The sequence below is a fragment of the Falco cherrug genome, chromosome 12 (assembly GCF_023634085.1).
Source record: "Falco cherrug isolate bFalChe1 chromosome 12, bFalChe1.pri, whole genome shotgun sequence".
Taxonomy (NCBI): Eukaryota; Metazoa; Chordata; class Aves; order Falconiformes; family Falconidae; genus Falco; species Falco cherrug.
In genome coordinates this window covers 29,309,098-29,424,012 of record NC_073708.1, presented here as the reverse complement: position 1 = coordinate 29,424,012, position 114,915 = coordinate 29,309,098, and the positions used below count along the sequence as shown (strand labels likewise).

Sequence of the window (114,915 nt, the reverse complement as noted above, 5' to 3'; positions counted from 1 at the left end):
TTACATCTTGTTCAGGGTTTGGGGGTTTTTTTCTTTTTTTTTCTTTTTTTTTTTTTTTTTTTTGTTCTGACATGAGGAAATGAAAGGACCGGTTTTAATGTATTTTAAAATGAATAGCTAAATTATTGTCTTCATTGGTATGGGATGGTTTTTTGAATGAAATGGTTCTCCCTCCTTCTCCCCCCTCCCCCCCTCCCCCCCCATGCTGTAATAAATATCAACATAAACATTTGATTTCCGTGCTCTGCAGTTTGTTCCTGGTGATTGCTGCCAGACTGGGGGGGGGGGGGGGGGGGGGCGGGGGAAGCATTTTTTTTCTGACCTTTCTTTTTGGAGGCTGAATGAGACCCCAGGTTTGGGATGCAGGAGTGGAGGTGATGCAGAACCAAGTGGGGGCTGGCACTGGGGGGGGCTGGCTGAGGCTCAGGGGGTGGATGGGGATTCTGCTGCAGTGCAGGACCCAGGGGACTGGGAGAGGTTTGGTTTAATGATGCTCGCTTGTGGTTTTGGGGGTTATGTTCTTTCTTTTTTATTTTTTTAACCATTTTGAAAATTTAGGTTTTAGCCAAGGAAAATGGTCATTCTTGCCTGCACCAGGCTGAGGATGTGCTTGCTCATGGCTGCAGGCAGAGGGGGGCTTTCTGGGGCTAAAAAGGGGGGGGTGGGGGGTGTGTGATTATTATTTTTTTTTACCCTGTCTCCCCAGAGTTTCCTCGTTAGAGGCTGGAGGAGTTGGGATGCCGGTGTAGCGATGGAGGCTGGTGTCCCATGCCACAGGTTACGGATCGGGGATATCTTGGGAGAGGAGCTGGGTCCTGATTGCTCCCGTTGCTGGAGTCTTGCACTGCTGGGAGGTAAGCAAGGGAGGGGAAGGGATGCGAGTGTCACCTTAAAAAAAACCCATAAGATATAGCTATAGGTATAGATACAGATATAGATATGGGTATATCTAGGCTTGCAATGGGGTCTGCTGACCCCCTGCTTGGGCAATGGTTGGCTGCGGTGCAGGGCGAGTGTGTGCACCGTTGCAGGATCAAACTCAGCTCCAGGCTCTGAACCAGCTGCTGGAGATGGAGAAATGTGGGCGAGGCTGCCCCAGCTCCCCAGCGGGCAGCATCGGGGCTGCTGCAGCGTTTGGGGAGAGATTGGGGCTTTTTGGGTGTTTAGATGGGTAGTTGTAAGTGCCGGGTGCTTGAAACGCTTCCGGGAGCTGCTGCCTGAGACTTGTTCTCTGCCTTTGACTAGTTCAGGCAGGACGCGGCTGGCTGCAACTGTGCAGCTTCTCTCCCTCCTTGCGGGAATGTTCAGGGGGAGCTGCAGGCTCGGGACCATCCTGGAGCTCGGCTGGTCCTGGGGGCTGCTCCTGGGGGCTGCTCCCACCCAGCCCTGGCACCCACAGCCACCTCACTGCTGCAATTCCAGGAGTGAGCACGCTGTGGTCACAGGCAAGGGGGGCAACACGTTGGTTGTCTGCTGGGTTTAGGAACCACCCAGAAAAACCATCGTGCCTGCAGAGCCCGTTAGCATATAATTAATGGCAGGGCCACAGCGTGGGTTGTGTTTGCACCCTTTGCTAGCTGCACAGGTGTGCCTCTGGGTTAACACCACAGGCGCCCTTGCGCGGGTTGCGCAGCTGTGCCCCAGTGTGGGTTTTGGTCCAGGCAATCACATCCCTCTGTGCTTTGCAGAAAGTAGTGTGCAAGCATTGTCCCATCATTTGGAAACATGACCCCTGAGGGTAATTAGTGGATGGTGATGAAGACCCCCTGCCCTCCCAGCTCCCTGGGGCCATTCCCGCCCATGCTGGCCACCCAGGCCCCACTTGGCTGCCCGGAGCAACAGGCAGTGATGCTGCCTGTTGTGGTTTTATTGCGGGGCATAGAAAAGCCCTTCCCCTTGGTTCTTACTGGGTTACAGGCTAATTTTATTAAACACCGCCATGAGAAACTGCCAAGTTCCCTCCTCTAAACGCCTCCTGAGCCCAACCTTAAGCATAATTGTCTCCCCCATTAGTTTTCATTAAATTAAATGCAGGAGGAGGATCTGAACAACCAGGGGCTCCAGTCTGCGCACAGCGTGTACTTGCTGGCATGATGAGTGCAGCCCGTGGAGTCGGATTTTGCACTGGGGGCAGTTCAGGGGAAGGTAGCGTGGAGTGGCAGAGCCCGATGGCACACCGTGCATCGTCCCCAGGGCAGGCTGGCAGCCCGGTTCTGCCCCAGTGGCTGCAGAGCTCTCTCCTGGGCAGCCAGGCACTGCCGGGTCTTCATCTCTTGAATCCCGCCACTCAGTTCTTGCCTGTTCTGCTTCCTCGCCTGGTGTTCATTAAAAGTTAATGCCTGGCTCTTGGTCTGTGCTGAGGTAATGCCATTCATCTGCTGACGAGCCTTTATAACTTATTGATGCCAACCCAGATGTGCCTGTGTGACCCATTGTCCTGCCCTTGGTCCCACCTCCCTCAGCTGGGCCAATTCCATCAGGTCACACTGGAGGAACGAGTGGGTGAACCGAACCACGTGCAGTGCACTTGGAAAGACCAGTGGGACACCACGCACGTGTGCACGGCTGTCCGTAGCAAGGGGCTGCCTGCTTCACGGACCTCACACCGGCATCATGATGGACCAGCCTGAGCGCTCATCTCAGATGCCAAGCTGGGAGCCCTGCTCTGCCCTCAAGTTCCCCTCCTAGACCTCAGAGGAGCTTACTCAGCACAAGGATCAGCTGCTCCTTCTAGCAACATGCGAGTACTGCTGCTCCCCGCACCGCAGGTGAGATCAGCTGTGCCCTGAGCAAACCAGGGACACGATCTTGCACGCTTGCGCACAATCCCCTCATCTCAAGTGGCTTCCTGATGCCTCTTGTAACGTGCTGAAGCCTTATTCCCCTGCTGACTACCCCACATCTTACTGCTTCTGTCATTTGTCAAAATTGCCTTCATTCTGCCTTCATCCATCTCTCCCTATGCTGATGCTTTCTCTCTGCTCAGTCTTGAAGACAGCAGCACTCCAGCTTCACTTTCTCCTCTCCTACTGCCTGTCCTAACAGAGATGTCTTTGTTGAGAGGTAAAAGCATCTAAAGGGCCTTTGGCTCTTTCCCGTGCAGACCATCTTCACGCATTCCCACATCTACTAGAAGCATGCGAGGCATTTAATTTCCCCACCCACCCACCCCCTTCTCCACCGCAGCCACTCTTCTCCCGGGCTTCCTTAGCAAAACCGCTCTGCTCGGGCATGTCAGCACGGCGGCTGGCTGCCCTGCAGGGTTTCCTCCTTAAGACCAGTAATGACCCAAAGCTGGAAAGGTGAGGGCATGTCAGTAGTCCAAGGGCTGTTGCCTAGGGCTGTTTAGCAGGGTCTGTGTGACAAAGCAGAGCCAACAGCTGAGAAACACCTACTGGCACAGTCTCCACAGAGTGCAAGTATTAAAATATATTCCTAAATAACTGGGTGCAAAATACAGATCTGAGCAGACATAAATTGATGAGCTGAATTAGGCATCCCTTGAGAAGGCAGAATTAACATGATTTAGATCAATGCAATGCTTACTAGATTATTTACTTTTCAAGCATTTTCTCCTAACTATTGAGGGATTTGTTAATTTAACTTACAGCAAATGCATCCCAATTTTCTTGGTGAACTGTTGATCTTGAATTTGACTAGTGAAAATCTGTTTTCCAAAACCTGTGGAGTAGAGCTGTCTGATGGATTGAGGCTGCAACGCACAACTGGAGTGTTCATCCAGATGGTCAGAGAAGATCACAAAACGCAGACCAGCCTCTGACACAAGACGCTGAAGCGAGATGAATTTCTTGGAAATACGCTCTTCTACACCTTAAAATAGCACAGGCTGTCCTATTCCTTCCCATGTGCTGGAGGGTATCAGTGCAGAACTGCAAAACATTCTACATTTGACTGAAGCTAATTTAGCTTTCATTTTACAAAAAACACACTAATCCCCCCCCATCTTAAAAAGAATACACTTCCTGCTCAGTTAACTCTGTGTGGCAGGAAGAAATTCTTCCTTTGTATTTTTAGCAGCAAATACTAGCTACCAGGCACCAAAGTTTCACGCTACATTCTACAACACTTTCCCAAAATGGCTAGGTCTCTTGATCCCCAATTGGGGGATGAAAGAACTGCAGTTCTATAGATCCAACAAAGCAATCTCACCGATTAAGCGCTTTGGGAACTAAGCGCAGGGCAGCACGACACATCCCAAAGCAGCCAGGAGTAAAACAAAGTAAAAGCCAGGCAGAATGAAAAAGGCTCGTGTCTCAGGCTCTCCCCTTGAAGCTTTGTAAGTCTCTTCCACATACACTGCATTCAGAAGTACTCAAAGCAACCTCGGAAAATAGGCTTGAGTCTAGCTCTGTGCAAAAGCACACCGAGAGCAGAACCTGCGCAGAGGAATAATGACTGGCTTATGTTCTTTCTAGGCAATGGTGGAAGAGTGCAGGAGGATGCATTTGATGACACTCTCTAACCTGAATCCAGAGGTAAGCCCCTAAAATGAAAGAGTTTCTTCATGCACAATTTGGTTTTAAAAAAAAACAAACACACACACAACTTTACTTTCAGTAACAATATAATTTATTTTTGAAAGTAAATAAATCCACCTTTAATTATGTGATGGTTCTGGCAAAGAGAAGCAGCAGGTACAGTTGGTGAAGTATTTTCATTTGAGCTGAATTTCACACAGCTCCATGCAGATACAGTGCCAGAAACTTCTTGAATGTGTCTGGCTGAAAGCCATATATTCCAGCGGGCTTCTGCAGAGAAAAAGACATGGATGCTCAGTTTGCAGTGAAGTGATTAATGTAGACAAACAACGGCTTTAAATATGCTTAAACAAGACTTCAGACGCGGTAGCTTCCAAGTTGCGCTCTCCCTCCCCAGATCGGTGTGTGTGCGGGTACTTCCACTGGTATATATAAACCTCAGCCGGCAGAAACCCTTTGCCCATCAAACTGAAGACGCCCTCCCAGCGTTACCGGGGCTGACAGCACTGTGCTCTATTTACTCCACAGCAAAGCTGACAGTTGCATGTAAGCACTTCCTTCATCAGAGCACGAGCTGATTTTAAACAAGCGTATCATGAGACGGTAGATTACAGATGGGGCTATCTTCATGCAGGAGTTCATATTAAACCCGGCATGCGGTTTGCATGCTACGTGGTACATCGGCACAACAAACACTCCCTGTCAGGAACACCTGCTTAAGTAAGAATGAGGCCAGTGCCTGTGTCAGGTCCCTTCAGCTGGTTTAAAACCTGAGCTGCAGCTCTACGGCAGCTCTCAAACCTCCAGCAGAGGTGAAAGGGCAGCATTTCCAGCACCATTTCCCAAATTCTGCTTACCACAACAACTCTCTTCTTGACTTCTGGGATACACTGGGCTTTTTCATACAGATTCTGATCAGAGTCAATCCAGACTAGATTTTTTATACCATCATTAGAGACAAGGTCTGTTGTATTTAACTGGAACACCATGAACTGGAATTGCTGGCCATCTGTGCCAATGCTTTGCACCACTACTGGCTGCTCCAAAACCTTGGGATCATTCTAGGAAAGAAGGTGGAGGGGGGGAAAATGTTTAAGAAGGCAGCTACTACAGAAATTGTATGAGTACTTGCTGATTCTGCATCTTCTACTCGGTTTAAAGCCAAGATTTTAATAAACGTATTGTTACCTTGCCCAGAAAATTACTCTAGTCAAACAAGTTTTGAATGTAGATTTTGTATTTTAATTAAAATTCTTCCTTCAGCCAGCAATGAAGAATCAATTTACATACTGAACTGTGGGATGGGTTAAGAGTTTTACAGTTGAACTTGCTCCCCAGTTCCTACCCATTACCACTCCAGTGCATGTCACATCACGAACACGCTCATTGCTGAGCGACGGTTTTCTGGATCAGCAGACATCAGTAACCATACCTGAAGGTTAGAGTTAGACCTCTGGACCGGGAAGCTCAGATCTGAAAACTACTGTAACATGCCACAGCAAGGGAACTTCACGACTCTTTCCACTAGCTGCAGCGCTAGAGAAAGAACAAAGGCCGAGCAAGTCAGCAGCAGCCTCCAATACGTACCCCGTACAGCACCTTAGCCTTTGCCAGCGCATTGCCAAAAGCAAACATCAGCATTTTAGCACGAAGTTGTTCTGGTCTGAACCTGTTAGTACGAATGTTGGCCGATTCCAGGAAGAACAGAGTGTGAGGATGAGGGTACGGATAACCATCTCTAAAACCTAAATGGCAGATAATCATGTCAGAAATCGCTCAGTGAGAGACTGCACAACCCATGTTTTCTCCCATACCTTCAGGAACGGTTAAAAGTAATTTGCTGGGATTTAAGTTCTCCTCCACAGTCCTACTTCGGCCACAACATACTCGCCCGCCACAGGTCTGGCGTGCTTGCACTGCAGACCCTGTGCCCGGCTCCTCTTCCCCTCATTCCCATACACTCGCTACCCACACAGGTGTCTCACAGAAGGGGAAGGACTCCAGGTTAACCTGAACACTTAAGTCTGACAGAAAATTATTATCTATGGCGAGATTTACCTGTATCGTTGAGCTCTTTGTACACATGCACTTCCTGAAGATCAATTGTAGGAGAGATGGGATAAAAAGTCTCCAGAACGTGTTCTGCAGTGGCCACTATCTCCTCCTTGGAGGCTACTGGTGGTATTGGGGTCATAGAGTTCATAAGTATTCCATTCAGGCCGCGGACCTGAAGGAGAGTGGATCCTGGGGAGGGAAATTAGGCTACAATCAAACACTGCTGAAATAAGATCAGGGAAAGACATATGTTTCCTTTTGGGCAGCAGCATTCTAGCAAGTCATTGTCCTGCAAGGCTCGCTCTCTTCCTCTCACCTTCAAACTCATCTTAAATAGTAGCTCAGCTGCAGGTTCTTCTTCTAAAATACCAATGTTAATTACTGATGTTAGTTTCTTAACTAAATATACTCAGAAAAAGAACAGTACGGATTTTGGACATAAAAAACCCCAAACCCAAACCAATCAGTTCTAAGAACCGGTTCTCTTCTCCCACCATCTTGTCGATATTGTTTAACACCCTAATAATGTCCTCGGGGCAAGTATCCTGCCATCATCCAAGGCTGCCCATGCTTACAGCACTACTTTAAACTGAAAGAATTACTTGGTTCCAGAAATTGTTTCATTTGCTCTAAGTCCTCAGCCTTAAAGCTAGCAGCTTTGTTACCCCTCATATTAATGAAAACAGATAAACCCTTCCACCACAGAAGCAACTAACCTCTTTCCCACATAGCTGCTACCTTGTAGTTTCTAGCCAACATTCTTTTAGTTAGAGAAGGGTACTTCGCAGACATTAACCGACATAAATGCACCAAGTCTTCAAACAGTACTGGGCTTTAAAATGAGGAGAGAAAAAAAAACCAAGTTATATAAAAAACACAATCATAATGGCGGGCAGATGCTTCTGGGACATGAATGCTCTAATGTTACTGTATGCAAAACATACAATAGCATAATGTTTCCAAACAGTTAACACAGATTTTGGATTAATATCCCACACACCAATCCTTTTCCAAGTTGGCAGAGGTAATGCTTACCATTAGTTATTTAAAAAACTGACATTGCACATCAGTTAGAAGTAGACCTCAAGCTGAAACAGACTGCGGCCTGTGAGGAGCTTTAACGAAGAGTATGTGTTTACATTGGTCCTAGTATCAATACTCAGAACCGGGGCTTGGTTTTTCGTGTTCCTGTTGTTTGTTTTACAAGTTGACAACCTGATACAAAGCCTGCAGCAGTTGAATCTCTCAACAATAGACTTTAAGTATGAATCTTCTTTGCAGTGCTAAAATCCCTGGTTCTTAAGTCACCTGCTTGACGACCGGCTTATCCTAAAGCCATAACCACGCAGCAGAATGGTCTTCCCTGTGACTGAGGACTTACCAATAATACTCTCTCCTGGGAACAACTTCTGTCGTGTGCCAGAGCCGTGCATGTGAGACTGCACGCTTTACCCCCTCCTCATAGTCCTCCAGCTGGTGAGCCGGGTTGTCAAGGATGCTCAGCACCGATGGTGGCAAACCTTCCACCAGCTTCGTCTTGGTGAGCCACTGCGCTTGCCGCACTCCTTGAAACAAAACCCAAGAGCAGAGGTGTTAGGGAGCCCGGGGGGCAGCGGGCCGGCAGCGCCCTTAGGCGGGGCAGGCCGTTCCCCGGCCGGGTTTATGGGCTGTGTGAGGAGAAGCCCTGGCTGGCGGAGGAGGGCAGGTGCTTGCACAGGCCGCGCTGGGGCAGGGGGCCCGGGCCGGGGCCGGGGCAGGCCGGCCGGTACCTTCCAGCAGGCGGGCGCGCTGGTGGCAGATGTAGCAGCTGCGCTCCTTGTAGAGCGGCATGTCCTCGTAGCGCGGCCCCCGCGAGTGCCAGCGGTCATGCCAGCCGCGGTCCCAGCGTGGGAAGCGCGGCCGGGCCAGGCCGGGCATGAAGTGCTGCCGCCCCGCGTACGTGATAGTGTCCAGCTCCACCTGCTCCCGCACCGGCCGCCGCTCCACCCGCTGGGCCAGCACCTCCGGCGGCGGCCCGCGGGTGGTCCAGGGCGTCCGCGGCAGCGGCCCGCGGTGGCGGCGCGGCGCGGCACGGGTGAGGATGCCGCGGGTGAGGGCGCCGCGGCCCCGCGCCGCCGCCGCCGCCGCCGCCACCCGCCTCAGCACCACGAGCCCCGCCGCCATCCTGCCGCCCCTTCAGCACCCGCCCGCCGCCATCTTGGCGCGCGCGGCACGGCGGGAGCGCGGCGGGGTAGCTCACGCCTCCCTGCCCCCGCCCCTCCCGGGTGACTGACGGCGACGGCGACCAATGGCGAGTCGGCACCCCGCCGTCAGGGAGGGTCGGCAAATTGCCCGGCGGCGGTGTCTTGCCGGGTGGGGCGGGGCGGTGGGTGAAGGGCAGGTGCCATGTTGGTAAGTCAGGAGGCGGGCGGGGAAAGCAGCTCCGCTCCCGCAGGGGTGGGGGTAGTTGAGAGACCGGCCCTTGGCGGGCGGCTGAGGGGCCGCTGGCCGCTGTGTGGGGCTGGGCCCGTGTACGCGCAGTGAGCGCTCGAAACTCCGTGAGTGTGGTCAGCCCCGAGCCGGGGGGGCCGGGGGTCCCTCTGTGTCGCCTGCGGAGGAGCTGAGGGGGCTCGGGGCCCGGAGCCGGGGCCGCCTATCCCACTGGCTCCCCCACTGTGGAAGGCCGGGCCGCCGCCTCCTGGTTCCCTTCTCCCCCTGCCGCGGTTAGAACACGCTTGTGTTGCGGGGGTGAAGGTCAGTTAATTAATTCACCTTGAAAATGAAGCTGCTCTAAGTGCTAAGTGTTCTCTTCCTCAGCTTTGTCACCCGTGGCTTGTAATTTCCTCTGAACCGCCTTTTGTGCAACCGCGTGGGGAACAGCGTTAAGCCTCGTGTAGGAATAGCAAAGCCACCAGAAGTGTGTGTCATGGTGGGGGTTTGGGGGGTGTTTGGTAGGTACAACTCAAAAGGAAGGGGTGTAAAGGATAAAAATGGCACTGCTAGTGTTTCATGCCCTCTTTTGTGTGTCTGTGTTTAAAGCCAGACTCAAATCCCCTCATAACGGGAGCGTGTGTTTGCCTGTAGGCTCGGCTCTGAAGCCCACCTTGAGCTCGCCGCCCTCCCTCCATTTTAAAGCTGTGCTCTGTCAGGCCGCATCTCCGTTGGGTTCTGTCACTCCTTCTCACGGGCCGAGCAGCAGATTTATAAGATGTTTCTGCTCCGCGTGACCAAGCTGCGCTTTTGTAGGAAATCACCGCAGCAGAACGAGCAGCATGAGGGTGCGCCTGCTGCTGCTGCTGGAGGTGGCTTTGGCTGGGCAGCCTGCCTGAGATTGGGCTGGGGTCTGCTGTGGAGCTCTGGGCTGCGACGTCTGGCATTCCTGTGCCAGGCAACGCAGAGGCATTGAGCACTTGAGCAAAAATGGAGTGTTGGAGGCACCAGATCTGCTCACAGGTTTTCAGTTTTTCCCAGTTCCCAGAGATACACATGCAAGATGCTTGAGAGAGATTTTCATAGTCCTTCTCCAAATAATGCTCAGCTGATGAGCACGTGCTGCTCTTCATTGTACTGTTTTTGATGCGGGGCTTATGTTTTGCAGACAATGAGTGGAAATGAGCACGACTGGCTGGCTCTCAAACCCCAGGAACCTTCTCCATCCCAGTGCTGCGGCAGCGGCTGCAAACCCTGCATCTATGATGTGTATGAGAAGGAGCTTGCACAATGGGAGAGGGCCAAAGCAAAGCAAGACAAAAGCCTTCTCATAGAAAAGAAGGAGCAGGTCAATTTATCTTTATCGCATCCTAGAGCCTGTGCTTTGATCGTACTTGTTAGCGTGTGGGGTTGTGGTGATGGGCGAGGGAAGCAGCAATAGATTAAAGTGGTGCCTTAAGAGAAGGCTGTAAACGCAATTCCCCAAACTCTGCCTTCGCAGCCACCCTCCCCCTTGCCCGCTCTCTCCCTGCTGTAATGTGATTTTCCAAGTGTCGAGTTCGCCCTGGTGTCGCATTACAGCCCTGGGTATGCAGCTTCTCCTTGCCTGGGGTACCCCAGCCAGCCTCTCTGGAAAGTGGGAATAGGTGAAAGGTACAAAGAATCACAATTTTCTCTGACAGTTTCCTTGGAGAAGCTGTGTTTTCCTGACCTTTTTCAGGTTTTTTCCTGATTGTTACACTCTTACGCTGAGGATGAAAAAAGCTGCATTGTGCGTGGTGGAGTAGTTGTCTTCAGAGCATAATTTTTAAGCTTGTCGGTGCCCTTTTACATAGGATTAACTATGCCGGGTCAAGCAAAAATGATCGGTGTTGAAACAGCTAACAATATTTCCTATTCACAGTGGTCATCAGTAGGTTTGAAAGTTGCCCCCAGAGCAGCGCTCAGCTCTTTTAGGAGCATTATCTCTGTTTGTTTCCAAACGTGAGAAGATGATTGCAATGAGTCATAATAGGATGACCTTGTTCTGAGGTGTAAAAATTGTAATTTAAAAAAGGGGAGCAAGGGGGGAAATGCAGGATCCCAAAGTGTGTGCCGTGGAACATGATAATGAATCAGCAGAGAGCTGAAATTTGCGCTGGGCCCCAGCATTTAATACACGTTCTTCTGGAGTCCTGAGTATCTCTGGCACTAAATGAGCACACACGTTTGCTTCCAAAGAAAAATGAAATAATAAAAGGCGCCATCTAACCAAGTAATTATTTATTGTTGTTCTTGCAGAGCAATAATTCAGAACTGAATCCAGATACATTTACTGCATTCAGCATAAGCTCGGTGGAGCAGCTAACAGAGGACACCTACCAGTACAAATTTGAATTACCGGGAAATAGCAGTCTGCGATTGAGTTTAGGACAACATATCGTGTTAAGGTATTGTTCTCTGTGCTAGTTAAACAGTCTGCATTATGTAACCTAATACGTAGGTTTTCGTCAATAGACAAAGGCTTCATACCAGGCAAATCATAATTTCTATACCTCCGCAGTGACACAGATGAAAGAACTTGTGAGCTTGCTAGCTCTACTAATTTTATGGTAAAAGCCATTCCAAAGCTGTATTTTTATTCAGCATTATCCTTGCGTCGGTGGGTCAGAAAGAACTAGGTGTGATTAAGAAAATCCATTTGCAGAAAGAAAGACTCAAAGAATAGATGCTACAACAGATGATTTACTCCAGCATGTTGGAATGAAGACAATGAGCTGCACTTACCCCAGTGCTTGATATTTTATGCCCTGTATTTTGGGGTAACTCAGCCCTGGGGGTGTAGCCCCGAGTGTCCAGGCATTTCCTGACTGATTTCTGGCAAAACAACCCTCCTGTGTAGTTTATTGCTTGCCCAAAACAGGCCACTTGGGAAAAGTTTATGTCTCTGTCAGCCATCTGTGGTGATCATTGCCACACAGAAAAAGTCATGTTATGATGCCATTGATCTGTATCTGTTGACGTTATTTGTACGTTAACAGCTGATGTATACGGCTGGCTGGCTACTGAAAATACACGCTTCTCCCTTCAGCCATCTCTCATAATGCAGCAGAGGAAAAGGTTCGGTCACTTCAATCAATTACCATAGTCAGTAGTAAAGAGTGGGGTGGATGTATGCTATGGAGAGAGACGACTTACAGGAAAATACAGTGTATATTGACAAAACCTCAGGTCAAGGCTGTGTCCTAGCTTTCATTATTGAATTAGGAGATGCTGTCTGAACACAGAAACAGAAAGTAGATCCCAGCCCAAAAGGGGTAGCAAACTTAATTGTGAAAGCATTTTCTCTCCCCTTTGCCACTCTTGTGTGTTGGCCGTTTCTCACAAAACAGCTCAAACATCCTTCTAGGGGTGTGTCCAAGAGCTGAATCGTGGTACAGCTGGGGCCACCACCAGGAAAACAAAAGGTGCATTTAGCCTTTATGTTCCCTCTGGATTTTTACCTCTGGAAGGGAAATGTTTTGCATCTGTGCACAGGCTGGGCCACTGGGAAGAGACCTGCTGCCTCCCTCATCTCCCCAGAGAACTGCAGAAGTTTGGTAATACCCGTCAATGACCCAAGTCACAGTGGGTTCCTGTATTTCTCTTCTCAGAGGAGTGGTGAATGGTTTGGAGGTCCAGCGAGCCTATACTCCGATTAGGAATGCAGAAGGTTACTTTGAAGTTTTAATGAAAGTAAGTAAGCCTGTACAGTATGGATTAGAGTCTAAGGTGCCAGGGACTGTTTTCTTCTGGAACCAGGCACGCTGTCAGCACTTCAAGTGAGACTCTCTCAAATCCCTCATGGACTGTTCCCGTGTTGTTTTGAAGCAGTTGTGCTTTGCTGATAAAAATTGTAGTTTTCCCCACAAAACTGAAAGCAGAGGAAAGTGACACACAAACAAGTGCTTTGTGGCATAAGCCCTCCCTGTTAAGCGCTTGGGAGAGCCTCTTGGGAGCCCAGCAGTCACCAGTGCAGAAAGAGGTGCCCATTCAACTTCCCTGATTTCATTTTGTCTTTTCAGTCTCTTTGAAGTCTCACCCAGTTGTCAGCCCAGTTGAAGCACTGATTTTGGGAAGTCTTTGCTCAACCCTTACCCTCCCCCCTGTATTTTACTTTAAGAATGCACCTCAGAAAAAAAAGCCAGTTTAGTTAAAAATGTTGATATACGCTAGGCAGCTGTTTCCGGTTTGTGGGCAGGGGTCTGGAGCTGCCTGAGTCTGAGAGGGTCCCCATGGCAGAGAGGTGACCCACAGGCACAGGCTGCACTTCTTGGGGTGACAGAGTCCCATTTTGTATGGATGTTCTGGCCCTTCTGGAGGCCACCACAAAATACTGGTTGAATTCAAAAGAGTTTTATAGGAGAACTTGACTAGAAATTTGTCTGAAGAAAGTCTGCAAGGCCCTCATAAGTGATTACTTTGGTGAATATCGATTTGAAGAAAATTTTTCCGATACTGCGTTAGTATGTCACTAGTGATGCCTCAGGGCAGACACAGACTTCAGTATAGGTGTGAAATTCAGAGGGCTGGGTATCCCAGGTGGCTTGCAGAGAATGACTGCTTGTCATCCACCTGTCTTCCAGGATTTCACATTTTTGGGGTTTATTATGCATTATATGTTCAAACACAAATGCTGTTCTTTAGAAAAGCATACAGCTTCTATAGGACACCTGTGGGAGGGTCATTTCACCATTCTTGTGGCAATTGGTGTGTGGTAGGGGAGAGAAATGCTGCATTTGAGTTGTGTTAATAGGATATGTTCACAGGATGACTGTGAAATTTCACGTATACTTGCTTATTACTCACAGGTTTTGCATTTCAATAATAATAGTAATGATTGTAATGATACCTTTCCTTTATATAGAACCTTTCATCCCAAAGGGAGCTATAGTTATTCTCTGGCAGTGACAAAAGCGGTTGGTAACACCCAGTGCAAAGCAGCCATTTTTATAACTCACTCTGTAGGTTGTGGTATATTTCACACTATTCAGGCAATTTTGGAAAGTACTGTATTATTATTATTATTACTATGCAATCCAAGCACTGTTCAGACCCTTCTGTGTCTTGTTATTATAGCATTGCATTTGTGATACTACAGTTAAGAGTGAGGGAGTTGCCATTTACAGACCATAACCCTCTTTTTGAGTGATTTTATAATGTTAGGGTTTCTCTCTATGTAAGACTGGGTGTAGAAGTTTTCCCCTAGGAGATAATTATTTTTTTCTTTTTATTTAGAAAAATTCATTTTAAACCCACTCAATCACTTCTCACTTCAATTTTTGGAAGTAATTTTGGTCAAAGAAGGATTGTTTTAGTTTCCATTACTTTGGTCCATTGGGAATAGGTAGTAAGTGGGGCGGAATTTTCTGCTTTTGCGTTGGGTTTCTGTATATATTTGAAGAAAGTACGTATAAAATACTGCTCCTTTGATGCAACTGCATACTCTTTGCGTGAGACTTGGTACCTGCCCAGAGCCCTCTGAACATGTTTCTGACAGTAACTCAGAGCCTGGATGTGTGTATGTTACACATTTAGCTTGTGAGTGTAACAACTGGTGCTAATAGTTCTTCATACTTCAGGTATCTTACTTAAGTGCAGTTGTTAGGAGGGGAGGAGCATCTGCACTCTTTATTAGCTGACATTGCTTGCAAGCATGATCACTCACTTTTTCTTGGCTTCGTTGTGGTTCACCAATTTTGTTTGCCTGCAGTGCAGCTTGGTGGCCAGCCAAGGCACTGGGGTGTGCAGCTGGGCTTCTGTCCAATGTGTGTGCAGAAAATACCCCAAAACACACTTCCTTTGTATGGGTTAGAGTCTTCGAAGGCTTAAATCACATCCCATCTTTTGACCTCTGGTTGTGTTGCTTTTTCTCAGGCTTATCAATGGCATCACCTCTGTGCGGGACCAGCTGTCTGCCACAGCTGTTGGGCTTATCTGCTCTTGCTCTTTGGACTAGCCCTTATTCTCTGGTCAGATCCCATGGTCTGTGGCTATTCTTCTGCTGACGTTTGTTCTCGTTAACCATAAAGTGGTTATACATAGGGGGCTTAGATATACATACAGCACATAGCAACAAGACTGCTTGGATAAGCCCTTCATTTTCCAGCCTCTCCTTGCTTCTCTGTTTCTAGCAAGCACTGACCATTTCTCATCAGTCATGATGAGGTTAGCATTCCTGCAGGCAAAAGCATAGATAATATTGTTTGTGCCTGGTAGAAAGTAAGGCAGCTTTTTACTAACGTTTTTTCTTCCATGAGGCCCACATTAGCATATCTTTTTGAAAGTGTGAAGGCATCCCTTAGCATCCAGATGATCTGTTCTGAAAACAAGAGTTTTATAAATGAGAAACCTGACTTTGGGTCACTAATTGTATCAACACAGCATCTGAGAGACTGAAATAAAGCAAGAACTATTCAGTGTTTATATAACTATCAGTAGCCAGAGGGCATTTCCAGACCCCGTACCCAGAGATCTGGAGAAGAGTTGAAGGCTTGGACTGTGCTTTGCATGCAAGACACTCTTCTCTGTGTGCTTTGTAAGCAAGAACTCCGATAAGCTTTTTCCAGTTTTGGAAATTCAGACTGCATAAGAGTGGGTTGTGTTTACATTGTAGTCAAGCTGGAATGGATCCAATATGATTTAATTTAAATGTCTTTGTTTTGGGTATAACTTTGAGTTATTTTTCAAACAGAATGATCTTTCTTTCTTTTTAAATGCATGAAATGGTTTTTTTTGTCCCCTTCTTGTTTTAGATGTAGATAACTTTATAATTGACTTTAAGCTGGGAAACTTTCCAACAGAGTGTAATTATTCTTTTCTTTTGCGCAATGTTTTTTATTAGTGCTATGAAGCTGGGTTAATGTCACAATACATAAAAACGTGGAAAAAAGGAGACACGGTCTTTTGGCGTGGGCCGTTTGGAGGGTTCCCGTATCGACCTAATAAGGTTAGTTCCCTAAGAGACATAGGATGTTTCCACTTGTGGCAGCTAGCTTTGTTTAATACTCTAAAGGGAAGACATCAATCTGATTACTGTTTTCATGATTATTTTAGGTGCTTCCTGGGTTACTGTACAGTGCTACCACATTAGCAGTCAACTGCAGAAAATACACATTACTGAACTGCAGAATATTTAAGAAGGAAGAGGAGAGGGAAGTAGACAGGAGACTGGAAAATACTAGCAGGGTGCTCTGTTCTTCACTTGCATTAGAAGTTCCTGGTGCCTGTAACAAATGGAATGTACTTTGCAGCAGCCATGAGTGTGGATCGGTTTTTGCCTTGTTTGAACCACACTGCTTTTTTGTGACTGAGCGCAAGCCTGAAGGGGAGTTGTTGATCTTTTTCTCTCTTGGGTATTCCCTGAACTGTAGCAGCTCCAGTAAGGTGTCACGTCACCCAGCCACTCTGCAAATGTTGATCCCACCTGCTGATACCAGGCTCGCTGCAAAAAAAAGCAGATCCAGTTTCAGGGGAAGGCTTCTCACACATACTAATTTGGTTACTTAATTCTGACCTTTCAAATGAGGAGCAAAATTGAAACACTGGTCATTATGTTTGATCCTAAAGCCTTGTTTTTTTCTCTCCCCCCCCCCCCCCCCCCCCCAAAAAAAAAAAAAAAAAAGAGAGAGAGAGAAGAAAAAAGGCTGTAAAATCCCAGTGGCCACGCTCCATGCAGAGCAATTGTGTTCTGCTTTCTGAAATACTCTCCCTGCTGTTTTAGGCTACTGTTCCCTTCTCTTCTTAAAAGTTTCCAGATAATCATTTGGGACAGAACATGACTGTCATGCCTAGAAGTGGCTGTCTTCAGGGGCTGTCTGGGTCATCTGTGTACATGCAGTTTGCAAAGCACCTGAACAATCTTTAAAACAACTTGCTGTAGAAGAACTGTTTATTATTTAGGAATTATAACGTAGGTCTTGAATATTAGTTTTGTAGTAAATTTTTCTTTTATGTCTTTGCTGGCAGTAGAATGGGACTCAGATTCAGGTAGATCAGATCCATTCACAGTAGCCTCTGAGGGTTTAATAGGGGTTTAAGTCCCAGTTCTGGCACTGCTGCGCTGGCTGCCAGCTGAGGAAAGCGCTAGGAACTGTCTGCCCTCCTACACACAGCACCTTACTGCCTGAACATCCCTGTCACAGGTAGAGTGACTGTCCCCTGATGCAGGTGGGAAGCACTATGTGTTGCTGGTATCTCTTTGAGAAAAGTGAGATAATGCACCGGGAAGATATGTGAATTAGGATGGAAAAGAAACCATTTCCTCCAGAGAACGTTCAGGATTGTATTTTGCAGCATCCAAGGTAAACACAGGGAGCATTTCCAGTGGGAGAACAACACACAGTGGGTCAACAGTGCAGCAAAATTGAAACTGAAATATAAATTAATTGAAAACAAGGCTAAAGTTAGGAGAAATTATTATATTTGGGTAAAATCCAGTTTCTTTAGATTGGTATATAAACCCTGGAAATGCTATCTGTAATCTTTTGCAGAAAAATACATTCTGAGATTTGAATTTACCAGCTCATGACCTTCTGATATGTTCTCTCTCAAGGGACACTTTATCAGTGTGGCAGCAAGGAGGAACTGACCATGAGCGCATCCGTCTCCAGTCACCACAGCTCATTTGAAATTCTCTGTTTTGTTGTTAGCATGGAGAACTCCTCATGCTGGCATCTGGTACTGGCCTCGCACCAATGCTTCCCATCCTCCAGTCTATAACAGATGATGAAGAGGATGAAACCTTTGTGACTCTTGTTGGTTGCTTCCGTACCTTTGACAAAATTTATTTGAAACCACTTCTCCAGGATCTGGCTCGATACTGGAACATCAGAATATTTTACGTCCTAAGCCAGGTAAATAAATGGCACGTTCATGTGAGGGCTCTGTGTGCTGGATGAGCCTCTGCCTCCTCCGCTTTTCCATGAGCATGATCTTAATTCTTTCACAGTCATCGAGGCTATTTTGTGATCAAGTAGCCGCTGTTCTTAAATCTGCTACATATTCTCACACTGCTACTAGTCTGGAGAATTTCAGGGAAGTGACTGTCGCTGCTTGTCCCTCTTTACCTCCTTGGTAACTGTTCTGTTGGGATGGACCTGCTGATTCGTAGTTACTGTTGATTGCCCCCCACCACTTCAGGTGGTTGTTGCTGCACCTAAACATCTGTTTAGACTCACAGCAAATAAGCTCTTTCTTCTTTCATAATACCAGTGCCTTAATCTGTCCTTACCCTCCGTTCATGGCACATGGCTAGAGCTCTCTTCTTCTGGTATGCTAGCACCAATTCCCCAGCAATTATTTTTCCCAGCTGACCCATTTTTAAACTTTTTAAACTTGTTTCCTGCTCTGTAAAATTATTTTTTCTGCCAAATCCATGGGATGAGGGCATACCTCTCAGTGGTCTTACGTTTTGAGCAGTCTTTTTCATTTCCATTTGGTCCCAAAGTTGCCTGTGTTCTGCATGGGTTTGGTGGTTGAAAATTATTTCCCTCAGAAATGAGGATTCATTGCAGGCATGATATAGAAAGAATTATTAATGCTAAGGGAATGAATCCCATTGCCTTTTTAGTTTCTCAGATGAATCATTTTATGTATCTCTCATAGTGGATCTGCCTCATACATTATGTTCCACATATGGCCTCGACAAGTTGAGATTGGGTATAGGGAAAAGTACTTGTGACTTAAGCACCCCCTCAGCTGCTCTGTAGGAGTGTAACTGGTAATTGTCTCTGGTGACATAGCTTAAATACCCTTTTCAGGACAGTGCTGTCTCAAGAGCATGAGGAGGTCTTGAAATTCAATCAGTGAAGGGCAAGAAACCTACCTGACCCCTGTCAGTACTGTCTGCCCCACATGTACATCTCTCCCTTTCTTCTTTTAGCAGGTTTGTTGTAGTCCAACGCTGATTCGAGCATCCTCCCTTTTAGGATTATATATCTGTCTCAGTATTTCACTCTGCTGCCTGTCACCACCACATCTGAGGACCCTCTGCTTCTAATTAATAGCAGTAGGGGAGTCCCCACTGGATCTGATGCCATGGGATCTAACATTTCTCATGGGATCAGAGCTGTGTTTGCGGCAGGGCTGGTTTCTTTCAGTTTTGGTCGAGGGAGATGGGACTGAAAGAGACTTGGGGAAGGGGAGAGGCAATAGAGAGGAATAGACCTGGGACTTAGGACTTGGGAATAGAAAAGGTGCGCTGGGAAGTGGCTCTCAAAGGAGGAGGTTCTGCAGCGTTTGTTAGTGATAGTTATGCTCTGGTTTTGTTCAGTCCCCTCTGAGACTGAGTGGCCAGGTCCCATGGCAGGGAAGGATTGGATGTGGGCTTTGGAAGAGGAAGGCAGCTCTCAGGAAGGGTCAGTTCTACCCAGATGGTGTCACAAGGGTGGAAAAACCTCCTGTGCAGTACTCTGAGGGGAGGAGGGAGATTCGGCTATAAGCAATCAATTGTCCTCTTTAACTTGGCCCACTGCAAACCTTTTGCCTTTTCAGGAAACTTCACTGGAAAAACTTCCTTGGAGCTATCAGGAAAACACATTCACTGGTCGTCTCAATGAAGACTTGATGAAGACGATAATAAATTCCTGTCGAAGAAGACCATTTGTATTAATCTGTGGCTCTTCTGCATTCAGTGAAGATATGAGTAGATACTTGAAGGCTGTGGGAATTGAAGAAAATTCCTGTTTTGTCTTTTAGCAAGATATTCCTGACCTGAGGAACCTTAGGCCAAGGCTTAGACATCCTTGTTTCTCTGCAGACATTGCTCAAAGTCAGTCATCTCAACAGACTGAGTTCCTTGTGCATATACTTTTTTAGGTCTTTGGATCAAATATTTTCCTCCAGTATGACTTTCACTCTTGAGTGTTTTAAGGAACGGGTGCCATTCCAGAGTGGCTGCCATGTGGTATGCCTCTCATACCTCAGGGAACAGCGTGGTAATTTTAATGGAAGTCTTCACAGGACATTTTGAAAGACATCTCGTAAGGGTACCGAGAAGCATCCAGGTACACAGCTTTGTTGTGTATATGTGTAGTATGAAGATAGGTGATGTGCTTCACAGTCCATGTTAGTTGCAGTGGTACTGTGCCCTGTGAGGTGTCTAGAGGAGAGACTTCATCCTCAGGGAGAAGCCTGCCTGGCCGAGGGAATAGCAGAGCACTGGCCCAGCACTCTGAAGTAGCTGGAGTTCATTTTGATTGTGTCATTGTCTTGCTGGGTGGTGCCAGGTGAGTCACTTCAACCTCTCAGTGCCTCAGTTGCCCCATTGTACACTAATACAGAGAAGGCGGCACTGATATTCTCTGAAAAGAACCTATGCATAAGGATGGAATTATACATGATGCCCAGTGAGGACTTAGGCAGGCTGTCCTCCTGTCCTAGCACAGCCTGCATTACCTACCCTGGTCCTTAAACCTTGAAATACTGCCTGGGGAGAGAAAGAGCATGTCCTAAAACTGAAAGAAAGTGTCTGGGTTGTAGCTGCTATCTGTCAGGGAGGATGGTTGTTTGCTTTCCATGTCCCCTAAGTGTTGTGTAATAGCCCTGGTTCATTAAATTGAACCTCTTTTCAAATAGACAGCTGTTTCTTTTTGTCACAGGACTCTCGCAGGTGCCCAAGGGGGGTTCCCTAAGCACACAAGAACACCACCTGAGGAGTGAAAGCTTCACAGGGCTTTGCTGGCGTGCTCCCCGGTGGGGCAGAGCCAAAGACCTGCCCTGGGATAGCACCCAGCCTAGGCACCCCAGCCCCTTCTTCCCCTTTCAGTCCAAGGTGGTGCTGCCTTTCCCCAGAGGTATCTGTTGTCCACTCTTTCACCTTCTTAGAAGACTGTGTTTACTAACTACACCTGCAAAAATGAAGCCTTTCTGCACACCTGTTTTTCTGTTCATGCCCAGCTGTGACAGATGATGTTATGCCTCATTTTTTACCTGTATCAAATGGTACACCTTGCACAAAGGAGATGTAGTTTAAGAGTTGCTCAACATAAGCAGTGTGCACTAAAATGATGGCTCTGATTCACGTGCCGGGAGGAAGCGTAGGTTCCCCTCGCATCAGTGAGATTTATCTCCAGTTACCAAATGCCTGGACTTAATCCAGTGTGGTCTCAGCCTTTATCAGGGCAAGGGCTGACATGAAAGCCATCTTCATAACCCAGAATAGGGTTCTGGCTTTTAATGCAGAGACATCTAAGGAAGTTGTGCACAGTAGGTCCGGGGCAAGCTCTCAACTCCCATTCAAACTGTGCTTCAGCCACTATAAGCCACTGTGTAGTGGAGGTGCTTCTGCATGGCATGGGGCTGGTAAAACAAGGAGTTTCTTTCTCTGGTTGCTCTCACTACTTTGGTCTTAGCTAGGAGCATGGAGAAAATATTTTCCTCAGATAGGTTTTCAGAGTATTACTTACTTACATACCTCTTGCTTTAAATATTCTGCCTTTCTGAGATTTCACTTAAAATCCACCCAGCCTTTTTGCAAAAGCTCGAGGTAAAACTTCACGCTCGCTTCAGAAAAGCGACGACTTTCTGTGTGAAAGCTGGGACTGTTCCTTTAAATGCAACCCCAATATGTCTGGGTATTTCAGCACATATGGGCCAGGATGGTTAAACCCTACCCAGCTGGTCTGGCCGTTCTGCCGAGAAGCCTCCCGTCTTTGTTCGTGGCTAAAAGGGAGGGTGGTGAGAGACGGAGCAAGCTGTGAATGCTGCGGGTTGCAATCCTGCAAAGGCAGGCTGCAGGCAGAGCGGGAGGAGGTGATGCATGCTGAGCCGGCAGCCCGGCTTGAGGTGCCAGAGGGGATGGGGGTCTTTGTGAGACATTCTCCATGGGGGAGACTATGTCCCTGGTAGTGTGAACTCGAAGGCACCTTTAAACTACCCGTAGGCACTTTGTTCTCGATTTTCTGCCCTTCTCTCCCTTCCCCCTCCTGCCTTTTTGTCATTTCTCAGGCTGGCTGTCGCATGAGTCCCCTCTTCCCAACCTATCCCCATGGGGAGAGCCCCTTTCAGAGGCTTGTGTGGTGCTTCTGCAAAGGCAGGGACATGGGATGGAAAGGCAGGAGTGGTGGCAATTTCGTAGGGAAATGGTGGTGATGCTGTCAGTTATCAGGGGGGTTGAGGAGCTGGATGTGCATGAGCTCCCTGCAGTGGTGGGTGGCCACTGCCGGGCCTGGGTGGGGGCTCGCACCCTGCTGGGGCAGGGGAGTGCTGGCAGGGTGCTCTGGCTGCCCCCCAGGAAGCCCCCACCGCCTGTGCGGCACTGTGCTGGGGAGAGGGGCTTCGCTTTGCTTCCTTTCTTCTTCCTCATGTGCAGCCTAAATACCTTCTTAATTTTATCTCATTATTTTCTGCCGAAATAATTCCCATTTCTCCTGGGGACTGTATTTAAACCTTTGATCTTCTCTGAAGTCTCACAGTCCTGATCACATCCTTTCTATTTAAATGAATCAAATGTCTTTTTGACTCATGATTTCTAGATTTGCCCACAGAGGAATAGAGGCAGCTCTGGTACTGCACACCTCAAAATCACCCACCAAGTCGCTGGTTGGAGCCAAAGTGCCCTGGGCTGATCCAGAGCACCTCCAGCCAGACTTCTGTGCCTGGCTCCTCAGCCCGCTTCCCTGCTGCATCTCGTCCTCCCCCTGCCTCCCTCTGCCCTCCTGCCCGGCTCTGCTGGCTGACAAGCGGCGTTGCCTGGGCTCAGGCCCAGCCAGGGAATGGCCATCCCCAGGTCAGGAGAAGGGTGGATGTGCCGGCAGTCCCTGGATGCTGTCTCCTGGGAGGGGGAGCACAGCTGCTGTGCTCCACAGCCCCGGCCCCCCATCTCCTGGGGGTATCGCCAATGCAGAGCGCAGCTGGAGGGTTGGAAAAGAGTGGTCACGTAGGTACCGGTGTCCCAGTCACTGGCTCCGTGCTGCGATGTGCCTCAGCGCTGAGGCTGGTGCTGGAAAGGCTGGAGGATGGTTGTTGCTGGAGATGCTGCTCCATCGTGCAGTGATGTGGCCAGGAGGGCTGAGCACTCCTACCTGAGCCAGGACCGGTTATGGAAACGTCCTGGAGAGGCCCCTGCACCGCGGGCCATGGTGCCAGACCTCCCCTGCCTCTTCGCTGTGGGCTCTGGCCCTGCGTGTGTTTTACAAGGCAGGGGGACAGACCTCCTCTCCAAGCCTGTTAGGGAAGCAGCTAATTAAGCTCAGAAGTGTCCCTGGGAGGTCGGTAGGAAATGCGCCAGCATCACAGCAGTCTCCCAGAGCTTGCACTGGAGCAGGAGCTTTGCACAGTGCCTGGGGACAGGGAGTGCTGCCTTACTCCTCCTCGTTTGAATGTGTGCTTACTCCTGGTCTCGTGGGGTGACGTGGTGTCCAGTGCCCCAAGGACAGACACCCCGATGTCCCCCACCTCAGCTGGGCTCAAGATGGAGGGCTACTGGCTGGGATGCCCCAGCAGCCCTCAGCATGGCTCCAGCGAGGCCGGGCAGTGGGGAGAGAGTCTGAACAAATATTATTGTTGTTATTATTACCCATAAATATATGCAGGCACTTAACGACCTTGGCATGGAGCGTTTCCTGGCGATTCATGACCAGTTGGCGTTAATGGTCCTTAGCTGCACCTTGGGCCATCAGCTCCTCCCAGCCCATCATTAATCCACAGGAAATGTCTCAGGCATCGATCCTCATTGCTTAATTAATAAATGCAACTTGTCTCCCTGCCTGAGATTTAGCGATACTTGCTGCTTCTTTCCCTGCTGCCTTGAAGGTGACTTTTAGCACAGGTCCCTCACGCCAGGAGGCCCTTGTGGGTTTTTGTTTCCTGGCATTCATCTGGGTGTGGGCTATGGCAGCAGGAAAGCCTTTTCTCTCCTGGGCGGGAGGGAAGGAACTGAACCACTGCTGGATTTGGGGTTTCTCCAGCTAATGTGGCACAGCACAGGAGCACATCTTTCCCACCGAACGCAAAGGCTCGAGTACCTGCAGCCGAATGCATCCAAGAGCCTGGGCAAGAGGGAGTGTGAGCTGGCATGGAAGAACGTGGTAATTCTCCAAGGCTTTAGCAGGTTCTATAATAGTCAATGTTTTTTGCCCATGAGTCACAATTCATCTCTAATCTTCCTTGGGGGAGGTGGGATTTGCTATCTTTAGTGTTCACGACTGCCGCTTTCCCAGGCTGAGCATCCCACTGAGCCTGGGTGCTTGCTGCAGGGATGCTGACCTGGCAGCCAACGTGGAGACGCCTGTTTCTCTAGCCTTTACCACCGGTTGGCTTTGTGCAGTGGGTGCCGCAGTATAAATCATGTTAATTCCTGAGGTGCTTTTCCACGGTAAGTCTGAAATTCCCATTTTGGTTCACTGGCTTGCCTGGCAAACTAAATTATTTTCATAGCCCCTTAAGGGCATATTGTCAGCCCAGAGTTACTGCTGTTATACACCATATCTGAAACATTAATATCTCCTCTAAATACAGTGTATTGACAAGGTATCTGGTATAGTGTAAATCCTTGGGACATTTGATCCAGATCATTAAAACTGAGTGAAGGAAGGGAGGAATAGATCAAGTTACCTTGCCGCTCTTAATTCAAACAAGCGATGAATTATTCATTCCGCTATTAATTCTGCAGTCCTCCTGCTTTTTATTTATTTCTCTCTTTATGTATTTTTTTCCTCCCAGATAGACAGCTCTGAAAGGATGCTCGGGCACCGGTGAGGGGACATTTGCCTGCCAGAGGATGGGGTGCACAGGGCCGGGCTGCCTGACAGTACTGGTCATGCTGTGCGGGGCTCTTGGGGATGCTGCCGGCAGAGGTAAGAGCCCAGTCCCAGCTCCCAGAGATGACCCTAGGGCCAGATGGGCATCCATGGTCCCCAGGGAGGAGGGGGCTGTTTGTGGGTGCTGCAGTGGCTCTGGGGTGCAAGCAGGTCCCAGCTGTCAGCCCGTGCAGGCAGAGGGGCTCCCTTGGCCTGGGGAAAGGAGCTGGGGTCTGCAGTTGCAGTGTGTGGCAGCAAGCGTGGGACACTGCTTTTGCTTGGTTTTCTGCTTCGCCCTTATTTTACTGAAGATTGCAAGTCGGGGTTGTCCTGTTGGGGTGTACAGGTGCTTTGCTGAAAGGTTTGTTAACTTTTGGAGTTGCATATGCCTGTGTAAATATATATACGCACACACAGAGGTATGCGCATATATATGTGTGTGTGAATGTATGTTTGTGTATCTGTGTACATAATAAACCTGTCACCTGGATAAAACACCTGTGGGGAGCAGGGCAGTGTTAGCACACCACACAGTAATTTGGGGGGTAGGGTGGGTCAGGTCAGCCCGGTAACTCGGCTAATGAGCAATACCCCTCCCAGAAAATGGCAGGGCCTTTCTCACAGAAGGGGCTCATGAGGAGCAAGTAGCCACCTCACTACCTGGTGCTGCCAGTTCACCCCACTGCCTGCACCCACCTGGGCTTTCCGGAGCACCCCCAGCCACCCAGCCCTTAATCCATCAGCCCGCCTGCACCGTGGGTGCTCGCCCCTCCCGTGGGCTCCCCTCTTGGATATTTATTTCAATAAGATTATTCCTTTAGTACCAGCCTCATATTACTTTATTGCCTATCCTCAGTAATTAGCAAGGCAATTTTAGATCTGGCCAGCTTTGCTGCTTGTAGAAACACACCCACACCCCTTACCCATTTGCTATGGTGCTGCATCACACACATCCGCAGGGCCCCCCCTCACTGGGAGGTCACCGCAGCAGTGAGTGTGATGAAAAGCAATGTGTGCTGGCTGACTATTGATTTGCAATATACTTGGCCCAGATTGATGGCAGTGAGTGCCCAGCCTTGCTTGGGAACCCACACGTCTCCCAGGGGCTACACAGGGTCTGTGTCCATCCCAGACATGATGTATGTGCCCGCTATATCAGCCTCTTCACCCCAACCCTAATCAGACCCAGGGGCAGGTGGCAGCTGCCCTCCCCCTTCCCCCTCCTCCTCCCCCCCCCCCCGGTCTTATTTTATAATAACCATGTCTCAGTATAAAGATTTAATTAGAAAATCGATCTCAACATGCATAACTCATTGTTGAGCACATGAGCCCTTCACCCCTATTTCTCCCAGCTTGAATTCACTGATACCGGCATTATATGGAGGGAGCATCGTTGGTGGGAGGCACAAAGCTGATGGGCTGGGCAGCGGGGGCACTGGTGAGCCTGGAACCTCTGAGCCTTTAAAACTCACTCCCTATTTTCTTTTTCCCAGCAGTAAATAGAAGGGGATGCCATGCTGTCGCTGGCAGGACAAGCTCAAGGGCATGGCCGAGCCCTGCTGCAGCCACGCCATGGGCCAGCATGGGGGCAGTGCGGGGAGAAGGGGGTTATGTGGAGGGATGAAAGGTGATGGGAGCAACGTGTGTCCTCCAGGGCGAAGGGGTGGCCAAGCCCAGCAGAGGTCTGCAGGGCGCTGATGGTTCAGTAGTACCAGTGGCGGGATGGAGCAGGTGCTGTGCGCCCCATCTCCATTCTTTTAGGCTTCCCCTGGAAAGGGGACATCACATTCACCTCTGTGTCCCCCAGGCATCAAATGCGGGGGTGTGCTTTCAGCACCCTCTGGCAATTTCTCCAGCCCCAACTTCCCAGGGCCATACCCCTATGAGACGGAGTGCACGTGGCTGATCGTAGTGGCCGAGGGCTCCTCCGTCCTGCTCTCCTTCAGCCACTTTGAGCTGGAGTACCACGCCGCCTGCGCCTACGACTACCTCCAAGTCTACAATGGGGCTGCCCGGGACCGGGGCAACCTCCTGGGCACCTTCTGTGGCCGCAGTCCCCCGCCACCCTTCTCCTCTGCCTGGCACGTCATGGCCGTCGTCTTCCGCTCTGACCGCCACGTGGCCAAGCGCGGCTTCGCTGCTGCCTACCGGAAAGGTAGTGGGGAGGGATGGCAGTGGTGGGGCGTCCGTCCATCCGTCCTCCCCCACCGTCCTCATCATCCGTACCCCCTTGCAGATGCCTGTGGCGGGCAGCTGACGGGACTGTCGGGAGAGATCACCAGCCCTCGCTACCCCGAGAGTTACCCCAACAACGCTGAGTGCCGCTGGAGCATCGGGGGGGCTGGTGGCAGTGGCCCCCTCACCCTGGTGTTTGCCGACTTCCAGCTGGAGGGGGGGCACAGCTGTGGCTTTGACTATGTGGCCCTTTTTGACGGCCCCACTGCCACCGCTCCCCATCTGGGACGCTACTGCGGCAGCGCCCGCCCGCCCCGCACCATCTCCTCTGCCCCGCACCTCTTCATCCTCTTCAAGTCAGACTTCAACATCGGCGGCAGGGGCTTCAAGGCCCATTTCTACTCAGGTGCGGGGGTCTCAGGGTGGTGGGGCAGTGGGAAGGATGTGGGGACAGGTCCCCATGGTGGTGGCGGTGGTGATGCTCTCCCTCCCGTGGCAGCAATAGGAGATGATAGTGGAGGGGAGCCCTTTGGGCTGAGCTCGTGGGATGATAGTGGAAGTTAAAAACCACCACGCAATGCAAATGGCCTTGCCGTGGCTGCACCAGGCCCTGGATTGCCTTTCTCCTGAGCAAGAGCTGCCCTTCTCCCTTGCTCATGCCATTCCCTGTGAATATGGGGTTTCCCCATCTGCTTTTGTAGGACTTTGGCCCCCTTGGGCATTGCCATCCTGCAAAACTGATGGGTGTCCATCAGCCACACGGAAGGCTGGGGAGCACTGAGGCGAAGGGAAGAGCATCCTTTAGGGCTAAAACAAGTGATCACTCATCTGCCAGCTCATCCAGACCCGGGGGCTTCAGGTTTGCTTTCATTTTATTCCTTTCCCCTTTTTCCCTGAGCAGGCGAGTGCCAGGAGGTGTTCACCACTGTCAAAGGGAATTTCTCCAGCCCTCGGTACCCAAACTCCTACCCCAACAATCTCAAGTGCCAGTGGAGCATCCAGCTGCCCCCAGGCTACCGTGTCAAGGTCTTCTTCTTGGACATGGAGCTGGAGGGCCGGAGCAGCCTGACGGGCAGCTGTGACTATGACCACCTGGCTGCCTTCGATGGTGGTGCCGAGAACGGGTCCCTGTTGGGGCGGTGGTGCGGGCGGGAGAGCCTGGCACCCGTCACCTCCCGCAGCAACCAGCTGCTGCTGGTCCTCCACACTGACCGCAACACAGCCAAGAGGGGCTTCTCCATCGCCTACGTGGGAGGTAAAGTCTCATCTCACTTGGGTGCTCCTCAGTGCTTTATTTCTGTTGGGACATGCCTGAGACCATGTAATTGCCAGAAGGACCGTGCTGTGAAGATACCTGTCTGCAGGGGCAGAGCATGTGGCTTTTTAGGGATGGGGTGGAGGAGATGCGGTGGGTGAGTTCCAGTTCTTGCAGAGTGCGAGATGCACTTGCTCCATGTCATGTTTAGTATTCAGGAGATGCTTTCCAGCTTCTCCCCACATCTCTGCTTCTGCCATGTTCCTGCTCCTCCCTTAGGATGTGAAGGAGAGAAAAACCCAAGGGGTTTTTAGGGGACCAAAGCCCCAGGGGAGGTGACCAGCTCAAACATCACAACCCTGTTCCCTGCTTCCCAGGATGCTCCAGCCCTGCCAGCACATGGCTGAGTAGGCAGACGTAAAGCATGTGCTCTCCTCCACCGGTAGCAGCACTGGGGGTGGGGGGGTGGGGGGACAGGACCCCCGGGGTATGGCATTCCCAAATCTGCCCAGTCAGCCCTGCCGGCACGTCCCTGCTCCCCACTGCCGGCGTGCCAATGTCCCAGACCCTGCATCCGCAGCTGGTGGGAGGAGCAGTGTGTAACCTTCCTCATGTCTTTGCCAACCTTTGCACCTCAAAAGCCAGCAAATTGATGGTGTTCGTTGTATTTCAAGATAATTACATCTGAGCTGACCTGTGTGTCAGGGATGATTCAGACAGGGGCAGCCTCGCTGGCAGGCTGGAGCCAGAGCTGGGCTGCTGGACCGGCGGCGCAGGAGCTGGAGATGGCTGGCCCTGGGTTTACAAGTTTTCATCCGTCAGCAGCAAAATCATTCTTCATTTCCAGCGTAGCAGTAGGAATCTGGGGGCATGTGGCTCCAGGAGTAAGAGATGGGATGGAGTTTTGTCCTGAGCCTCTGCAGCCTCTGGAGAGCGGTTGTACCAGACATCCAGTAGGGCTTTAGCGTGCGCAGCAGGTCTGACCCTGTCCTTGTCCTGCTTATTTGTTACTGTTTTACAGCAGTGTGCAGGGAGAGAAATCTTGGCCTCTGGTCATGGAGAAACCCCATTCCCGCTGGAGGAGCTTGCAGACAGATAGATGGGATGGTAGCTAAAGAGCAGGGGGAAGCCCTGTCACGGAGAGCAACGTGACTTCTCCCAACTGCCCAGGCCTCCTGCATCCCCTGGTACATGCTGCGGGATGCATGTTGGGGGAAGACAAAAGCTTGGACACGAATCCGAGCCTCCCTCCATAAAGCTAAGCTGCCTGTTGTGTCTGCCCAGCGATTTGGGCATCTGCTTGCAATTAGCAGCCTGCGTGGCACATCCAACCGCCAGCCCCCTGCCAGGAGAGCGGCTGCTCCCAGCGGGAGATGCCGGCCTCTCCCCGCCACCGGCTTCCTCAGGAGCCCACGGTGGCAGAGGGGCACCTCAGCCTCCACGTCCACATCCACAGCTCTTCAGTCACGCAGATACTTTCCTTTTGGGCCCAGGAAAGAGCATGACTTGGGCCGGGCGTGTATGATTTGTGGCCATTTGAATGAAAGCCTTCACACCAGGAGAGAGGATCCATTTTCTCCCCCTCCTGATCTAATGCACTTTAGTTATTTGGTAAATCTTCTAATGGTTTTATAATGCACTAAGTGAAGCAAAGTGACACTATTTTTTCATATTGATTTTATTGCATCTTGCCAGTTTCATAAGGCCAGGATTCAGAGGGAGCTGGAATAATTCAATAATTCATACTGCCCATGTGGCTGGTTCAGGCTGAGCAAAGATTAACTTACAAAAGGGGGACATTTTTCCTCCCTGCTTCTTTCCCTGCATGGATGCTTTCTGCATCCAGAGGGGCCAAACAGAGTGCCAGAGGGAGAGTGATGGAGAGGGGCTGGGTTTCCCATCAGCTGGCTCTTCGTCTCAGCATTCATAGACAGCTCAACAGCAGCTCCCTCTACGCACTGTTCAGCAGCTCCCTCTCAAAAATAACATTCTGGAGGTGGTGGAGGGCTGATGAGGGACAGGACCTGGGCTGTGCTGTCCCCCGGGGAGGATGGCCTGGGGCCAAGGACCTGGCTCACCCTTCCCCGTGGGCCATGTGGCAGCCACACAGCTGCATTGCTCCAGGGTAGGCAGGCGTGCAGTCCCCCCAAGATTCATCTCCTCCATTTCATCTGTGAGAGTGTCTCTTGCAGGGGTGTTGTAGTGTGCAGGGGTGTTCTGTGCCCATGGCAAGCCATCAGCAAAGCTCTCGTCATCTAATCCTGGGCAACAACTCCAACGTTTCACTGGCTTTGCAATGATGGAGAGCAGCTGCTTTCACAGGGTAAATCTTTCCTTGCTTATGGCAGTGACAGGATGATGGTGTTGCCTGTGATGGCATTGAGGTGTCACTCAGGGAGCTGGGAAGGAGGATGAGGTTCAAGAGGGTTGGTGGCAGGGCCTCTCCCTGGGGCAGAAGGCCAGGCAGTGCCTGGAAGCCAGCTGTGTCTGACCTTGGCACAGGACAGGGCTAAGATACTTACATCGCTGTCTGCATTTTGGGTGTAGCTCCTGTTTTCCTGAAAACTCATCACATGTGTCCTACAGCAGCACCACCAGCTACTGTGAGATGCATGGCAAACTTACGAGGCCGCTGTCCCTGCTGCTTCTGGCACCATCGGTTGCCTGCTTCATGTGTGATGGGGACGGCGACCTTTGAAAATGGCTGTGGCTCTGCACGGAGCTACTGCAGTCGCTGCAGCCTGGGGCAATCCTCTCCTGACAGACCTTCGCCTGTACCTTGTTTTCTGACCCGACAGTTGTGCCCATAAATGTCAGCTGCACCCGGACGGACTTCCACATACAGATCCCAGTGCAGTCCCTGGCCCAGCTGGAGAGGAATAGGATTTACCTGGGGACCCCCTCCTGTGCAGCCCAGGTGGTCGGCAGGAACTTTAAAATACACACCAGGTTCGACACCTGCGGCACCGAATCCCAGGCAAGTAGTCGGCAAACCTTCCTTTAAAGCCAGCTGAGTAGATGGTTAGCCTTGTGCTGGTCATACCAGCTGCAGAGAGGCATTCCCAGTCCCTCTTCCATCTTCCCAATAAGATACTGGTCTGATTCATGGCCAAGCCCTCCAAACCCCTGTGAAAATAAGCTGCACAAAGCCCTGACGAACCACAACCCTTGTCTTGCAGAAACGCAACAACACATCCGTCATTGTCAGCACCCTGTACATCGATTTTTCAGCAGGCAAGCAGGAGGACATCCACCAGTATGAGGTGCAATGTGAACCAAAGAGGAAGGAAGCCTCGGTGACACTCATCGCTGGCCCCGACCCATCCAGGCTCAGCCAGGCAGAAAACCTGGTGGATGCCCAGCAGCGGGAAGGGGGAGCAACGGACACCCGTGAAATCAAGAGCCAGGACACCAGCGACATCGTCTTCATCAGCATCTGCATCCTGGCTGGGCTCCTCATGGTCATTGCAGTGGTGGGACTGGTGCTTCTGTAGGATGCTGCTCCCCAGATCTCTAGGTCTTGCAATCCCAGCACTGGCCAGGGTGGAAAAGCACCCCAAAATCCACCCTTGCCCCAGGCTGAGCACTAACGTAGCTCCTCAAACAGAGACGCAGCTCCCAGGCCCTGAAACAGAGCCTGAGCCCAACCTCCACCTCTTCCCAGCGCCTGAAAAATCTGGGCAATAGGCAGCCGTTTTCCTTCCCAATTTGTTTTCCTCTGTCTCAATCTGTCCATTTGGCTCGGGAATGCAATTCTTGTGCTTCCTAACTCTTCCCACACCTGCTTCAATTTGTTTTCCCTCTGGTGCTGCTACTTTGAGGAGAGTTAACGTTGTTTGCCGATGGCTGCAAATCATCCCGTCAATTATTTCTAGCTGAATTCTTGAAAGTACAAACCATTTTCAAATATAGTGATATTCCCAACAAATATTTTCCATGCTCCTGCCCATGCTCAGGGTGGGGTACCATGGAGCTGTGTTACAGGTATCTCCACTTGGCACATACAGATGCAGCTCATGTAGATGCTCCCAGGCGGTGCTTCTGGATGTCTGTGGGCAATGTGATGAGACACATTCGCCGTGCCCTGGAGCTCCTCGTTTGATCTTCGAATGTCATCTAACGCACCCTTTTCTCGCAGGACTCACCCGAGTACTTCAGCCACCAGCAGCTGGAGGGAAGGAGAATGATCTCTTCTCTGTGTTTTCCTCCTTTCCAGCACTTTCAGGTGTCCACCGCTGTGAACTCTGTACCAGCATTGCTCTTGGAGTCCAAGACCGTGGGCAAATACTGCGTGGGCTTGGCAGCCTGTGGTGCCATGGAGCCTGGGGAGATGTTGGAGTGTGGGCATTTTGGTAACCATGTAAAGGAAGCCTTGGCGGGAGGGGCTGCTCCTGAGACCTCACTGACACCGGACCTCCACCCTTGGTCCCTGAAGAAGGTGAGCTCAGCAGCTGAGAGCACAAAAATAGGAGTCCTGTGGTCACCAGCACCTCCAGAAAACTTGGGTTGCTCCCTGAGAACCCTCATGCTACTCACCAAATAACCCCTGCAAAGGACATTCCCGTTCAGCGTTGCACAGGGGCGGCTGTCACGGAGCAGCCTGTGGTTGTCCTGGCACGAGTCAGAGCCAGGCAGCAGGGAAGCCAGTGTGAAATCTCGCTGCAGAAGCAGGGTGAGTGCAGCCCTGGGAGCCTGGCGTAGGGACCACCTCCCCCCAGCCTGTATAAAACACACTGTGGTGCTGGGAGAGATCTTAAAATGTCCAAACGTCATCATTCAAAGGCAAAAAATTGAGCTTGAGGGCAGCGAGTAATCCAGGAGCCATTTTTTTGATAGCACTAAATGTGAATCCATCCTAAGGAGCGTACCGGCTATTCCTGTAAAGCACGGCACAGCACAGCAAGCCCCTCTTGCTGCTGAATCCACCGGTGGGATTATTAGCAGGGGCCAACAGGACAGTCCCATAGGTGAAAGGCTTCCCTGACCAGTGTCCCGTAGGTGAAAGGCTTTTCTGATGGTTGTCCTGCTTCCCGCGCCCACTGGGACGGGTCTGTACATCAGGAATCGGGGGAAGCAGCAGTAAAGGAAAAGGATGATGATCAAGCAGCTTTTCCTCCGAGCCCACGGATGCCTAAGAGGGTGTCTGGGGAGGGAAGAAGGCACAAATCCACGCATGCCTCCTAATGAGGAGCCTTCGTTATCGGAGCCCGGATTGATTTGGCGTTTGTTGGTGCAACATGTCGGCAAATGCGAGATTGCTGAGTGAAATATTTGCCAGCACTGTTAAGCTCCATTAAGGCAACGTTTTGAGAGCGTGTTGTGTACATAGACGGGAAACAAGGCCAGACCCCCCTGCTGCCTGCAAAGCCTTGCTGCCAGTTAATTGCTAGGTATATAACTGTCAGCTTGAGACGATAGTTATGAGATTTGACAACTGAAGAAATTTAAAGATATAATTAACCTTCTTGGTGGCCCAGATTTTGCTGAGACAGGTGAACACTGCAGCTGCTTGTGCCTGGCGAGGAGCTCGCAGCACCCAGCAGCATCTGGCCCCTCGGCCGCAGGACAGGTACCTCCTCACCCGGCTGGAGCCTGCGGCACCCTGTGATTTGCAGAGAAAAAGGCTTCTCTGGGTAAGGTAGCTGTTGGTGTTGCACTGAAATAAGGAGCTGGATCTGGCCCCAGAGTCCAACAGCAAAATGGACTGCTGTCGTGGTCGCCCTGGAGAGGGCTTCCAGCTCTGGCTGTGGTTCAAAGCCACCCAAACATCCCCGGGTGTGGCACTCGCCTTCATGCATCCCAATGGATGCAGGACTGGTGCTGTGGGAGCAGCTCCACTCCCCTGAACCAAGGGGCTCCCCAGCACCCCTGGCCCCACAGGGCGTTACCCAGGGGCTCACAGCCAAGGCAATTAATGCAACCTGAAGGCTTACAAAAGCCCTTTCCTGGCTTGTTCTTGGATGTGTTCACAGCTGCATCTGTGGCTGCCGCTGGCAGTGGGCCACTCAAGCCAGTCATCCCCCTCGGAGTGAGGAAGGCCTGCCGTGCTCCCCGAGCATCAGCCCTCCTCAGCCTTCAGTCATGCTCCAGTGTGTCTCAGCCTCTCATTTCCTCCATTAAGTTTTGGCATCCAGTCTCTCCTTGCCCTGCAGGATTTTGCTCACTGATGTCCCCTGTTAACCCGGCTTTTCCCTGATATGCAGGGCCCTCCCTTTCTGTTCCAAATTTGACATCCTGGGAAGCTGCTGCTTCAAAAAACCTGGAGGTGTCACCACCAGTGCTGCCCAGAGTCCTCTGTGCTTTCAGATACTCGATAACAACGAGCTTGAGGAGCCCAGTAAGTGTCATGCCAGCAGCATGGGGCAAAGGGGACATCATGAGGACAGAGGTGACGCTTGAGGCTCTGGCTGTACTCCCAGCTTGGTGGACAGGACATGGGAGCACCAGCCTCTCCCCAGTGAATGCAGGATTGTTTTCCGTCCAAACCAGCAACAGCCAAATGGGCCACGAAGCCTGTGGCTTTGCAGAGGCCCCCCAGACCCCTGCACCGCTGGTGATAACCCCCACCGGGTTTCCAGCTCAAACATGCTCCCAGCCGATTTATCCCACTTGCTTCTGCCCCCCTGCTCCCCAGATCACCCGACAGCTTCCCCAACTCCTTCCCTGCACTATGTCAGGGAGCCCCCTCCCCAGCACCCCTTTCCCAGGGGGTGCAGGCAGCCCAGGAGCGTGATGCTGCTGGCTGAGACATGGTCCCAGAGCGCGATGGCCCCAGTGTCCCACACCAGCACACAGAAAGACCTGGCAGCACCAATGGCACATCCCCATCCTTGTCCCCATCACACCCAGGACAAAAGCCCCTTGTAGCCACCAGCCTCGGGCAGCCTTTCCCCATCAATGGGGCTCTGTGCACAGGGCGATTCCTGCTCGCCCAGCTCCTGAAGGAGCGTGATGGGGAGTGGTTGTACTTTCCCCTCCAGGGCCAGGGCTCCCTGGGCTCTCCTGGAGCTTTACCTTGCCTTTCCCATGGCCTGGCTGGCCCCTGCCTGCAGCCAGGTGTGACAGGGACACCTGGCATGGAGCAGGGGTTGGGAAGGTGCCGGCTCATTTGTCACCATGATAAGTGATGCAGTGCAATATGAGTAGGAGCTGCAGCGAGAGCTAACAGAAAGGGACCAGGAGAAGAGAGGCATAACCAGGGGCTGGAGCTATTCTGGCCTTGCAAATTCATTCCAGTGAGAAATCTGTGTTCATCTGATTTCCTCCACCTCCATGCAACCAAAGCTCCCCAAAAGTGGATCAAAGGACACCTCTGTGGCCTGGAGGATTTCCCTGCCGCCACTTGTGCTGCTGCTGAGCATGGCTGTGGCATGGACCAAAGTGGCACCCGTAGCATTTCTCCTTCAGCAAGCATGTCCGTCCTTGTCCCTGTGGGTGAAGACCCTAGCAGCACAGGGAGTCACATGGAGACAGCCAGGAGGGGAGAAGATCATGGTGAGCAGGTGCAAAGTCCCTTGGCTGGGCACTGCCCCGTGCTGGGGATGGACCCCATCAGGGGAGGGGGGCAGTGCAAGCACACAGCCCGGACAGCAGGACTGCTTGGGTCAGTTTGTGAAACAAACCCTTTTGCTCATGGAAAAGCTGCTCAGATGAGTTGCCAACAGATACCAGGAATCCATCACCAGCGCTCCTTCCCTCCACCACGCCTGCGGTCCTCACGCATCAGACCTCAGTTTCCCTCCTTAGCATTTGCCTGGTGCTTCCCGAGCAGGCAGGGAGAGCAGCGGGCATAGGCAGCGCTCCCATTACTCATCTGATGATTTATTTAAAGACTGATGATTTGATTGCGCCGGGCTGAATGCAGCCACCCCATTTCCTGGCTGCTTATGGATGTGGAGTCGTGTGTCTCTGGAGCAGACAAAGGCTTTGCTGTAGTGCGGGAGGGAGAGCCTCCGCTATCTCTCTGTAAACGTCTGGATGCGGCTCTGGTGAAGAACGGCTGGTGAAAATCATAGATCATAGAAAACAGGACTGGAAGAGCCCCCAGGAGATAGGCTGGTTTATTCCTCTCCCTCCCTAGGGGAATTGCTCCTACCAGATTGAAGCTGGGCTAAAATATCCTGAAAATCCAAGTCATGCTCTCTGCATTTTCTTTATTTACCAGGAAGGTTCTCCTAATGTGTCGCACTGGGGGGATGTGCTGGTGGGGGTGTGCTGATGGGCACTGTGCTTTTGTGCTGCTGCACTGGACAAGTGCTGGGATGGTGGAAGTGCCCCCAAATGGGCACTGCTACTGGCACAAGACCCTGTTCCCCTTGCCCAGAGGCACAGGGCCAGCCCTGGGGCACTGGGCAGGATGGGGTGTCCCACTGGGGCTCCCAGCAAGCGCGTGGTGTTACAATCCATAACGCAAGGGTCTGGCAGCCTCAGAAAATCCCACCACACCCGGAGCAGCCCCATTCAGGTGCAGCCGGTCATGCCATGATGGCCATGAGCAGCCTGGAGGAGCCTCAGGGTGGGAGGGCTCTGCCCAGGGTGCAAAATCCCTGCAGCTGAACCTGGTCTTGCTCAGAGTCCCTCCGGTGCCCCCAGAGCAGGCAGGCAGGCAGGGCACCGTGGGGCTGGGAAGGAGCGCGGTGCAGGCAGGGTGCCAGCTTTGTCTGAGCTGGCATCATCACTTTCCAGTCCCCTGGAGCCACCCGGCAGGAGGGAGGCAAGTGGCACTGCAGCAGGGTGAGTTCTGCGGATCGCTGAGGGCTGGGTGACCCCTTGGTGGCTGTGCTGGAGCCCCCCAGGATCTGGGTCCACCCCTTGTGGTGCAGGGCAGAGCTTGGGGCTCTCGGGTTGCTGGTGCGCAGCTGCCTGGCTGCACGCCCCATCGGGCTCAGCGCTCAGGTCTGGCCCTGCTCCCGCAGACAGGTGGATGCTGCAGCTCAGGGACTGCAAACTCAGCCCTGGGGGTGGCCCTGTGGGAGCTGGCTGTCAGGGGGGCTTCTCCCTTCTAAAGCGACACTTTAACTGTGATGGGTAGCTTGGGTCCCTCTCCTTCCAGGAATGCTTTATAGACCCCAGTCCACACTTGGATAAAACAAAGGATGTTCCGATGCTTTCTTAAGCAGAAGTGTCACACACTCTGCTGGCTTGAGATTTATGTGGCCTGAGGGGCACAGTGAGGTTCTGCTGACTCTTACGCTCTTTCTCTTAAAATGGAAATAAAATGGCCAGTGCGTTACCTTGGTGGCTGTAGTAAGAAAGAGAGAAGCTTCCCGAGCACCAGCTGGGTGCTCACCCCTTACCAGGCAACTACCCTTGGGTGGTTTGTTCTGTGGAATACTCAGGAGTTTTCTGTGGTGAAGCTGTTCCCTTCCACACTCTTGCAGCAAACCGTCAGGACATAGGTGGTGTCCGGCCTCATGTTGTAGATGTGGTAGCTGGGCTGCTCTCCCATGCCAGGCTTGTGCTGGCAAAGAGGAGGGGAAGTGTATTTAAATGACTCTCACAGCTCTCCTCCAGTAATTTCTTCCCTTTCCCCGTATTCCTGTGGTCAGAGGGTTTTTCTGTTTATTTTCAGGTTTTATACTCAAGTCTCACTGTCTTGGACTGGGGTGCCAAGAACTGGCACGCTTGTGACACCCCAGGAGCCAGTGCTGGAGCTGAACCCCATGTCTCTGAGCCATGCAGCATTGCACTCCCTCCGTGGCCATGAACCCTGCTGCTTCAGTGAATAGTTTGGGATTGTTTTTTCCCTCTTCCCAAATGTACCCTGTGTCTGGGAGCATGCCCTGCGTCCTCCATCCTCCCCAAAATCCCCCAGCTCCTAAAGTGGTGGTGTGAAGACCTGGGGAGTGGCTGGTCACCAGCCAGCGGAGAGCTGCTTGCGAGCTCCTGGCTCCCCGTGCAGGACACGTGCTGGATGGCTCTGGACACCCGGGTTGGCACCACTGGCATCCCTGGCACGAGCATGCCCCTCAGCAGCGCTGCCTGGTCAGCCTGCATCCCATGCTGGGGCACGGCTGATGGCCACCTAGCCAGGAAGTGCCGCTTCAGTCCTGCTTTGGCTCTTTACCTTATTTTTCCCTTTCCCTGGGAATGAGGCTGGCTGAGCTCCTGTAATCCATTCTCCTAGTTCAGACCTGTGTCCCCTCCTCAAATGGGCCTTTACAGTTAATCTAACAGCGACTGGCCCTGGGGCGATGGCCGGGGTGGTTTGTGGGTTTGCAACAGTCACGGCTCCCCAGGACCTTGGCACAGACGGGTTAGCAGGTGTTGCACCAAGAGGGGGTCTCTGCTGGGAAGGATGGAGGACCCACCACCCACGCGTTGCTGCCCAGCTCCCAGTACCGCAGCTGGAACAGCAGTGGGGAGTAGGAGGGGGTGATGCCCAGTGGGTGCTGTCAGTCCACTGACGGGTGGGTGCCCTGGCCACTGTCACAGCTGGGGGGGGGGTCCATCTCGACTGCTCTGTTTGGGGGAACAAAACCACAGGGTTGGTATGAGCTGTGGGCAGCAAGGGGCTCCTTGGCAGCTTCTCTGAGCTGTTGGTGATGGACTGAGGACGGGGCTTTGTGTGGGGGAGGGAGACCCCTTACCTAGCCCACACCATTAGGTCCCGCTGGCTTCACGCGCCTGCTCCTCCTCTTCCCTCGCAGCGCAGTGATGGACTTGCCAGTGTCCCCCGTGTTCTCCACCAGCCTTGCAGATGTCCAGCCCCCTGCTTCCACCCAATCTCCTATGTCAGGTAGATGCAGAAGTTTTCCCAGCTGAAGCTGCAGGAGTTGGGGCCAGCACCGATCTAGTCTTTGCACTCCTCCACTCCTGGGGCTCCCCTGTACCCTGAGGAGGTGGTGAGGATGCCAGCAGCCCCCTCCCTTAGCATGCCCTGGGGCCAGCCAGTGCCCCCAGCGCCCCAAAAACACAGCGAGTATGAGGTGAGCAGCCCCATGGAGGTGGTGCTGCTCCGTACCCCGGAGCTGCTCCCCAGCACGAAGCCACCCCTGCAGCCTGTTCTATTTGTGGGTGGAAAAGCATTGTGGTACCCCCCGATTCCCAGGGGAGAAGGGAAAACACACCACACCATGGGTTGAGCCACACCATCCCTCCCCTCGGCTGCTCCCGCTCATGGCGGCTGGTGTTTCACAGCCAGGATAAGGTTTCCAGGATTTCCCTCACCTGTACTGGAGGTGGAGGGAGGTGTTGGCCAGGGCTCTGTCCTGCAGGGACCAGCGGCACCACATGTGCTTGGGGTAGAGCAGGATGTGGCTGGGCAGCCCTGTGGGGATGCAGGGGACAGGGAAGGGAGGACTGTCGGCCCCCTCTGTAGCATTGTGTTACGGTGCTGAGCGCAGGGTGGGTGACAGCCCCCAGCAGCTCCCAGCCCTGTGCCCCAAAGACAAGGCAGGACCCTACCTAAAGAGAGATGGGTCTCAGATGGAGCTCACTTCCTCATCTCTCCATGGCTTTCACTGTCCTGTGCCAGTCAGGGCAGGGAGCCCCTGCAGACTGGGATGCAGCAAGATGCTTACTGGTCCCAGTTGCCCAGGCTGCCTGGCTATCCTCTGCACCCAGTGGGAGAAAGGAGGCGTAACCAGTTTGGAGCCAGCAGATTTCGCTGGCTGGGGTAGCGGTGTGAGCAGTGGCATGGCCACCAGGAGCAGGTCCCTGTCTTCCCCCTGTCCCCAGGATGGGGATGTTAACATCTGCAAAAGGGTCAGAGTGGGACAGAAACTGTGGCAGCTGTCCCAGCAAAGCCTGCCGGCTGGGTATGAGTGCCTCCAGCCCTGCTTGCAGGGGGTGCAAAAACCAGGACTTTTTTTGGCTCCCCAAAAAGGGGTTATCTGTTCCTAGATCTGGAGGAAGTATTGATTTTATTTTTTTTTTTCCCACATGGGAGCATATAAAAGCCAAAGCACAAGTAGGACTCCAGGTACTTCTCTGTTCTGGCCGAGCCCATGGTTTGCACAGGGTGCTTTTGCGTGCACCTAAGTATGTAAAATGGCAAAGGAGTTTTGGAGAGCTGGGACTAGGGAGTAGTAGAAAGCCCTAAATTTATATTTAATTTATTTAAATGTTATTTTCTTGAGCCATGTGGCTTTCAGACCTTGCTCCTGGGATTCTTCCCTTCCCCATCAGTGGCTGCCATCCAGTCTCTCAACAGCGTCCCTGCACGGACTGAAGCCGGGCAATGCAGACCAGCAATAAGGGAGACAGGACCCTCCAACCCCTTTGGCCTCGGCCGCAGGCAGAGCCCCCCTCCCTGGCAGAGCAAAGCCCCTCTCTGCAGGGAAGCAGCCAACCCTGCCTGCTCGGGTGGGTGATGCCAGCCTGCTGCAGGGGTGTCTCTGCCTTGGGGATCCAGGTACCTGCCGGAGACCCCAGCCGTGGCAGCACAGATGAGGAGGCAGTAGTCAAGCAGCCCTGCCATCTGGGGAAACATAATGGATCAAGCATATGGATAATTAAAAATGCAATGACAGCGTTTACCAGGAGTTGTTTTCCCAGCTTATTTTAAACCCTGCTTTCCGATTGTCGCAGCCCCAGGGACCACGAGGTCCTTCTCCCCTGCTTGCAGGGGTTTTGGGATGTGGAAGCTGAATGGGGCATTTGCTCCATGATGGATGGGAGAGTTTACTGCTGGATGTTGTGCTTACGGTCGTGCCTCTGCAGCAGGTTTAGGGGTGCAGATTTGACCCCACCTCCCCTCTCTGGCTGGGTTTGCAAGTCGCAGCCCTCCTCCTTCTCCTCCTCCTCCCTCCATCTGGGACAGCAGTGCAGTGTTTGCAATGTGAAAATTTCAGCTTAGGCAAAATATTGGCTACAGCAGAAATGGTTTTGGCTTTGTTATTGCCATCAGGGATGGCTGTGCTAGAGGAACAGCGTTTGTCCGTTATAGGAGCACCCTTTATAGGGAGATAACTGCTTGCTAGATAATAATATATAATTAGCAAGGATCATCCCATAATCTAGTCTAATTGACAGACACCATGGGTGTTGTTCAGTGGACTGCCAGCAGAAGAATTAGAGCATCGTTAATTGCAGTGTAACCCTGGCACTGGCTTCCCCTTTTTTTGCATCCTGTGGCATGTCAAAGTCCCTTTGTGCCTCAGTTTCCCCTCCTGTGAGGTGCCAGTTCATCTACCTGAATGGGGCAATTTATCCTGCAATATCTACACCTGTGCAGACGGGTGTTTAAACAAATGCAGAAGGGCTCTCCAGGCCTTGTGCTATCCTCCCCAGCATAATCTCTGCTATGGGAGGGCTCACTCACTAGCATTAAAATGCGTCAAAAGTGCTGCAGCCATTTAAAGCAGCAAGGGATGCTCAGTGCTGCTGGTGCTGTGCCTGCGTGGAGGAGCAGGAGTTTGCTGGCTGCAGCCAGCCAGGCAGGGGAACTCCCTGATGCGCTTCCCTGCGTCCCTCCTCTGCCCCAGCCCACAATTTCTGTTCTGTCCTATGCTCCTGCTCCCGCAGTGTGCTAATGTAACCTGGGAGGGAAGTTCCTGGAGCCTCCTTCAAAATGTTCAGGGCTCCAAAAGGTATCTGTGGCAGCTCCTTGCCTTAACATCTCTTCATCCAGAGCCAGCCTAGCAAACCCTTTGTATTACAGAGCTGCCAGGGAAGCAAATGAGATCTAAAAGTTTGGGTTCTTTGTGGAGAAACCTTTGAAGAGTCACTTAAAAGATGAAAAATGGTGAGCCGCTGCGCGCTTTCTTTTCTGAAGGACAGGTCTTGTCTTCTTTCGCCCAAGTAATTTGCAGCAGGACAAAGCTCTCCTGAACTGTGCCCGCTGATGGGGAACAGAGCAAGCTGTTGCCTGGTGCCTTCCCAAATTTGCTTGTCAGAAGTCAGCTCTGGCAGGGTGAATTCCCCTTCCATCCACCCCGGTGCTGCCCTGAGCCCACCCTGCATTCCCCAGCAGGAGGTGATACTTCCAAAAGGTGCTTCCCTCCTCTCTTTGCTAGGTGCAGCACATCTCATAGGTCTGTCAGCTTTATGTGTTCTTTTGCTGAAAGGAATTTTTGGGCTGGGCTTAATCTGGTAAAAAAAAAAAAAAAAAAAAAGGAAAAAAGAAGAAGTCTCCAGATTGGGTGCCTCCTTCATCTAATGTTTCCCCTGTGAAAAGGGAACCAGCTATTTCAAAGGCACCATGCTGGAGAAACCTAGCACAAGGGAGCCACCACTCAGCCCTTTCATCCTCCCTTTCAATCTAAAAGGGCTTCCCCAGCATGAAAACAAGAGCTTGTGGAGAGGCCCTGACTTTGTGTCTTACTAGTACCCTGGGGCTGGTCCACACCGCACAGCAGCTGCCAAGGGAAACTGGAGAAAGAGCAGAATTTAGGAGAAATGTATGCCTGGGCCAGCGAGGCCAAATTTTAGCATGCGTAAGGGGCTCCTTCTTCCTCCAGCCTGATGTGTAACCCGTGTGGCATGGGAACCCTATCTACTGAGGGTCCTGCAGGACCCCCAGGGAGTGGGTTTGCCACATGCAAACCACAGCAGCTCAGACGTTGCAGAGCCAGGCCGGCCTCGGGAGCGCCGCGCTCTGCAGCGTTCAGGTGCCTGTGCCCTTCCAGACCTTCTATTTCCAGGGATTTCCAGAGGTCACATGAACTACAGCCAGCAAACGGATCACAGCGCTGGGAACCATCTGTCCCCGGCCTCCCACTTTATCTGCGAGCCGCACGGCTCCAGTCTCCCCGCTGGCTGCATCCCCCACTGTGGGAAGGAGCTGAGGAGTAGCAAACTGATGCAATAGGTAACCTAAGGCATAAATAAATGCAGTTGTGCAGGTGAAATTGCTCCAAGGGGGGAACCTGGTCATTATAGAGTAATTAAAAACTTGATTACTGTCAGGTATCAAGTATCCTGTTGTCACATTCAGCATCACCCTGTGGGAAAATTAAGCCCTTTCTGGCCTATTGTTTTTTTTATCTCTGTTTTTGTTCCTTCCCCACCTTCCTTTCTGGTTTTGCCCTTAGAGCGTTCCCTTGTTCTCTCCATACATCCTGTCCTATGGGTCTGGAGTCCAACCCTTGGGAATCTTTTCTAGTTCCTCCAGACAGTCAGTTTTATGCAAAGCTGAGCCTGTGAACCTCCAGGCCAAACGTTACTGCCAGCTTTAACATCAGGATAGAAGAGCTGGACCCAGAGCTATACACTTAGGTCCCTTCAAAAACAAGTTGGGCAAATATAGTAGCCATTAAATAGAGGAAATTTATAGGAGAATTTTGTCCTTGTGTGCAGTAACCGCATCCCTGAAGTTAACTCCCAAATGAAAAATATTTGGCACATATTGAGAATGAAGTAAAAAAAAAAAAAAAAATTCTGCAATGCAAGCCCTGAGGAGCTGAAGGTACCCAAAATAGATCAAAAACGAAAAAGAAAAGAAAAATTTCTCTTCCCTGAAGGCTGCTTAGAAAAGGAAGGTGTCAGGGACAGGAGAGGCCATGGAAAAAGTCACCTGAAAGAGATGGGCCTGGCAGAGCTTTGCTTATGTCCCAAAACGGAGTCTGATGGCGTAAGATAGACTGAGCTGTAGTTCGCAGAGCAGAAGAGCTGACGTGCACCTCTGAGTTGCTCCACACTGCCTGCGGACTTGGGGAGGCAGCGGCTGTCCCTTGCTAACCCCAGTGATGGCTGGACAGCCTGCAGAGTACAGCAAAGAGGTCTCGGACAGCCCTGCTGACAGTGGCTGCTCTCTCTCCTGGCTGGCACCACTTCGGAAGGGATGCACAAAGGAGGACGTGCAGTCAGGTTGTAGTTTTGCTTTTTTTCTAAATAAACCTTGAGGACAAGGCAGGCATTCCCCACCATCTTCCCATTCCTCCACACATTACAAACAACACAGGGGTCCTCTGGACCAGGACCACAGCAGGTCTTTGTTTGTATCTGTGCTGCTCTTGCTTTTAAATTTTACAGTGCTGTGTCATGATTGGCATCCCTTCCCCAGGACTGTTTACCAGTAAGAGGGGAAAGAATCATCCACATCATTAGTTTGTTCCCAGGGCCAAACAGTAAAACCAGAAGTGAATCTTGCCAAGTTGCTGTTCTCACAGTAGAACTGCCATTGCTATAGAGCAGTTTACTTGCAGGCAGCAATTGTCCTCAGTTTTTACCCACACTGTACGTCACATTTGGGTGATTTCTAGACCTGTCTCGCAAACTAACACACAGCACACAGTAGATTGGCTGTGTGTTCAGACAAGCCAAAGTTCTCCGACTGTATCTGACCTGTGTGGGAAACTTCTCTAGCCTGGCTTCCATTAGAACAGAAGTTCCTCATTTTCAGGATTTCTGCTTCTCGCATGTTAACCTAAATTGAGAAAACACAGCCCAGCACCAGGAACAGAAAGCTGAAAATAAATACTGCAGCTCTGGAAGTAAAAGCTAGGTCCTTCGTTTTCCTGAACCCTTTCCGTGATGGTCCAGGATACATGAATTCCATTACAGCTGTGCAGTCTGAAATTATTTAGTGGGAAACAGAGCTGATTAAGTGTAAGAAATAAGTTGAGGGTCTTTACATCTCTTGCTACAGCCTGGTCAACAAGTGTTAAGTCTTCACTGGCATATCACCTGTATAGCCGCCACATCTGCCAGTTCCTGTCTCACATTGTCTCCAACACACTAACTCTAACTTTCTACAAATGAAACGTCTGTATGCCAGAGCATCGCTGTTTTCAGAAAAGCCAGCTGTTTGAAGGTACCTTCACAACGGGTACAGAAAAAAATGGTCTTGCACCGGCTCAAACAAACAAGACAGGGTTAAGATGTTTTTAAGAGAACCTGTAATTATCTAATTAAATTTATGGAGTTCAACACCTCGGGTAAGTCTTGGGTGTTTCTTCAGCTTGTACTGCCCACACAGTGACAGTCAGTCACGTTTTAGGGTGAAGATATGAATAAAAAATAATTCATAGTCTTCCCATTGCATTATTTGTCCTTAAGTGACTCTTCTGAAATAGGAGTGCTGACCACAACTGATCAGAAGGCACTTCCTTGTGGTATATCAAGACTTCAATTCCCGTGACTGTGAAGACCACTCATGTCTGTATTTGGTTCTGCCTACCCTGAGAACACCGAAAAAAGGTTTGTGACCGGTCCCTTGTGCATGCACACACACACAGAGAACGGAGAGCGCTTTATTACCTAACAGTAGAGAAACACTGTGCCTGTCACAGCCTTAATAATGGCTTATGGAGAACAAGATGACTTGTGGCACTAAAGAAATCAGAGCAAATATGAGAGGTGAGATTTCCAGGTTTTAATAACTAGAAGGAATTTAAACAATTTGTTGCTTAAATTTGTTCACACAGTCATTCTGAATCATGCTCCTTTTGGAGGAAAAAAGCCTTTAAAAGGAGTATTTTCCTTATGACCTGATTTAGAAAATTCATTTCAAGTTTTTTTTCACGTTACAGTAAGAAGAAGCACCATGTTTAAATCATGAGGGAGGTATGAAAGTCTGAGCCCATTAACCAGCAGAAGCATTAAATAGCACCTATACTCCAGGGCATTTTGATGCCCACCCCAGGGACTTAGAAAATGCCCACAACTCCAGGATGACCGAGCCTATGGAATAACAGATTGCAAGTTACTGGAACCCATTTTGCAGCCAGCTCTGGAATGCAGCAAAGGGAAATCACCGGCTTGGCAAAACCAGCTAGCTCTTGCCACAGGCAGGGCCCACCTGCAGCAGATGTGGCTGATTCAGGGTTAGCTAGAGTTTGCAGTTACCCACTAGGAATGTCCTCCCATGGACCAATTACCCTGAATTCCCAGTATTTCCTACCAGCACAGCACAGAGCTGTTCCTTTATGTTTTTCAGCTGATTACACCTGAAGATCCACATCAGGGATGGAGCTAAACTGAGGTATGACAAACGGGCAGAAGTGAAAAACAGGTGAATCAGCACGGATGGTTTTGTAGCAGGAAAATATACAGCAGAGTAGAAGAAACTTTTCTTGCAACAAGCCCACATAGATTTCTACCAAGTCAGATTTACAGCACCACTTTCATCGTTAGTACCTCTTGTCTTCAGCAGCCCGGTTCATAGAGTGGTGCCAAGTGAGTCACATTGTCAGCACTTCTGCACTCCCCTCACGACAGAAAGGGCTCCCAGTTCCACAGAGATGTAGGCACAGGAAGTTCTCACTCAGGATCAAGCACAACACTTCACTTTTTATGGCTCTGTACAAACGCAGGGACAGTGAGCGTGCCAGCCTTGACTTCTGCTCGGATTTCAGGTTTGTGCTTTAATGAGAAGACAAGAGCTCGCACCATTCTGCGATATGGTGCGCTAATGAGACGGGAAGAGAGATGAAAAGCTTCTCGCTCAATATTTTCAGCCAGTGGGTGATCAATCTGAAAACAGCGAAGTATAAAATTAGATCTTTACATTTAATAAGGAGACCAACTGATTGAAATTGGAGTTTGGCACTTTTCAGTGTTTCTTCATTAATCAGCTTAGATTCAAGGAAATCTACTTCCCATCACAAGTGTAACAGGAAGAGCAATTTAATTCCACCCTAGCAATTAAGGAACAAGGCAACGTAGTCAGTAGCAGGGAACATATCCACATCTCCAGCTGGGTGGCAGTACTTTGCCATCACAACAGGAAACTAATCTGCAACTACCTTTGGGTATCAAGCTCAACTGCAATTACAAGGTACATTGTACTGTCTCCATAAAGCTTCACTTTTGATCTTGCTGATATAAGGTACCTTGGATACTATTTTAACCTTGATTCCAACAGCAACTCTAAGACGTGCCAAACACTTGGCAACTCTGCCTGGTGCTATAAAGGGAAATGTGGGCTCTCTGTGTGTAGAAGAAGGTGTAATTAAGAATGCAGAAAGGGATTTGCTAAATGTTAATTATGTAGTTATTGCTTCAACATGTGCCAAAACCTGTAATTTAGCATAACTTAGGAAAAAATCCCCCACCCATCAAAAAATGGTTTTCGTTTCACTTCTGCCTTCTGTGGTGGGGAATCTCCCATGCTTTGCATGCAGGAGATTCCAGCATGCGGGTAGTATTCCTTCAAGTCCTTTGCCCACTCTGTTTTGGGTACCCATCACTAAATTACTGCTCTGCTGGGCAGCACTGGAAACCCCCTTGGATCCATTCAACCTCACCTTCCCTCCTCCTTTTTGCCAGCCTCCCAGGTGTCCCTGCTCCCCATTTGCTGGACCCCTGTGGCTCCCCTGCCTATATCTGCTGTTCATCTGCTGCCGTAAGCTCTACTTGCACATATGGTGGTAGCTGCAAGCTAGAAGGGTATTTTTCCTTGCTGTGCTTTTAGGTGAATCCTGTTCAGAGGCAATTCTGCTTTACCCGATACCACTCTTTCTAGGGTGGTACCACTGACTTTGTGTCCCATAGGTTCAGGCTTACTACCAGCCTTACCACCACGCATAGATGTGCTTTCCAAGAACTAGACTTGACCCAGCAGCCCAGCAAAGGCAAGCTCCCACCTTTCTGAGGCATTCCTACAGCAAACCATCCTCTTGTGCTGCCTCAGTCCAGATGGACTGGAAGTTGGAGAGGCTGTTCTCATAGCTAGCAAACCCATAGCTTTGAAACTCTTGAGTGCTTACAACTTGACTTGCCATTTAAAGGATAATTAATGATTAAATTAAAAAGGATAATTATTATGGCATTTCGTAGACCAAGCAAACTAGTCATTAAGCCTTACAGCAAAGCTCTGTTCATTTACTTAAAGATACCTGAGGGATCTGGTATTTATCACCACTTTACATACTGTCAACCTTGCCTCTCTGTTTTTGCAATAGATTTAAATTTACAAATGTTTAATTACTTAAACATGAAACAACCAAAAGGTCCCAGTGTTGCCTTCACAATTGTTAAGCAGTAGGAAAAACTTATATTCTATGAACTTCCTCCTTCTCTTGTACAGCCCAACCGCAGCAGATACACAACTGCTCTGTTTCCCGGTTATGTAAATGAGAGTAAATACATCTCATTTACAATTAGCATGTTTACTTGGTTAACAACAACAACAAAAATTATCTACCTTGAAAACAAAGCTATTTATAAATAGGGATGTGCAGTGAATCACTATAAAAAAAGAAACAGATCATCTGGTCTTACCCCCACTCTGCAGGAAGGACCAGCTTTGCAGTAGCTATAGCTGAGAAAGGTTTGTTTAACTTGTTCCTATGAGAAGTAACTCTTTGAGCCAAAGACAAATGGATCTGAACACTACCTCTAGATCCAGGGCTTCACAAAGCAGCTTCCGTGCGTTCTTTCTGAAAGCCTCGGTCTTGGGATCACTCCTGACCTCTATTGAGGGCTTGTTTGAATGGTCTTTGATGAAAGTTCGCCACTCCGTGTAAATATCTTTGGCGAGGCTGGCCACATCGTGATCTGAATGTTTGCGCATCTTATTCACTGTGTGACCTGGAAAATAGTAACAGCTCCTTCATTTTGGTAGGTGGACAAAATATAATGGACACCAGTCAAATCATATCAGTGCTAAGGCAGCCACACACATTTTTAATTCAAGCAGCATCAGCAAAACAACCAGAGCATTGACACAAATATAAAATTTAAGCCTGAAGTTCTCACTCCTTCACTTCTGCAGTGATTTTTGCCGGAGCAATTAGCAAGGAGTTGACCTATACATGTGAGAATTACATTCCCAAGTCACAAAGTGTGGAGCAACGCTTACGTAATACAGGGCTACGTTAATTTTATACGCAGGTGCCAGATCTGCTGAAAGCTTGCACGGCTGCCCTACACAGAATGCTGTTTTCAAACTGGAAACCCCTTTAAGGACACAGATGTTGCTAGTGATGGCTACAGCACTTTAACACACAAACACCACGGTGACTCCAGGCAGAATCTTTCAAACCGACAGGGCCTGCCAGTGCAAAACAGGCTTTCCTCTGACAGGAGACAAAAGAGACCTTCTTCCAGCGGGGTATTTCTCTCTGACCACTAGCGCTGTTGGCCAGGAGATGTCACTGTTAGGCTTCGGTGGTTCTTGCAGCCCAGCCCCATTCAGGCAGGCACTGGGAAAAATCTCGGGAAAAGCCTGAATTCAGAAGTATGGGGAAAGGGGCTGATCGCACCTCCTTTTCTATGGCAGAGGGTGGCTCTTTGAATAGAGATCCAGCTTCTCTAAAATGGCAAACAAAGGCCAGCACGACTGTCTCTCATGCCAGGATGCTCTCCATAGACAGGAAAGGCAGGGACCATGTGGTCTCACGTTATCCCTCCCCCAAGACCCATGGAAAAGCGCCAGGCATCAGGCTGTGTCATTTGCATGGAGCTGCCCATCTGCTATGGATTTCTCAGTGTAAGGATGCAGTGTAACCGCCTGCTGGCAGTTCTGGGCCAGCCTAAGGAGAATTTCTCGCATATCCAGAGAATTCAACCAGGTCAAACAGATGAGCCATGTCTCGGATGGCAAGAGAGCGCTTCTGCCACGCCCCTAACAGCAGAAGGAATAAGACACACAGGTGCCCAAGAAAAGCTCTTCAAAAATTTGACCACAGAAGTGATGCAGTATTTGGTAATAAGCAGACAGTCTGGGAGGAATTAAGAGGATAGCTGACTTTTTCAGTACAAGCTCTGAAAACTACAGGCTGGACACCAACAGCTTTTTATTGGCAGCTACACTCCCTCCTTAACAAGCTTGCAAGCTAGTCTGTTTTGTACTGACAAGCCAAGTAGACACAAGACAGCCTAATATCCAGAGTCTAGATCAGACAAGATGTACCTATTTTCGTTGAAAGTAACACTTCCTTGGAAGGTATTTTCTTCTTCAGCTCCTCCAAAGCTTCAATCAGATTCTCTTTTGGTTGCCCAGGAAGCTCAAGCATAGACTTCCATCGTTTTATGTCTTCCACAACCACAACTCTCTGGAAAAGAGAAAAGCCATTAGGAAAGCAGAATATTCTTATTATAGATAAGGACACTGGCTTCATCTCAGCTAATGGGGCTGTTATCAACACATGAATTATTGATCATGGCATGAACCAGAGCACAGAATACATGACAGCCTGGGATGATGGGTAATTACTTGTGATTAGCAGCCTACTGCAAGTCAAGACTGAAGTAACCAGAAAGCAAAGTGAGATGCTTCACCTTGGTCTGCCAAACTTAGGGCACATAACAGCAAATGTCTGTTAGAGCACAAGTGTTTTCATTTTAAGGAGTCCATTTTATAAATGTCTCTTAATAAAGGATTAAGAGGGAAGCAGCTAATGATCTTTAGCAGCCTGGCAGAATTTGAATCCTTCTCAGGTTGGCTTTAAATTTAAAATAATGCCAGCAGGGAAAGAAACAAAGCATTAGGGGACATGAATGCAAACTCCAAGTACACTAGACATCTGTGGTGTTTTTCACCATTTTTGCCACAGACCTTAGACAGAACAGACTGCGAACAGTGCAAATCTCATATTTCAGATGTGAGGCATCTTACAAAGATTCAACAGCGGTGAGACAGCTGGGGTGCTTTACGCACCATTCTTTTGCTTTCTGCCTTACATTAATAAGCTCTTTGGTGCAGCAAACATTTTCCTGTTGTGTTTCTACAAACAGGTGGTGAAAAGGGGCTTGGCTCTTATGCAGGTCTTGCGCAGGACACCACCATGCAACCAACTGAAGGGCTCTCCTTGCTGGGGAGAAAAGTGAGCCAGTGGGCAACACTGAAGCTGGTGGTGTCACCTGGCCGTGCTAACGCTGTGTGCCCAGCCTGACCCCGCACCACACCAAACGGGCTGGAAAGAGCTGAACTATAACCCATGTTGGTTTCAGAAACGCCTTTCAATGCAACAGATCCCTCTGCACCTTTCTAACTGCGCTCCGCCGCTCTCTGGGACGGTGCCACCTCACCACTGCAGAGATTTCGGTGAAGAACTGGTAAATCACAAGGCGGTTTAGAAAACGTTCCTCCTGCCGCCACCCCCCGCTGCCCAGCTCCCCGTGAGGCGGAGGGCAGCCCGGCGAAGGCCTGACGCCCCTCCCGACACCCCTTCTCCCGTCCGCGGCGCCTCAAGGCCGGCCTGGCCCCCGCGGGCTGCTCCACCACCCCTGCAGGCAGCCGCGGGGCAGCGGCCCGGCCCTGGCGCGGGGGCAGGCCTCGCCTCTGCCCTCGAAGGCAGCGGCCCCGCGGCAGGCGCCCACGAGGTGAGGGCCTCCCCTCAGGCCCGGGAAGCCGGGGGGAGCCGGGCGACCCCTCCTGTCCACCCCCAGTGCCGGTGACCTGCCTTAAGGGACTCGAGGGTGGCCTGCCGGTAGGCGCGGGGGGCCGGCCGGGCCCGGCGGGGGCTCTCCGGGCAGCGAGCCCTGCGCACCAGGAATCGGTCCATCCTCCTACCCCGCCACCCGGGGGCGGTGCCCGCTGCCCGCCCTCCCGGAAGCCGCTGCCCCGCCCCTTCCGCCCGGTAGTTCCCGCCGCAGGGAAGGCCCTACGGCACGGCAGGGGCCTCCCCGCCGCACGGACTACAGCTCCCAGCAGGCCCCGCGCGGCGGGGCAGCGGGTGTTAATCTCGCGAGAGCGGCGCGGCGCCAGCCTGCCGGAGGGGGAAGATGGCGGCGCGGCAGGGCGGCCTCTTCTGCCTGCCTCTGGCCCTGGCGCTCCTGGCGGGCGGCGGCAGCGGCGCTCGGGCGGCCGGGCCCTTGCCTGCCGCCTCGTCCGAGGCTTTTGACTCCGTGCTGGGCAACACGGCGTCGTGTCACCGGGCCTGCCGGCTGACCTACTCCCTGCACACCTACCCCAAGGTACGGGCGGGCCCTGCCTCACGGCTCCCCGCGGCGGGCGGGCCCTGCCGGCCTCAGCCCCGCGCCCCTTCGCCTCCCCGGCCCGCCGCTTGCCGCTCTCCCGCCGCAGCTCCGTCCCGTTGCGCTCCAGGGGTGGCAGGACGTGCCCGGGTGTCCTCGGGCAGCAGCCCTTTGCGAGGCACGGCCCCGGGCAGGTTTTCTCAGGCAGTGTTGGGCCTGTCCTTACGTAGATCTAAACACGAAGGAAGCTGATGCTGGCAGTGCTGAGGTGCGGGCAGGTCGGTTTTTCCGTGGTCTGTCTCGTCTGGCTTAGTTTTTTGGCCCCTCCAAGCAGGGAATGCAGTGGCTTCTCTAAAGATAGATACTTCGTTTCAAAAATAGATGGTTGGGCTGCGGCTTGCCATAGAAATGCCACTTTCAAAGTATAGCCTTGTTCTCGCTGGGTACTTTTGTGGATTTGGGGGGATTTGCTGCTTTTTTTCCTCCTGCTTCTAAAGAGGCAGCTGTAATTTGACTTAGGCTGTTCCATATTTTGGGGCATTAAAACAGCGCCGTGTCCACAACAGGCCAGAAATCCTGTGTCAGGGTGACAATGTGCACTTAGATGTTGAAGGATGAAATGTAAATGGTGATGAATGAGTAGCTTGCCAGAACCTTCAACCTCTGTATTGATTCATTTGCATGGATTTTTCATGACAAAATACCAAAATGGTGTCTAATGGGAATCTAATTGCTTATTCTGGAGTTTGCTGTGGGTTCAAGCTTTGTACGGCTTTGAGTTACTGGCTTGAATTTGGAAAATCTAGCACCAAAAATCTCATCTGCCCTGGTTCGTTCCTGGCACTGTACTTCGCTAGCTGCAGCTGTGTAACAGGATGAACTAAATGGTGGGAGCTCTTACCTAATCTTTGAGATTTCACGTGAGGGCAGCATGCAGGTGGCAGCAGTGACAATGTAGGTAATAGGGCTCTGCCTGCTTTCACGTGGAACTTAAATCGGATTTTGTGACTCTCTAGCTGCTGCTGGTATCCCCACAGAGGCAAGTAACAGGGAGTTGTGTGGCATACAAGTAAACTTCCGTCTGTACTTGCGGCGTGTTTTGGTGCCTGCATGTGATGATAGTGAGGAGAAAGAACTAAATGTTATCCTAATATATTTCCATGCTGTTTTGACGCAATGCTCTTCTTTCTCTTATCGGACTCTTTCAAGTTTAAGGAAGGCTGCTATTTCTGTGACTTTTACTGTACTTTTGAATTCTTTGTTGCATGTTGTTGGAGTCAGATAATACACTCCTCTCTCCCTTCATGTTTAGTCTTTGTTCTGTTTGTCACAAAACTACCAGTTGAATTGAAGGAACTTGTTTTAGTTGTCATTGGAAAGTAAGATAAACTTCATTGAGACTTCCATGGAAGACTGTCGTAGTAATCTGTCTGCTGAAGCTAATTCTGTCTGGATATTAAATTACAAAACGTGTTTTCTGCAACAGCGTAACTATCTTAGCCACCTTGTCAGTGTTGTTAAGAGTTAAGTTTTAATTTACATTCACAGTTTTCTGCTTTTGTGCCTTTAAAGCATGTGAACTTGTGCTCTGAGGAGTCAAACAATGGCCGGTTAATTTACAATGGGTCATACAGTAAGGTGTGGTATGTTTGCTTTTTGTTAAATTAATTAAGGGTCTGTTTTCCACCTGTACAGCAGCTGACTGCAGTCATTTGAGTAGTTCCGTGGTTAGTGGCTTTGATGGGCCTGACTCACGGTAGGGTGTGAGCGCCCATGTAATAGAGGCTGTCTTTAGTTTTGCAATGCGGAGAGCACTATATGCAGAGAGTGTACATCCATCCCTTCGGTATTGTGGGCAGAAGAAATACTGGGTGTAGGGTTTCTATATTTGCATATTTTTAATAGCTGCAGTGAGGAAGAACTTTTCCCCTTCAGTTCAATACAATAAATAAAAATGTGTGTTTGTGGAACTTGTTCGGCAAGTAGGCAGTTAAGAGAGTACTGGTATAGTACAGCAGAAGATAATCTCTTATTTTGACGTTCTATTCTGTTCTAGTTCTGACTAGAGTCTGGTAGATACATTGTAATACACTGTCAAAATTAGTCTTTTTTTTTCCTCTTCTGTTGAGCTCTACTGTTTTAAGTTCTGAGATAAGACTATCTACTCTTTCTAAGATTAAACATCAGTAAATCTCTTAAAGCAGTATCTCTTGTTTTTAAACCAAACACTTCTTTTTTAAAAAAATGCAGCGCAGCTTTGCTTGTGAATTGTAGGACTGGAATCACAAAATGGAATTTGCAGTTCCAGGTTTGGCCCACCACAGAATGAAGAGCTGTGTTTGAAATGAATCGATAGGTATGTTAGTGTTAAAGAGCTGTGGCTTGGTTTTATTTCAGATCATCCAGAGTGTCGTGTTTAGCTGGCTTCTAGGTCTAGTGGAGGGAAGGAGGATGGTGCTGTGGTGGGTGGCTTTTTATAGCACTTCCAAAAAAAAAAAAAATTGTTTTCTGACAATTTGTTCTTGCATGGAGGGATGCAAGCCTTTTCTTTTGCCTTCCCAGGAAGAGGAGCTGTATGCGTGCCAGCGAGGCTGCAGACTGTTTTCCATTTGTCAGTTTGTGGACGATGGCATTGATTTGAATCGAACCAAACAGGAATGCGACTCTGGTAAGACTTCAGTACTCCTTCAACATCCTGAAATGTTGAGGCATGACAGGGAAGAGCAGGAATGTCTAAAAGGGTGTTGTTACATTGGTAGGATTACTTCAGTTGCTTTCTGGTTTTGTTCAACAACTTTTTAAAGTTTATGTTCAGGATATTAAAAAAAAATAATCTTGGAAAAAGGTTGTCTGTTCTTTGTAAGTTTCTCCTTACCTGATCCTTAGTGTTGCTATTTTCCTGAATTTCTTCAGTATCATTAATCTCTAAATAAATTAGGAATACCTCATTTTACTATAAACAGTTTGTCATAGAAAACACAGAATGGCTGGGGGGGAAAAATCCAGCCAAATTAACACTTTCTTTAGTAATTCCATGGAACAATCAGTCTCATTTACCATTCCTGACAAACTTGTGTGTCAAAGTGAATTGTTCAGGTGCAATAAGAACATAGATCTTAATGTGCTGTCTGCCTCGTAACTTTTGGTCTAGGCTACATCGTGAGGTTTACCTACAGCTAAACTCTTGGGAATGAGGTATGTGTTTTGTTTGAAATAGGCCATTAAATACTGGATGAGGGAGACTAATTCTCTCAGATATCTGTGTTAGAACAAAAATTTCACAGTGAAGATGAAATAGGTGTGCTGTAAGCCAGTTAATACTGTGTTTGGAATTGGACACACTTTCATCCAGTAATATTGAGGCAGCTGAGTCGCAGTTTTATATTCAGAGATAAGGTGGGACACAGCCACCCAAAGCAGGAAAGGTAGGAGTTCTCAGTCTGCATTTCCAATACAATAAAACACCAAGCCAGCACTCAAAGGAGGCTTTTATCCTCTCAGTAGCCCATAAAACCAAGAGGGGTAGCGGCCAGCTCAGGGAGCTGATGGAAGATAGGGAAGTAGAAAGCCTGACATGCAAAGATGCTAATGTGACACAAAACTGCATCAAATACTCCAGGAATGGGCTAATGCTCTAGTCTGTCATACACTGTGTATAGCTGTGATACAGCATGTCAGTCTAGTTGTCAAACCACACATGAAAGAGTGCCATAAAAAAGGGTAATGTAGGAATAGACCACATGTAGAGGTAACTGAACAGTTGCTTACTTTCTGGTTTAACTCTCCCTCCTGAGGCTGTTGTCTTTTGCTGGCTTATGTCGTATAATCTGTTGGTTGGTGCCATGACTAAGTATTCTGTGCTTGGCAAGATATGTCTTGGCTGATCTGCTCAATTCTGTCTTCTGACGCTTCTTTATGCCTACAAATACTAGTTTAGTGGCAGTTTTACTGTGGAATTGCTGCTCAGGTGCTATGAGCTGAACGCTGAAATGTTTAGCTGCTGTTGCCATGCTTTCTGCCAGCTTCCTAGTCTATATGATGGTCCATTTGTTCCTGCAGAAGACTGGGAGAGCTGCTCCTCTGTGTTGTTGCTTGGTTTGATTCTTTAGTTCAGATAGAACTGCAACGTTGTCCACCTAAGCTTTAGAGTTTTGGGGAAAAGCTATGCCCATGCATTGTCTGCCTGATTTCTCCAGTTGGCAGAATAATCACAATTATTCTCTCTGAATCATTTAGATTTCTTGGTCTTTATGATCTCTAGTCAACTATTAGTAGAAGCTATCTTTAAAACAGTTGGCTTCAGTTTTCATTAAAAATTATTCTATGCTACTTTCAATGCAGTTTCTGTACTCATTGCACTAGCAGGAAAATGCACCTTCGATTTTCCTGTGATACCCTGACTTCTGTTGTTACCTCAAAGGGATTTAGTGGACTGATGGTCCCTCAGTTCTTTTTAGGATTCCATCTCTGTTCTCTGAGGTAAACCCTAATGTTTTACATGACATATAGAGGAAAAAACATAGTAGCAGCGGGAGGATCAATGAAAACTTGCATCCCTGAGTGTGGCCAGGGTAACATTTCCGATCAGTTGCTGTGATTGTGTTCAAATTTTAACTACCTTGTTTGGCTAAGTTCTGATTCCCTAACCTTCATTAGACTTGAGAGCAAATGCTACCCTTGGAGTGATTGCCATGTCTTTCTCTGCAAATGGGATTTTCAGTCTTGAGCTGCTGCTTTTGTTTCTGATCCAACTTATACTGAAAATGTTTTCTTAACTAAAATGCAGAATTTATCTTCTCATTTGGGGAACTTCTTCCTTGCAGCCTGTACTGAAGCATACTCCCAATCTGATGAACAATATGCTTGCCATCTTGGATGCCAGAACCAGTTGCCATTTGCTGAGTTAAGGCAAGAGCAAGTAAGTAGATGACATGTTTTTCAAATACCACCTACTTGTTTTCTGTTCAGTGTGTCTTCTCTTCTTTAAATCTCTTCAAATGGAAAATAAATCTTCCTCAGGACTGAAATCTAGACGTGAGGTGAGGAGTGAGCGAGAACATGACTTCTGGCTTTTTCATATAAAAGCAAATGGAAAACCAGTTAATGTTGTGCTTGCAGTTAATGTCCCTGATGCCAAGAATTCATCTCCTCTTTCCTCTGACACTGGTGAGGTCATTCTGGAGTGACATGATGGATTCAGCTCAGAGCTTCATAACATCCTCATGGACTTTCTACCTTCAAGCAGATGATGGCAAAATTGTCATATTCCAGGTGCTTGCCTTTTTCATTGAGATTAATGTGTCCTGGCTGCTAAATGTTTAACTCTGCTCCTTCCAGTCACAGAAAAGACTATAAAGCACTATCAGAGTGTTTAGTTTTTGCTAGTATTTCACTGCTTGTAGGGCCAGTGGGGAGGTGGGGGTGGGAAAACAAAACTTAGGTGAATGGTGCACATCTTAAGGTTAATTTCCACCTTAGCTCTGAAATTGTAAATTATCAAGATCAGTGGAAGCTTGCTAGCAGGATCTCATAACTCCTTATTTTGTTTTAGTCAAAGCCAGAAGTACAGTATGTTCCACAGCTTGATCAGGAAACTGGAGATACAAGAGGATCCTTGTCGCTGAGTAAAACAGCCTGTAAGTTGTTCTTTGTGCTTTGGAAGAGCAAATGCAAATGTTCCCTGTCACGAGGGGAGCGGGGGGAGAGGTTGCAGGTGGCACATGAAAGAAAATTTTTAGAAAGCTGAAATATAATTGTTTGCTGTGTAGACTGCACTATGTACACTTAGCAAAGTCTGTGGTAGAAACCAAGCTCTGCTGGAAATAGAAACATGCAAGCTAGGGCCATTTAAAAGCTTCCTTTTATGCTCGCTGTATAGACAAACTGTGTGGCGTTTGGGTCCTCTTTTTTATGGCTTCCCTGACCACTGTATCTGCTGTTGTATTTCAGCAGACCTACGTCCAGGAAGTTCGCAGGCATACCGAGGACTTTTTGAAGAACGAGCTAATGACAGCTTTTTCAAGTGTCTTTCCATGTATGTATATTCTAGAATGTCTGTACCTAGTAGGGAGGAGAATGGCCTTTCCTCTGTGTGTATGGGGCCGCTGTTGCAACATCCCAAAAGGCTGTTAGGTTCAGGGTGTGTAGCAGTTAGAATTGTGTATCTGACGATTTTGCTGCTTTTGTGTGCTAGCCCCAGGTTACTTCCAGGCTGTTCTGCCAACTTTGATTCTTCTTTCCGTTTCAAGTGAACATCGTATTGATAAATTCCTACCTTTTGTGTGACTGTGTTCTGTGAACTGTTTAATCAATACTATGCTTTGCCTCTTCTTTAGCTCTGGATACCTTTGGGGGAAAAGCATTTGTTTTGTATTTTGTTTTGGGATTGTCTTGATATGAAAGACACTGTTATGTCTCATTTCCAGGCTGAAAATATCTGGTATATCTTTATTAAAGCTTTGCTAGAGATCAGTGTCTTGTTTCTGCTTTCCTTTGCTCTGATTACTTTCTCCTTAAAAGTTTACGCATGAGGGGCCAGTGAATTGCACCCCAAATATGTAACAGAAAAATCTGTTTTTAGAACTGTAAATGGGAGGATGCTAGGGTCCAATGAACAGAATCCAGCTTTCAAGTCAGATGCTAAACAGGCATTACAGTACCCAGGAGTCTGAGGTGGGCTATGTAACTGGAAGAACTAGAGACTAATGAAACAGCAGGAAATGCAGTCAAAATTGAGCCAAACTTTCTAGAGGGACCATTGTCTTGTATTCAGTATAAGAAATCTAGTAATGTTCTTTTCATTTCAGAAATTCCAGTTGGATTTTAACCACTACACTTGTACTGTCAGTGTTGGTGCTGCTCTGGATTTGTTGCGCAACTGTAGCTACAGCTGTAGAGCAGTATGTTCCATCTGAGGTACCGCTATTTTATAACATAATATTTTTAATGTATTCATATTATTTATCTTACAGCAGTCTAGAGACTAAGAAACATTTGGGGAGGTTCAACTAGAAAGAGTTTTTTATTTTGTGGATGTGGTTAGCAAACCAGTTTCGTTATTTAAATGATGATTTTACAGCTGAGCAATTCTCGACCATTCCTGTGGCTGGTAGGTGCTCTGAATCTTACTCGTGCAGCCCAGGTACGGTGTTTTTTGGTTTGTAGCAGTCTCCTCTCAACAGCCTTCAGATTACTCTGAACCAAACGGAGGCTGCTTGTAATTTCTCTGGGAATGAAGCTATGCTGAGTGTTGGATGGTATGTATGGCACCCAATATGGATTTAATCCCAGATGATCTGTAGTGAGAACATAAGTGACAATATATTGGTGAGCACAGAGGGTCTGAGCGGAGGGGAACTGGCGCTCTCTTAGTGCCTGGAGAGTCCTGCACTTCTGAGATAAGCAAGGCTTACAGTATTTTCAAACCGAAGGGGCTGTTACGCAAGCACTGCATCTACTGTTGTTCTGGCAGATTTAGTGCATCTCTTTTGCACTCCAGTCTAGTCCTAGCCATGAACTTGGGATGTTACAGAAAGCCTGGGTTAACTTGGGTTGAAGGGCTGCAGCCATCAGAGCCAGGAATGTAGCTGCATAATGAAATGCATTTTATTCACACTGTGGAGAGTCTTTGTCTTAAAGTAAATTGTTTAAACATTTCAGAAGCTGAGCATCTATGGAGATTTGGAATACATGAATGAACAAAACCTGAACAGATATCCATCCTCTGCACTTGTTGTGGTTAGATGCAAGACTGAGGAACATGAAGAAGCAGGACCACTTCCTACAAAAGTCAATCTGGCTCAGTCAGCAATTTAAACAAGTCTCCATTGGATCCAATAGACTCATTCTAACAGAGCTAGCAACTCCTGATTGTTTGTGGTGGTTCTTCAGATAAGAAGCTTAGCAGCCAGTCTTTAAATGCAAATAAAGTTACAGAATCAACAAATGTCATGGGATTTTGTTTTCAACCAAGTAGTGAAGATTCAGACATCTTGAATTTATGTTTGTTCCAGACATAATCACTTTTCACTGGTGTTTGCTATGTGTCTTTTTGCTTACAAAAGCTGTAAGCATGCTTTCCATACTTCTGCCACGACACTTTCAAACTTATTTGTGTGTTCTAGGATGTAATGTGTACATTCAGAGTTAGCTTTGTAAAGGTATAAGAAGTTTTAAGTAGGCAGGAGATGCCTTTTTAGTGTTGCACTTTCTGTTGTAGTTAAGAGAAAATACTATAAAATTATCTGCTGAATTTTTGTACTTGTTAATGTTCATGCACAAACAAACCCTGTCTCCACTAATAGAAATATATTTTTTCTACAGCATGGCAATACCCAAGATGGAAAGCATTTGGGAGGTACTGTAGGCCAGAACTCGGGTTGTGGAAGATGGAAACTTTGTTAAAACGTACGGACATATCCCTTCACACGCAGGACATAACATGGTCGATTATTTTGTCAAACTTTACCCTTTAAGTCCTAAATGCTTGTAAAGTTAGCACCTGTGTGTTCTGGAGAAATTCTACTTTCTGTTCTTGATTAACTATTCTAGTCTTGTAACTTCATTTACAGAAACAAGTTGATTCCTGAGAAATGAGAACAGACAAATAAAATTGACTGTGTAGAAAATGTTGACTATATAGCTTTTTGCTGTGGCTGATTATTGACCACAACATACTCAGTATGAAAGCCTGTCTGTAGCATTCCTCTCGTGGGCAATATGACCTGATTTTGATGTATGATTCATTAACACAACAGCAACTAACAGTGTCTCTCATATTTCTAATATATTCTTTGTGGTTTTTTTCTTTGAGGAGATCTCTATATGCTGGTTCCTGTAGCGTTGGCAAGTTGGGGGGGTATATGGGATTTATTTTAAGGTTTCTGTAAGTGTTCGAAAGCTGGCTAGAATGCATGGTCTCCAACTCAAGGTCATGTTTTGTTGCTTATACAAAACTCCCTTGAGGGTTTAAAAAACCCAAACAAACACTTCTTCAGGTTCTGCGTTCTGGTGAGAACTGTGGAGATTCTGGAGGATACAGTGATGTGTTCCCTCGCTGCTGCTGGTGAAACTGGTTCAATAGTCGCTCCTAATTGGGCTATAACGCTGGTGGTTGTGTAACTACAGCTGATGGAACCTTGCAAGGGCAATCGTTAAGCAGGAATGTGCATTAAGTGGCCTATACAGTGCTGCCAAAAATCTAGCCTAGAAGCACTCTAAGCAGTTTTTCTGTCAGGGAGGTTTAAGAGCGTTAAGCAGCGTTTTAGCAGCGGGCAGAAATTGCAGTTTGAAGTCTTAAATTAGTGGTGCCTCTTCATGCTAAATTCTTCAGTGGGACAACATGGTAGCCCAGAAATTTGGGTGCCAGCAGCCATCGCCAGGCGCCTTTGTGTGTGGGTGGCATTACTGCAGAGGCCTCGGGCATGACTTGTGAAAATCGATGGTGTGATGTTTTTGGAACTCTGTCCACTTGCATGATAGCAGGGGTGGGAAATCCCTCTGCAGTAGTGATTCAGCCGAAATGTTCGCTCGCGTGGTGCAGACCTCAGTATACAGCGCTGGTTTGGTGCAGGATGCCAGCGTTCCGCTTGGAGCAGTATCAAACGTGATGCGTGCAACGGGTGGTCAGAAATGACTTTGTAAATATGGGCTTTAATTCAGCCATTATTGCCTGGTGGTTTATCACTGTGTTTGGGATTGCCTTTCCAGAACAGACTTCAGCAATCCCAGGTTTTTCTAACTGAATAACTATCATGGAAATGTTTTTGAGTCTGTTAAAATGTTTTCCTTTACTATTACGTGTAGCTGCAGAAGGAGTGTTACAGCTTCAATGAAAACTTGGCTATTTGCCTGTTTCAAATGTGTACTGTACAACCTCTGTTATGTTGATGACTTGATTACCCAAAACTTTCTCCTCCAAAATATTGCTTAGGTTCCTCGGTCTGAGTTAAACAAACAACTTCTGATTTCATTTGGCGTTGTATTGGCCTGCAACAAAGGGAGAAATCTCCGCCCAAATTTTACGGCTTTTGTCTTTTGTTTGCTGTTTTAATGACACTTCAGCTAAGTGATCTGTGTACTGAAGCCCGTGATTCAGTGAAGTGCTGTTAGGTCAGGAAACTCTGTGCCTGTGGCAGTCTGTCACTTAGCACTACTGTTTCCAGAGCGAGCCAGACTCTGAAGAATTTAAGTGTTGTACTTGTAAGCTCTTGTCAAAGCATCTTCCCCCAGTAAAATCAGATACTAGCTAGGCTGCAGTGATTGAACTATTTTTCAAGATTTCTAATCTAAATGGACCGTTTAAGCTATCTTGGCATTTGACTTTTCTTGTCCTACTCGTTTTTTTGTTAAACATTTGACTTACTGACATCTTCGGTTTCAGAGGCAGCAATTTGGGTTTGATCTCTGCTTGAGACCACTGAAATGAAGGAGCTTAAATTATTGAAATTGCAGGAGGAAAGCATTTTATATACTCCTCAGGCATGTGTTCAACTGAACTTGTATCAGATTCTAAATGGAATCATCTTGACACAAATAAGGCAATCTTCTCAAGTGTCTGCGGTTCATTGCTTTCATGGGCTTTTTTTCCAGCTGCTGGAATTAACAGTGGCCTCCTATCATACTGGTTATCTTGATCTGTGTTTGCTCTTCAGCTTCTCTATCTTTAGCAAAGATTTCGGGGTTTGTTGTGTTCGGGTGGGTTTTTTTACCTTGTTCCTATGAACTCAGTGTTCTGAACTATGAGCAGTCCTTGTTGTGGGGTAATGGGTCTGAAATCCAACTGCTGGGCTGGCTACAGCTGAGCTTTATGATCTTGGCGTAGGAAATAGGTGGTGGTAGGTTTCAGGTCTTGCAGACATTTGCCTCTTAAGAGTGGGTTTACTCCACATTTTAAACATTTCCATCATAGGTAGTTTTGTGGGGTGTGCATAGCTAGCCTGCTTGACCTGGCTCTTATGTGGGGCTCTTGGCAGGCTCCATGGTCACCTGATAAGCTTTCTGAAGGCTCAAAATAGTCCTGTATCAGGTCTGGTTAGAAATGAAAAATTGCTCTTTAAAGTGAAACATCTGCAATTTGAGATACACGGGGTTTTAACCCTTAATCTGTCATTCTTCCATTGTGTGGCAGGTGCCCAGACCCTGCAGGCTGTTCGCTACTTGGCATTTGGTGTTTGCACCCCAAATCCTCCTTGGAAGAGAACTACTTAGCACCAAGTTGAACAGTGAGGTATTCCTGCGGGAAGCTTCTGCTTTGGACAAATTGCTGTGGTCGTGCGGAAGGAGGCACTCCTGAAAGGCTGTGTTTAATCCTGGCTGGTCTGTGAGCAGAGGAGTGCAGGGCTGGTGGATGCCCTTGCCGGCAGCGTATATTGGCTCGGTGTTAACGTAATGGAGAGCGAGGGGTGTGTGGGGATGGAGAAGGAAGCTGCTGTAAATGTTCTTCCATGTCGGGTGTTATTTGGCGCTTTGAATCAATTTGAGGAAACTGTCTCAGGGCCAGCTTGTAGGCAATGTAGCTGCCAGCTTCTCCCCCGCAGCCCCAGTAAGCAAGTTTTGCTGGTGCTTGGGGAGGAATCCTGGTCTGTGAGGTGGCAACAATCCACAGGACTCAAGTGCTTCTGAACCCTCCTGCAACCAAGAACAACATGAACTCCTGGAATGCTTCATGTCGGTGCTTTTTCCTCCCCCCTACCCCTGTGGCAAAGCTGCCTGCTCGTCATGTTTTATCCTTGAAGCTGCAAAACTCCGCTCCGCATGTGCGGTGCTGAGACCTGCAGCCCATTTAGAAGGCTGCAATCTATTTGTAAGTTCATGTTTGCTACAGGCTGAGCTGCTAAGACTTACTGCAGGCCTGGAAATTCAAGTCTGCAAGTAAAAGAGAGGACCCTGGAGGATTTGCTAATGGCTGTGCTCCTTGCCCAAGCAGGGAAGCTATTCCAGGTGGTTGTATCCTGCACAGCTCTGCTGAGGTCTGATCGTCTTGCAGGAGTCTGGGCTGATGCTGCTACAAGGTCGGCACGTCGGCTCTGCCTTGGGGAGGAGGTGGGGAGAAAGGAGGCTCACACGGAGATGATCAGACTCTCTTCTCCTTTATCACAAAGGGGGGGGTTTCCCTGACCAGCACGGGGTAAATGCAGTCAGCATCAGCTAGAAGTAAGCATTCATCTTCCCAACTGGCATCAGGCGTAGCGATGGGGTTCTGAGCATCCAAAATCTGCCCTGTTGTGAAACCAGGATAGAGCCAGGAGGAATGAGAAGCAAACCAGGAACCTGCTTCCAACTGGAGCTGGATCATGGGCTTGGCACTGCCCTCCCCATCCTCTCCCACCTGCGTGCCCGGGCAGCAGCACGCTCCTTGCTTTCCTACCTCTGTTGGGGTTTGTATCCTGGTAACATCACTCGTGTTAAGGTGCAGAAAGCTCCCTGCAGTCCTTCGAGCTGCTGCGAGGGCTTTAGCTCCAGGAGGCATGAACAAAACTCACCCCCAGGTATGGCCCTTCTCTTCAGGGAAGAATCTCACATGTAGCTGTCACCTAAAGTACATGTGTTCTTGGGAGTGGTGTTTGTCTGACCTTTTTTCCCACTGGAGATTTCGAGTAATTTCTACTTAACCTAATTGAATACAAAAGGGAAGTATTGATATCGAGTGCTAGACTTACATTCATGTTTGTTTTACAAATAGGTAACTAAAATTTAAAAGGTGATCTGATTGATGGCTTTGTGAATTATATCTGGGCCACGTTTCCACAGAGGCAGCTTTTGCTTGAGTGTAAAAGTAAAGGAATACATTCTGTGTTCCTGGGTAAGAGGGTATGAGAACTAGAAAGGCACATACCTTGCGTGGTTCCTGTGTGCTGCTTGGGTAAACAGTCTTTCATCCTTTTCCTTCTAGCGAAACGGTGATGTAGCTACTTTTGATTCAACAAAGTCCTTCTCTGAAGAAAGAGGTAATGGTTAAATTGCAGAGCTTAAGATTTTTATTATTAAAGTATAAATCAATTGAAACTGTGTCATGTAAAATACAACCAGTATTTGTGGTCTGTTGAGACTGATTCAATTTTTTTTTCCCTTTCTGTGTAGTAAACCACGCAGACTATAAAATTAATGAACTTAAGCTGGTCTTTGTTGGCCTGGAGTTGGCAGTCGTATGGTATAGTAGCACGATAGGTAATCCTTGTCTGTCACAGGCTCATAATGAGTTTGCTATAGGCTTTCTATATGTTTTAATAGCCAAACTCACTTGAGCAAATGTTGTCCATTGGAGGAGAAGGTGAGGTCTAACAGAATCAATAGCAAACCTGTAGATGGGGTTGCAACAACAGTTCATCGCTGCCATTACTTTATACGCTGTCTGTTTGCAACTGTGGTGCTTTCTGGTGAAAGGTGATGTCTTGCAGACACAGGCGTGCTGTGACTCCCCGCTCTGCTGTTAAGCTGAAATGTTGTGTGTTTGATCCTTCCTCAGGCGTGACGGAGAGGGTGGCTGCTGCCTGCAGCCGGGATCTCTTTGTTATAGAGCAACGGCCATGCCTTCACTTGCCTTTGTGTAACACAACAACTGAGTAAATACGAAGCACAGCTAAGGCAAATCCTGACTTTTCAATCAAAGCTCTTTAAGTTCAGAAACACCAAAATCCAATTACACACGCAGTTGTCTTCAGTGACCAGTTAACGTGTTTCTCAGATGACCACACTAATTTTATTTTTTTTCCTGTCAGTCTGGAAATAGGAAGGAATGCAAGAAAACACAGTGTTAGTTTAGAGGCAAAGCAGTGGTGCTGCAGATTGCTGAGATGAGGGCGGTGGATCAGCGTCACTCCTGCGTGCGCTGCTGCTGTGTTGCAATGACTGTGGGTTTGGCCTTTAGCTTCCAGATTTGGTCTCTGATGTACGTGACTTTCTGAAAAAGTTGGAGTCTCTGGAAGGTCGCTGCCCTTTGTACCCTGGAGATGTCTTTGGGGAGGGAACGGGCTGCTCTTCAGCCTGTTCTCACAGTTTTGAGCTAATAATTCAGCATTGTTCTGTGGGAGCGTTGAAGTCCTGGTTGGGGCAGAAAGACCAAAGCGCTGTAAAATGAAATTTTACCCCTTGAGGAGTTTTGCCGTGAACTCTGGGAGGGCACCTGTCCCAGCCTTACACCGACCTGCCCTGTGTTTTGGCTGCTTTTGCTGTGAAAAGGGCATGGCTGTCCCACCGGTCAGGCAGGGTCTTGGCCTCCCCCATCCTTCTGCATCCGGTTGCTCTGGGTGAGCTCAGATGGAGATGTGCTGCCTGTGCTTTTTGGTCCCAGCGCTCCATAACAGCGGTACAGGCTCTTCCACATTGCAAGCAGTGAAATTCCCTATGAGGCAGTGTTTAATCTTGTAGTTAGATATTAAATCTCAACTACCAAGCCCTACACCCCAGCAGCAGCCCCCTGCCCGTCCCATATGCAGAGCCCCCAAAACATCACCCCGGTGGCTCTGTGCCGTTCCCCTCCGAAACACCCCGACACCACTCAGCCCTGCCAGACCCTTCCCCAGCCCCTCACCTCTCGCTCTTGCCTCCCATCAGCGCGCCGCCAGCCACGCCGTGCCTGCTGGGGCTGCACACAGAGGCACGTCTGCATCCCTGCTGTGGTACTGCTTGCCCTCGCCGGTGCTGTGGGCTTGGCACTGGCACTGGGACTCCTGCCGCAGGCACCAGGTTGTTATCTCAAGAGTCGTTACTGTTTCGGTAAGGGAGGCAGAAAACAAATGAGAAGAGCCTTGGTGTCGATCACCGTGCGTGGGGTGGTTGTTCCTGGCAGAGGCCGGGAGGAAGGAGCGGGACCAGCAGGGCAGTGCGGGGCTATGCCAGCCTTGCACAGCCAGAGTCACCACTGGCTGTTCCTTGGCTCCGGTGTCCTGCTCCATAGGTCTGTGGTTGCTCTGGGTAGCACCATCGTGCTTCAGAGTACTGGTATAGTTTTCAGACTGTGCCATGAACCTACCAGAGGTTAATCCTGGCCCTTGGTTATTTCCAGAACAACAAATGAATTTCAGAAATCCTCCTTTCTTTCCTTTGATCTGTTCTTCTTACCATGAAAATGTTGGAAAATGAAGTGTTTCTTGCTTTGCCTTCAGTGAACCGCTTCTGTGCAGCCTCCAATAACCAGACAGGCTTCTTGTGTGATGACAAGGTGACCTGCATCCTGGCCAGCCAGGTCTGTGATAGAGTCAGCAACTGCAGGAATGGAGAGGATGAGCAGGAGAAACTGTGCAGTGAGTGATTTTGTTGTGACCGTCCTCCCTGGGTTCATCTTCCTGCTGTGAGATAGAGCAGCCCGTGTCCCTCTAATCCCGCTCTGTGCTTCTGGCTGTGTACATGAGGAGATGAGCCCAGCAGATCCTTTGTAGGGTACATACTTAGAGATGGCACTGCCCAGAACCAGGAATCAAAGACTCCAAGCTCCTCTGACCTTCCTACAGTTTGTTATTTGGATGTGTTGGGGGTTTTTTAAAACCACGATGCAGTTTTCCTCCGTTAGTCAACCTGTATCCTTATGTATTTAATTTATTGTCCCGTTACCCTGGGGAAAAAACTCATTAAAGCAGAGGCCTCCTGGGGCACCCAAACTGCTGCTGCTGGCTCAGCCACGAGCATCCCTTTCCCTCCCCAACCGCAGCTTCCCCATCCATTGCATCCTTCACACCCTGACACCACATGGGGAAGGACCGACCGACCCCTCCATGACAGCAGCCTTTGGTAGCTGCCACCCCCGTTTCAGCCAGTGCATCTGTGCTTGGTGCATGGAGCTCATGTGCCGTGTGTCCACCCTTGCAGGTGACTTGCCCCACAGCCTTCCAGGATTCCTGGTTTTCCGCTGCAGTAACCCTGCGTACTGGGTCTATGCCGATCAGAGGTGTAACGGGATGAACGACTGTGGAGACTGCTCTGACGAGCTAGGGAGCTGTAAGTCTCTCTTCTGGCTACTGCTGGGCAAAAGATCTTTTCTGCTGATGGACTGAGCTAGGTTGTACAGGTATGGTGCTCATCAATGCTCCTGGCAATGCCTGGAGGCTGGCATCCGTCACTAAAACACAAAATAGCTGGGATAGGACATGAGTATGAACCATGCAAGGTCCATCCCGTCAGCTGCCAAGGGCTCTGTGTCAAAGACTGGTGGCAACTGTGAGGGGAAAGGCTCTGTGCTTTGCTTCCAGCCCCAAAAGTCGCTTTTCCTCTGTGGCTGGCTGAGTGTGGAGCGGTTTCATCATGATGCGTAGCTGTAGGCAGCAACGATCATTCAGGCTGGCCTTTGGTTGTTGGCCAGGAGGCGAGTACGTCTCAGGGCTGGGGGGAATAAGCGTGCCTCAGCAGCTTCAAAGCCATCTTGTTAAATCTCTTGCAAAATGAGCAGCAGGTTCGTTCCTGTCACCCCCCTGGTTTTGAACCTGGGGCAGGACCTGCCTGTATCAGCAGCTTTCTCTAGAGTAGCTTGTTTAAAAGAAAAAAAACCCATCCCCCAAACAAATAACTTATGGCTAGCTGTTCCTCCTGAGATGGCACATCTGCTATGAAGGTCATCACAACGTCACATTCTGTGGTTGTCTCCCACAAGTAGCACCAAGCGAGCGTCCTCCTCAGTGGGTTCACAGACGCAGGACCATCACCAGTGGCTTTCCCGTAGGTGCCGGGGGGTGGAAGGGTCTCTACCCACATAAGAAAGGATGTAAGAGGTCAGTGGAGCAGAAGCATTTCTGTTCTCTGTTTTCCATCCCTCCCAGTGGCCGCCTGCCCCCCGTGTGGGTCAGAGTGGTGGAACTGCAGCCCTGTGCTCTACGAGTACTGCTCCTGCATCCCCAGGAGGCTGTGCCGGGACAGCATCCAACACTGCCTCAGCTGGTCCGACGAGTATATCTGCAGGCCGTGAAGTCTTGGCACCCAGCAGCGCTGATGGCAACAAGGTGCTTGCTGCATCGTCACCTTTAAGCCTTGGCATCTTCCCGCTCTGCCAGCCTCCTTGGGGAGCTCCAACCCAAGTACATCCTCAGCAGCAGCGCACTGGCCGGCACAGAGATGGGGACGAAACCCACGGGGCAGCCCACGCGGCAGGTCAGACCCTGGCAGTGGGACACCTTCGGGGGTTCTCTCTCCTGTCTCGTGAGGCTGAGGCGCTTTCAGGCGGGCAGAGCGCTGCCTCGCAGCACTGGTGTGACGGGCTGTGCAATGGCTGCTGGAGCCCGTTCACCGGCTGCTGCCCACACAGGTACTGTGCCTGGCCAGCTGCGGTGAGGGCTATCTCCTGTATGGACATACTGGTGCCTTGCCGGCAGCCAGGTGAAGGTACATTGAGTCCTGCCCTGAAGAGCAGGAGCTGAGTGAGGTGAGCCTTCCTAGTCCTTGGGTTAGCATTTCCCTCCGACACACCTCCTCACACTCCTGAGCCTCACGGGCAGGTGGAGTGTTTGTGTTCAAAGCACGTCCACAGATGGCTTCAGCAGCGGCTTTGAAGGCCGTTGCATTGATGCTGCCAGGATGCTTCCTTGGGAATGCTGTGCTGAGGATGGCACCTTGGGGAGCTGCTGCACAGGCCACCTCTGTGCTCTCAAACCATGGAGGCCAACACAGAGAGCGTAATGGCAAGGAAAAACTGGAGAGGTTTCAGCATTTGTGGAGATAAATCACCGTGTTCCTGTGACTGTGTAGCTGTCCTTGCAATTCAGGGCAGGGAACCAGCATGTGTATAAAATGTACTTCTCTTGGGGATGTGCAGTTTTGGAGCAGCAGCTTAGCAGGCTGAGAACAGCCGTGGGGCTGGGATGTGTTTTCACTGAAGTTGGCAAAGAAAGGAGGGGAAAAAAAGTCGCAGCCTCAGAGCAGAGAGCAGCAGAAAACAGAGTGCTGCTCCTGGGGCAGCGTGGGATGACAGGGGATCTGTTCATGGCTCGTTTCCTCTGCCAGCAAAGCAGGATCAGACAGCCAAACCTTCAAAGCCGTCCTCAGGATGTAGATATGGACATGCCCCTGAAATTTAAGGAAGATGCGCTCTGTCTCCACTCCTTGAAAAATCTCACCTGTGTCTAAAGCACCGTCTCTAAGAAAAACCTGCATTTACAGTGAGTGCGCTTATGGTTCTAGTCCCAGAATAAATGTCAGGTGGTCTTTTTCCCACCACCATCCCAGGTCACAAATCTTTAAAAATAAAACCCCATTCACTCATTTTGTCTCTGCCCTGTGATCTGCAACTCTGCATGTCACCATGACTTGTATCAGCAACGAATGTTTTTTCTAACTTGTGGCTGGGATACAGCTGTAGATCTGAGAAATCTTTTTAAAACAGCTTTACAGTACACTGACTCATACTTCACTTGGAATGAGATGGCAAAACTCTGTGTAACGGAACAGGTACTACGGGAAACTTCTAAAGCTGCATTTAATAACCTGTCCTTCTCCATGCCTGGCTAGGATGGATAGCTTGCTTTCTCTGTGCCTGTAAAATGTTAGCGTGGTGCATTCAGCGCTGCAGCTCCAAAGAGAGGTGTTAGGAGTTTTCTAGGTAAACGTTTCTCATTTGCAAGCTTCTAGCTTCAGTCAAAGCCTGAAACAGAGATGCACGCTTTTGCAGGAGAATCACAGACATCTAACGCCTCAACAAGGCTGTGTTGGCAAACAAAGCCTGGCTAATTGTAGTTGCTGTTGTTCCTCATGTTACCCCAAAGTATGTTCTGGGATGACCAGTGAGGAAGTCTTGCAGCATTTCTTAAGAGGAGCTGAAGGAGGAGGGACTCAGAGGCAGCAGTACTGGGTCAGCCTCTCCTTCCTGGGGAAGAAGAGCTTTCTTCTGATTCCGGTGGGTTTCAGCCATGGGCTCCTTGCCTGTTCTTTGGCTTTGAAGTGGGAAGATGCACGGAAAACTCACTGCATTGGGAGCAGGCAGCTGGGCTATAACTGCTGCGTGCTTCTGCGGGGCAGTGGTCAAAGGAAGGTGGGAGAGGAGAGGAAGAAGAATCTTATCCCTTGTGATGGGAACTGTGTGTGGATAACAGAATAACTGTAGCTGGTAACGACTGAACTAATCAGCTGTTAAAAAAATATGGAGACGCTCAGCATAGGGTCCGGCTGATGTGGTTGGTAAAAACCCACTTTGCTCTATATCAAGGATACTGGGACAGCCATGACTTTCTGGAGCCTCTGATGTTTGCTGTGGTTGGGAAGAGGATGCTGATTAGACTGACCCATGTGGCAGCTGCTGTATTCTCCCAGTCCAATATTTGTTGATCATTGCCACAGCTTACCTCTGCCAAGTTTTAAGATGCTCCCAAGGGTGAAGAGGAAAGAGTCGGGGCACGCAACGTGTGAGCGTGGGGAGTTGGATGTTTGTGCTTGCTGTGTGGAGGGATGCTTCTCCACTGCAGCAGAGTTCAAATGGTGGCTTGCCTTGGCTAGATGGGGACAGTGTTGAGATCTCGGAATTCTTAACTTTACTGTGAGACATGATAAAGAAGGTAAATGCCTGGCTTAAGGCAGGAAAGATTACTGTGCCACCTTCTTTCTCCTTCAGCAGGAGGCTGAGGGAACAGACAGGCTTAGGGGACGTGAAAGGTATCCCTGGCTGCAAAGAGGAAACCAAATGCAGTCTTCCTCTCTGCCATCTCTCAGCTTTGTAATTGAGCTGAACCACAAAGAAATGGGGTCAGGAATGTGATCTCTGCACCTAAGCTAGCCCGTAAAGGTTTACTGGTGTCAGGGAAGCTGACCCACCTGGTGCCTGCAGGGTAGAGCCCCAGGGTTGCTGTCTGGCTGGTGTCCCTGTATCACTTCACGGTGAGTGCTCCTGGGAGGCCAAAGCTGCAATTAACGGCCTCAGGTTAGGAGAGAGGAACAGGGGACTCATCCTGCCCTGGATTTACACCTGTGAAGAGAACTAGCCAAGAGAAGACACGAAACACAGCGGTCCGTGGGCAGCAAGACTCAGAAGCCAGCCTGGAAACAGCCAGGGACGCAGCAGGCAGTTTAAGCAGGCACCTGGCTGAGCCTATCGATTTCAGAACGAGCCGCCTCCTGTAATTTTTTTTTACTGCCTTGTTCCTGGTCATCAGAGGCTGTGCGCCTCACAGAGAGCAATAAAGAGAGATTAGTGGGTTGAGGACATAGCGGTAAGTGTGTCCAAGTCTTCCTAGGACAAAATTTACACAGTGGTGTGTTTAAAAGAGGAAGACTGCTGGTTAGCAAGAAACCTCAGAAAAGGAGTAATTGTACCAGGAACGAAGAACATAAGAAACAGTGCTCTAAAACACCTCTTCCAAAAAGGAAAGATGTACTGTGCTATTTTACTGACAAGCCTGTGACCTGGGCAGACCGTTCATGTCAAATCACAATGTGCCTATTTTCCGGCTCAAGGCGTCAGCTCCCAGCTGCTTTGCTGATGTGAAACGGAGTATGCGATTCTCCGAGACACGCATCTCTCCGCGGTCAGACGAGCAGATCTCCACAGCGGTGGCAGAGCTGGCAAAAGAAATCCGTGGTGGCTGCTGAACCAGAAGCCAGCTGCAGGAGGGGGGGGGGGTTTATACGTGAGCACTACAGTCACCTCCCTCCCTGTTGAGACGCTGTTTTGCTAAGTCACTATTTGTGCCGTTATTTGTCTCAGCAGAGCGCTGAAGCTTCGTCAGTGGAAGCTATTAATAGCCTTGAGTTTCTGGGGAAAAAACCGTAGGGCTTGAATGCAAGTATGCTTGTTCTGTTTGTGTGTAGTCCTTTTCCGAGGAAAACTCAGCAATAAGTGAACAAAGAGAGAAAGGGGTTCCGCTTTTTATGCATTTTTGAGGTGAAGTTCGTTTTCTTGGGCCTCTTTATGATTTCCGAGGACGTGTTGCTTTTCTTGTTGCTGAATTACGGCAAACGACAGTGTAAAAGGGAGATATCCTCTAAACAAGCACTAGTAGAGGAAACCTGTAGTAAATTCTTGGTCTTATAGGCGTACAGGCACAGTGATAGTTGCAGTGCCCAGCCCACAGGCACTGTGCACCTCAGCCAATTTTGATGGAAACTCTCAGGGCAGGAATTCAGTGACGAACACACCTGCAGCATTACAGCTGTACTCCTGGCTTCAGACAAATACAGAATGAGTATCTAGGTTTTTTACAGCAAGTATGTGCAATTCATATTTGAATTATAAACTTCTCTGGATGGTTTTAAACGGGATAGTACTTAATATGTTGCAGGCATGCACACAAACTGAGGGTGGGTTTTAAACCACAGAATGCTCCCAAATGCACTGAATTTGCTTATAAAGGAGAATATATTACAACTGGAGAGTCTGATCTCTACAGTAACCTGGTTTCAGCTTTCATTTCCTGGGCTAAAATGAGAGAGATAGAGGAGTTCTAACTTGGGTTTCTGCAGTAACTGTTACCGAGGGGTTACTGTCTCTCTGCCTTCCTCCCCTGGGGCCTGTGCTTACCCTCTTTGCTTCCTCTTTGTCAGAGCTCTGTCAGCACAGCCTGGTGCTTACAGGCTGAGGTTTATGTTCTACCAGCACTATTGATGTCCCAGGGCACCTGACAAGCACAATGCTGCTTCATTTCAGATGAGCTGCAGGGATTAGCCTCCTGCCCCTCAGGAGGCAAGAGAGGAGGAGGGATAGGACCAGCTATTTCTGTGAATAATACCTGCGTCAGAAGAATTAGTTAAGGATGACAACAAAAACTTTATTTGAAAAAATTGTGTATTGAAAATATACAGTAGTACAGTCAGCCTTCTCGACCCTGTCCCTCCCCAAGCATATGTTAACCCACAAGCATATCACAGCAACCAGATTTAACAATACTGGTCTCCTTTGTTACTCCCTCTCAGTATGTCTAAATCCTGTCATCAGCAAGAAAACAACAAACAAAAGACCCACTTCTTTGTGACTCAGTAGGTATTTAACAAATCCCAGTCCTCCACAGTGAGGCACAGATGCTTCTGTTTGGAAGTCCTTTCTCTCTCTTGTTCAGCCAAAACTCTTTTTTTATTTTTCTTTAATTCATGGCTGCCTGCAACCTCCTTTTTCAAAGGTAAATGGCAATTTTGAACTTTTTCCTTATAAAACTGCAAATTTCCAGATGCTTTTGTTTCTGCCTCTGCCAGCTTGCATTTGACTACTTCCTCTATTCTGTGTGTCTTGCCATCTACAGGGAAAGAAAAATCAAGTTTAGATTTTGGGAAAACCAGAATTACGCTGTAAAATGCATATTTGTGTTGCAAGTGTTTTGACCAAGCCTGGCATACTGACTGCTTTGCCAAAATGTACAGAGGGAAAAATAACGTTTATGTTAAGGAGAAAACCCAGTCATTTTATGTTGCCCTAAGCATGCTGCCATGCTATACTTCAAAAGTTATCCAGCAGTCTAACAAATGAAAAGATTCAAACACATTGTAATGCAGTTACACAAATGGTTGAAATTACACACCTGAGATGCTATTTGTACTAAAAAAAAACAAACCCAAAAGTATGAAAATATTCCTTGTAGAAAAGAAAACAAATAAACTACGTGGTCTCTATGCAGTTACGTACAGAAGTGCAGAGCTGCTGTCCTGGATCTCAAGTTGTCTTGTGGCTTGATGGCCTCCATAACTGCCTGCTCCCACTGCAAAACTGTCTGAAATAACATTTGAAGGGATTAGAACGTTTCTTGTAATATTTACAGAAATATCACCTGAAACAACTCTTAGCCCTTATTCTTTCCTATTCAGTGCTTTAGTACTCCATAAGGACAATTTCTAGAGAGCAGAACAGACTTAAAACCCCATACCTGTTCTGCCCAGCCCTCTGTTTTGCAGTTACTATGATCAAATTCTTTCAGGGGCACTTTTGAGTGAACGAGGCCAATCTGTATTTGGATCCGCTTGATGACGGCATTAACGTCCTAGTGAAAAGGGAAAAAAGCAGTCAGAGGGGAAGAACGTTTGATTACACTTGTCCAGTATGTTTAGGCAGATGCTTTTTTACCTTGAGACTTGTCCCAGAAATGTCCAAACAATTCAATTTCTTGAAGGAAAGAAGGTATCCAATTCCCACATCTGTGATTTTAGGGTTACCTGTAAGACCAAGTATAATTAACTAACTTGCAAGATGCAGAGAAAGATGATCAGAATACCAAGAATGTATTCGTTCCAAAAGCTGATATTGGAACAAGGGGGTTTGGCCTTTTTTTTTTTGTAGTATGCTTCGTGTTTTGAAAGTGAGTCAAAACTGATTTTTTTCCCCCTCTAATGATCAGAATACAAATATTTACAATAACAGCTCACAAACTATTAAAAATATTTATGTTAGTAGCAAGTGACTGAGACTACAGGTATGACCTGTGCCTTCTGGAAAGTTGTTGGTGACATTTGGGGTTGAGTACTTGGCTCATAGGAATCATCAGTTTAATTGCATTCCTTCAGTATTAAGGAGGCTAAATTCTTTACCAGAAAGGATACAGGTTGGTTCTAATGTTAAACCATGAAGTACTTACAGGACAAGTCTAATACCAAAAGATTCTCAAGTCCCTTTTTCAGTACTCGTACTGGTGCCGTCATTCTGCGAAGGCCTGCATCTGATAAAGAGTTGTCTTTCAGGAGAAGCCGTTTTACGCTGGGAGGAGAGACACAAGCACATAGCTTATAGTCACTATTTTAGACAGTTTTGCAAAATGTCCTAAACCTGTGTCAGAAGGCTAGGGTCTTCCAGTGCCAACCCTTCAGCCTACTTTGTTAACGTTACTAAAAAGCAGTAAGCAAGAAGCCTGGGTTAGTAGGACTAAAAAATATTTTTCTATTGCCTCTGCTAGCTCAACAGAAGCACTTACTTGACCAGCTATTCCCAGAGCTCCAGTCACAAACCAATCCTAGAGCACAAGCATTTGCTAACAGAGACAATAAGGCTCTTTATACACTGAAATTCTTTAAACCAAGGCTGCCAATTTCAATCCACACTAAACTAAAAAGAGGGGTTTTTTTGCATTTTTGCTTGGCAAATGGGAAAGGACAAATTTGGTAAGAGATATGGTAATGATTTTAAGTAAGCAGTAAGGTATTGTAACACAGATGAACAAATCTCAAGGGGAAAACATAACACTAAAATATTCTCCAGAGCGCTTCAAGACAAAACCTTGATGCAAAACGCACCAAAATTAGCAGTCCCCTAATTAGCAGTCAACCTGCCTATGGATTTCCAAATTTTTCTGGTTTTCAATCTTTAGTGTCAAACAGAATTACAAAATTTATTATTTTGAAATGTTTAACTAAATATTCAACCTCCTCCTCGCAGAAATCTTTATCTGGAACACTGGTTTGGTTAAAAATGTGGCCGATAAAGTTCCTTCTTAAAAAAGAAAATAAAAATGTAAAACTGTTCCAAATGCTTAAGATGCAGTTTTTACCTGGCCAATGGAAATTATAAAAAAGTTCATTTAAAAACATGAGACAGTTAATTATCTTGGACATTTGTAGGACCTTTTATGATTCAGTATGTGCTCCGGATGGATCACGTGCTTTGTGTACAATAAATTCTGTATTTTGTTTACCTCAAGAACTGGTTTTATGAACAACAAAAACCTTCAAACCTATATACATTGCTACTTGCCTTTAAAGTCACAGTCTGATTCTTTGAACTCCTTAGTAATAGGAAAAGAAGGTGTCATTTTTAGCTATGTGTCAAGAAATCAATACCTAGACAGAGCCTCTTTGGTGAGGTGCTCCAGCAGTTCATGTTCATCTCCCAGTTTACAACAGGAGAGATCTAAACATGTCAGCTCCCGGAAAGACTTAATTTCTTCTAGCTTTTCAGAGATAACCAGGTATCTGCAAAGAGGGGAAAAAAACCCAAACTATCAGTGTTCAGGCACTTAAGATGATACCTATAATACAGTTGTTTCTTATGTGAACCTATGTGAAAATTGACAGAAATTAGCCAGCTGTCCTAACTACCTTTTCATGTGCGGTCTGCACACAACATACCTGAATTCCCAGGCTTTTCCTTGAACGAATGTCAAGGTTTTGCTTTGATTCAAAATACTGGACAATCAATTAAGACTTCAACCTGCAAGCATCTCAATTAGGGACCTCTTTACAGATTATTATTGTATTATTTCTGAATAATGCAAAATATATATTCTGATTTACCATAAACCAACTTCACAGACTGTTTTTCCTCAGTATCTAAGAAGTGTGCGGACAAACCCATGTTCATCCAGGTTTAAAATCTACTTCAAATCTATCAGGATAGTTTGTCAAATCGCAAAATTTTACTTTTTATATACATAAATAAAATACTTCACTAGAGATTAAAGTCCTACTGGACACCTGCAGGATTCCAGCTAGAGCTGTGACTACACCCCAGGCAGGTTACTCAGTGGGTTATTTTTTTAGCTGTGTTGGTTCCCTGATCTGATTCACTCCACAGCCATGCAAACATCTGTGCTGGAACTATTCAGTAGGAGGTTTAGAGATTGGAACAAACCACTAAAGAATGGCATGCATGAGTATGCAGTAATCAGCACGTAGCAGTCACTACCTCACCAACCTCCTCTGCATTTACCTCTTACTGTCCCCATGGCAAGACAAGCCCCAAATTCACTAATCTCTTCTGAATTTACCTTTTATTCCCCATGGCAAGACAAACCCTCAGGTCAGCATCTTTGCTGCTGAAATGAGGGGCACTTACTAATGTGATCCCTCAAGGAACATCTCTTTGGCCATGCAGATAAGTGGACCTTAATATCCTCCCACTACAAGTACACCTATCAAACTACCCCACCAAATCCCTTTGCCATGCAATTCAGCTATGTGGAAGGCAGTACATATAGTCAGAGCACAAGCCAATTCTTGAGAGATACCACTAGCAGAGCTGTGAAGAGAAGAGCGGGCTCTTTTAGAAATAAGATTCATCAGAAAATGCCTTAATACCTTACTTCCTGGATTTCAAAGACTCGACACTTAACTCAGCTTTCTGTAATGGCAAAAGATGCCAGAAGTAACTTCATTTCTGATTTAAGCCCATAAAAAGTATCTGTAGTAGAGATAAAAAGGGAGTAGGTTTAAAGGATAAAACAAAGGATAATTGACCTCTGCTCAAACATTCCTACTGTGCTCAGAACACCCTTGGCACTTGAGATGAATACGCCTGTACTTTGATATTAAACTGGATAAACTGTCCCTTTTTCAAGTGTACAGATGGAAGATAGACTGGTTATATTACTGGGAAAGACTTCAGCAGGAGCAAAAACATATTCCAGTTTTAAACTTGATAGGAGTCTCTTTTAGTGAAAGACAGCATGGACAACATTGAGAAGATGGAAAAACTGGTGCTAGACTCTAATCAGAACCTTGTTGAAGCATATTCAATATGGGGATGGGAACCGCAATAAACTAAGGTAAAACCTGCCTGACTTCAAAGTATGTAACTTCCCTACGAGTGTGTATCTTCCAAGCCCCCAAAATTAATCAGGGTGGCAAGCTTATAGTAAAGAAATCCAATTTGCAAGGGTGTATTTTATCTGTACTGTCAGCTAAGTATGTTGAAATGCTTATAAACAGCAATTACAAAGTCATCCCATGAAATACATGAGAAGGCATTAAACAGAGACTGCTAAGGAAGTGCCGATTATTATTGTTAAAAAAACAGTTGCAGGTTTAATCCTTCACATAAAATCCCCTGTTAGTTGATGTAATCTGTTACCTGTATTATGATTTGTAACTTAGAATGAAACCAACACCTACGCTTGTAGGAAAGGAATGGGACAAAAGGAAGTGAGCAGAACAGTCAGATAAGGCTCCGGTTATTTCATTAAGTGGTGGTGGTGTCACAAGCCTGAGAGATTATTATTTTTTTTAATTATTATTTTGAGAGAGAATAATTTAAGGGAAGCTTTAAGCATGCTAGCAAAAGCTGTAGCAGATGACAATACTTGTTACTGAACACACTTACCTATTCCGTAAGCATAATGAACATAGCACCAAATTGCCATATGCTTCAGTAAACTTCTGTAGAGCTCTCAGTCCCGTTACCGGTTCTGTGAACTTTTGTCTTGCTTCTGCAGCTGAAAAGAGCTTTTCAGCAATCTGCTCTGGGAAACCAATCAACGAGTCAATGTGATCAACGTTGTCAGAAATGTAACCCAGCACTAGGCTGAAGAGAGACTTGGCCGAGTACCGGAGGTTCCCCTCCTTAGTGTACGTGAAGATGAAATGATCAGTCCTCTGTCTCCTCGCCCTATCATCCTCCCTGTTCATACAAAGCTCCACCGAAAATCCTCTGGAAAATAGCCTAAAAGGTCTCGGTTTGGGAGTGACATTCTGTATGCCACCTGCATCCTGATTTACCATGTGCAGCTTCCCATTTTCGCGCACGTATATTGGCCCAGTATCCAAGTGGCTTTCTGAGTGGAGACAGTAAGACATTCCCCTGGACCAGTTCTGCAAAAACAAACGGCAGACAGGTAAAGAACAGCCACAGAAGAAAACACTCATCAGGAAAGACCCCCAAACCCTGGCTGCTCTCCCCAGTGCCCCAAGCAGGGTCACGTAACCCTGCAGCACACGGAAGGGCAGGCAGTGTGGAAGAGGGCTGCGTGCCGTCTGCCATCAAACCGCAAACACCAGACGAGTGGAACTGAACCCAGGGCTGGCAGCGAGGTGAAGGGCCTCTGCTCTGGCAGGGCCCTGCCTCTCTGTGCTTGGTGCCCGTCAGAGGCCCAGGGCTGGGCCCAGGCCCTGCACGGGCAGCGGGAGGGGGTCTGGGGCTGTGTGGGAAGCGACCCCCACAGCTCTGCTGCAGGCCAGGGATGGAGGAGGGCAAATGGCTGACTGCAGCAGGGCAACGGAGCCTGCTGGTGAATGGCCCTCCCTGGGAGGGCGGGGAGCTCCCTGTCGCCCCTTCCCCAGGCCAGCCTAGCCGGTGCCGGGGGGGTCTGGCTCATGCGCAGGGGTCCTGGCGGAGGGCCATGGCAGGGGGCAGGGGAGTGACGGGGTCCTGCCGGCGCCTGCCATGAGGGGCCGGGGCTCGGTCCTGCCGGGCGGGAGGAGGTCGGGCCCTGCCTGAGGGAGGGCTGGGGGTGCTGAGGGTCTCGGGCCCTGCGCGGGGGGAAGGGAACCGAGGGGATCGGGCCCAGCCCGGAGGGACCGGGCCCTGCGCGGGGGGTCTGTGAGTGGATCGGCCCTGCCCGGGCGCAGCCCCGAGGGGCGCAAGGGGAAGGGTCCCCGCCCCAGCCCGCCCGCCCGCCGTGGGGCAGGTAACCGAGCGGCCCCGCTGCCCGCAGCCCACGGCCCCCACCTACCTGCCCCGTGAGAGGCCGCCCCGACTCGCCGTCAGCCGGGCCGCGGCTCGGCGCTCCCGCCGCCCATCCCGCAGCGCCCGCGGGCGGCGGGCGGAGCCGCGCCGGGGGCGGGGAGCGGGGCCGGGGCGGCGCGGGGCATGCCGGGAGCGGCGGCGGAGGGGCGGGGGCTGCGCCGGGGTCCTGTCCGCCCGCCGCCGGCCTTTGGCGGGGCGAGCTGCTAGCTGCCCGGCCTCCCGCCCCCGCCGCACCGCAGCCCTCCGCGCGGGGCACGGGCCGGGCGGCTCCCGGGGGCGCCGGGCGGGGCTCTGGCTGCCCCGCGCCTGTGAGGCGGCGGGACCCCGCGGCAGGCACCGCGCACTCCCGCCGGCGGGGCGGCTCCGCCGCCGTTGCCTGGCAGCGGCCGGCCCGGCCTTCCCCTCCGCGCCGCCCGGGGATGAGGGCCGCCGACTGGTGCCTGAGCTCGGCGGGGGCTGCCCTGGTCCTGGCCACCTCCAGCGACGAGCAGCACCCCGCCGGCAGCGTCCTGGACGGGTGAGGGGCCCGGAGGGGGCGCGGGCCCGGCGGGAGGCGGCCGCTGCCCCCGGGGTCCCTCACGGTGCCGCCCTCCCCGCCGCGCCCTGGCCTGTGCCTGCCCGCTGCTGCTGCAGCACGGTTGAACTTTTACGTATTTATTTTAAACCTGTGGGACCCCCGCAGGTTCCGAGTCCTCCTGAGGTGCTGCTCGGGAACGGAGCCTGAACGTCAAAGCATTGATACCTGCGGAGAGCTTCCCCCGTGCTTACCGGGCTTTGCTTAAAGTACCCCCAGTAAAAACGGCTCTGCAGCTTTATTTTTTGTTTGTTTGAGGACAATGTTTCATCAGGATGGTTGTAGATGGAAATGATGCAGGGGTTTTGTCCTGTCTCTCCACAGAAGTTCAGAAACGTTTTGGACGACGACAGGCATGTTCCCACAGGAATTCATTGTTGGTTTTCCTAAATGTGTAAAAATCGGCAAAGTCACGATCCAGTGTTACTTGGGTAAGATTTCATGTGCCGCAGTAGGTAATATGTACTTGTTAAGGTGGGTGTCTGTGCCTACATGTACATTCTCACAGTAATGTCATAATCTGTAAGGAGCTGCTTTTACCAGGTTCATAAAGGTGAAACTTGACAAAGTAATTGTCCTTCATGTCCAAAGTTGTTCATAAATAAATAAAAAAATACAAAATCTACCCCACCAGCACTTAGTTGTTCTTCTAACACCTTGTATTGAGCTTATAGTTAACTGCTTTATTGCACAGTGATGGCAGTTCTAATTTAATGGACAGGACTACAATACTTACTCTTTTAATGATTTTTTTTTAATATTGATTTTTATAATTTCGTATGACAGATCTCTCTTAGTCTTTTTTGGAAAACGTGAGCTCAAAAACAGAAAGGACTGTTACAAGGTCAGAGCATGAGCAAAGGCTACATAAAAGTCCTGAAAATTTACTGTTTGTCCAACCTGGAACACGAGGGTGGTGGTTGTATTACCTGACCCAGAAGTTAGAGGAAGAATGGATTAATTAGTGCTTTTAAAGTGCTTTGTAGATGAAAAGTGATGGATTAAATATAATTGTCAATAAGAGAATCAGAATTTGTATTGATGCTTCATATGTATTTTAGTGCGGACCTTAAGGATTGAAAGAAGCATATCTGAAGACCCAGTAGATTTTGAACAGTGCATTGAAAAAGGTAAGATTGTGAATCTGAAGCAGCAGGGAATCTGTGGGAATAATGTTGATCTTTTCCAGTGAGTCATTTTAACCCCCTGTCTACTTGCTGAGTAGTCAGGTGTGGCTTGATGATTATTTTGTTAGATATTAACTTAATAGGCACATTTAAATGAAGTTTGTGAACACTGCTGGTCTCTGTAGCAGTTTGGAGATGTAAAATGCTGTATAAGGGCTAAAAGCACTACTTGTGCATTTGCTTTTATGTTCCAAAAATTAAAAACAGACTTACATAGTCTAATAGAGTTTCCTGTATATAGCCATTTTTATATAACAGCCGTTTCCTGCATTGTTTGGTTTGTTTGTTTTGGGTTTTTTTAATGCCTCTTGGGTGACATTTTATAAAACAGTGTAATGAGTGGGATATATACACACTGGGATATTACAAAAAGTATTTGTTCTTTTGTTCTCTTAAATCACCTTGTTTAAAAAAAGAAGAATTTTTGTATGCAGTGTAAGTTCATGGTTCTTAAACTCTCTCAGACTCTGAAGTCCAGTGGAAACTTCTCACAGCATTGCACGTTGTTCTTCATTATTTGCTTTAAAATACATTTTCCAGATTTGCAACACACAGAAGGACAGCTTCAAATGGAAGAATTTCCAGTGAGTATTTACAGTCAGTAGCGGTTCATGAAATGGGATGTCTAGACTAACTGGGGAGAAATCGTGAAAAACCAAAACATGTTTTTATTGGCAGTTATTATTGCTAGGTTGATGTTAGATACAGGAATTTGTAGGTCATGATATGAAATTGCACTTCCTGACTGCTCCTTTGTAGATTAGGGTATGAAATTGCACCTGCCTAGTGCTCCTAACTATGTGAGAGAGCTCTTTTCAGAAGTGTGGCAATCTTTCCTCCTTCAATTGTTGCCTTTAAGGCTGCAGTATTCAGGAGGGAAGGGAATTTTTTGAATTGCTGTCATCTAAATAAACTCCAAAGCTGGCTAGTGGTATTGAAAGGGCTTGATTTATGTGTAATTTGAAAACAGATGCAGAAATATCTAGATCCTTCTGTCTAAAAAACTTCTGCAGAAGTTGTTTGATTGTTGTGTTACTACAGAGAATGCAATAACATTTTTTTTCCTTCTACAGCTTCCTGATTGCCAAGCCACTTACTTGCGTTTCATTATCAAATCAGCCTTTGATCATTTTGTGTCAGTGCACCGGGTGATGGCAGAGGGCACAGCAGAAAACACTTAAGTTCCACTTAAATTTGTACATCAGGTTTTTTTTATAAAGAAGTTACATTTTTTTATCTGTAGTGCAGAGAATATTTATTATTAAAACCTTGTATTAAAGTGTTTTTTGAAGGTATGGATGTAGTATGTATTCCCCCACTACTTTAATGTATGTAACAGAATGCAATCACATAGGTTGGAAAACACTTTAAAGATCATAGAGTCTGACCTAAGTGTAGTACTATTGTTAATTGTAGTGACAGCTTTCTAGTTTTATAATCTAGACCATTACCCTAGAACACTTCAGCATAACTGAGTCTGTTTAAATTAGTATGTTTATATCAGGCTTTCAAAATGTATGAATTAAAACTTGATGTTCTGTAAAAATTTCCCTTGCACTCTTGAGTTAAATAGAAAGAAAAAAAAAGTGTGAAATACTTAAAGGGTGGGGGGTATTACTTCCTACTGTCAAACAAATCCTTCAAAAGTTCTTAAATTGGCAACTTTCTCATCAACACAAACTTAGGAGATTAATAGGATGAATATAAACATCTACTAACGCTTAGAAATAACCCAAGGAAGGAGAGGGGTGGGGGTAAATAATCGAAAGCTGTATGAAATGCTCTGATAGATTTTTAATAATTGCAGATTATTTTTCTTGTTTCTACAAATATTTTCTACAATCGGGTCACAGCCGCCTGTGCTTTATGCTATGACTGTCATAACAAATATCAATAGAAACAAATGTAAATAGAGATTGTCTTATTCAGAAGCCTTCTGAAGTCAGTGGAAGTGACTATTTAGGAAAATTGTACGTATACAAGAGAAAGAGAACCTTAATAACGTGAAATCAGTTGTTTTGCATGCCAGTCGACTTTTGCAAATGCTACCACGCTGAAGTTCATCCTGCACAATATTCCTTACAAATGTAAGCGTTGGTATCCAGTCCTGACAGCTCAATGGACCCAACTACTATTCATCACTGCATGTTGTGTAAGCATAGTAAGATACTACAGTGCAGTAGCTGGGGTTGTGGTGAGACTTGAAAACCTAGGTAAAGAGGTGATGAACCACATTATAGGTGTTCTTTAGATGTACACATAGTATTCTTTTTCTTGTTGTCTCAATATATTATTTTTAAATTCTTCCTTACACTCATGTCTATGAAAACTTATTAATTGAGGTTTTTTTATCCAGACCATCTTTACTCTGAAGTCCTTTTCTTTTTCTATTTCATTTTTTCCAGGATGGCACGTATTTCCTGGGGGTGATAATTCCAAGGCCCCACTCCTCCCTGCAAAGGCAATAAAATCATAGTGATGCTCAAGCAGTCAAAGCAGAAGTCCCTTAGAGCTTGGCTGTTGCACAGAACTGTGTGCGGGTGTGCATGGGCTTCCTTTGCATGGCAGCCATTGAATGGGAGATGGTGTATGCACGGGTTATATACCCTGCTGTGTAACTGGGACAGGGCAGTGTAACTGGATCCTGGAGTTGGAAAGCATTCTTGGATCTCACAGCTTAGATGTACTTAGGTTTCCTAATGAGCAAAAAGATAAATATTTGAGCAAGACTGAAGTGTACATAAAATATGTACATTATAAAGGCCCGGACTGGTTTTGCTGCAAGTCCTTTTCTCTCCACTGTTACAGTGAATTGTGAAATTTTTAGCTCCTGAAAAGAACGAAATGCTGACTGTTAAATGTAAACCATCCTCAAATTATTTTGAATTAAAAAAATCTCAATATATTGTGCTTGTTATTATTTTTTACCTTGTAGATGACTTTCCCTCCTTGAAGTAGATACAGTCGTTCTGGCAATGCAGCATATTTTGAACTGCTCAGGTTTTCCATAGTGTCTAAAACCACTGGACATAAAGGATTATTTTTCTGAAGAAATTGTGCTGCAATTTTTCGATCTTCGAGGCTTCTGTGATTTTTAATAACAACATTGTTTTTAAAAGCCCATCCATCTAAAACAAATGAGAAAGGGATTTAGCAAGGAACACTTTGAATATCTGTTGAGGGTGGGAATGTACCCTGTCATATCCCAAAAAACTGTGTTACAAGAATACTGCAGTTTACTCCTAATGCCAAAACTTGCTGTGAAATGAAAGCCCCGCCCCCCCTCAGAGTATGAGAGCTCTACCGCTTTTGAAATAAATGGTCTCAAGATTTATTTTATTTTTCTTTAATTTCAGTAAACTGTATTTTTCCCCTGCCCTGGATTTGGAAATATTTGATGTATTTTAGCTGAAATTTTCCCACATAAATCAACCCTAGAAAGGTATCAGGTGGGGGACATACATCCTATTTGGGTACAGTTTGTCAAAATTATTGGCACAGGGAGGATTTTATAATGGTAAGTAGTGCTATGAGCTGGTGTCTGTTCATTCTGCTTGACCCTGCTAGTTAAGCCAATAAAACATACTTCCAGATCTGTGAGAAGTGAAACATTTGAGCCAAAGCGCCCCTTCCTTTTGCAGGAGTATGCAAACGCACATTCGCATACAACTCTTCCTAGTAAAGCAGAAACTAGTAAAAGGTTTTGATGACTATTACCTGCTTCTCAGCTACTGGGAGTGATGTACTGTTAGAAAACTTGAAAACTGTAAATGTTACGTTTTAGACAACTGCCTTAACCCTGGGATAAAATCAGCACCAATGTGTTACTTAGAGTCCAGTGTAGATAAAGGAGCATGTATAGTCTGTTTCCTAAATTTTTCAAATTAGAGGCTGCATCCTGTTCCTGAAACATGTTAAAAATGGATTATTTTTTTAAAAACACATGATGACATTGTACACTTAACCTTTGTTCTATGAACTGCTTTTTTATTACTTTTTTTTTTATCCTTCCAAAAGGAGCTGTACCAACACTGAGAGGAAGTTTGTAAAGATAGAACTATGTGTTCCACCTTCACAGAGATGAGTGTCTTCAGCAGGAGTACCTTGGTGTAAAGTCAGATGTGTGACTAGTATCTTTGGAGAATTAGGGATACAAACTGGTGCCTAGATTTGGTGTTGCAACTTTTGATGTGAGGAAGGTTTCTTCTCCATTTGCAGTTACCTCCTTTGCTAACAGACTTCCTAAAGGGAATGATAGGTGTCTGAAGTTTTGGTAGGCATTACTGTGATGTTTGTACTGTACCTACTGCGTGAGCTTCTTCGATGTAGATGATAAGGAAATCTGCTATTGAGCTGAAATCTTTGATGAGCTTGTTGAACTCATCAAATTTTAACATAAATGAAGGTCAGGTGCAGCTTCCAAAATTCAAGATTAAAGGTCTATTATCTGGAAAAAAAAACCAGGACAGTTGGTGGTTAAAATAGTGGAGGGAGGAAGGACAGAACTGAGTGTGTGTACTGAATTCAGCCTCTGCCACAGAGTTTCCAGGGCAATGGTAGGCTAAGTCAGCTATCCCATAACTTTCTTCTTAGGACATTAAAATTGGCAGCAGAACATCTGCATCTAAACAGAACAGGCATAAAGGCGCTTGCTTTTCCCTGGTGCGGCTCTGACCTGTGCCAGATCCAGCAATGAGCTTAACGGAGGGGGACCCTTTCCTTGGTAAAGCCCAGTGAATACAGGAGGGCTGGTGCAGTCATGCGGCTTCTCTCGTGTCCTCATCAGGAGAGCCGATTCGCAAATTAGCCACATTTTGGGATAGGGAACTGATCTGAAATGGATATACAGCATGCAGCACATCACAGCCTCCCCGAGATCCTTAGTACAAAGGAAATGAAAAAACACTAAACATCATCATCATCTGCAAGGTTTTTCAAAGGACAGCAGCTCAGGGATCGAGATACAAGTACACAGTCCTGACGCCTTTTAATGAGCTGACAGGACATGTCTTGATTTTTTTCAGAGGCATCGGTTCTAGCTGAGCTGAGTGAAAGCTGCAGACTTTTCAGTCATGCATCACAGGCTTTCATGCTTTCAATGTATTTCTGCAATTTCCTGTCCAAACAGAACTCTGGTTATATATTATTTATTAAACTAATGTTACACAAGCCACTGGCAAGAGTGTCTGTGCAGTTGCTTACAAATTAACACAGCGTATGCCCACAGGTGTTAGCATCTGTTTGCAAGGCCTCAATGTGAAAGAATTTGCAGGATCTTAAAGCACCTCTTTTAGTCTATGGTTATGCTAAATTATCTGAAATTTGTTCAGATTTTCCTTCTGGCCAGGTTTAACTTCAAAAACTGCTGCTAACATAGATCCATATCCTGAAGAAGCTAATAAAGAGGGTATCTCCCTGTAGATGTTGTGTATCTCTTTTCCAAATTTGCATCCTATTTTCTACATAAATATATGTATCTGTATCTATATATAATTAGGAAAGCAGAGTTAGAGAAGGATGCCATTCCTCCCGTGGGGATCAAGACTGCAGCTTAATGATTAATTCCATGTTCTACAGAGATCTCAGTGGGAGGCAGTGGACAAAGTACACAGCAGCTACTTTTTCTCCTGCATTATTTCTAGCCACTTTGAATCTGGAAAAAAACCCACTGTGTGCTTTCCAGGCTTTAAGCTGGCTAAGGGAGCTGGTGTGGACTTTATGTACAGGGAATGACAGCCAATATTCTTGAATCCCTGCACATGGTTCTGGTTCCAGGTCTTCTCTCCCTAAAACAAATCATTATCTTGGTTTTCAGTGACATGGTATTTCCAGACAGAGCCAGCATTTGCGAGAGGTTCCTAAACGTACTGGCATGAAGGGATATTGTAGCCGGGGTGATAAATGTGGGTTATTTTTGAAAATCAAGAGGCAGACAGCTGGAGTGACTGTGCTGCATCTTTTCCATCAAGGGAATGCTGAGTCTGGTTTGCCGTGTTGTGCACTCTCATGCCAGCTGCCTGTCCCTCTTCTCAGTTATTGTCTTAGCAAACCAAACCCGTCTACACAGCTGATTTACTGACCTTGCATGAAGTCGAAGAGGCGACAAACTTCCCCGCTTAAAGTCACCACCGGCGTGTTGGGAGCAGGATGTCCCTCAAGGGCTTCATCCTCCAGCCTCTTCCACTTTACCTTCAGCACAAAGAGCAAATACTTGAAGCTGAAAAAAGTCGGACCCCAGTTTTCGTAGCTGAACTTCGGGTTCTCATTCATTCTGCTTTTTTCACCCAGTTTTAGGATGTATCTTTTCATGGCATTGGGGAACAGTATCATCAGTGTTTTGCCAACAACAACACACATAGTAACATGCAGAAGAATCAGGATTTTTTGTAGGAATGCCCTGATGCCAAACATTGTGGTGGGCAAGGTCTGACTGCTTCTGATGGGAACACACCGTGACAGCGGGGCAAAGGTAGAGGGTGAGGGGAAGGAAAAATGTTCACGTGTTTGGCCACATTTCTGCCTTGCCCTGCAGGCTGTCACCTCTTCGTGGACTTCAGCATCTGCGTGAGGTGCCTGCCAGCCACGCTATCTCCATCTACACCAAAGATGTTAATTACAGCGGCGGCAGAGTTTTAGTGCTAACCGCTTCGTTACAAGGCTTATTCACAAATATGTTTTTTACTAATTGGAGGAGCTGAACCAGGATTTTCCCAGAACCACAGACTGAGAGTTACATCAGCAGTACCTGAGGGTCTGACCCCCCATGTGTGGGACTCGGTGCTTGCACGCTCGGTGCCATCGATGCTGGCGCTGGGAGTCCCGGGCTGATACAGCCAACTTGCATTCTGCATGTGCTGTGCCAACGGTGCCCTGTTCCTACTGCTCTGCCGCCTCTGGTGCTCTGCTGCATGCCGGTACTCATCGCTTGGGGTTGGAAGGATGCCCCAAAAATACAGGGTATTATATAGGGGGGTATATATATATATATATAAAAGTAGGGTATACCCCCAAAAGATAGGAATAATATATAAAAATTATAAATTACCAGAAGATGTAAGATACATATATAATAGAACATATAAACATGTAGCTATATAGGGTATTATATAGGGGTAGATCCATGTAAAAAATAGGGTATACCCCCAAAAGATAGGGATAATATATAAAAATACAAATTATCAGAAGATGTAAGATACATTTATAAGAGAATATATAAACATGTAACTATGTAACCTATGTCTGTATATAGCATTGGCAATTACAGCAGCCGCTGCCCAGAGAGGCGGCGCGGCCCGGGCCTGCCTTGCGTACCGCGGGCCCTTTAAGGGGACGGGCGGGGGTGAAAGCGGAAGCGGCTCCGATTGGCCGGCGCGGCGAGCGTGCCCGGTGCGTGTGTGCCGAGGCCGAGAGGCGGGGGGGAGCGGGGAGCAGCGGAGCGTCCGATTGGCTGCCGCGGCGCAGCGTCCGCTGCCCCTTTAAGGGAGCGGAGCAGCGGCTGCTGCTGGGAGCGGTGGGGTCGTGGAGCTGAGGCAGTTGACCCGGTGTTACAGCGGGGCCGCGGCCTGCCCTGGTGGGGGGCGGTTGGGTTGGGTCGGCGCTGCCTTCCGGGAAGGCCGAGGCCGTGGGGAGCTGCTCCTCGGCCAGGCGGGTGAATGGCGGCGGCGGATGACCTCAAGTTCCAAGGTAAAGGCGGATATGGCAGGTGTGAGCGCGGCCCGGCTGAGGGAGCGGTGGGACGTGCCGAGCCTCGGGAGCCTTCTGGGCCGTCCCTGGGTAACGGCTTCCCTGGAGCGCTGCCCGGAGCGCCAGGGCTGCCTCCCGGTTCCCGAGGGGGAATTGTGCTGTGGGTGACACCCGCTGTGGTGGCAGCTGAAGGCGGGCAGCGGGCGATGCGGAATGGTGTGTGGTTTCAGGCTGACTGAATTTTCGGAAAATAAATTCGGGTCTGGAAAGACTAGTTTTTGGAGAATATATTAAATTTCCCCATTTCTAAAGCCTCTCCAGAGAGGCAGTCTCCCCTTGTCCTTGCAGGGACGTGCTGGTGCTTGGGCTGGGGCTGATGGTGGGAAGGAGAGGTGGGCTTTGGTGCTGCTGGTTCGTCACCATGCAGGCAAATTAGCAGAAATGACAGCCTCACGCTTCATTAACTAAGTAAACGTTCAGCTTGACCCAAGCCAGCTTGGGCTGTACAACACAGGTTGCACCTGACATGCTGAAGCTGGTGTTGTCTCTTTTCTTGGGCTGCATATGGGTCTTAATGTAGTTTTTTGAGCCACAAGAACAAAAATTTTGGTAGCTTGATCATCATCACCTGTCTTGTAATGTACTTATTTACAGAATTTGACGATGCAGCTAATTTGCTTGCAGCAAATCCTGATGCTACCACAATAAGCATTGATGAGCCAGTTGAGATCCCCAAGAATCAGCACGGCCGTCTGCAGGAGCCAGGGAGAGAAGAGGATGATGAATTACTGGGGACCGATGACACCGATAAAACAGAGGTAATGCTCTTACATCTGCAGTGTCTCCACTGGCACACATATAGGTGGTGCCAGCAACACTGAGAGATTTCTAGAGGACATCAGGGATTCATGCTGGGTGACTTAAAACTCTTGCTTCTTCTCTGTCACGAGTTACTTTCTCAATAGTGGAGCTGGCAGAAGCAAATGCGCGTTGGCTCTTCAGCTGTTGTGGTTTACGGCCTAGGAAATTGTACTGAAATGGTGGTGATGTAACTAAGCAAATAAGCCAGATGAATGCAGCAGCAGATGAAAACCTAGCACTGTGTTTGTTTCTGTTGGTTCTGCTGTGGGCTTGGCGACTGGCAGGAGAACAGGAGACTTTGAAACAGCCAGGTCTTGTCTGAAGGGTTGAGGTAATGCAGCCATCAACAATGCCAGAGGAACCTGTGATGCCAATGATGGCGTGTATTATAAATGATGTGGCAGAAGGCAGTGGCAGCTGCTGCTAATAAATATTAAGGGGGGGGGAAAGGGAAACTGTTAAATAATTCATAATTAGCAGCACCCTGTTAAGTTTGTTTTATGTCCGGGTACAGAAATCACTTAACTATTGTGTAAATGAAGTAATAGTGTAATATTTGTAACATTTTCCATGTTGCCTTTCCCACCATACAGCTGCTTGCAGGACAGAAGAAAAGTGCCCCTTTCTGGACATTTGAGTACTACCAGACATTCTTCGATGTGGACACATACCAGGTTAATACTCCACTCCAGATGAGAACTATTGTCAGACCTCTGTCTTATCCAGGCATTGAGGTTTTTTTCCTTCTTGGATTTTCACACAGAAAAATCTGTATGTTTTCATAGGTCTTGGACAGAATCAAAGGTTCGGTTTTCCCAGTACCAGGGAAGAATTTTGTAAGGCTGTATATCCGCAGCAATCCCGACCTTTATGGTAGGTATGAGGTGTGAGAGGTTCTCTTCTGTGCTAAATGTTTTGAGTTTGTCTTTATTTTTACTCGCTAAACTTAAAAAACAAGAGGACAGAGGAATTGTTATTGAACTTTTCTGTTTCCTTTTAAGGTCCATTTTGGATATGTGCCACACTTGTCTTTACCATTGCTGTCAGTGGCAATCTCTCCAATTTCTTCATCCATCTGGGCAAACCAACGTACCACTATGTGCCCGAGTTCAGAAAAGGTTTGTAAGTAGTCGATAAGTCCTGAGTTTGTGGGTTTCTTTCTTTAATTTGTTTTTTTCCAAGGCACTAATGAAGTAATACAAAAAGGGGTCACAGCTCTGATTTAGCAGTCTTCTGATTGATTGCTCTCTTTAAATTTAGAGGGATGTGAAATGAGTCCTTAAGGTGGGTTATAACTGGCAGAGCCCTACTCCTCCAGAGCATAAAGTGATTACAGGGTTTTAGTAGAGCAAGCAGGAATAATTAGCGCTATTTTTCTAGCCTTAGTGAATGCCCCCTTGTACAGAGAGTGAAAGCCCAGCAATGGTCACTGTGGTGCTTTTGGAGGTGCCTTTCTGGATCTGTGGCCTCCTAGGAACCTGCAGGCCTCGGACAGAAAATTACTAAATTACGTGTATCACCTACTGAGGGTTGGAAGTCGTTGCCTTCCAGCAAACTCAAAAATAAGCAAAAGATGCTCAACCGATAACATGCTCCAGAGAACTCGCGAGTGGAGCCAGTTGTCTATACCTGTCTTTGTAGTATGAAGGAGGCTGCTGTCCCTGCAGAGGAACATGGTTTTGTTTGTTTCCAAAATCCACAGCATACTCAGAAGAATGCTGCCACTTGGGAATCCAGTCACTTTGATATCAGATTTAACGCTCATGTCTATGTTCTCTTTCAATTTTTTAAGCATGTCTGCATTCTATTCTCATTTTTCAGTAGCTGCTAGTAGCCGAATTTCTATTTTTAACTAAGTTTTTCTTTCCTCCATGCTCTTCCTTTTACACTGAAACCAATGGCACTTTGTACACAACTGTAATAAAGAAATTGCAGATATCAAGAGAATACTTTCTGGAGTCTTTACTTTTAAACTAACTTGAAGTGCTGGCAAAGTAGTGGGTGTAAAATGGATGTAAATGCAAAGTTCTCAGTTTATTAATAATTAAAACTTTATATTTTGAAAGTAACTACAAAGGTAGCTTTGTAGTTTTAAGGCTAAAAGCTTCTACATGTTGGATTTTTGGCTAGTATTCTAAGTAGAACATTTAACCTTTTGTCGTATTTCCAGTATCCATAGCAGCAACAACGATTTATGCATACGCTTGGCTTGTTCCCCTTGCTCTGTGGGGATTCCTGATGTGGAGGAACAGTAAAGTTATGAACATTGTCTCCTACTCGTTCCTGGAGATAGTGTGTGTATATGGCTACTCCCTCTTCGTTTACATTCCCACAGCGGTACGTACAGCCTTAAGAGTGCACCTCTATTAGATGCCCTGCAAAAAGGTCCTGCTTTAGAAAATTTGCTATTTCTTGTAATATTGTTTGTATTGGTCAAAATCTTGGGGACTGGGCAAATAATTGGCTCCTTTTGCTTGGCCTAGAATAAAGCTTTTTGTTGAAAGTTGTGTAGTGTAAAGAATTGTCGTGGGTCAGGGAAAAGCCAAGCAAGGGTGCTGCTGGTGAGCCTGGCAGGCAGCCTGAGGCAACTTCAGGAACCATTCTGGGCCACTCTGGCAAGGAGCAGACCTTGGAGGGGGTCCCCGAACTCAGGGGACATATGCTTGTCTTATCCAGGAGCAAAGCTGTTGTTACTCTTTCCTCAAATAACAGAGACTATCAGATAAGGCAGAAGTTAATTTGTGCACAAATTGGCTGGAAGCGATGAAATGGCATAGAACAATGCATTAAATAAATGAATCCCTGTTTCACGGAGTCTCTTTAACAATAATTTTCCTCCCTTTTGCAGATTTTGTGGATCATTCCACAAAAAGTGGTGCGCTGGGTCCTGATGATGTTCTCCCTGTGCCTTTCGGGGTCTGTTTTGGTGATGACCTTTTGGCCCGCTGTGCGAGATGACAACCGGAGGATTGCACTGGCAACTGTGGGAGCCATTGTTTTGCTTCATGCCCTACTGGCTGTTGGCTGTTTGGTATGACACTGCCTTTCCTTTAATCTCTTAATTCCTGTGACTGGTGACACGTTGTGGTGCAGGGAAGAAGGGGTTGGCTCATTGCTGGAAAATCTTTTTTAATGAAGAAAGAAACAGTACTTCTGAAAATCTTCTAAAGTAAAATTTCCAATTATTTTAAATGTAGCAAAAATTGATGCCAATCTGATTTTGACAGTGCTAGTAACAAACTCAATAACAAATTACAGAATCGTAGAATATTTCAAGTTGGAAGGGGCTCATAAGGGTCATCAAGTCCAACTCCCACAAAATCACTCACAGAACAGTCTTAAATTTATCTGGAATTCATCATAATATCAGCAAAGCATTAATCTTTATAGTATCCAGTTGCAGTTTATTCCAGTGAGTACTATGCTTAGTCCTTTAAAATGAGTAAATGTTCAATATTAAGTGTGTACTTGGGAGTTTTATGTATGAAAACATAAACCTGCTAGAACTTAGTAAAGTATTGGTGTTATGAAATGGAAGACCCTATGCTACTGAAATACATAATGAATAGTGCTTAAATTATTTGTTGTTTCTTTGTTGCAGCAAGCAGAATATTATCATCCAGGCTTCAGTTCTGTTCCCCCAGCTTCCAGATTTGGTTCCCTCGCAGCTCAGCATGCAGGGAGGCAAAAAAAAAATAATACAACTCTTGCATTACCAGGAGACTTGCAGCTAACTTCGGTGGGGTTCCTGTCACTGGAGCCTGCCTGGAGCATCATCAGTTAAAACAGCAAACAGTCAAATAAATACTGTGATTCAATCCTTTCCATCACAGGCCTTCTTCAAAGGCCTTAGCTGCTGTTATGTGTAAAAGTATAGTTTAGAGCACCATTTTAGTTGCTAATCTGATAGCAAATGTGGATCTCTTCTGTTTTTATTTCAGTGCTGTGTTTGTATGTTGTGAACAATGGGTGTGGAAAGAAAGAGCTGGGATGAAGCAGAACTGTTTGTTTCTCTCTAAACAGTCTTTTTCTCCTCTGTAATAATGTAGGCATACTTCTTTGATGCCCCTGAACTGGATTTTCCTGCACCTATTATCCCTGTTCACAATGGAACAACAGTCGTAACAAAAAGTCAATAAATAAGGTAAGAATCCATTCTAAACTTTCTTCTGTAATCACCACAGACATCTTAAAACTTTTCCCCATTACTACAGTTGAGTGGAAAAGGGTTTAACGGACCAATTTTGCCAAATGGTGCCTGTATATAAATACCATTTATTAACTTTTTTCCAGTTTTTTTAATTTTTATGGCTATACTTAAGACTCTTGAGGAACAGAGACGTGTTATCTTTCTTTTCTTTGAAGTTTACTCTTGGCAAAGAAACGCATATTTAAATAACCTGCTCCAGTCCCATAGGTCACATGGGTGTTGGGTTTTTTTCCCCCTCAGTCCCCTAAACAAGCCCAAAAGTGTGTGTTAGAATTTTCACTGCACAGGTAAAACCTAAGCAATAAACTACTGTACTCTTATTTTCTTCTCCTTTTAACATTAAAAAGTAAACTGAATTTTTATCCCCTCAGTGTTTGTGACATGTTTCAGAACAGCTCTGTATATGGGGACATCCGTGTAGCCTCTGAGCAGGGCTGACTCCATCCCTACGGACTGCATTCCTGGTGTGGGATGGGTTAGGGTTTTGCTTCCTGGTAGCTGGGAGTACTGCCAGCGGCAGATGACATTTTGAGTTCTGTTGGAGACATGAGACATGGAGCAGGTCCAGGAAAAGGCTGATAGACATGCAGAGGCCAGGCCTCTGCAAGTACACCAGCCACAAGTGTGTATGTAGAAATTGGAGCATTTACTGACTAGAAGCTGTCTTAGATTAAAAAAAATATATTACTAAATGGCCAAATACGCCTAGCAAAAATGTTCATAAAAAATGACCAGCTGTGACACAATCTAATCATGCAGACCAATTTCAGAAGCTCTCCTTCTGCAAAATCAGTTTCTCATTCCGGGTGCCTATTAAGGTTCAGTATGATAGTAATGAATTTTAGTATTTGGATATCAATATGTGCCTTACTGCATCCTCTGGTGCCTGTGAGGAGCTGTAATATTCACAGGAGTTATTTGTCTCTTTCAGATTACAATGCCTGTTTCTCCATCTGTACAGTAATTTTATTTTAGATTATTTTTTTCACTGGAGACCATGGAAAGTGCAAGAACAGGGGGTGTGTTTTTAGTAGAAGAAAGGACAGTGATGTCCCATGGACTTATGGACATCTCCATGCTTACTGGAGACTGACTGGTTCCATGAGGAGAGTGCTTGATCCTAATCCTTTACAGTAGTTTCTTTTTTTTTTTTTTTAATGCTATCTACACTCACCGCACTATTTTGCCTCTGAATAAAGTGTTCTGAAGGTGATTGGAGATTCTTATTTTGTGGATGAATTGCCCAGTATGCCCCCTCAAAAGCCATTGTGAGGATTTGGTAATAAATGTGAAGGTGGGGTGGCAGTGAGACAGGGTTTTGCTGTGTTGCTGTGGAACCACCTTGAGGTACCCCTATGCAGCCACTGAGTCCTTTTAGCAGCAAACGCCACCTGAACATGGTTTACACTGTCCCTGCTCTCCTGGGCCTAGCTGCATTCTTTCATAGCATCATTTAGGTTGGGAAAAGGCTTTTGAGAGCAAGTCCAACTGCAAACCCAGGATTATCTAGTCCATCACTAAACCATGTTGCTAGGTGCTGCCTGGATGCATTTTTTTTTTTTTTTTTTTTTTTACACACCTTCAGGGACACTGACTCCACAGCCTCCCTGGGCAGCCTGTTCCAATGCATTGCTGTACTTTCAGTAAAGAAATATTTGCTAATATCCTGCCTAAACCTCCCCTGGTGTATTTTGAGGCTGTTTCCTCTTGCCCTGTTGCTAGTTATCTGGGGAAAAGAGACCCACCTGCCTACAGCCCTCCTTTCAGGGAGCTGTAGAGAGCGAGGTGGTCTCCCCTGGAGCCTCCTTTTTCTCCAGGCTAAACACCCTGAGTTCCCTCAGCCGCTCCTCATCAGCTTCGTGCTCCAGCCCCTACGCCAGCCTTGTTGCCCTTCCCTGGACACGCTCCAGCCCCTCAACATCCCTCTCGAAGTGAGGGGCCCAACCCTGAACACAGGATTCGAAGCGCAGCCTCACCCCCGGGCCTGCGGCCTGCACCGTTTCGAACACAGGCCAGGCTGCCGCTGGCCGCCTGCCCCCTCATCCACGCCCTGCCCCGCCGAGGGGCCGTGCGGCTTTCCCCGCCGGGCCGCCGCCGCCGCTCAGGGCCCAGGGAGCGGCGCTGTGCCCGGGTGGGGCCGGCCGCGGGACCCACGCGCCTCCCCCAGGCCTGGGCCTGCCGGCCCCGCGCGGGGCACGCCGGGACTTGCAGTCCCCTGGCGCTACCCGGGACGTCACCTCCGCTCAGGGGGCGGGGAACGTAGCTCTTCGCGCCTCCCATTGGCCGCCGGCCGGCCGCCCTCCCGGCGTGCGGCGGAAGTGGCGTGCGGGGGTGGCCGTGGAACGGCGGAGACTTTGAACGGCGGAGCGGGCGGCCGGGCCGCAGCCATGGAGGCGGGGGTGGGCCGGCAGCGAGCGCTGCTCCGCCAGGTGAGTGCGGGGCCTGGGATGTGGGCGGCCCTTGTACCCCGCGGCCCCTCACGCTGTGCTTCCCTCAGGTGCTGGGCTGGAGGGTGGCGGCCGCCGTCGCCTGGTCCGTGCTGCTGCTGCCCGTCTGCACCGCGGCCTTCATCGTCCTCAGTGGCCTGGACCCCTTCCACCCGGTGTGCTGGATCTCCAGTAGGTGCTTTGCCCTCCTGCTGTGGGGCGGGAGCCGCTCGGGGGGAGGGCTGGGGGCTCTCGTAAGGGAGGGGCGTGTGTCTGTGTGTCTGCAGAGCCTAGAGGGCCTGGGCACGGGCCTTCGTCTGCCTTTCGGATCCACTTGTCACCGTAGCAGTGGCTGCTGGAGTGCTTCGTTACTTAAAGTAACTCGATATTAATATTTTAACCCCGTTTATAAAATAAAATCTGCCATACTGGACAAGTTGCCCTTTGACGCTTTTGTATTTTTACAGTCAAGTGTTTGTGTATGCGGGTTTCCCCTGCCCCCCACCTGTTGCCTCAGATGGTGGGAACTGGCGGTGGCTTTGTGTGACGTGGCTGCTTGGTTTCTGAATGGTCTTTAGGCTCCGAAATGTAAGTTTCGGTGATACTTAACAGCCACAACAGCCATAATCCTCCCTAGATAAAAATAACTGTTGCAAGGTCATGTAAAAAAAAAATTAAGTGAAGTGACTTAATTATCTGTTCTAAGTACTTGGACACACTTCCCCTTTCTGCCCTGTGCAGCTGGTGCTTGCATAAAGAGCTTCAGGTTCCTCTAACTAAAGTGTGTTGAATCACAGGTTGAAATATCCTGAAGTAGTCACTCTGCACGGTGAGAATAACTTTCCCCAGAGTGCACACAGGAAAATGAGAGATGTTTAGATGGAAGCTTGATACCTGTAGTCATTTATCTGCTCCAGGCTGAAAGATTTGATTTCTTTCCCTCTTTGAAAACACAAAAGCCTAAAATAACTAATCAAAAGTAATTAGCTCTGTAAGGAATTTCTTACCTTGTAAGTGTAGCTGTATGGTTGCAGCTTTTATTAAGAGGAGAGAAGCTGTGTTAGTTGACCCATTGTTTAATTAATTTTGAAAGTTTTTGATGGCTTCTTTTTTTTTTTAAACAACATTCTGAGTGCTCACTTAGGAGAAAACCAATTATAAGGGTGTAAAATAATTTCTGTTAAATTTAAATATGCTTTTATGCAGAAATGTACAGCTGGACAGATCACATGTGAGGTTGGAGAGTCCGTTGAACATTATTCCCCTTTATGCGCTTAGTGGATTATTGCCAACTGCTGAAGTGTGTGTCGCTGTTGTGTTACTGCAATCTTCTGAGCAATGATATCTTTTTTTAAATTTTAGATTCTTTCAATGATTTATATACTTCGTATGTCATCTTTTGTATCCTCCTTATGTCTGTGGTGGTACTAGTCATAAGCATCTTCAACGTTGAATTTTATGCAGGTGGGTTATGTAAATTGTTGAACTGTCTGTGATACCTGACTTAGAGTGACCTTTTCAAGAGATATGTATTTAAATTTGATGTACTTAACTTTTGTAGATTCCTTTTAATACAGACAATATGCAAAGCTTTTATTTTAAGTAAATCATCCCAGATTCCTGCTTACCTCATGGCTGAGACACTCTTAGCTGAGCCACTTCATTGATTTCTTTATCATTTAGTGGCCATTTCCAGCTGTGAAAAGTTCTTTGGTGGCAATGGGTTGGTTTTGGGTTTTTTGTGTGTGTGTTTGTTTTTTTAAGGAAGGGTTTTATTAGTAAGAAATGAGAAGTCACTTTTGACTTTTATTTACAGTTGTGCCATCAATACCATGCTCTCGATTAGCACTGATAGGAAAAATTATTCACCCTCAGCAAGTTATCCATTCGGTTGTTCATGCCATAATGGGAATGGTGGTTGCTTGGTGTGCTGCAGTTATGACAAAAGGGAAGTTCCAGTTCCTTGCTGTGCCCTGCATGCCTTCAGAAAGGTAATTATTTGTGTGTGTGTGTTAAGTTATGCAAAGAACTTTTATTTTAAAATGTATTTACTGATGTAGTCTTTCAAACAAAACACTAAAATTTTAGTAGTATGAAAAATAAGCAATTATATGTTGATATCCTTTATTAGAGGATAGAAAATACCCTAATTTGCAAATGTTACAATGGACAGAAGAATAATTGGGCCAGAAAATGTGCGTTGCCAGGATTCTTAATGGAAAATTGAATGATGACAAACTGGTTGTTACTTGAACTAATAAGTCTTGGTCTGTTGGTTAATGTGACATACTTCTTAAATACCAGAAGAATCCCTGTGTGTAAACTACAAAAGCAGGTGGTGGCATTCCTGCTTTAGAAAAAACTTAACTGAGATCATCATATGTACAGATCAGGAAAGTAAAATCAAACTTTTCATTTTAACTTGCTAAGGCTAGAATGAGTATTTTTTAATTGAACTGAGAATTAATTCTAGGTTTTCTGTTTTAGCTTAGATGATGCTGTTCCTGAGATGTGCCTAAATGAGTATCACCTTTTTTTTCTACTTTCTGGAGCTTTCATGGGATACAGTTACAGTCTTTTTTATCTTATTAACAATATGAATTATTTGCCATTTCCAATCATACAGGTAAGATGTTTAAACACCTTTACCAAAAGACATGTCTAAGTAAAACAGTGATAAAAAAAACTTTGATTGTTTATAGTTTTGAATACGGCAGTAGCAGCTGTCTCTTGGTATGCTTTCACTAATAGGTGAAGTGTATGCTCAATTAGCTTTAAACGCTCGTAGAGTCAATCTTCCTCCTTCCTGCTCAAATCCTTTTGAGTGAACGTAGAAATCTGGGATGCTGTGACTATAAAATTTACACTCCTGTGATGCACATTAAAAGCTGGCTGAGGTGGACCATTGCAGAAAGTGAACTACAGAAAAGAGGTGATACACACAAACTGACTATTAACGCCTGGAACTGACAGCAGGGGTCACCTAAAAGCTGAAAATTTTGCGAGTGAGAAACCCCCCCGTATTATCAGTTGTAACTGGGTACCAGGTCACTTAAAACCTTAATAGCACATTAGATCTTGCTTAAAGCTCAAACGTGCAGAGCGTGTTCGTCTGTGTAGTGCTATGGAAACTGAATCCCATTAATTCCTCTGGAGGGGGCTCTAGCAGTTCTACAGAAATCCGTGCGAGTGTGAGAATCGGCTTGTGAAACAACACCTTATAAAAATATTTCTTCTGTTACTGTAGCCTCATAGCATCCATTAACTTTGCACGATTCCCGGATTTACAAAGTCCAACCAATTTGGTAAAAGGTATCTTTAAAGGAGGTTGGTTGTGTTAGTGGAAAACATTTAAGTCATGACCATTCAGTTTATCGCCAAACCAAGCATTGTTGTGGCAATGCTGTAGTTCAGTATTTCTAAAAATTACATTATTTGAATATTAATTCTGTCTTTTTTAATGCATCTTAGCCAAGTAAAAAATTAAATTACTTGGATTTCATTTGCATATAATGTCAGACGGGTTGCTTTAGTTGTTAAGATAAGACATATCATTTGTATGGAGAAAGGTGTCAGTATTACATTGCTCTCACTGCTTGGAGGATTACTGACTCTCTAACACTTTCTAGTCCGAATTTGCCCTGTATTTGAATGGCACACTTCTAATCTAAATGAAATCTAGTATGTTAAATATGTCTTCTTTGGGTTTTTGTTTATTTTGTGTTGGCGTTTTTCTAGTTTGCTCCCCTGTGTATAGTCAATTTACCCCATCCTCCATTTTCATACTGCTACAGGTAGGAAGAGGGAGGAGAACTAGAGGTGGTTATAAAATGGCAGAAAGACATCAAGAGAGTAAATAGTATGTGTAACACCTGGAATTGTGTTAAACTAATTTTTTTAATTCATCTAGTCTTCAGGTTTTCAACTGCCTTTTTTTTTTTTAAACAGTTTCATTGATTTGTTCTGAATGCAGAATACTAAACTATTTTTTTGTTTGTTTTTAGCAATACAAGTATTTACGTTTCAGAAGATCTTTGCCTCTCCTTGTTAAACACAGTTGTGTGCAATCGCTATATTTTGTTAGAAACTTCTCTGTCGCATATTACTTTTTTGGTAAGGATTCCTGATATTCTTTCTTTTTTTTTTTTTTAATGGTATTTTTAATCAGTCAGGCCTGTTATATTATTTTTCAGCCTTCCCAGGTAACTTGGTGAAGGCACATAGACTTGTTTAAACAAATAAAGAGAATCTAATACCTCATTAAAACAGTAAAAAAAGGCAGAGGGTTTTTACAGCAGTATCTGTATGATAGCAATTCTTACAGTCTCACAGAAGGTTGTTTAGCATAAGAGAAGTGGTTCTTCTCCAAAGAGAGTAATACCTTCCATAAGGTGTTATCAGCAAGACAATAAAAAGAACATGACAGTATTTTAATGAGAAAGGAGTGGAGAACAATAGTTTTCTAACCTGAGGTATGTGTTTGGTCACTATACTAAAACACAGGCTACTGCCTCTGGTGATCTTTTCTGTGCAGGAGATCTTGTTGCAGGCAGCTGTGAAATAACTTGCATGTAAAAGCAACTACCAAACTCTAATTGGCTGGTGGTTCACAAGTGTGTATTTTAAAACCTGATGTATTGGGCCACTGTTTACATACCTGTCCTGATTTGTGGCAAAAAGATTCTAAATCTAAAATCAGTGCGCTTTTAAAAAAAATAATAATTGTTTTAGTCTGTAATTTATATTCCCTTTTTTCTTCAAATATTCCCAATTATTTTTTAACATGGATAAACATCTCCATGCCTTGGACTGCTCCTTCCATTGCCTGGTATTGGAAATGTAGCATCACAGAGCTGAACCTGATATACCAGCAGTGGGCATGACTTGTTGCTATATTGTCACTATTTTTAAAGTAAAAACTAGCACTTTGGCTTTATTTTCAAGTGTACTTTATATTATTTGGGGGAAGCTGGGGAGACAAAGGCAGTATGGCTCCCTCCTATATGAAAATTAAGTTTGGTCTTTAAAACTATGGTAAAAAAAATCTGTGCTGATGAAGGTGGTTGCACTGAACTTTCTAAAACCCAGGATTTTTTTATATTATGGTTGTAATTATCCTCCTAAGTGATGTCAAAATATGCTAGAATTATTTAAACTTTTACATTAGGGGATAAATTAGAGGTATGGTGGTCCTATATCAGTTTCCATTAAGTCTTTAAAAGCACTTTGCTGCTGCCTGTGCTGTAGTGAAAATTAATATTAAATTACTGTTAACCTGCTTTTGTTAGTGAGGAAACACAATTCAATGCTGAGAAGCTAGCAATAAAAGCTAAGGTCTGCATCTCTTAATGTATAGTTGCTGGCCTGAAGCCTTTTCTCTTCTATTTCTTTGCAAAACAAACAAACCCAAACAATCCCCAAACCCCAAAGGCAGACTGTTTCCTGGTGCAGGCATGTTATAGAGACAAGAGACTGGTCTTGTATGTGCGTTCTACTTCTGTCATCTTTTTGGCCCATTGTGTATATGCTTTGCAGTGTCGTATTTGTTTCAGTGTTTCTTTTTGACCCCCTAGGTTACATCCCAAAGATGTGGATAAGTACAACAATGGATCTTCATATAGACAGGTCAGTAGTATGTTGTGCTGAAAACTTGCTGGAGAATATTGCTGACAGCTCCCTTTGCTGAAGAAATCCAGCATAGCAACTGGCTCTGTGTGTAGTCAGACTTGGTTCCTTCCCTTCCCACACAGAATGTGGGGAGCATTGGGTACTTCTGAAATGGATCCAAAAGGAACCAACATCCCCATGTAGGAACCATCTTGTAGATAGTCGTTAAGGAATCTTCTCTATTTCCTTCATCTCTGTAAGTGTTTAAAGTATTAAAAATAATACTCCAAATTGCATATGTGTTTTATCTGCTTTTCTGTCGGGGGTTTTTTTGGGGGTGGTGCATCTTTAAATGGCTGCCATTTGTTTTAAAATAGGGAAGCTGAAGTCTTGATACCTTAATTGACTAAACCAGTAATCATTATTATTTCATATTTCTTTTTCTTAGTTTCATCACAGTTATTGAAAAATTCAGTAACTGGTATCTCAAGCATCTTTAAGAAACCGGGGTTTTTTTGCAAAAAAAAAAAACAAAAAAACAACTTTATTCTTGCAATTGTTGCTACTGTTAACAGCTTACTGTAGACATCTTCCATAATAAAAATACTTGTATCTTCTTGGTTGTTTTATCTGCAGCAAACTGCATCCTCTTGACACTCTGACTGGCTTATTGGATCTCTCCTTGTTTTACCATGGCTGGCTATGTGGTGTATTTCTTCTGATTACCTGGTACACTGCATGGTTACTCTTCAAAATCTACGCTACAGAGGTTAGTACTTAGTGGTGGTGCTAAAGGTGTAACATTGGTGTTTAACAGATAATGCTTTTCAAAAGCAGCTTCACTAGGAAGTAACTTGTTTTGAATTCTTGCATTTTCAAGGCAGCACTACAGGTAGTATCTGATAACTGAGCAGTTGAGAGAGGCCCGGGCATTAACTGACTTTCCCTTTCTCTCTTTATAGCAAGAGAAGTCTGCGCTGTTTACAAAATTAATGCATTGTTATTGCTGCCACATCTTCTTGCTCATCTACTTCTGTTTCCATGTCCCCCTTCTCCTGTTCGGAACTGATGTTAAATCTGTGCAGATGCTATTGGGGCCACCCTAACAAAGAACCACTTTGTGCTTCGTAGAGTCTGCACCGCGCTTTTTAGGTGTGAAGGCAGATGAGCCAGTGCATGGCCGATAGGTGTCTGGCAGAGTGTACTTCACTAGCTTGATCTCTGCATGTGTTTCCATGCAATGATTTTGTATTTGAGTATGAGACTAGCTGAAGACTTGCGACAAACAGCTACAGGTTACAAGGGAGGATAATAGCCAGAAACTATAGGTCTCAAATTTTACAACAGAAGAGAGAACAAAATGCTGCCAAATTTCTGTGAGCTAGGCTCTAGAAATCTCAAATTCAGGCAAACCATCAAAGTATACTGTTCTCCAGAGCAGAGACATGTTAATCTAATTCAGGCTGCAGTATTAAAGTAGAGTTCAAGCAGTCTTGGGAATTAAGACACTTGTGCTTTTTCATTCAATCATAAAGTTACAAATTAATGTGGCTAAAAAAAGATCGTTTAAATATGTAATGAATCGTATTAGAATAAATGTGAGACTATGATTGAAGAGAGGAAAAAAAGTCATGCCAACAAAGAATTGGAGAAGGCTTGATCTTTGTTGACAAATCCAGATATTTCTTTGTAAGAATAGAGGAAAAAAATTATTCATCTGACTTAATTTTTTTTAAAAAAACATTACTAGTCTGCAGATCTTTAGGAGGAAAAAACCGCAAGGTTTAAACCCTGGATCAATGACTTGGTGCAAAGCACTCCTATGGAATGAAATGGCATACAGTGCTTGTTGGAGTGTTAACATGGATTTAAAAAGATCTAGTTGTTGTGACTGCATGGAAAAAAGATTAACAATGAGTTAATCTGAACTGATGTAATGATGTGCCAGAATCGGCTCCAACAGCTCTGAGGTGTAAACAACCTATTCCAAAGGATAATAGTTGAAGTGCCAGTGGATGCTGTGGTGTCTGTAATTATTGTATTGCTTAAAACTATGGAAGACAAAAGAAACGTCCAGCTGTGAAGGTATAAAATGGACCTTGCCCTTTTGACTGTTGAACAAAAGATCTGTTTTTCCACATTGTTTATTTTTTTTAATGAGCTAAAAAACTTCCAAAACGGTTAGTAAATATTTGCAGTGTTAACTGAAAAGTCAGGAAAGAAATTGTAAATGTAGTCCACGTGAAGTCACTTTATTAATGTTTTGAAAGTAGTTGCTACCTCAGATCTCAGTTTTGCAGTTGGAAACAGAGGAGGCTAAAACTATGATGTGTAAAATGAGTACAGTAACACAATTATGTCAGCTTTGTGCCCAAAGTCATCCACGTTAGAGTTAAAAAGATGCAATGTTTGATATGATTTAAGCACTGCTGTTTAAATCTTAAATGTTGTAGCCGCAAGAACAGAAATTCTATCAAAACACAAAGGTGAATATCATGATGATAAAAAAAGCAATTTGTTAGTTCATCAGTGAAATAGTGCAAAAGAAGAATAAAACCATCTTTTACTATTTGGTAGAAGAACTCTTGGTTCTTAACCAGAGTGGTTACACTGTTAAAGATGGACATTACAGTGAAGATTTCAGTCTTGTTTCTGAATATGGTGTCACTAGTTTCTTCCCAGGTATATGGTTAGAGGCATTTATTTTCGGAATGGTATAATGCCCCAGCTATGAATTATATGGGTACATGGAAGGCATTTGAAGATAAAGATATCTGGATTTTCTAAGACTTCTCTATTTTAAGCATAAGGAGTAAAGTAGTCTTGTTTGTCTTGGGCATTTCAGGCTAGTTTACAGTAAGTTGAAGCAATGGGGTGTGTGCTTTTGTAGTTCGTCGTTCATCTGACAAGTAACAACTCAGCTGTGGTCTTTCACAAGGTTTTCTTGTGTCTTGCTCTGTATAACACAACCTCTGATGTTTTTATTTAGACGCATCATTTTCCTGTCCAGCCAACTTTTGCTGAGGAGACAGACCAGTGCCTGCCTAAAATCTTAAATAGCAATCCTCCCCTCATTATAAAGGTAACTGAATTCCCACCATGTTCCCAGCTAGACGGGTGCTGAGAAGGTGTTTCTCAAAGCATGCAATTGGACCTTCTAGGTACCAGGTGTTTGAATTGAGGTGCTAGTTCTTTAGAAGGCTGCCTCAGAATGCTCAAGGAGGCAGTTACACCTAAAGGTGAAAATTAGTTTAGTAGTGACATCTGCTGGTGCTCACAACAGTGTTACTTTAAGCTGAAGACAGACTCATTTATTTAGAACTAAGGTCTGTTTGTCTGCAGCATAAGTATATTAGTGTGTACTTATGCAAAAAGAACAGTTTTCTTTAACTCTTTCAACTTTGAGTCTTGTCAGATGAACAGGGGTTTTGTCAAACCGTTGTACCCTCTTACCACTTTACCTCTGCTACTTATATTTGAGGTCTTACGTGTGGGTCCTCCTTTAAATTAAAAAATTATGTCCGTATTTATGTTGTGTTTTTTTTTTTTAAAAAAAAAAAAGACAAGACTGATAAGCTACCTCAAATCTGTAAGTGAAGGAGAGTAATTTTGGTCTGGCTATGGTAATCGTTAATGGGATTTACTGATTATAATACTGAGAATTTTGAGACATTCTATAAGAAGTATTATCTAAATAAAGGTAATGCTATTCTCCTGCACTTGCAAAATCCACATTTACTGATTTTACAGATATCTCATAAAACTGGCGATATTATAGACTGCAATCCATTTAAATCCTTTTTTAAGCTTTGCTGCATTATTGAAGGATGAATGGGGAAGGATCGAGCATAGCACAGTTAAAGGGAGAGGAAGTCTAATTTATAATCTCAGCTGTTACTAGAGTGTCTAATTTATAATTGGGTCTTGCATAGTGTGAGAAATCTGGTTATTTTTGGTTTGCTACTTTAATTACTTAATCACATGAAAAAGCAGAATTAGGTCCTTTATGGTATGGCACACCGTAGTCGAGCTCTGGCTTGCAAAAACAGTTCTTGCCTTAAACTTTTTTGCCTCTTAGGCTCTTTCAGTCTGAGCTGTTAGCTGTTAAAGAAGATGTAATTTTTTATCTTAACACTATCAGTGAAGTCCTCTGAAGCTCTTACTAAGAGCTTACTTTGGCAGCCCCATCCAGAGTGGTTCTAGGGATGTGTGCAGTCATTTGCCTCTTTTCTTTTTCTGTTACATGGCTGGGTTTAGTCTGCATGAACTCATTCTGTTAGGGATTGCTTTTGTATGATTAACTACATTTTTGAAGGAAGTACATTGGATTTTGCGTGCTCTAAAACATTTTCCTTTCTTTGTAGTTTTTAGCCTTACAAGACTTGACGTTACTTTCCCAGTATTCTCCTGTTCGACGACAGGAAGTCTTTAGCCTTAGTCAGCCAGGTAATTATAAAAATTAAAAAATTATTTCATGTTAATTCTTTCTTTTTTTTTTTTAAGTGTTAGTCAAATGCTTTTAGAAGTGATTTATTGCTGTGAGTCATGCTACATAAGCCAGGAGGCCTCATCCCTATGGTGCCTTTTCCAAAAGGATGCTTAGTTATCTATATTCATACAGTTTCATCTACTAAACTAAAAAAAAATTCTGGTGCCTGTTTGATTTAAATGACAGCCGTGAGGAAACACGGGTCTTAGGACATTGAAAGCAGGGTCCTTTTGACACCACCAGTCAAACAGTCCAAACTGAATAATCTAAGAGATGCGTATGAAAACCTACGGTTGAGGTGTGAGTGAGGTGAAATCAAGCACAAAGGAGAGCTAGAGCTGTGAAAGCAAACAATGGCTATAATTTCAGTTAGTACGCAGGACTCTTGCTATATACAAAGATATGGCAGAGAAGGTCAAGTAAAACTGCTTAGAAGCCTTCAGGAACTTTTTGTTACACCTTATCAGGAATTCTAGTGTTTGTACTACTTCAAAACTGTTTACCGTCACCATTGGTATTTGTTCATTTTCATTGTTTAGTGATTTCAGATCTGATGGGCCGAACTGCTTGTTTCCTGCTTGCTTAGCAGGTTTCACCCAAGTCTTTTTAGAGTTATGCATTGACAGAAGGGCAGAATCTGTCCATGTTTTTATCTTCTTTTCAGTACAAATAAACTGTCGCAGTGAAAATACGCTGTCGTGTTAGAAATGGAGTGGAAGTATAACTTTGAAGCTTATGCTGAGAGCATAATATGGGCACTGTCAAAATAGACAGAAGGGTGAGAATCTGGGTTAAACACACCTACTGCACTTTCTTTTTGTGTGCGTGCTGCTAGGTGGACACCCGCACAACTGGACAGCAATATCAAGGGAGTGTTTGAGTCTTCTGAGTGATCTGACCCAGAGGCTGATCACACAGCAGGAAGCTGCAGCAGCAAATGGGAGAGCAAAGCAGCCAGCAGGAGAGATGAAAGTATCTCCACAGACTCCAGGTATGTGAGGAAACGCTCGTAATAGCTTGTAAAGCATGAAAGTACCAGTAGATTACATAGGTACGTTAGTCTCAAGTTGTATGGGGAAAATGAGTCACAGGAGTTTCTGTAAATAAATCCAAACTAAAATAGTCTCCCTCCCAATTTCATTTTGGGTATTCTTGTTGAAGTAATCCCAAAATAACTAGAAAACTTGGAAAGATCATGTTTGCTCAGTTTGTTTACTTTGCATGATGTTATGTTCAATACAGTATTTTTTCCACACTTGTATGAATAAAGAAAGTCTACTAGTAAACGGTTCAACTTAGTAGAGGGAGAACTTAAGTCTTGCCAAGAGATGCTTTGTAATTTGCATAGCTGCTCTTATGATTAGTTTAAGGTGGTAGAATTATTTTTTGTTTTGTTGTTGTGGGGACTTTGAATATGTTTGTGTGATTCACTAATACCACTGTAGAATAAGAAAAGCCAGTCTTGACTCCTGAGCTGTGTGCAGCCTGCAAGCATTTCTGGTGTTTTACATGCCAGACTTAGGCATCATTCCTGGCAGCAGAGTTGTGTTAGCGCAAGGGGTGCCAGGGAATTGAATCCCTTGGCAGTCAGTGCCTAGGATACCAGTGTCCTGGGAACAGCGGGGAACTGTATGTCAGAGTTTAATTTCTTCTGGTGCTGCTTTTCGTTGGATTTTGGGACTGACATGTCTTTTCTTGCATGCCAAGCAGAATCAGAAAAAATTGCCATTCTTCTTTACGTAGCCTTTTTTCTGGTACTTAAGCCTACAAGCACACTTTATGCAGATATATACCAGGGCATAGTAATGATGGCTAGTAAAAGGAAAAAAATAAATAGATCCACAAGACTCTTTCTCATTACTCCATACTCGACGTGTACTTTTTGCAGAACTGCAGTGGAAACAGTGTCCTTTAATAAAAGCTTTGACAATACAGAAGTTGTTGAAATAGCAGTCGAATAACAAACCCATCTTGTATTTTGTAAGCACCAGCCTGCTTCTCTTCATGCAGTGTATTCTTTGTCGTTAGGAGCTGTTGGTACAGAAGACATGTCTTTCCAGTCAGAGAGGTCTAATATTGTGCCCAGAGCCTCCATGTCTTCGCTGGCTAAATCGTCCCTAATGCCTTTAAAGACATCACCTGGGTCTAATGTTGGCTCGCCTTTCAGCTCACCTGCTTTAAATTGCAAGACAGGAATTCTGGATGTAAACTCCCCTTGGCACGGATCAGTTCAAAGTCCTAATGTTATGAGAAGGGGACCAAAGCTGTGGACATCAGTTTCAGGTAGAGATTTTTCCACAGCACTGTTTTTAACCTGTCGATAGAGATCTGTACCTTAAGGATTAAAGTGACAGCCAACTGCTTTTTCTGAAGATACTGTATTTCTCTTGTAGATCTGCAGATGAACGGCTCCCACCAAGAATCCTTCCCAGTGCTCTCTGCTGCAAGAGTTGGCAGTGAGGCAGTACAGCCAAGATTTATTTACACATGGCTTCAGAACAAGCAAGAACAGGTAGAGTAGAAGTTGCAGTACCAATAGGTTACAGCCAGTGCAGCTTAGGTGTTCTCCCTTCTGCAATAACTTTCCAATTTTTTGAATGAATACTTCCTTCTCCAGTTAGCTTACGTAGTAAAAATCCTTCCCCCCACCCCCAATCCCTTTATACTGTGAGAAAATGACAGAGTTGACGAGGGCCAACTGTGCATAACTTAGATAAACACAAATGATATTTGTAATCCGTTGTTTCTTTTCAGATAAAAACCTTCTTGTCAAAACGAGTGCTGATAATGTATTTCTTCAGCAAGGTAATCATCTTATGTTTTGTGACTGAGTGGCATGGACTAGAAATGTGTGCACATATGGGTTCTGCTGTGGCACTATGTACCTTTTCAATGTAGTAACGCTTCTAAAACCTTTTAACCTAAGGTTTTCCATTGAGTACAACTTTCCACTTACTGTGAGTTTCATAGCAGCATTATCTCATACCTGCATAAAAAAGAATAATAACACTTGTTTAAACTCATATGATTATAAACTGCATTTTGCTTAAAGCATCATGTTCCAGTAAAACACAACTGAGAACTTAAATGCAATTGTCTCTGTATACTAATTGTTAAGATGACACAGCTTCTAGTTAATTTAAAAAATCAGTTAACTGCTTTTTGTTAGGTCAACATACCAAATGAATTCTTGATAGTGTTCCTTTGTGGAAGAAGTATCTAGATTGTTGGGAGTTTCTGCTTATGAAATACTGGTACTAATATTACTACTACTTTTCAGGTGAATTTGAACATTTAAACTAAACTTGCATAGTGTTTACACAGCAAAACAATTGGGTATTTCTCTTAGCCTAATTGAACAATAAGTCAGCATCCTCCTCTAATTTAGATCTTTGTTTTATAAGGATTTAAATGTTTCCTGCAAGTAGAGATAATATTTTTATATGCAGATTTTTTTCTGCGTATGTGATAATGGCATGTGCTTACATGCACAGTGTTTTCTGGTCAGTTATAGGCTGGAGTGGAGATGGAGGGAAGCAAGATCATGAAAATAGGCATGGGGGAATTTTATTGCCCATTTAGCCCTTGAAAACTAGCTAGCTAATATTCTTTTAACTGCCAATTATAGTTTTGTGGGCAGTTCCTGTCCAAAAAGAGTTTTAGTTTCTTAAAAGATCAGATTTTTCTGGGTATTCCCTGAGATCTGTCAGCCTTGCAGGCTGAGGGGAGGGACCTGACCTTATCAAATGTATAATGCCTTAATTGAAACCTGCACTGTTGGGTGATATTATTTATAAAATGCACTCAGAATGCTTTGATTTCTTCTCAGCACCCAGAAACCTCCATCCAAGCTGTCTTCTCTGATGCCCAAATGCACATCTGGGCTTTGGAAGGTAAGTGGTTTCTGTTCCCAGGTGATCCGCTCTGTTGGCTCATGAACTACAACAACTGAAAGGATCTGGTTCCAGGTTTCTGGGGCTTGTGCCTTATAAAAGTAATAGAAGAAAAATCTTTGAATTTTTGACAAAAACCTGACTGCACTTCAGATACCAACATGAATAAAGGTCTAATTCACTTGTTAGTTTTGAGATCCCATGTGAGATCTCTTAGTTTATGCTCTGGAGAGATTTGGTAGAGATTCTGTAGAGGTTTGTTAAGACATTCCTAAACTTGATGTCTGTTGCTTGTCTCCCATGTGAACCCATGTATCCCTTCTATGTTCTTTCCTGTAACAGATCTATGATGTCTTTTTACAACAGCTTTTCTGACCAAAGGCTCTTGTTAGTTGTGGAGAGTTGAGGGAAGGAGGCACTTGGGTAGTAAAATAGAAAAAGATGATCTGCAGAGAATTGAAAGAACAAAGGCAGTATGTGGTTGCACTATGGGATTTTGTTTGCAAATACCAGTATTGATAGAATCTTTTATTAGATTCGACTGCAAAAGTTGATCTTTTTCCTAGGTTGTATGTTTTATGGGCAAGTACACCATGCTGTGTTAGAGAGGGTGATAAGTTGAGATGTATAGAGTCAGGAGACAGGAATCACAGCAGTTTGCAGAAAAGCAGGAGACACCATTTGTGTTTTAACTAAGGGCAGAGGGCTAGGCTGAAACTGAGAAGGGATTTAAAGCTAAATCAAAGTTTCCCTCAGAGTAGTAGAGAGTTCTCATACAAGCTGAACAAAGAAAGTTAAGTCATCTGGAAATGTTTGTTTATGGCTAGAATTGTGAAATAGGTCCTGACTCTTGGTTGATGTCAGGTGCAGCTCTGGTCAGAGCAGTGAAAGGAGGACCAATGCTTTTTTAAAATTTTTGTGTATAATCTCTCTTGCTTATCAACCACAAACTATTGTATACCCACCAAATCAGTGACCAGTTCTGAAGCAAGCCAAAGCTGCTTCAGAGTCATCCGGCTGCTGTAAGTTGTAAAGGATTCCTCCACGCTAGTAGAATCTTCAGACAAACCCATGATCTTTGTTAATGCAGAGAATTTTTTTTAAATTTTTGTTAATGTTGAGAATTCAGTAATTTATAGCAAACTTTTTTTTTGAAAAGGTTTGTCTCATTTGGTAGCAGCCTCTTTTACTGAAGACCAATTTGGAGTTGTCCAAACTACACTGCCAGCTATTCTGAATACTTTACTGACTCTTCAGGAGGTAAAAAATGTTAATTTTTTCTTACTCAGTTTGTTCTGCAGAAGAGAAGTAGTTTTGCTAATTTTATATTTTGACCTTGCTGACCATTCATAACATTCAGGTTGTTACCATTGCAACAGCTCTTCTGCAGTTAATCTAAACAAAACAGCTAGTTGCCACTGTGTGCATTATGAAACAGCTGAATAAAAACCTGTTCAGTTTTTAAAATGTAGAAGTAGAAAGCATCTGTTTAATGGAACGTTTAATTAAAAAAAGGTACTGTGTGCTTAGTTAAAGACCTTATTTCAGGGATGCAACAGTTATTATATTTTATGCATAGTTAGGACTTAAATCTTTATTTGGCTGTACACAATTCCTCATGGAATGTGGAGCACTTTGAGACACTGCAAATCACAGGAGATAAGATCTGTGTGACATATCTCTACTAATACTAACACATTACTCTCAAATTACTGATGTTTGTGTAATGTGTATTTTTAAAAAAATCAAGATTTGTTTCCAAGGCTATGTGTGTCCTATTGACACAATAATTTTACACTGCCTTGATGGAGATTCTTGAAAAGAATTTAGAGTTAAAGTTTTTCTGTGCAAGTAATTTATCCAAGAACAGGCAGGGCGGGGTGTGGGGGGTGTGAAGCCAGTACTCTTGTTTCTCAAAGAAAGAAGTCACAATACAGAGGACAGAATTGTCTTTCTACTCCATCGTGCTGTGCTTAGCATTTAAGACTCATTAACAGAGAATCTTACTTGACAGAACTTGGTTCTTTGTTCACATTGATAAGTGAGGAAATGCAAGGTCAAGTTCATTCTCCACTACATTTGTGTGTCTTAGTGGAGTTTCTGAACTTTCACTTTTTTTTGGTGTTATTTGACATAAAGATGTTGTTAATTACACTATGAACTAATTAAAAGATGAAAAAAGTTGACTTACATTTTTCTCCATCAGGTTGTAGACAGACATTTCAAACTGCCTCATGTTTCTAGCAAGCCCCCCAGGATTTCAGGAAGTCTGGTAGACACATCCTACAAAACACTACGATTTGCACTTAGGGCATCTCTGAAAACGGCACTATACCGGATAACTGCTGTCTTTGGAGAACACTTAAAGTAAGAACTTTTTCATGCTTGCTTGCTAAACTTAGTTTTAATCAATACTATTGTAGGACCTATGAAAAGGGAAGTTTGGGCGAAAATCCCTTCAGGCTGTTATTGTAACATGTATTTTAGTATTTTTTGATTTGTGGAACCTTAAAAAATTCTTGTGTAGATATATGGTCCGCCTTGGAAACTTACTATTCATAGATTTCTGGGCAATTTTTCTTGGTGACTTTTCATGAACTCTTTAGGAGCAGTCCATGAATACCACTTGTTTAGTGAATCTTAGCTGTTGGAAAAAAAAGTAAATTGACTAGAGACAATTTGTCTGTCCTGTGGGGAGACAATCCTGAGAATCCTATGAAGAGTCCAAATATTCAAATTCCCTTGCTTCTTGATTGTCTGATGGCTCTTTCTCAGCTACTGTCACAGCAGGCAGACTTCCATACTTGGCCACTGAATATGTGGGGCTGAAACTTCCTGCGGTATCTGCTCATCTCTCCCTGTGGGGATGAAATGTCACTTAGTTTAGAAGTGCTCGATATATAGGAGAGATCATTTTAAGAGATTCTTTCTTACCTAAATCATTCTTGCAAGTTAAACAGTTGTTTGTATGTGTTTTGATGGTAAGGAAATAGGCTCAGTTTCATGGGACAAGTACCTTTTAGTAGTGGAAGCTGTTGAGTTTAAGAATGGACAGTTTTAAGGGTTAATATACGTTTTTGTCTTGGAACATAGAAAACCCAGCTGTATGAAAACCCTAAAATTTAGCTTCAGGGTAATTGTTGATTTCAGTGTATACTTAATTTTGGCATGAGGCTTTATTTTGTGGTATATTACATTTCATGTAAAAATCTTATGTTCTGCATTTGTTTTTAGTGCAGTGCAAGTGTCTACAGAACATAAGAAAAGACTTCAGCAATTCTTGGAATACAAAGAATAAGATTTTGATGCAACTACTTTTTTTTCTCCCAGCACTTGGTAAGAAGAAGGTGGGACTAATGAGCCTTTTTGTCTTGTTTTTTTGGAAAAGCATATGGAAGTACAAGTTACAGAACAAAACTCTTATAACTGTAGAAGAGCTCTTTCAGGTTTGAATCATCTTTTGTATAATAAAACTTTTTTCAAAAATTCATCTTGCCTTCTTTTAATATCACTTACAAATGAGAAAGTGTCAGTTCTTATTTTACGTAAGACTCTGACATTTGAGATTGTCAGAGTTACTTTGCCATTCGGATCCTTCACTGCTTTTCACATATTCTTTCCCTACCCCTTTCTGTTAAAGGGCTGTGAGGAGAGATTTACATAGATACTTAGTGTGCCTAAGTGTTTCATAAATTTAGTTGATAACACTTTTAGTGCAGATGAAGTGTGTACTTTAAGAGTAAGAAACAGATGTGCCCAGGAATAAAACATGCTACTTTTCTTGTAAGGTGGAAGTACTCCTTCAGAGTC

The 114,915-nt window shown here is 46.5% G+C and overlaps 11 protein-coding genes across 19 annotated transcripts; 7 read left to right on the top strand and 4 right to left on the bottom strand.

Moving 5' to 3' along the window:
* Positions 1-4,567: 4,567 nt before the first annotated feature.
* MRPL37 (mitochondrial ribosomal protein L37) lies at positions 4,568-8,738 on the bottom strand. Its single transcript, XM_005440421.4, has 7 exons — positions 8,324-8,738; positions 7,936-8,119; positions 7,271-7,386; positions 6,558-6,743; positions 6,087-6,244; positions 5,357-5,560; positions 4,568-4,769 (listed from the first exon to the last, which is right to left on the bottom strand). The coding sequence occupies exons 1-7, from the start codon at positions 8,715-8,717 to the stop codon at positions 4,692-4,694; spliced, it is 1,320 nt and encodes a 439-aa protein (XP_005440478.4). The 5' UTR covers positions 8,718-8,738; the 3' UTR covers positions 4,568-4,691.
* A 70-nt stretch (positions 8,739-8,808) lies between these two features.
* Positions 8,809-20,557, top strand: LOC102055376 (NADH-cytochrome b5 reductase-like). Of its 4 annotated transcripts, XM_055724977.1 has the most exons (7): positions 8,813-8,945; positions 10,132-10,311; positions 11,244-11,392; positions 12,596-12,677; positions 15,826-15,930; positions 17,633-17,836; positions 19,476-20,557. In XM_055724977.1, the coding sequence occupies exons 1-7, from the start codon at positions 8,940-8,942 to the stop codon at positions 19,677-19,679; spliced, it is 930 nt and encodes a 309-aa protein (XP_055580952.1). In that variant the 5' UTR covers positions 8,813-8,939; the 3' UTR covers positions 19,680-20,557. The 4 variants fall into 4 exon arrangements, with proteins under 4 accessions (XP_055580951.1, XP_055580952.1, XP_027662805.1 ...); XM_055724976.1 differs by lacking the exons at positions 17,633-17,836; positions 19,476-20,557 and adding an exon at positions 16,038-16,572 and having other exon boundaries at positions 8,809-8,945; XM_027807004.2 differs by lacking the exons at positions 8,813-8,945; positions 17,633-17,836; positions 19,476-20,557 and adding exons at positions 8,984-9,287; positions 16,038-16,572.
* Positions 19,878-37,383, top strand: CDCP2 (CUB domain containing protein 2). 2 transcript variants are annotated; one of them, XM_005440377.4, is made up of 7 exons: positions 19,878-19,987; positions 24,645-24,778; positions 26,529-26,876; positions 26,958-27,302; positions 27,798-28,151; positions 30,950-31,128; positions 31,331-37,383. In XM_005440377.4, the coding sequence occupies exons 2-7, from the start codon at positions 24,703-24,705 to the stop codon at positions 31,643-31,645; spliced, it is 1,617 nt and encodes a 538-aa protein (XP_005440434.2). In that variant the 5' UTR covers positions 19,878-19,987; positions 24,645-24,702; the 3' UTR covers positions 31,646-37,383. The 2 variants fall into 2 exon arrangements, with proteins under 2 accessions (XP_005440434.2, XP_055580950.1); XM_055724975.1 differs by lacking the exon at positions 19,878-19,987 and adding an exon at positions 20,703-24,297.
* Positions 37,384-45,393: 8,010 nt separating this feature from the next.
* On the bottom strand, positions 45,394-51,517 carry TCEANC2 (transcription elongation factor A N-terminal and central domain containing 2). The gene is made up of 4 exons (XM_055724978.1): positions 51,379-51,517; positions 49,891-50,028; positions 48,373-48,566; positions 45,394-46,508 (listed from the first exon to the last, which is right to left on the bottom strand). Exons 1-4 carry the CDS (start codon positions 51,482-51,484, stop codon positions 46,320-46,322), a joined length of 627 nt encoding a protein of 208 aa, XP_055580953.1. The 5' UTR covers positions 51,485-51,517; the 3' UTR covers positions 45,394-46,319.
* A 156-nt stretch (positions 51,518-51,673) lies between these two features.
* Positions 51,674-60,523, top strand: TMEM59 (transmembrane protein 59). Of its 2 annotated transcripts, none has more exons than XM_055724983.1 (8): positions 51,674-51,896; positions 54,459-54,564; positions 56,720-56,814; positions 57,015-57,167; positions 57,448-57,532; positions 57,849-57,930; positions 58,703-58,811; positions 59,556-60,523. In XM_055724983.1, the coding sequence occupies exons 1-8, from the start codon at positions 51,705-51,707 to the stop codon at positions 59,709-59,711; spliced, it is 978 nt and encodes a 325-aa protein (XP_055580958.1). In that variant the 5' UTR covers positions 51,674-51,704; the 3' UTR covers positions 59,712-60,523. The 2 variants fall into 2 exon arrangements, with proteins under 2 accessions (XP_055580958.1, XP_055580957.1); XM_055724982.1 differs by having other exon boundaries at positions 51,675-51,896; positions 57,846-57,930.
* Positions 60,524-62,183: 1,660 nt separating this feature from the next.
* On the top strand, positions 62,184-68,861 carry LDLRAD1 (low density lipoprotein receptor class A domain containing 1). The gene is made up of 6 exons (XM_005440375.3): positions 62,184-64,384; positions 64,789-64,849; positions 66,450-66,581; positions 67,001-67,138; positions 67,701-67,829; positions 68,645-68,861. The coding sequence occupies exons 1-6, from the start codon at positions 64,190-64,192 to the stop codon at positions 68,788-68,790; spliced, it is 801 nt and encodes a 266-aa protein (XP_005440432.2). The 5' UTR covers positions 62,184-64,189; the 3' UTR covers positions 68,791-68,861.
* Positions 68,862-73,549: 4,688 nt separating this feature from the next.
* LRRC42 (leucine rich repeat containing 42) lies at positions 73,550-80,306 on the bottom strand. Of its 2 annotated transcripts, XM_055724878.1 has the most exons (8): positions 80,162-80,306; positions 78,814-79,301; positions 76,557-76,688; positions 75,362-75,480; positions 74,854-74,942; positions 74,657-74,770; positions 74,419-74,503; positions 73,550-74,032 (listed from the first exon to the last, which is right to left on the bottom strand). In XM_055724878.1, exons 2-8 carry the CDS (start codon positions 79,284-79,286, stop codon positions 73,776-73,778), a joined length of 1,269 nt encoding a protein of 422 aa, XP_055580853.1. In that variant the 5' UTR covers positions 79,287-79,301; positions 80,162-80,306; the 3' UTR covers positions 73,550-73,775. The 2 variants fall into 2 exon arrangements, with proteins under 2 accessions (XP_055580853.1, XP_055580854.1); XM_055724879.1 differs by lacking the exon at positions 76,557-76,688 and having other exon boundaries at positions 80,162-80,281.
* Positions 80,307-80,448: 142 nt separating this feature from the next.
* Positions 80,449-83,231, top strand: IFT25 (intraflagellar transport 25). Its single transcript, XM_055724881.1, has 5 exons — positions 80,449-80,692; positions 81,074-81,180; positions 81,811-81,879; positions 82,477-82,520; positions 83,010-83,231. Exons 1-5 carry the CDS (start codon positions 80,595-80,597, stop codon positions 83,115-83,117), a joined length of 426 nt encoding a protein of 141 aa, XP_055580856.1. The 5' UTR covers positions 80,449-80,594; the 3' UTR covers positions 83,118-83,231.
* A 1,055-nt stretch (positions 83,232-84,286) lies between these two features.
* Positions 84,287-88,404, bottom strand: DIO1 (iodothyronine deiodinase 1). Its single transcript, XM_005440372.4, has 4 exons — positions 88,017-88,404; positions 86,240-86,383; positions 84,865-85,064; positions 84,287-84,389 (listed from the first exon to the last, which is right to left on the bottom strand). Exons 1-4 carry the CDS (start codon positions 88,345-88,347, stop codon positions 84,324-84,326), a joined length of 741 nt encoding a protein of 246 aa, XP_005440429.2. The 5' UTR covers positions 88,348-88,404; the 3' UTR covers positions 84,287-84,323.
* Positions 88,405-89,421: 1,017 nt separating this feature from the next.
* Positions 89,422-95,903, top strand: YIPF1 (Yip1 domain family member 1). 2 transcript variants are annotated; one of them, XM_014280849.3, is made up of 9 exons: positions 89,422-89,619; positions 90,304-90,437; positions 91,074-91,154; positions 91,266-91,353; positions 91,482-91,598; positions 92,651-92,817; positions 93,329-93,511; positions 94,530-94,624; positions 95,622-95,903. In XM_014280849.3, exons 1-8 carry the CDS (start codon positions 89,589-89,591, stop codon positions 94,617-94,619), a joined length of 891 nt encoding a protein of 296 aa, XP_014136324.2. In that variant the 5' UTR covers positions 89,422-89,588; the 3' UTR covers positions 94,620-94,624; positions 95,622-95,903. The 2 variants fall into 2 exon arrangements, with proteins under 2 accessions (XP_014136324.2, XP_055580873.1); XM_055724898.1 differs by having other exon boundaries at positions 89,423-89,619; positions 90,274-90,437.
* A 1,063-nt stretch (positions 95,904-96,966) lies between these two features.
* NDC1 (NDC1 transmembrane nucleoporin) lies at positions 96,967-114,595 on the top strand. Of its 2 annotated transcripts, XM_055724896.1 has the most exons (18): positions 96,967-97,119; positions 97,188-97,308; positions 98,479-98,580; positions 98,933-99,107; positions 99,604-99,742; positions 101,121-101,229; positions 102,690-102,741; positions 103,360-103,492; positions 105,713-105,805; positions 107,088-107,169; positions 108,048-108,203; positions 109,241-109,495; positions 109,606-109,724; positions 109,967-110,017; positions 111,042-111,105; positions 112,265-112,365; positions 113,312-113,472; positions 114,340-114,595. In XM_055724896.1, the coding sequence occupies exons 1-18, from the start codon at positions 97,078-97,080 to the stop codon at positions 114,401-114,403; spliced, it is 2,019 nt and encodes a 672-aa protein (XP_055580871.1). In that variant the 5' UTR covers positions 96,967-97,077; the 3' UTR covers positions 114,404-114,595. The 2 variants fall into 2 exon arrangements, with proteins under 2 accessions (XP_055580871.1, XP_055580872.1); XM_055724897.1 differs by lacking the exon at positions 97,188-97,308 and having other exon boundaries at positions 97,017-97,119.
* The last annotated feature ends 320 nt before the right edge of the window (positions 114,596-114,915 follow it).

Coding starts and splice junctions, on each gene's coding strand:
- LOC102055376 (XM_055724976.1), top strand. Junction 11,393..12,595: donor GGACAACATATCGTGTTAAG/GTATTGTTCTCT, acceptor TTCTCTTCTCAG/AGGAGTGGTGAATGGTTTGG. Junction 15,931..16,037: donor TCCCGTATCGACCTAATAAG/GTTAGTTCCCTA, acceptor TGATTATTTTAG/GTGCTTCCTGGGTTACTGTA.
- YIPF1 (XM_055724898.1), top strand. CDS start 89,589: ATGGCGGCGGCGGATGACCTCAAGTTCCAAG. Junction 89,620..90,273: donor GGATGACCTCAAGTTCCAAG/GTAAAGGCGGAT, acceptor ACTTATTTACAG/AATTTGACGATGCAGCTAAT. Junction 91,155..91,265: donor TCGATGTGGACACATACCAG/GTTAATACTCCA, acceptor ATGTTTTCATAG/GTCTTGGACAGAATCAAAGG.
- TCEANC2 (XM_055724978.1), bottom strand. CDS start 51,484: ATGGACCGATTCCTGGTGCGCAGGGCTCGCTGCCCGGAGAGCCCCCGC. Junction 50,029..51,378: donor CCTCGAGTCCCTTAAGGCAG/GTCACCGGCACT, acceptor TTTTCCAGAGAG/TTGTGGTTGTGGAAGACATA. Junction 48,567..49,890: donor GTTACTTTCAACGAAAATAG/GTACATCTTGTC, acceptor ACTATTTTCCAG/GTCACACAGTGAATAAGATG.
- CDCP2 (XM_005440377.4), top strand. CDS start 24,703: ATGGGGTGCACAGGGCCGGGCTGCCTGACAGTACTGGTCATGCTGTGC. Junction 28,152..30,949: donor CTCCATCGCCTACGTGGGAG/GTAAAGTCTCAT, acceptor CTGACCCGACAG/TTGTGCCCATAAATGTCAGC. Junction 31,129..31,330: donor CCTGCGGCACCGAATCCCAG/GCAAGTAGTCGG, acceptor CTTGTCTTGCAG/AAACGCAACAACACATCCGT.
- LRRC42 (XM_055724878.1), bottom strand. CDS start 79,286: ATGTCTTACTGTCTCCACTCAGAAAGCCACTTGGATACTGGGCCAATA. Junction 74,943..75,361: donor TTTGGTATTAGACTTGTCCT/GTAAGTACTTCA, acceptor TTGGTCTTACAG/GTAACCCTAAAATCACAGAT. Junction 74,771..74,853: donor TTTCTGGGACAAGTCTCAAG/GTAAAAAAGCAT, acceptor CCTTTTCACTAG/GACGTTAATGCCGTCATCAA.
- MRPL37 (XM_005440421.4), bottom strand. CDS start 8,717: ATGGCGGCGGGGCTCGTGGTGCTGAGGCGGGTGGCGGCGGCGGCGGCG. Junction 7,387..7,935: donor CCCAGGAGAGAGTATTATTG/GTAAGTCCTCAG, acceptor CTCATTTTAAAG/CCCAGTACTGTTTGAAGACT. Junction 6,245..6,557: donor CAAAGAGCTCAACGATACAG/GTAAATCTCGCC, acceptor TCTGCCATTTAG/GTTTTAGAGATGGTTATCCG.
- NDC1 (XM_055724896.1), top strand. CDS start 97,078: ATGGAGGCGGGGGTGGGCCGGCAGCGAGCGCTGCTCCGCCAG. Junction 97,309..98,478: donor CCCGGTGTGCTGGATCTCCA/GTAGGTGCTTTG, acceptor TTTAAATTTTAG/ATTCTTTCAATGATTTATAT. Junction 108,204..109,240: donor AGTATCTCCACAGACTCCAG/GTATGTGAGGAA, acceptor CTTTGTCGTTAG/GAGCTGTTGGTACAGAAGAC.
- TMEM59 (XM_055724982.1), top strand. CDS start 51,705: ATGGCGGCGCGGCAGGGCGGCCTCTTCTGCCTGCCTCTGGCCCTGGCG. Junction 57,931..58,702: donor TTTTTCAAGTGTCTTTCCAT/GTATGTATATTC, acceptor TTTTCATTTCAG/AAATTCCAGTTGGATTTTAA. Junction 58,812..59,555: donor AGCAGTATGTTCCATCTGAG/GTACCGCTATTT, acceptor TAAACATTTCAG/AAGCTGAGCATCTATGGAGA.
- LDLRAD1 (XM_005440375.3), top strand. CDS start 64,190: ATGGGCTTGGCACTGCCCTCCCCATCCTCTCCCACCTGCGTGCCCGGG. Junction 64,850..66,449: donor CTCTGAAGAAAGAGGTAATG/GTTAAATTGCAG, acceptor GCCTCCCATCAG/CGCGCCGCCAGCCACGCCGT. Junction 66,582..67,000: donor ACTCCTGCCGCAGGCACCAG/GTTGTTATCTCA, acceptor CTTTGCCTTCAG/TGAACCGCTTCTGTGCAGCC.
- IFT25 (XM_055724881.1), top strand. CDS start 80,595: ATGAGGGCCGCCGACTGGTGCCTGAGCTCGGCGGGGGCTGCCCTGGTC. Junction 80,693..81,073: donor GCCGGCAGCGTCCTGGACGG/GTGAGGGGCCCG, acceptor GTCTCTCCACAG/AAGTTCAGAAACGTTTTGGA. Junction 81,880..82,476: donor TGAACAGTGCATTGAAAAAG/GTAAGATTGTGA, acceptor TACATTTTCCAG/ATTTGCAACACACAGAAGGA.